The sequence below is a fragment of the Geotrypetes seraphini genome, chromosome 2 (genome assembly GCF_902459505.1).
Source record: "Geotrypetes seraphini chromosome 2, aGeoSer1.1, whole genome shotgun sequence".
NCBI lineage: Eukaryota > Metazoa > Chordata > Amphibia > Gymnophiona > Dermophiidae > Geotrypetes > Geotrypetes seraphini.
Genome location: NC_047085.1, coordinates 518,214,009 through 518,358,187, shown reverse-complemented (window position 1 = coordinate 518,358,187; position 144,179 = coordinate 518,214,009). Strand labels below are relative to the sequence as shown.

The window sequence follows — 144,179 nt, the reverse complement described above, 5'->3', positions numbered from 1 at the left end:
ATCGGAGTTATAGGTACCAGAAACTGAGGAGTCGTAGTCGAAGGATTTATCAGCCCTGGTTCATAGAACTGAAAGGTATTGCGATTAAATAAATGGATTATATTATGTTATTTAAGCACCAAATGAAAACTTAAATGTACAGAGCACTAGGCCTCATGTGGGCAAGTGTGTGTTTATGTACATTAAGTGCTTGGAGAACTCAGTGGTAGTCTATAAAGTACACACTCAGTAGCACATAAGTGCCGGGAAGGGAAATGGACGGGTCGCAGCTACAATCTTAACTTACAGAATAGCTAAATGATGTATTAGTGATACATTGAGATGTTCACATTTATGGCCGCCAGCTGGACAACATGCAGAGACCCTGCTGCTTCCCAGGCTTCTGCACACAGACCCAGTACACAGCAAAGCTCACAACAGTCACAGCCCAGGATCTGGCACCACAAAACACGTCTTCCACCAAAAACCCACCATACTTCAATGATGCACAAACCTACAAAGCTATTAAGATCATAAGAACATTGCTGCTGCTGGGTCAGACCAGCGGTCCATCGTGCCCGGCAGCCCCTAGGTCAAAGACCAGTGTCCTAACTGAGACTAGCCCTACCTGCATACGTTCTGATTTAGCAGGAACTTGTCTAACTTTGTCTTGAATTCCTGGAGGGTGTTTTCCTCTATAACAGCCTCAGAAAGAGCATTCCAGCTTTCTACCACTCTCTGGGTGAAGAACTTCCTTCCATTTGTATGGAATCTATCCCCTTTTAATTTTAGAGAGTGTCCTCTCGTTCTCTCTACCTTGGACAGAGTGAATAACCTGTCTTTATCTACTAAGTCTATTCCCTTCATTATCTTGAATGTTTCAATCATGTCCCCTCTCAGTCTCTTCTTTTCTAGGGAGAAGAGGCCCAGTTTCTCTAATCTCTCACTGTACGGCAACTCTTCCAGCCTCTTAACCATTTTAGTCGCTCTTCTCTGGACCCTTTCGAGTAGTACCATGTCCTTCTTCATGTACGGCAACCAGTGCTGGACGCAGTATTCCAGGTGCGGGCATACCATGGCCCAGTACAACGGCACGATAGCCTTCTCCAATCTGTTTGTGATCCCCTTCTTAATCATTCCTAGCATTCTGTTCGCCCTTTGCGCCGCCATCGCACACTGTGCGGACGGCTTCATTGACTTGTCGACCAGTACTCCCAAGTCTTTTTCCTGGGAGGTCTCTCCAAGTACTGCACTGGACATCCTACAGGCGTGTATAAGATTTTTGTTACCGACATGCATCACCATAAACTTATCCACATTAAACTTCATTTGCCATGTCGCAGCCCATTTCTCAAGCATGTTTATGTCACATTGCAGGTCTTCACAATCCCCCTGTGTCTTCACTACTCTGAATAACTTCGTATCATCTGCAAATTTAATCACCTCACTCATCGTACCAATTTCCAGGTCGTTTATAAATATGTTGAAGAGCATGGGTCCAAACAACAAACCCTGCAGCACTCTACTTGTGATGTTTTTCCAGTCCGAGTATTATCCATTCACTCCCACTCTGTTTCCTACCCACCAGCCAGTTTTTAATCCACATGAGTATCTCACCCTCGATTCCATGGCTCGCAATTTTCCAAAGTAGTCGTTCATGCGGAACCTTGTCGAACGCCTTCTGGAAATCCAAATATACAATGTCGACAGGGTCTATCTGCCTGTTTACTCCCTCGAAGAAGTGCAGCAAGTTCATCAGGCAAGATCTTCCTTTGCTGAAGCCATGCTGGCTAGTCCTCATCAGATCGTGTCCGTCAAGGTGATCAATGATCGGTCTTTTATCAGTGCCTCTACCATCTTTCTGGGTACCGGTACCGAGATCAGACTCACCAGTCTGTAGTTTCTAGGATCTCCACTTGAACCTTTCTTGAAGATTGGCGTAACATTCGCCATTTTCCAATCTTCCGGAATCCTTCCTGATTTGATCAACAGATTGGCTAGTAGTTGAAGCAGTTCAGCTATTGCCCCTTTCAGTTTCTTGATTACCCTCGAATGGATGCCATCTGGTCCTGGGGATTTATCGTTTTTAAGCCTATCAATCTACCTGCATACCTCTTCTAGACTGACCGTCAACCCAGTCAGTTTCCCATCTTCGTTTCCCGCGCATAGCATGTCGGCTTCCGGTATGTTGTGTATATCCTCTTCGGTAAATACAGACTCAAAAAATGTGTTCTGTTTGTCGGTGATGGCTTTGTCTTCCTTTAGCACTCCCTTTATTCCATGGTCATCCAATGGCTCCACCGCATCCTTCGAAGGTCATTTACCCTTGTTATATCGAAAGAACGGCTTGAAGTTTTTTGCCTCCTTGGCTATTTTTTCTTCGTAGCCTCTTTTGGCCCCCTCTTATCACCTTATGGCACCTGCTTTGATGCTGTTTGTGCTTTTTCCAGGTTTCATCCGTTTTTGACCTTTTCCATTCCTTAAACGAAGTCTTCTTATCTCTGATCGCTTCCTTCACCGCTACAGTGAGCCACGCCGGTTCCTCATTCTTTTTCCTCTTAGATCCCTTGTTGATACGATGTATATATAGATTTTGCACCTCGGTGACTTTATGTTAGGCTATACCCATACGGAAAATGATGTAACTTAAACTACCTTAGGCTATGTCTTTTCGGAAAATGCTGAAATTTAAAAACACACTTTGTCCACTAAGTCTATATTTCCAAATCTGAATGTTATGACTATACTGTAAAAGCTAAAATTTATACCTCTATGTCCACCAAGTTTGTCCTGCTTACACTGTGAATGTACTCTTGTAACCTATTCTGGGCTCCTTTGGGAGGACAGGCTAAAAAATGAATAAATGACTAACTAACACACACAGTTTCTGACATGTGATGTTACAGATAAACAGGAACCTGGATCTTTCCTTTCCTCCACCTCTCCAGAGCTAAGACAGTGCCCCATAGGTTAAGCCTTCGTTACTGACCAAGTGACTGATCCTCATTTATAAAGGGGTAGAACCCCCCAGCAGTTACCCTGTGTTTACCCCAGTCCCTCTTATTACTGCACTCACCCGAGCAGCTACTTTTCTCAGTTTCTCTTTCCTCTGATCCTGGCTTATCCCTGATGTACGGCTCTTCCCCTTGTTCAATGTAGGATATAATCTTAGGGGTGAAGGTGGGAGAACCTGTTGTTGGGGGTAAGAAAAGTGTGTTAATTTTTTCATAAAAGTAACATAAACATTCTTCATTTATCTTTAAAGTCTAATCCCCACTCTAAATAGTGCAATATATTATCACCTTCTTTTGAATATATGCAATCTTTTTTATACGTTTTACAACATACAGGTCTCCTTGTTCATACCTAAAACAGCTGGAATAAGGTGAAATAAACACAGACAGCATGTTCAGACTGATGTGAGCTCAGAGAAGGGGCAGGAAGCTAAAATCATTTCCCCACATCTCTCTCCAGAGAAAACTTTCCAGCAAAGAATCTGCATTTCAGAGATTATCGTTAACTAGTACAGTACGAAGTTCTTTTCTATTTTAACGTAGTTAACATAGTAAATGATGGCAAATAAAGACCTGCATGGCCCATCCAGTCTGTCCAACACTCATAATTTCATGATTAAATTAAATTGTCTTTTTTTTCCTGTTCTCGAGTATGTTACAGGCCTCTTGTGGCACCCACCATTGTCGTCAGTGGACGCTGCCTCTTTGGGTAGGTTTGTCCCTGTGTGTTGCTTGCTGTAGTTTACTTGTGGTAGAATTGTTCTTACTGTTGCCAGATTTATCCATTGACTGCTGGTTACTAGGAACATTTCCTTCAGGCTTCATACAGCTGTCTTTTTTTCCATTTGGAGTAGGTTGGTTTGGTCCCTCCGACCACCGCAGGGCTGAAGCTAATCCCCCCCCCCCCCCCCACTACTGCTAATAAATATGTTACGTTTATCCCTTACCCAGAGAAATCAGGATCTCATAATTCTCCTTCATCACCTCCCTGTAGAGCTCCTTCTGCTCTTCATCTAAATACTCCCACTCCTCCTGGGAGAAAGAGACAGCGATCTCCTCAAATGTCACCTGCATCTGAAACACAAACCAGAAACACACTCAGCATTTTCTGCAACTCTTCCAGGAAGGGCTGGTGCTCATTGGGGAGGAGGAACATTTACTGGATGTACATAACCCACAGTGCCAGACTAGTTGTGTTTCAGAAGAGCTGCCAGTGCTGGGGCTCAGTGAGGCAGAGGGAGATGTTTTGGGAGACCTCTCAGGGCAGAGGGAAGGGTTTGTCCCAGCCCAAATCTCTCTCCTTTCAACAAGACCCACCTGGGCAGAAGCTCCTGCAGCCATTTCCCAGGATCAGAAATGCATCTGGGGCTCTTTCTCGGACTCAGGGTTTGTCTGGGGCAGAAGCTGAGACTTGAAGCCGGAAGTGGCTGCTTCGTCCGCAAAATAAAGGAAGAAGGCTCGCTTCCTGTTGGGCTCAGGATGATGACATCACGGAAGGGAGGCGGAGCTTCACTCTGAGCACTCGGTCTACAGAGGGAGGCAGCCTTTTCTGGTGGGTTCCGCCCCTTTGAGTGCTGATTGGTCAGACAGTTGCTGGGGTGGAAGAGGAGTTATGAAGTTCCGCCTACTAGCACTGAGAGGGTGGGCGGGAGAAAAGGAGGAGTTTTAGCTTCTTCTTGGCACTCATTGGTCAGAATGTTGCTGTGGGAAAGAGCTCAGGAAGGCGGGAAGCTCTGCTCTGGAGAACTGCAGGCCCGGAGGCGCTTCTGAGCACTCGGTCTACAGAGGGAGGCAGCCTTTTCTTGTGGGTTCCGCCCCTTTGAGTGCTGATTGGTCAGACAGTTGCTGGGGGTGGAAGAGAAGTTATAAAGTTCCGCCCACTAGTGAGGGAGAAGGAAGGGTTTTAGCTTCTTCTTGGCACTCATTGGTCAGAATGTTCCTGGGGCGGGAGAAGGAGGGGTTTTAGCTTCTTCTTGGCACTCATTGGTCAGAATGTTCCTGGGGCGGGAGAAGGAGGGGTTTTAGCTTCTTCTTGGCACTCATTGGTCAGAATGTTTTTGGAGGAGTTTAAGGAGGGAGGGCGGGAAGCTCTGCCTCCCTCAGCAGAAGGAACTCTCTGTCCATCCCCAGCCCTGGCTCCTCCCAAGGAGCAGTTGTGGGATTTGCTTGGTCAGTTCTCTCTGAGGTTGTGACAAGACTAAGTAGTTGCATATGATGTGATGTGTACACTGCTTCCTATGCAAGTACAGTAGTCTCCGCCCCTTCCAGGAGGGGGGTGGAGTCTAGCAAATGTAGTCGGATCCCTCCGTGAGAAGCTCCGCCCTCCCCTTTGTGATGTCATCGATCTTTGTCCTATTAAAAGCTCTTCCTTTGCTCCTTTCACTGTAAATCAGCTAAAACCCTCCAGTCCTGCAAGAGGTAAAACCCTCAAGCTTCTCCCCTGTACCCAGAGAATGAACCTGATTCATTTCTAAATCCTGCAAACAGCAGAAGCTTCTGCTCAGGCAGAACATATACTCCCCGATTCTCATGCTCTGATGAATTGTCTGGCCATATCTAACCACCATTTATTTTTTTTCATCAAAATGGGACATCTATTAATATTCAGTCCCGCCCCCAACCCCACCCTAGCCACACCCCCAATCCCTCCCTAGCCCTGCCCCAGCTCCGCCCCCAATTTCTTCCATTCATTTTTTATATACACATATCTTATTCATAATGGTAACCATAACATTTTTTTAAAAACCACAAAGCATACTATACCAGAGAAAATGTTAATTATCATTTATATTTGGGGGGTTTTCAAAGATGTCAAGGCAGATGACTTTAAAATATGCAATGTCACCTCAGTAACTATAGAAAACTAGACAAATATAGTACAGATATAAATTCTCAAAACAGACACATTTTGGTAACTAAATTGAAAATAAAATACTTTTTCCTACCTTTGCTGTCTGGTGATTTCATGAGTCTCTTGTTGCATTTCCTTCTGACTGTGCATCTTTTCTTTCATTTCTTTCTTTCTGCACTCAGGCCCAACAGTTGTCCCTTTCTATTCCCTCCCTCCTTCCTTCCTGTGTCCTCAGTGCCTCCTTCCTATATCCTTAGGGCTCCTTCTTGTGTCCTTAGTGCCCCCAGTGCATCCTTCCTTTGTCCTTAGTGCCCCTTCCTATATCCCCCTCACTGCCTTCCAGCCTTTGTCACCACCCCCTCCCCTATGCTCTAGCATCTCTCTCTTCTCCTTTCCTTCCTTCCCACTCCACCCCATGGTCTGGCATCTCTATCTCCTTTTTTTGTAGCCACACTAAATGATATTCATATACTAATGCTATCAGAAATCAAGTGCTACACTTATTTCAATTGTGAAAACGGTAAAGACCTCAGTGTTTCCCAGGATAAAACCTGTGAAACAAACTATGCCAATAATAATATTGACATAGAGAAATACATAGAAACATAGAAAGATGACGGCAGATAAGGGCTACAGCCCATCAAGTCTGCCCACACCATCGACCCTCCCTTTTAAGTCTAATGTCCCCTTTAAGTAGAATTGTAATAATGCCATTCTACTGACCCGCTCTTTCAAGTCTATACCCTAGTGATCCTGTCCTTTGGCTGACCCTCGTAGGGATCCTACATAGGTATCCCATTTATTCTTGAAGTCTGGGACGCTGTGTGCCTCTATCACCTGCATTGGAAGCTTGTTCCAATGCTCAATCACTCTCTCCGTGAAGAAGTACTTCCTGGCATCTCTACGAAACTTCCCTCCCCTGAGTTTGAGTGGATGACCTCTTGTGGTCAAGGGTCCCTTCAGGAGAAAGATATCATCTTCCACCTCAACCCGTCCCGTGATGTACTTAAATGTCTCAATCATGTCTCCCCTCTCCCTAAGCTCCTCGAGAGAGTAGAGCTGTAACTTGCTCAGTCTTTCCTCGTACGGGAGACCCTTTAGCCCCGAGACCATCCTGGTGGCCATCAGCTGAACCGATTCAACTCTGAGCACATCTTTACAGTAATGTGGCCTCCAAAATTGCACACAGTATTCCAGATGAGGTCTCACCATGGCTCTGTACAATGGCATCATGACTTCAGGCTTCCTGCTGACGAAGCTTCTCCTGATACAACCTATCATCTGCCGTGCTTTAGATGAAGCCTTCTCCACTTGAGTGGCAGCTTTCATATCAGCACTGATGATTACTCCTAAGTCTCGTTCTGCCGTAGTTCTGGTTAAAGTTTCTCCATTCAGGGTGTAAGTTCTGCAAGAATTTCTGTTTCCGAGATGCATGACCTTACATTTCTTGGCGTTGAAGCCCAGCTGCCAGATCGAGGACCAGCTTTCTAAAGTACGCAGGTCTTGCTCCATAGCATCCTTTAGATTATAGTCGTTTACTATATTGCATAGTTTGGCATCAGCAGCGAATAAGGTTACCTTGCCTTGAAGCCCTTGAGTCAGATCCCCAATGAAGATGTTGAAGAGGAGAGGGCCCAGGACTGAACCCTGTGGCACTCCGCTAGTCACTTCTGACATTTTAGAGAGAGTACCATTAACCACTACCCTCTGAAGTCTGCCACTAAGCCAATCTTTGACCCATGTAGTTAGAGTCTCTCCCAACCCCATTGATTTCATCTTGTTCAGCAGCCTGCGGTGTGGGATGCTGTCAAACGCTTTGCTGAAGTCCAGGTACACGACGTCCAAGGACTCGCCTGAGTCCAGTCTTTTTGTTACCCAGTCAAAGAAGCTGATAAGATTGGACTGGCATGACCTACCCTTGGTGAATCCATATTGACTGGGATCCCGGAGATTTTCCTCGTTTAGGATCGTATCCAATCTATACTTAACCAGTGTCTCCATGAGTTTACACACTATTGAGGTGAGGCTTACCGGTCTATAGTTCGCAGCCTCAGCCTTGCAACCCTTTTTATGTAGAGGAACGTTGGCAGTTTTCCAGTCCAACGGTACTTTCCCCGTACTTAGTGAAAGATTGAAGAGCACTGCCAACAGTTCCGCCAGAACATCTCTCAATTCTCTGAGCACTCTTGGGTGTAGATTGTCCGGTCCCATGGCTTTGCTCACCTTGAGTCTTGCCAGTTCGTTGTAGACGTCCCCAGGTGTGAACTCAAAATTCTGAAACGGGTCATCCACGTCTTGTTTCTCTTTCAACTGTGGTCCATGTCCTGGTGCCTCGCAGGTGAAGACTGAGCAGAAATATTCATTTAGTAGTTCTGCTTTCTTGGAGTCCGCCACTGCGTAGTTTCCATCCAGTTGTCTAAGGCGTACTATACCGTCTGTGTTCCTTTTCCTATCACTGATATACCTAAAGAATGATTTGTCCCCCTTTTTAATGTTTTTTTGCCAGAGTTTCTTCCACTCGAAGTTTGGCCTCCCTAACTGCTGTTTTGACTGCTGCAGATCTGGTCTTATATTCTACTTTAGTTTCTTTTTTTTGCGTACGTTTGTAGGAAAGAAATGCTTTTTTCTTTTCCTTAATGAGGTGCGAGATCTCTCCAGTGAACCATTGGGGTTTGTTGTTTCTTTGCCGTTTATCTACTGATTTTATGTAGCGATTAGTTGCTTCGTGTATGGATGATTTCAGGTACGACCAAATAGTTTCCACATTGCCGGTCTCTGCTTGGTCCTGCAGCGTCTGATGAACGAAATCTCCCATGCGTGTGAAGTCGGTGCCCCGGAAATTGAGTACCTTTGTTTTTGTAATTGATTTAGGGGATCCTTTCCCAAGGTTGAACCATATCATGTTATGGTCGCTGGAGGCTAGTGTATCTCCTACTGAAACCTCTGAGACGCTTTCCCCATTGGTGAGTACCAGGTCTAGGATCGCCTGGTCCCTAGTGGGCTCCGTTACCATCTGTCTGAGATGTACTCCTTTTATGGAGGTCAAAAGCTTCCTGCTGCTGCTGGTTGTTGCTGAAAATGTGTTCCAATCTGCATCAGGCATGTTGAAGTCCCCTAGCAGTACAGTGTCGCCCCGTAGAGTTATGTTCTCTATGTCTTCAATTAATTCTGCGTCCATGTTTTCCGGTTGTCTTGGAGGTCTGTATACCACACCAAGATACAGGCATTTTTTGCCACCTCTTGCCAGGTTTACCCAGAGGGACTCCCCGGTGTACTTGACATCAGTGATCCTGGTGGTTTTGATGTCCTCTTTAATGTATAGTGCTACCCCTCCTCCTAACCTGCCCTCTCTGTCCTGACGAAGTAGATTGTACCCCGGTATGGCCATATCCCACCCATGTGCGTCTGTGAACCAAGTCTCGGATATTGCCACCACGTCCAGGTTGGCATCTCCTATTTCAGTTTCCAGTTCTAGAATTTTATTACCTAAACTGTGTGCATTAACATACATGGCCCTCCACTCTTTGTGTTTGCTAAGTCCCTGTAAGGCTATTCCTGTCTGAGTCTGTGTGGCTCCTAGAGAACTGTTTGCAAAGTGGGTCCTTACTTTAGAAACAGAGTGTCGACCCGTCCCATCAGGATAGTTCCTTTCCCTCCCAGTATATGAGTAGGTCCCCTCCCCCAACTTACCTAGTTTAAAGCCCTGCGAAGCAGGTGGGCTAGTCGGTGTCCGAAGATTTTCTTACCTCTGCTGGTCAAATGGAGTCCGTCTGGTCCCTGTAGTGCCTCTCCATGATCCAGGAGAGGCGCTACAGGGACTACATCCTTGGTCTTATATTTTACCGTTACACTTAGCTCTTATTTTCAGCCTTTTTAACGTTTTATTAGCTTTTATACTTTTTACTAACTTTTATATTTTTATAGAGAAATAAGCACTTATCTTGTTGCCTTCTGATAGCTCAAAATCACCGCAGCTGCAGTTTTAGCGGTATCCATTTGCCGCTTTTGAACAGTTTCAAATTTGATCAATTCAGAAATATCCCAACAGGCCCTGTTTCGCCCTACGGCTGCATCAGGGGATTATTTTTCAATATGAGCTACTGCTTCAATGATTTTCCTCCCTTCATATACCCTGACATCTTCCCCCCCCTCCATGGTCTGGTAGCTCCTTTCCTTTCCCTCCCATGGTCTTGGCATCTCTTTCCTCTCCTCTCCCTTCCCTGGTCTTCCTTCTCCCCTCTCTCTCCCCAATTGGGTGCAGCAACAGCACTTCCCTTCTCCTATCCTCTCCCCAATTGGGTGCAGCAGCAGCACTTCCCTTCTCCTATCCCCTCCCCAATTGGGTGCAGCAGCAGCACTTCTCTTCCCCTATCCCCTCCCCAATTGGGTGCAGAAGCAGCTTTTCTATTCCCCCCTCCCCCCCTTGGGTGCAGCAGCAGCTTTTCTATTCCCCCTTCCCCCCTTGGGTGCAGCAGCATCATTTCTCTTCCTATCCCTCCCAACGGCAGAGTCGCAAGCTTCCCACCATCGCTTATAACTTGCTGCTCTTCCTTGCTTCGGGCCTTCCTCGTTGAAGGCCCGAAGCAAGTTGTAAGCTTTCCTCCGTGTCTCCCTTAGCTTCCCTCCGTCGCTGCCTGTAGTGAACTCCTGCTCTGAGGCTCGAATGTGTGCATGCTGGCTTCCCTTCTCTTCTCCTCTCCCCCCCCCCCCCGGGAACTAACTTCTGGTTTTGGAGGGAAGAGAAGGGAAGTCAGCACGCACACGTTAGAGCCCCAGAGCGTGGGTCCAATTTGAATTCTGGAGTCAGCTCAGGAAGGAACATCGACAGCAGCAGCAGGATTAGGGCGCGGAGAACATGGCGGCAAACAGGCACAGAGAACACTGCGGGGGTTTGGTGCTGGACCGATCGTCCCCTTGTCCCCGCACACAGCTTCAGGACACTGTCCCTGAAAACGGGACATTTCGTCGTCCCAAAGCGGTGGCTCGGGACAACGGGATGGTCGGTCCAAAAACAGGACTGTCCCGTTGAAAACAGGACGTATAGAAACATAGAAAGATGACGGCAGATAAGGGCCATAGCCCATCAAGTCTGCCCACACTATTTACCCACCCTCTTAAGTCTACTGACCCCCTAAAGAATAATTGTAATTATACTGTCACTCTACTGACCCGCTCATTCAGTCCTAGTGACCCTATCCCTTGGCATGACCTCGTAGGGATCCCACATAGGTATCCCATTTGTTCTTGAAGTCTGAGATGCTGCGTGCCTCGACCACCTGCACTGGAAGCTCGTTCCAATGCTCAATCACTCTCTCCGTGAAGAAGCATTTCCTGGTGTCTCCACGAAACTTCCCTCCCCTGAGCTTGAGCGGATGTCCTCTTGTGGTCGAGGGTCCCCTGAGAAGAAAGATATCGTCTTCCACCTCTACCCGTCCCGTGATGTACTTAAATGTCTCAATCATGTCTCCCCTCTCCCTACGCTCCTCGAGAGTGTAGAGCTGCAATTTGCTCAGTCTTTCTTCGTACGGGAGACCCTTTAGCCCCGAGACCATCCTGGTGGCCATCCGCTGAACCGATTCAACTCTGAGCACATCCTTACGGTAATGTGGCCTCCAGAATTGAACACAGTATTCCAGATGCGGTCTCACCATGGCTCTGTACAGTGGCATCATGACTTCAGGTTTCCTGTTGACGAAGCTTCTCTTGATACAACCTATCATTTGCCGTGCTTTAGATGAAGCCTTCTCCACTTGAGTGGCTGATTTCATGTCAGCACTGATGATTACTCCTAAGTCTCGTTCTGCCGTAGTCCTGGCTAAAGTTTCTCTATTCAGGGTGTAAGTTCTGCAAGGATTTCCGTTGCCGAGATGCATGACCTTACATTTCTTGGCGTTGAAGCCCAGCTGCCAGATCAAGGACCAACTTTCTAAAGTACGTATGGTCACCTTAGCCATATCCCATCTTAGGACCTTTATTTATTTATAAAATTTCTATACTGTCTAAGTCAGGGGTGCCCACACTTGTTTGGGTTGCGAGCTACTTTTAAAATGACCAAGTCAAAATGATCTACCAATAATAAAAATTTTTAAAAAACACAAAGCACACTGTACACAGAGAAAATGTTAATTATAATTTATATGGGGGGGGTTTAGAGGTCAATGCAGATGACTTTAAAATATGCAATGTCACCTTCCCTATTACTATACCATACACGATATCAGTTTTTAGTGCAAGGAGCAGCGCTGAATGCCCCACGCTACTCCCGACGTTCATAGGCTCCCTGCGCTAGAAACCACTATTGTGGTTTAGTAAAAGGGGGCCATAGTGAAAAATATAGACAGCAGATATAAATTCTCAAAATGGATACATTTTGATCACTAAATTGAAAATAAAATCATTTTTGCTATCTTTGTTGTCTGGTAATTTCATGAGTTTCTGGTTGCACTTCCTTCTGACTGTGCATCCAATATTTCTTCCCTTCTTTCTGCCTCTTGCGTGCTTCCTCTCCTCCAGACCTCATTCTGTTCCCCACCAACATCTCTCTCTGTCCCTCCATGAGTCAAACTTTTTTTTCCTCTCTCCCTGCCCCCTCCTCCCCCTTTCTTTCTCTCTCCTTGCCCTTTTCTTTCTTTCTGTCCTTCTCCCTTGTGTTCCAGAGAAGGCAGCACTGTTGGTTGGTCACTGGAGGAACAGCAGCCTGTATAGTTTCCGGAAGCAAGAAGCTCTGTGTCTTTTTTTCTCTCTCCCTGCCCCCAAGCCACCGTCTTTCTTTCTCTCTCCCTGCCCCCCAAGCTACCACCGCCTGCTTCCTCCCCCAGCCACCGATGATTTCTCCCTACTTCCCCGACACCGCAAAAGCCAGGTGTGTGCAGCCACTGCAGAAGCGCCGGGCCCACAAGCCTCCTCCCCCAACGTCAGTTCTGACATCGAAGAGAAAGTTCCAGACCAGCGTTGGGGAAGCAGGGCAAACGCAAAGGCAACGATCAACTCGCATTGCCTATGCAATCTACTAGTCGATCGTATCAACCTTTTGGGCACCCCTGGTCTAAGTCCTAGGCGGTTTACAATATATCCACATACAAATAATTGAAAGCAGTACAAAAGAGAGACAAAACATCAGAATTTAAATTCACAGTTAATCTTTGTATCAGGACAAGTCACACACTATAAAAAAGCATTCACTAACAATTGCATTTTGAGGAATTTTCCAATAGTTCCTCTATCAACACATTTCTTTAACTGTCCTACAGTAAATTCAATAATTTCACCCCAGCACAACAAAAGGTCATTGCACTAAGATTAAACATTAGCCTTTAACAGAGCAGCATTTTCAGAGCGCAATGATCTTTTGGGATGATAAATGGTCATTTTACTTTTGAAAAACTCTGGAATCGTACCATACAAAAATTGATGACAGATCATCAAAATCTTATATTGTACTCTAAATGCCACTGGCGACCAGTGTAGTTGTTGAAGACAAGTTTCAAGTTTCAAGTTTCAAGTTTACCTTTATTTGATGAATCGCTTATCAAGATATCTAAGCGATGTACAGTTAAAAAACCATCAGAGTGTGGTAATACAATTTAGGTTACAAGGTCACTTAAAAGACAGACATACATTTAATTTACTAAATTCATTTTTAGGACAAACGAAGATTGACAAACAAGAAAGGGTGGGAAGGGAGGGGAGAAATTACAATCTTATTATTTGTTAGAGTTTGACATCAAAGGATAAAAACAAATTAGGTAATAATGGGTTAAGAGAAAAAAGAAAGAAGAATACAGAAATCTAGAAGGGCAGTGTTTTATAGGTCAAAAGCGTCCTGGAATAAATATGTTTTCAAGTTTTTCTTAAATACTACAAGGTCGGTTTCATTTTTAATAAAATTTGGGAGGGCATTCCATAGTGTGGGAGCTTTTACTGAAAAAATGTCATTGCGTCTAGTACCTATGATTCTTAGCGATGGGACTGAAAGCAAATTAGATGAAGAAGATCTTAGCGAACGAGCAGAATTATGTGGGACAATCATTTTTGAGATAAATTGAGGTTCATTGGTGCTTAATGTTTTATAGACTAAAAATAATATTTTAAAGGTAATTCGATGGGTTATGGGCAGCCAGTGTAATTTAATTAGTAAAGGTGAAACGTGGTCAAATTTCTTTGCATTAAATATTAATTTAACTGCTGTATTTTGGATAATTTGGAGACGTCTATTTTCTTTTTGGGTTATGTTAATAAGAAGCGCGTTACAATAGTCCAGTTTAGAAATGATGAGAGAGTGAATTAAGATATTAAGAGATTTAGTTTCCAAGAAAGTAGAGATCGAGCGTAGAAGCCGTAATCTGTAAAAACAGGTTTTAACTATTGCGCTGATATGGTCATGAAAGGATAAATCAACATCGATTATTACACCGAGGATTTTCAATTTGGATACTGATTCTAATGGATGTAACGTGAGCATATTTTGATTCTCCTGTAATCAATCTGGCTGCAGCATTTTGTACCACTTGCAATGGATTTATTAAGCACCATTATGAAGAGATTCATCCCAGGAAGAGTTCTGTTTCTTTCTGATCAACAATTTTGCTTTCTATTCCATTTTCTGTGGGACAATCATCGTTATTGATATCAAGCACCTCATCTTCTGCTTCAGTAGCTGTTATGTTAGAACTCTCCTGCTTCTGAATTAGTTACCAAATACAATGGTTTAAATTCTGGGTTCAAGTCTCCATCTTGGTCACAGTTTTTACTGTCTGTTCTTAAGTCAGAATATGTGACACCTGGAACTTCTTCATCTTCCAGACATCAGAAGAACCAGATGTCCAGTTACCAGACATCAGGGACCCCCCCCCCCCAACATGTTCTCTTTTTTATGGATTGTCTTGGTGCCTAGATGGTTTTCTAAAAATGGGGGAGTCAGTCGAGGTTGAGATGACTCTCCCACCTACCTCCTTCCCAGGCCCGGATGCTATAATTTAATCTTCAGGAAGCCAGCAGCTGGTCTGCCCCAGAAGCCACCTCTCTGCAGTGACTTCATGTTCCTGCATAGGTGGGGGGCTTTGGGTATTCTGGCAGAAGGGAGTGGTTATCTCTCTTGCCAACTTTGCAGAGGGAGATGGGTTCCCTGCCATGGCCGCTAAGCTAATTGTCGCAGGTAGATTCTGTTGAGGTGAACAGCTCAGTAGCAATGCAATTCTCGAACTGGCACCTGTAACATGAATGCTGGTTAGAGAATCGGGGTGGTGAGGCAGGCTTAGAATGCCTGTGTGTGATTCTCAAAAGCCTCTTGGGCAGCTGCTGAGACTGGGTGTCTATAGAGTCTGGCCCAAAGTGCTATGTTAGGCTCTTTCTACCCACATGATTAGCATTCATTTGACCAGAGTAAATAACATCATTGTGAAGAATTTGATACTCTTGAACCAGAGGTGACTTACAGTTAGACATTCTGTACAAGAGTCTTGCCTTGCAAACTGGGAGTCTGTCTCAACCAGCTCTCACTACAATGAAGAAGAGCTGGGAGCTTCAGCAATGTGCTGATCAATGATGCTGTTATACTTTTAAAGTGGCAAAATCTTGATGCAGTTACCAAAGTTGAGGGCCTCTTGTAACCCTAATTACACCATGGAAGTCCAAGAACAGGTTAAGCATGCAATCAACAGCTTAACAGAACTGATAGTAACAGAAGTGTGGGAGGGGCACAGTAGAAAGAGGGGGCATTTGCCCAGAGAAACAAGCAAGTCAATAGAAAGGCTGTTTGTCTCTCTCTCTCCCCAACTATCTGTAGATGCTTCCCTCAGGCCTATCTTACAATGCATAGCAATCTAGAAGTGTTGTCAGGGCAGGAGTGATCCCTGGTCGTTGCTACCCATGCTCTGTTTCTGTTTATGAGTTTTTCAAACTAATGGGAGCGACCTTGGAAAGTGTTCTGTCCTTTAATTCACACATTTCTAACAAAGTTAATTATCCATATTCCTTTTTTGTTGATGTTTATAATGTATGGAAAAATTTGACCACTATTGTGTATGTTTATTATAAGCCACTTAGGAGATAAGTGGATAATCATTATTTAAATAAATATCATAAATCCCACCAACATCTGTTTTCTATTTCAGCATTCCAAATCATTATCCATTCACTTGTCACTTCTTTTTTATTTTTTTATTCAATTTTATCATACAATTGTTACAGAACAGTAAAGAATAGACTTAATACAAACCAATACAAATTAAAAGACAATATATGACATCATAAAGTTCTATCTAGCCCACATTAAATGGAAAAATTATCTCAATTTCCAAATATAATTAAGGAAAAATTAATTCTTGAGCTTTAATTTTTCCTTAATTATATTTGTCATTTCTAGATTAGATTACTGCAATTCCTAACTTTATGGAATCAAGATGGAAGATAGATGTCACCTTCAGCTTGTCCAAAATTCTGCTATCTGCCTCCTGACAAATTCATGTCACACCTCTCTTCCAAAAAAGCATTGACTCCCTCATTCTCATTTTGTCACATCAAAACTGTATTACCTTTAAAATACTATATTTCAGTCACCCACCTTACTTGTCTTGTCTCATAACATCATCATCGCAAATTCTTTGTTAGTTTTCCAGCAACCTACTCCTTGTACCTTTGTTTCATCAGGTCTGTTTTCTTTTTATTTCAAATAAGATTTATTATAGTTTGGAAATTATAAAACAAGAGATATAATACAAACATATACAAGTATAAATCAACTACAAAATTAGTCATGTAAAAATGTACAGATGGTAATACATAGGCAATCATATAAAGAGAAACAAAGGATAATGATACAAAGGAACTGAATGAAATCTCTGTGAATCTAGAAGTTGTACTAAGCCAAATCGACAAGTTAAAAGATGATAAATAACCTGGACCAGATCCAGGTACATGAATCTTTGGGATACATGCTCTGGACCTGCCCCTGCATTTTGAAGTTTTGGCATAGACTTGGACAATATATTACATCTATCTGGGGCAGGCGATGGTTTCCTACGCTAAGAGCACTATTTGGATATTATAACATAGTATCACCAAAACCTAAGGGGATGACAGCCTTTGTGACAGGAGTGTTGCTTCTGGGCAAGAAAGCTATATTGACTAACTGGTTGTCCCAGGAACCGCCTTCTTATAATCAATGGAGATCCTTGATGATCGTACATGCCTCTTTGGAGAGGAGACAGGTTGGGGATCTGGACCGCGGTCCGGGTCGCCGCTTCTGTCAGACTTGGGAACATTTCTGGATGGATCTTACTCCCCGTGCTCGAAGTAGATTACTTAATTTGTGAAGATGACCACGGGCTACCTGTGATGCTACTGGACTCTATTCTTATATATGCGGGGAGGGGGGATGGGTGGGGAATGGTTTGTGCACATGTAAGAGAATTTGGGATACTTATCTGTATAATTTTTCTTGCACTTTGTTGGAAATTTAATGAAAATATTTAAACATACATTATTAAACATACATTACATCAACTGGCTCACCTTTATCCACATGTTTATTCATACCTTCAAAGAAGTCAAGCAAATTGGTGAGGTAAGATCTCCCTCGGCTGAACCCACGCTGACTCCGTCTCATTAAATCATGTTTGTCTACAGGTTCCACAATTTAATTTTTTTATAATTGTTTACACTATCTTGCAAGGCACTGAAGTCAGACTTACTGGTTTGTAATTTCCCGTATCTCCCCTGGAATCCTTTTTAAAATTCAGTGTAATATTGGCCACATCCAATCTTCAGATACTACAGACGATGTTTGTCAAACAAGATCTGCCTTTGCTGAAACTGTGCTGGCTGGTCCTCATCAGATCATGTCCGTTGAGGTGATCAATTATGCGGTCCTTTATCAGCGCCTCAACCATCTTTCCCGGTACCTAGGTCAGACTCACCGGTCTGTAGTTTCCTGGGTCTCCCCTCAAACCTTTTTTGAAAATCGGTGTAACATTCACCACCTTCCAGTCCTCCGGAATCTTTCCTGTTTTGATTGACAGATTGGCTATTAGTTGAAGCAGTTCAGCTATGGTCACTTTCAGTTCCTTGATGACCCTCAGGTGGATGCCATCTGGTCCTGGGGATTTATCGCTCTTAAGCCTGTCAATCTGCCTGCATACCTCTTCTAGACTGACCGTAGACCCTGTTAGTTTCCTGTTTTTGCTTCCAGCATATAGCCTGATGGGATCCGGTATGCTATGTATATCCTCTTTGGTAAACAGATGCAAAAAACGTGTTCAGTCTGTCGGCGATTACTTTGTCCTCCTTTAGTGCTCCCTTTATTCCTTGGTCATCCAACAGTCCTACTGCTTCCTTCATGGGTCTTTTCCCTTTAATATATCGAAAGAACGGCTTGAAGTTTTTCGCCTCCTTGGCTATTTTTTCTCTTCTCTTTATGCCACTTTTACCGCCTTATGGCACTTGCGTTGATGTTGTTTGTGCTTATTCCAGTTTTCATCTGGTTTTGATCTTTTCCTTTCCTTAAACGAAGATTTTTTGTCTTTGATCGCTTCCTTAACCTTTACAATGAGCCATGCCGGTTCATAATTCTTTTTCCTCATTGATCCCTTGTTGATATGTGATATATGGTACTGCGGTATATAAAAATAAAGTTATTATTATTATATATAGATTTTGTGCCTCAGTGAGGAAAAGCCCATAGTCTGTTATTTAGAAAGACAAGCCCTGTATTGGTAGCATGGAATATTGCTACACCTTGGGTTTTGGCCAGGTACTAGTGTCCTGGATTGGCCACCATAACGGGCTACTGATCTTGATGGATCATTGGTCTGACCCAGTAAGGCTATTCTTATGTTCTTATGAAGCTTTTATTATACTAAGTACCGTATTTGCCGGCGTATAAGACGACTTTTCAGTACCTTAAAATCCTCCCCAAAGTCGGGGGTCGTCTTATACGCCGGGTACTGTTTAGAGAGCTGCACGGGGACGCCCCTAGGGTCACGGGGATCCCGTGGGGACGCCCCCTAGGGTCGCGGGGATCCCATGGGGACACCTCCGAGGGTCGCGGGGCTCCTGCGGGGCTGGATGCTCAGTCTTCTGGATGTACGCGGCTCTTCTTCTCCCTACCTTCTCTGCTTGCAGCACAGAGCCGAACGGAAGTCTTCCCGACGTCAGCGCTGACGTCGGAGGGGAGGGAGGGCTTAAACAAAGCTTAAACAAAGCCCTCCCTCCCTCCGACGTCAGCGCTGACGTCGGGAAGACTTCCGTTCGGCTCTGTGCTGCAGGCAGGGCAGATAAGGAGAAGGAGAGTAGCCTCGCGGTTCGAGTGGCTACCAAGGGAGAGGGGCGGTCCGCCCCGCCCCGGGTGCAGCACAGCCGGCCAGGTCCCCTTACTTTTGTGGCACTTCCCCAATCGACCGATAACAGCCCGGGTCCGACAATCCTCCCTGCCCTGTAGCCGCGAATCTAAATTACCTTCTTACAGCAGCTGTAAGAAGGTAATTTAGATTCGCGGTTAAGGGCAGGGAGGTTTGTCGGACCGGGGCTGTTGTCGGTCGGTCGGGGAAGTGCCACAAAAGTAAGGGGACCTGGCCGGCTGTGCTGCACCCGGGGCGGTAGAGAAGGAGGGGGGGGAGAAGGACGCTGAAAGGCCATGGTGAAGACAGGAGGGGGGGGAAGGACTCTGAAAGCACTTGAAGACAGAGGAGGGAGAAGGAGGCTGAAAGCACATGGGGGAATACAAAGGGGTGGAGAAGGACGCTGAAAGGCCATGGGAAGGGTGGGGGGGGAGAAGGACACAAAGGAAATGAGGAAGAGAGAGTAGGGAGAAGACGCTGGCAGGGAAGAAGACAGATGCCAGACTATGGGGGGAGCAGAGAGAAGAAGATGGGTGCCAGACCAATTTGGAAGGGGGAAGAAAGGGAGAGGCACAGTAACAGAGCAAATGGAAGATGCAGAAGGAAGAGAGATAGTGGATGGAAGGAATTGAATGAGAACATGAGGAAAGCAGAAACCAGGCAACAAAGGTAGGAAAAGAATTCTATTGCTTTAGTGAATTAATTAAAATTGTTGAAATAAATTCTGATGTTCTTTTAAGTTTTATTTGTTGTGCAGAAGGTGTGCGGTAGAAGGGGTAGTCTTATACGGCGAGTATATAACAAACTCTATATTTTAACTGTAAAAGTTGGGGGGGTCGTCTTATACGCCCAGTCGTCTTATACGCCGGCAAATACGGTACATGTAAATGGTTTGCACCTTGACTGGATCCTTTGGTGTATTTTTAGATTTGAAAGCCAAGTGAAGCTTTTATTACACTCAGTACATGTAAATGGTTTGCACCCTGTGTGGATCATTTTGTGACTTTTTAGATTTGAAAGTTGAAACTTTTATTACATTTAGTACAGGGAAATGATTTGTTTCGTGTGTGGATCATTTGGTGTTTTTTTTAGACTTGAAACTTGAGTGAAGCTTTTATTACTCTCTGTACATAAAAATGGTTTGTACCCTGTGTGGATCCTTTGGTGTATTTTTAGATTTGAAAGTCGAGTGAAGCTTTTATTACTCTTAGTACTGGTTAATTGTTTGTTTTCTGTGTGGGTCATTTGGTGTTGATTTAGACTTGAAACGTGAGTGAAGCTTTTATTACACTCTGTACATAATAATAATAATAACCGCAATATCAAAAACAGTTCAGAGTGATTTACAGAAGAAGAGACTGTATACAGACAGCGATATTATAAAAAACTTTCAAAATTACATTAGCAGGGTAAGATTAATGAAATTTTTCCTGGAAGTGTTTTAGAAGTACATCAAGGCAGAAGTGGAGTCAGAGAAATTTATCAAAGAGAGAAGTTTTGATTGACTTCCTAAAAGTTTGGTAAGAAAGTGCGTTTGAGATAAAGTTGGTTAAACTTTTATTCCATTTGCCTGCTTGGAATGATGGTGTTCTATCAAGGAATCTCTTATAGATACAGCCGTTCAAGGATGGAAAGGCAAACAAGTAGGCACTACGGCCCCAATTCAGTAAACTGCGCCTTACTTTAGGGGTGCTTTAGGCGTCCTTGTGGCGCAAATGGCAATCAGCATTACTTAGGCGCTACATAGGCATCATATAGAAAGCATATCTTAGGCATGTATTAGGCACGCGTTCCCAAAAACCCCATATAGATGGCAGATAGACGTCCCTACGATGTTATATATAAAAAGGTGGTTTTTACTGATTTATCATTATTTCAGGACTATAAGCTCATAATTAACCCAAAGTATACCATCATTAAAAGGATATTTATAATATATTAGTTTCAGTGGTAGTTGATCTGGGAACATCAGTGTGCATATTGAAAAAAAATGTGACATGCTTACCTTCACTCTAATCCGCTGTGCTAGACAATGAGCTGTACAATAATAGCAATTCTGATTTGATTATACTACTCCTTATAGGTAGTGAATGGCAGTTAATTCTGCTAGGAGTCAGAACAAGGTAGATCTCACTTTCCTGTTATATCCTTTTTCTTCATTATTTCAGAATTGTATACTTCAACGTATAAAAACAAAAAAGTCATAAACTATGCCATGTTTAAAAAGAGAAGTATAAGATTACTGTTTGACTGAGAGTTGATCTGCAAACATCAGCATGGAAGGGGGGAAGCTTCACACCTGTGCTACACAGGATCTACCGTAATATTAAAGTCCCCTCCCACCAGCGGCTGATATCTTGGCAAGCAAAGCTGAAAAAAAATTATGATTATACACATTAGGAGCATAAAGATTGCATAATAACCTTTTATGCCCCCACAGTTCCCCAGCACTAGAACATATCGTCCCTCTTGGTCTTGGAGGACCTTATGAGTGTGGAAGGGCAGTTGTTTATGAATAAGTATGGCAACCTCTCTCTTCCGGGTACCAAAGGAGGAAGAACAGACCTCGCCCACCCAATCTCTTTGAAGCTTTAGATGTTCAGCAGTGGAGATATGGGTTTCCTGCACAAAAGCAATATCCGTCCCCCTCTTCCGGAACCAGGTCAGAACTTTCTTCCTCTTAACAGGGGAGTGGATCCCGTCCACATTTAAAGTGGCTATAGTCAACTTATTCATTTAAGAAAATGCTCCCAGATGTAATAGTAGGTAACAAAACAGTAGAGTGGATGGAAGGCCCCCCAGCTAGGCCTCTCATCCAGAATAACTGGAGCAGTGTCACACCGGAAGAGCCCATGTCTCTCCGGAGCAGGTCAAACCCCTCCCAGGGAAGCTTCACCACAACACATCCAACCCTCCCCCCTAACCACATTCTCAACCACCACACATACTAGCACTCAAACACACCAGTCATCTCCCATCATCCCCAACCAAACCACCCCCTCCCCCAGAGAAAACCATCCCCAGAGGCACCCCCAAAACCCCAGCCCCCAACATAAAAGAAAAAACTAAGAACAAAAATCTGCACTCCCAAAGACTGGAGCAACCTAAAGTCCATGTCCGAACCCTCGTGGACCCATAGTCTCCCACAGAGACAGCTACTGCTAGAGCTGTAGGGAAGTTCGGCCTTCTCCGAGACCCATCAGCATCTCACCAGCAGCCCAGACCAAAAAGGTACCAACATTGATAAAGCTGTAGAAGGTGGGAACGAAAGGCACAGTGTCCAGCATCAAACAATCCACCCCTCAGGACCGGAAACAGACCAGTGTCACTAGGTGGAACACCAGGCCCCGAACATCCCGAATAGGGCAACTCCCCCCCACTCGGGTCAACAAAATCCAGGCAAAGCTGCCCTCAGCGGCCCAGGATATCCAAGAAGAATCGCAAACATGCGAAGGCCTCCGAAGGAAAGCATGGAGGGCAGATTGCAGAATCAAACAGCCGGATCAGCCGCCGGTGCTACACCGTCTGCAATCGCCAGCAGGGAGTCCAGAAAATGCTGTGCTGCTGCTCTGTCGGTGAATGTTTGGGGCTTCCCTTCTCTCCAGATGTGCAAAGACACCGGATACACAAGCGCAAACCTCACTCCCCGACGATGAAGCGCGGTGCAGAGAGACCATTTCCTTGCGAAGGGATGCCACGTGCAAGGAGTAATCATTGAACAACAGCTTTTTCCCTTCGTACTCCAACTGACCAGATTTCCGAAAGGCTTGCAGGATGAGCTCTTTTTCTTTCCAATTGATGTAGCGAGCAATCGCTGTTCGGGAACGATTGTTATCCCCCGAGCGTTGACCCAGGCGATGCGCTTGTTTGCAGATGAAACCAGCCGCCGATATCTCTAGACCGGGATGAGTCAGGAGCCAGACTTGAAAAAAGTGGTATAGGTCCGGAAGCCCCACCATTTGTAAATTATTCCGGCACTGGCGGTTTTCTTGTTCTTCCAGCCGTCCCTTCACAGTGCAGCCACCTGAGCCTGCAAGGCGACCACACTTGAGTGGTTCTGCAGCGCTGCATCCTCTCTGTCCGAGACACGCTGCTCTACCGCCGCAATTCGGCTAGCTTGTGATTCAAATCGCTCGTTGATGCAGTCCACAGCTGACTGCAGTTTATGGAGACGATCTTCCAGGGCCACGGTTACCCTGCATGAAATTTCCTGGGCCCATTCTCCCCACTGCGCCGGGGCATAAGAACATAAGAACATAAGACTTGCCTCTGTCGGGTCAGACCGGAGGTCCATCGTGCCCGGCAGTCCGCTCACGTGGCGGCCCCTCAGGTCCAGGACCTGATAGTGCTCCTACCCTAAAACTCACATATGCTTTTCGCTTTTGTCCTGTAGTGTAACCTTCTATCTATACCCTGTAATCCCCTTCTCTTTCAGGAAGTCATCCAGTCCCTTTTTGAAACCCAGTATTGTACTCTGTCCTATTACCTCCTTTGGAAGCGTGTTCCAGGTGTCCACCACCCTCTGAGTGAAGAAAAACTTCCTTGCATTCGTTTTGAATCTGTCCCCTCTCAGTTTTTCTGAGTGACCTCTTGTTTTTGTTGTCCCCGCTAGTCTGAAGAATCTGTCCCTATCCACCCTCTCTATGCCTTTCATGATTTTATATGTCTGTATCATGTCTCCTCTCAGTCTCCGCTTTTCCAGGGTAAAGAGCCCCAGTTTGTCCAACCTTTCGGCATATGAAAGGTTCTCCATTCCCTTTATCATCCTAGTTGCTCTCCTCTGGACCCTCTCAAGTATCGCCATGTCTTTCCTAAGGTACGGCGACCAGTATTGGACACAGTATTCCAGATGCGGTCGCACCATTGCTCGATACAATGGCAGGATGACCTCCTTCGTTCTGGTAGTGATACCTTTTTTGATAATGCCCAGCATTCTGTTCGCTTTCTTTGAGGCCGCTGCACATTGCGCCGCTGGCTTCATTGTTGTATCCACCAATACCCCCAGGTCTTTTTCTAGGGTGCCTTTCCCCATCTCCCTTCCTCCCATCGTATAGCTGTACATGGGGTTCCCTTTCCCGATGTGCAAGACCTTACATTTCTCCACATTGAAGCTCATCTGCCATCTTTTTGCCCACTCGCACAGTTTGTTCAGGTCGCTCTGTAGTTCTTTGCATTCCTCAACAGTTTTGACCCTGTTGGAGAGTTTTGTATCGTCCGCGAACTTGATAACTTCACATTTCGTGCCCGTTTCCAGATCGTTAATGAATATATTGAACAGCAGCGGTCCCAACACTGACCCCTGGGGGACACCACTCGTGACCTCTTTCCAGTCAGAGTAGTGTCCTTTTACTACTACCCTCTGTTTCCTATCCATCAGCCAATTTTGGATCCATCTGTGGACGTCCCCTTCCACCCCGTGGTTCCACAGTTTCTTCAGCAGGCGCTCGTGGGGTACCTTGTCAAAGGCTTTTTGGAAATCCAGATAAACTATGTCAATGGGGCTACCTTGGTCCAAATGTTTGCTTATCCCCTCAAAGAAATGTAGTAGATTCGTTTGGCACGATCGTCCTTTATAGAAACCGTGCTGGCTTGATCTCATCAGTTTATTTTTTTCTATATGCTCATTGATACCCTCCCTGATCAGTGATTCGACCATCTTCCCTGGAACTGAGGTCAAGCTCACCGGTCTATAGTTCCCCGGGTCGCCTCTCGATCCTTTTTTGAAGATTGGTGTAACATTTGCTATCCTCCAATCTTCCGGGATTATCCCTGATCTTAAGGATAGGTTGCAAATATGCCTGAGTAACTCCGCTATTTCGTCTCTGAGCTCTTTCAATATCCTCGGGTGGATCCCATCTGGGCCAGGAGATTTGTCGATTTTTAATCTATTTATCTGCCTTAGAACGGCTTCGAGGCTTACCTCCATGCATGATAATATACCCTCCTGATCCTCCTTGAAGATTTTTTCTGGTTCCGGCACGCTGGATGTGTCTTCTTTTGTAAAGACCGACGCGAAGAACTTGTTTAGTCTATCAGCCACCTCTTTTTCCTCCTTCACCACTCCTTTCTTGTCTCCCTCATCCAGGGGTCCCACCTCCTCCCTTGCTGGCTGTTTCCCTTTTACATATCTGAAAAATGGTTTAAAGTTTCTTGCTTCCTTGGCTAGTCTCTCCTCGTATTCTTTCTTGGCTTTTCTGACCACTCGGTGACATTCTTTCTGATGCTCCCTGTGCTCTTTCCAGTTTTCTTCCGTTTTGTCCTTCTTCCACTTCCGAAATGATGTTTTCTTGTCTCCTATCACTGTCTTTACTTCATTGTTTATCCATGCTGGGTCTTTAGTCTGATTCTTTTTGCCTCCTTTCCTAAATCTGGGTACATATAGGTGTTGTGCCTCGCTTACTGTGTCCTTGAGTAGGGACCAGGCTTGCTCCACAGGCAGAAGTGGTAGTCGGCGATGATGCCATTTTGGGCACAGGAAAGGCTGGCTTTGCTTCGGCGTTTTTGCCGATCGTACCGGCATTCCAGGCTTAATCAATCGGTCAGGAGCCCCACTCTTGCCCAACACCTTGCGGAAAGCTCCGGTAACAGCAGTAGTGGTCTAGCAATACTTTGGAGAGAGTTAAGCAGATTTTTAGAGACCGTGGGTTGGAGAGCTCGAGAGCACACGTCCGCTCAAGTCAGATACATCACATGATCCCCAGAGCTACCCCTTCCTACCTAAAATATCGCCATAACTGGCATAAGTCAACCAGGACAAGAAGAACTCAGACTCCATTTACTCACCCCCCAATCAAAGACACAATGCAAGAGGTTGTACGATGGATTACTAGCAACTCGGGCAGCAAAATTAGACCACCATCTCGCCCATATACTGTTAACATTGCCTGATTACAAAAGCCTCCAAAGGGAAATAAAAATCCTGCTATTTAGGAACTTTGTAAAGAAAAGCTAATGCTGTACCTAAGTTTCCCTTACTTTGAACTAAGTCACAATCTTGTAATTAATACCTGATCCTGTAATTCTCCTGGAAATGTCCAGCTTACCTCTTTTGTAATCCATCTAGAACTTTTAGCTTAAGGCATAATAAGTCACTAATGTAATATATTCCGCAATTTTTCATCAAGGATTCGATGCAGCTAACAAAGACTTTGTACAGTGTTTAGTAGTAACTATGCCTGAGGCATGAGAGATCGATAGGGACATCTATATAGACAAGTCATCTTACTGAAGAAGGTGGGTTTTCAGCCTACTTTTGAATAAGGGATGGGGTATGGTGGACGGACTCAGGTAGTTTATTCCAGGCATGAGGACTCTGGAGGGAGACCGCTTGTTCAGTCTTAGCCTCGGTAGCGCCGAGAAATTCTTAATCTCGCTGGATTTGATAGGGGCTTCCTTGTTTATTTCCATATATCTGGCTCAGAAAGTTCTTGTGATTCCATTTGTTGATAGACATTTCGATTCTTGGCACTCCTTTTCGGTCTAGGGATGGTACTACCCATCTAATTTTTAGAGGTGACAACAGTTTGAGCAGCGCACCTGCACAAGTTAGGAATCCAGGTGTATCTGTACTGAGACAATTGGAGGATCAGAGCTTTGTCCATGCCCAAGGATGAGAAAGCAGTAGCACATCTGCTACAGGACCTGGGCTAGATCATTAATTTTTGGAAGAACAACCTGGAGCCAACACAATCCCTAGACTACTTGGGGACCTGCTTCAATGTGAACATAAGAATTGCCATATTGAGACAGACCGAAGGTACATCAAGCCCAGTATCCTGTTTCCAACAGTGGCCCACCCAGGTCCAAAGCACCTAGCTAGATTCCAAGTAGCAAATCAGATTCTATGCTGCTTAACCTAGGAATAAGCTGTGGATTTTCCCTTAATAGAAGGCCATGTTTATTTTCTAGAGTCATACAAACTAAACCTCAGATGCAAGGTGAGGCAATGCTAGCTCCCATAGCTTAGCACTATCTCCAGGTGCTGGGATCGATAGGGAGAACCATGGAAGTTGTTCATTGAGCAATAGCTCATCTATGCCCTCTCCAGGACATGCTGTTGTCCCACTGTTCACTGCAGATGGATTTTTTCCAAATGTCTCTCACCTGGACAGAGTAGGCGCGTTAAAATTGCATAGCTTGCTCTAGCCAGTCAGTGTCCAAAGACTTGCCTCTTCGCATATCCTCTTGAGTGAACCTGACACAGATGCCAGCCTTTACAGCTGGGGGTTGCCATTGTGAACATCCAATTCAGGGCCAACACTTGACTCCTCCGTCCTCATCTGCACAAGCCTCAAACACTTTAAAATCATAAGTGTTTGAGGCTTCTACGATTAAAACATAGCTTACAGGAATGAGACAGGGACAGCGACAAAACTCACGGGGATGGGGAAATTGATTTCCTGCGGGGATAAGGAAAAATTTGCCCTCGTCTCATTCTCTACTCCAGACCACTCCCTTCCCACCTCTCCCATCCCTCATCCAAAGCTGCTTCCCCTAACAACCTCTCTAGCTCCTTGATCACCTTGACGGACATGGTCTGATGAGGACCAGCAAGCATGGTTTCAGCAAGGGCAGATCTTTGACAAACTTGCTACATTTCTTCGAGGGAGTAAACAGGCAGATAGACAAGGGCAAACCGGTCGACATTGTATATCTGGACTTTCAGAAGGCGTTCGAAAAGGTTCCGCTGAACGACTACTTCAGAAAATTGTGAGCCATGGAATTGAGGGTGAAATACTCATGTGGATTAAAAACTGGCTGGACCATAGGAAACAGATAGTGGGGGTAAATGGACAATACTCGGACTGGAAGAGCGTCACTAGTGGGGTGCCGCAAGGCTAGGTGCTTGGACCCGTGCTCTTTAACATCTTCATAAATGATCTGGATATAGGTACGACAAGCGAGGTGATTAAATTTGCAGACGATACAAAGCTGTTCAGAGTAGTGAAGACGCACAGGGATTGCGAAGATTTGCAACGTGACATAATCAGGCTCAAGGAATGGCCATCGACATGATAGATGAGGTTCAACGTGGATAACTGCAAAGTGATGCATGTCAGTAACAAAAATCTTATGCATGAATACAGGATGTCCGGGGCGGTACTTGGAGAGACCTCCCAGGAAAGGGACTTGGGAGTTCTGATTGACAAGTTGATGAAGCTGTCCACACAATGTGCGGTGGCGGCAAAAAGGGTGAACAGAATGCTAGGAATGATAAGGGGATCATGAACAGATTGGAGAAGGTTATCATGTCGCTGTACCGGGCCATGGAGTGCCCTCACCTGGAGTACTGCGTCCAACACTGGTCGCCGTACATGAAGAAGGACATAGTACTACTCGAAAGGGTCCAGAGAAGAGCGACTAAGATGGTTAAGGGGTTTGGAGGAGCTGCGGTACAGTGAAAGATTAGAGAATCTGGGCCTCTTCTCCCTTGAACAGAGGAGATTGAGAGGGGACATGATCGAAACATTTAAGGTACTGAAGGGGATAGACTTAGTAGATAAGGACAAGTTGTTCACCCTCTCCAAGGTAGGGAGAACGAGAGGGCACTCTCTAAAGTTGAAAGGGGATAGATTCCACACGAACGTAAGGAAGTTCTTCTTCACCCAGAGAGTGGTAGAAAACTGGAACACTCTTCCGGAGTCTGTCATAGGGCAAAATACCCTCCAGGGATTCAAGACTAAGTTGGACAAGTTCCTGGTGGCCAAGAGCATGCGCTGGTAGGGCTGGTCTCGGTTGGAGCACTGGTCTTTGACCAGAGGGCCGCTGCGTAAGCAGACTGTTGGGCATGATGGACCACTGGTCTGACCCAGCAGTGACAATTCTTATGTTCTTATGCCTCCCCCACTTACCTTTTCCCCGGGTCTGGATGCTATAATTGAATCTTCGGGAAGCCAGCAGCAGCAATGAGGTAAGCCTGCTGCCGCCAACTTGCCCTGGAAGCCGGCTCTCTGCAAGTCCCGACTAAGCGGGAACAGGAAGACATTGCAGAGAGGTAGCTTCTGGGGCAAACCAGTGAGAGCAGGCTTACCTTATTGCTGCTGCCTGAAGATTAAATTATAATCCAAAAAGCAATAGTGGTCAATATAGATTCTACAGCATCTGGGCACTATAAATCTCTATGCAAAAATTGATTTAATTTAAATTTAGTGAATAGCGAGATGTCCTCAGTATGTAAAGACAGCGATGGGAGAGAACCTCCGGAGCTTACCAAAGAAGACACGGATAATAAAACCCCTGCCAGCACACCATCACATGTGCTTAACTTAAATTAAAGTGCAATAACACAAAATAATACTTTTTAACTCACACAGGTGCTGTAACAGGAAGTATCACACTATTTTGTGTTATTGCACTTTAATTTAAGTTAAGCACAGGTGAGTTGTCCAGTGATGGTGTGCTGGCAGACCTATCGCAAGCATTCCACTTGCTACCAAGTTAATGGAAGGGATGGTCAATACTGATCAACAACCTATTTAGACAAATTCAACATACTTCATAACAACCAATCAAGTTTTAGAACAGGTTTCAGCACCGAAATGATTATGGCCTCCCTACTAAACCACCTACATTCCCTTCTCAGTCAAGGCACCATATTATCATCCAACTGGACCTAAGTAACGCCTTCGACCTAGTTGATCATACCATCCTAATGAATTGTTTAGAATCCATAGGAATCGCAGGAAACGTGCTCAACTGGTTCCAGGGATTCCTAGGGAACAGATCCTGCCAAGTATTTAAGGAAGACAATCTTTCCTACAGCTGGAACAACAACTGCCTCAGGGCTCCCCTCTATCTCCGACTCTGGGAGGAGCCAGGGCTGGGGATGGACAGAGAGTTCCTTCTGTTGAGGGAGGCAGAGCTTCCCGCCTTCCTTAAACTTCTCCAAGAACATTCTGGCCAAGAAGAAGCTAAAACCCCTCCATCTCCTTATCCCCCGCTAATGGGCGCAGTTTATAACTCCTCTTCCACCCCAGCAACGGTCTGATCAATCAGCACTGAAAGGGGCGGGACCAAGAAGAAAAGACCTCACTAAACCGAATACTCAGAGTGAAGCGCCGCCAGGTCTGAACTTCACCAGAGCAGAGCTTCCCGCCTTCCTTGGCTCTTTCCCGCCTCCAGCAACATTCTGACCAATAACGGCCAGAATAAGCTAAAAACCCTCCTCCTCCTGGCTAGTGGGCGGAACTTTATAACTACTCTTCGCCTCAACAACTGTCTGACCAATCAGCACTGAAAGGGGCGGGACCAAAAGAAAAGACTGCCTCCCGTCAGTAAACCGAATGCTCAGAGTGAAGCGCCGCCAGGGCTGAAGTTCACCAGAGCAGAGCTTCCCGCCTTCCTTGGCTCTTTCCCGCCTCCAGCAACATTCTGACCAATAACGGCCAGAATAAGCTAAAAACCCTCCTCCTCCCGGCTAGTGGGCGGAACTTTATAACTACTCTTCGCCTCAACAACTGTCTGACCAATCAGCACTGAAAGAGGCGGGACCAAAAGAAAAGACTGCCTCCCGTCAGTAAACCGAATGCTCAGAGTGAAGCGCCGCCAGGCCTGAAGTTCACCAGAGCAGAGCTTCCCGCCTTCCTTGGCTCTTTCCCGCCTCCAGGAACATTCTGACCAATGAAGGCCAGAAGAAGCTAAAACCCCTCCTTCTCCCCGCCCCAGGAACATTCTGACCAATGAGTGCCAGAAGAAGCTAAAACCCCTCCTCTCCCTCCGTGGGTGGAACGTCTTAACTCCTCTTTCACCCCCCAGCAACTGTCTGACCAATCAGCACTGAAAGGGGCGGGACCAAGAAGAAAAGACCGCCTCCCCTCAGTAAACCGAATGCTCAGAGTGAAGCGCCGCCAGGCCTGAAGTTCACCAGAGCTGAGCTTCCCGCCTTCCTGGGCTCTTTCCCTCCAGGAACATTCTGAGAAGAAGCTAAAACCCCTTCTTTTCCCCCGCCCACCCTCTCAGTTTTAGAGGGCGGAATGCCTTAACTCCTCTTCCACCCCAGCAACTGTCTGACCAATCAGCACCGAAAGGGGCGGAACCCACAAGGAAAGACTGCCTCCCTCTGTAGACCGAGCTCAGAGTGAAGCTCCGCCTCCCTTTTGTGATGTCATCCGCCTGCGTCCAACAGGAAACGAGTCTTTAATTCGCGGATGGAGCACAAGCTTCCGGCTTCGGCCCTTTTGTCTCTTCTTCCAACTGTGCAAGAAACAAACCCTGAGCCCGAGAAAGAGCCCCAGATGCATTTCTGATCCTGGGAAATGGCTGCAGGAGCTTCTGCCCAGGTAGGTCTTGTTGCAAACACTGCTGCAGCTTCACTTTGGGACCCTCCTGAGGGGAAGGAGAGAGATTTGGGCTGGGACTGGTGTCTCTTGCACAGATAGAACTGTTCTGGGACTGAGGAAATACAAGAAGAAGCTGTACAAACAGTGAATTATGTAAATGAGCATATCAAATGTTTCTCAGAAAATACAAAAATGGCAATTAAGTCACAGATTTATCAAACAAGTAAGTTTTAATAATGTTTCTGAATTAATCCTAAAACTGAGCTTGGGGAATAATAATAATAATAATAATTTTATTTCTTATATACCTCTATACCATAAGTTCAAAGCGGTTTACAACAAGTTACATACAATGAGAGTAAGAGATGTTTACAAGAAGAAGTAAGAGATGTTTACAAGAAGAAGTAAGATATGTTTACAACGAGATACATACAATGAGTGTATGAGATGTAAGGGGAACAGAAAAAGTACTTTCTGGGATACAAATTGCAAATGGAAGAGAACCAAGATGGTTTGAATCAAAAGGAAGTATCTAGTCAGAGGTTGGGGTGCAGGGGAAAACAATTACAAATGGGAAGAAGGATGAGTTAATCTAAAATCAAGAGAATTGGGGATTGGGATGAGGATAGCTGAGGGGGATTGGGCAAGAATTGGGAATTAGAATTTGTTAAAGAGACGGGTCTTCAGTGATTTTCTGAAGTCGGTGTAAGAAGTGGCCTCGAGAATGGGTTTTACGAGCCATGTGTTCAGTTTGGCTGCCTGGAATGATAACATTCTGTCTAGGAACTTCTTGTAAAGACATGATTTCAGGGATGGGTAATTAAAGAGATTTATTCTGCGAGAGCACTTATTAGAGCTGTTGAGGATGAATTGAGAGGCGAGGTAAGTTGGTAGCATCCCAAAGATAGCTTTGTAGCTGATGCAGGCAAACTTGAAGAGTATTCTCGATTCCACCAGCAACCAGTGGAGTATCTGGAAGTATGGGGTGATATGTTCCCATTTTTTTAAACCAAAGATGAGCCGGACCGCAGTGTTCTGAATTAATCTCAGCTTGTTAAGTGTCTTCTTATAAGCTCCCAGATATATAATGTTGCAGTAATCCAGTGTACTCAAGATGGATGATTGTACAAGTAATCGAAAGGATGAATCATTGAAGTATTTTTTTTTATGGTGCGGAGCTTCCATAGGACTGATATACTTTTTTTGAACATTAAATCTGTATGCTGTATCTGTATGGTGTTTGTCAAGGGTGACTCCTAGTATTTTTATAGTTTGGTCAATTTCATAATCATGGCCATTCACGAGTGTTCCAACATGAATTCATTGCACTAGCCTAAGAATCTCTTGTAAGGGCATGCTTTTACCGATGGAAACATAAACCAATGGGTTTTTTTTGTGTATTCTTATTTGAATTATAAAGTGGGAAGACAGGTAGGCTGGTGTTAAGCCAAATAAAACTTTAAAACAGTTACAGCCAAATTTAAACAAAATTCTAGCCTCACATGGCAACCAGGAGCGCATTAGATAATAAGGGTCATATTTCTTAAGGCCAAAAATCAAACAGACTGCTAAGGATTTTTTAAATAAGATCCCAGGAAAACAATATTACAGTAGTCCAAAATAGACAGAATTAATGACTGGCACTTTGGGACCCTCCTGAGGGGAAGGAGAGAGATCAGAGGCTCACAAAGGGAGATTTGGGCTGGGACTGGTTTCTATTGCTGTAGTCCTGCTCTGGGGCTGTGAAATGTGTGCCTGCAAATCATATAAACACACTGCCCTGCTGAGAGGTCTCCTGAGATATAACTGTTCTGGTACTGTGTGTTATGTCTTTGTAAATTATGTACACTAGTAAATTTTACTCCTCCCCAATGAGCACTAGCCCTTTCTGGAAGTGCTGCAGAAAATGCTGAGTGTGTTTCTGGTTTGTGTTTCAGATGCAGGTGACATTTGAGGAGATCGCTATCTTTTTCTCCCAGGAGGAGTGGGAGTATTTAGATGAAGAGCAGAAGGAGCTCTACAGGGAGGTGATGAAGGAGAATTATGAGATCCTGATCTCTCTGGGTAAGGGATAAACTTACATATTTATTAGCAGTAGTGGGTGGTGCCGGATTAAAGAGTAGGCACAAGCTTCTGGCCTGCGGAGGTCAGGGGGACCCACCCAACCTATTCCAAATGAAAAAAGACAGCTGTACGAAGCCTGAAGGAAATGTTTCCAGCAAAGGTGCTGCCACTACGCTCTGCAACCAGCGGTCAATGGATAAAGCTGGCAACAGTAAGAACAATTGTACCACAAGTAAACTACAGCAAACAACACACAGGAACAAACTTCCTACCCACTGATGACAATGGTGGGCACCAGAAGTGACCTGTAACATACTCGAGAACAGGAAAAAAAAAAGGCATTTTAATTTAATCATGAAATTATGAGTGTTGGGCAGATTGGATGAACCGTGCAGGTCCTTTATCTGCCATCATTTACTATGTTAACTACATTAAAATGGAAAAGAAATTCTTACTAGTTAAAGATAATCTCTGAAATGCTGATTCTTTGCTGGAAAGTTTTCTCTGGAGAGAGATGTGGGAAAATGATTTTAGCTTTCTGCCCCTTCTCTGAGCTCACATTAGTCTGAGCAGGCTGTCTGTGTTATTTTACCTTCTTCCGGATATTCTAAGTATGAACAAGGAGACTTGCATGTTGTAAAATGTATAAAAAAAGTTTAAATATATTGAAGAGAAGGTGAGATTATTGCAATATTTAGAGTGGGGATTAGACTTAAAAGATAAATAAAGAGGGTTTATGTTAACTTTTATGAAAAGAGGGTTTATGTTTCTTTTAAGAAAATTAACCTGCTTTTCTTATCCTAACCACAGGTTCTCAGACCTTTACTCCTAAGATTATATCCCACATTGAACGAGGGGAAGAGCCGTTCATCAGGGATGAGCCAGGATCAGAGAAAAGAGAAACTGGGAAAAGCAGTTGCTCAGGTGAGTGCAGTAATAAGAGGGACTGGGCAAAACACCTTCTGTAGGGTTACTGCTGGGGATGCTACCCCTTTCTAGAGGAGGATCAGTCATTTGGTCTGTAAGCGAAGACTTAACCTATAAGTCACACAGTGTTAGCTCAGGAGAGTTAGAGGGAAAATCCAGGTTCCTCTTTATCTGTAACTTCCTACATATGTCAAAAATCTTGAAGCTCAAAACCGTGTCATGAGGGAGTTAGAAGGAAGGTGTGTTTTGTGGTGCCGGATCCTGGGCTGTGTGCAGAAGCCTGGGAAGCAGCAGGGTCTCTCTCCGCATGTTGTCCAGCTGGCTGCCATAAATGCAAACACCTCAATGTGTCATTTTAACATATCATTTAGCTATTCTGTAAGTCAGGGGAGTCAAACTCAATCACATTAAGGGGCTGAAATCTAAAACACAGGCTAAGTCGCGGGCCAGTCTCCACCCAATCTATGCCCCAAACCCTACCCCCATAATAATACTAACTGTAATACTATTTTTTCCATTCATTTTTCATATACACACACAATATGGTCTTATTAACAACACATAATTAAACTACACAAAACACACTGTATGCTTCTCACATTTATTCCTACCAGAACACAGATAACCCCTATGCAAATACGGGACCACAAACTGAAAGTATTAATATATACAAACGAAACTCTAAGATTCAAGTCTGCATGCAGTACAACCCCAGAGAAAAAGAAACAAATGCATTTCTTCCTGAACAGTGCAAAATATAGACAGCAGATGTAATTTCTCAAAACTGACACAATTCAATCACTAAATTGAAAATAAAATCATTTCCCCTACCTTTGTTGTCTGGTGATTTTGGTTTTGAAACCTTCTTTTCCCAGTCTCTGTCTGTGCTCTTAACTGTGTATCCAGGGCCACCTTATCCATTTGCTGTTTTCATCTCCTTTACTTTCTGCCTTACATCCATTTAAAAAAAATATACAATGTATCTCCTATTTAATTAAACCAGTTAAAAAAAAAAGTCAAGGACTGATGTGCTTCTCCGTATGCTCAGAGATGTAGAACTCTATTGGAGGGCTTGTTTTCCCTCCCAGAGGAGTTTATTAATCTAGTCATCGCATATGTTTCACATGTTCAATCCAAGCTGTATTGATTTTCACTAGACTGGTTGATGTTATAAAACATATTTTTACTGTATCACTGATTTTAAACTGACCAGCAGAGAAAATAGAAGATGGAATTCACTTATCTTAAGTAATGCGGAGGTCCCAACGCAGCCCTGTTTCGTGATCTGCTTCAGGAGACCCGATATGTGAGGATTCTAAAGCGAGAAAAAAGTCGCTGCGGTCAATGGTGTTAAGGTTGTCAGCACTTGTGCCAGATTCAGAGTTAATGCTTTCACAAGTCACTTAGGAACCCCGCCTGTGAAAGCATTAACTCTTAAAACATCAACCAGTCTAGTGTAAATCAATACAGCTTGGATTGAACATGTGAACTAAATGTGATGACTGGATTAATAAACTCCTCCAAGAGGGTAAACAAGCCCTCCAACAGAGTTCTACATCTCTGAGCATACAGAGAACCACATCAATCTTTGACTTTTTTTTTTTAAACTGGTTTACGGTAATTAAATAGGAGATACATTGTATATTTTTTTACTTGTTGGTATATTTTGGGTATACTTTTTTTGATCTCCTGTGGTTTATTTATGACACCCTGATTTGTTCATTGTTGATTTATTTTACATCCATCTTTAGCATTAAGAGGTCCTTTTACTAAGGTGCGTTAAATGCTAACACGTCCATTATATTCTATGGATGCGTTAGCATTTAGTGCATGATAAAACAGCTAGCGCGACTTTGTAAAAGAGGAGGTAACTTTTAACATTCAACTTGCTTCCATTTATCTGCTTTCTTCTCAACATCTATCTACTTTTCCATGTCTCCCCTTCCCATCTTCGCCCTCTGTCTCACCTTCCCCTCCATCTGTATTCAGCATCTCATTCCTCTTCCAAGGTCAGACAACTCTTTCTTCCCCCTTCCCCCCCTGGATCTGGTCTGGTCTGGATCTTTCTCCTCTCCTTCCCATAGCCTGGCATCTCTCTCAAGGTCTGGCATCTCTCCTTCCCCCCCCCCCCCTCTTCCCGAGGTCTAACATCTCCCTCCTTTTCTCCTCTCTGCGGTCTGGCATTTCTCCTCCCTGTAGTCTGGCATCTCTTTCTCCCCTCCTTCCCATTCCAGTGGTCTCGTATATCTCTCTTCCCCATGCATCTGTACCTCACTCCTCTCCCACCACCAAGACAAATAATTCTCTCTCCCTCCTTCTCTCTGCCCAACAATTCTCCTCTTTCTTCATCTCCTCATGCGCACCATTTCTCTTTTCCTCTCAGACACTCAGTTCTCCCTTTCTATTCCCTCCCTCATCTCAGCATCTCTTTCCCTCACTCTCTTCATTCTTCCATTTTATGGCTCATGCAACCCTCTCTCCTTCCCTTCATTCTATGTCCCAAGTTCATGCCCCCTCCCTCCTTCCATTCTGTTGCTCATGCTCCCCTCTCTCCTTCCCTTCATTCTATGTTCCAAGTTCATGCCCCCTCCCTCCTTTCATTCTATTGCTCATGCTTCCCTCTCTCCTTCCCTTCATTCTATGTCCCAGATTCATGCCCCCTCCCTCCTTCCATTCTATTGCTCATGCTCCCCTCTCTCCTTCCCTTCATTCATTCAAGGAAGGGCAATCAAGGTAAGGAAGCCAACAAAGAACCAAACAAGTGCACATACATACGTAACAACAGCAGGACACACTCAAACTGCTATCCTAAGTTTAGGAACACCAACCAACACAGAACACCACAACACTAGTCGACACTAGACAAACGCGGCACATTAGGAGTGGATACAGGGAAAAACATATAACGAACGAATAAGGAAGTAGTAAGCAGCAGGCACAGAAGAGACACACACAAGCAAAAAGGAACCAGTGAAATAAAAGAGAGTACTCCAAAAAGGTGGAGCAGAGGGAATCCAGAAGATGAGCTTTCCAGTGTTCTGCACAGTCTGTCATATGTATGACTACCTCCCCTCGGGGAGGCAGTCATATGTATGCGGTCGGTGTCAGAAGCTGAAAAGCTTGAAGAGGGAAGTCAGGCAACTGAAGGACAGGATTCATGAGCTGGAAGGACTCTACCTCACAGAAGACCCACTCAGGACAGCGGAGGACTTAATGAGAGGGAGGCACATTGAAGAAGAAGTCAGAGAACTCAAGGAATTCATTGAGGAGGCCTACAGGGAGAGGATGGAAGAACACGAACATCAGAGGAAAGATGAAGACACACCAACATGGAAGGGAGAACAAGTGGAAGATGACTGCAAGGAAGATACCCACAGAGGAAACCTGCAGGAAGGAGAGGAATGGTATAGTCGATGCCCAGAAGAAGAAGCAACTAAGCACACTGAGGACATAGAAGAAGAAGCAGCGAAGCACTCCGAGGACATAGACCTGCGACCAGAGTGAAAACTGAAGAAGGGAAAATCTGCTATCTTAGTGGGAGACTCGATCATTAGGCAAGTAGACAGCTACATAACAGGTGGGAGAGAGAACAAAGGACATCATGGACAAAATTGGAAAGATCCTAGAAGGAGCAGAGTCGGAAGTGATGATCCACATCGGGACAAATGATGTCAGCAGGAGGGACTACAGTAGAAGTGCACTGATAGAACAGTTGAAGATTCTGGGAAGGAATTTGAAGATGAGGACTCGGAAGATAGCGTTTTCAGAGATCCTACCAGTACTGAGGGCAGATGTGAAGAGGCAGATGGAACTACAATCAATAAATGCATGGATGAGGAGATGTGTGATGAAGAAGGGTTCCACTTCGTGAGGAACGGGACAATATTTTGGGGCAAGAGCAAGCTCTTCAGGAGAGATGGACTGCACCTCAGCGCGGCGGGAATTAGACTTCTAGCAAACAACATCAGGAGAGGAATAGAACAGGCTTTAAACTAAGAAGAAGGGGAAAGCCGACAGTCGACCAAGAGTCGACGTTTCGGAAGAAGGTATCCCGTTAAGATACTTAATGGGAAAAATGCTGGGAAGAAATAACGGGCAAAACACAGGAGTTGACTGATCCAGAAGAGGAGGATAAGAGGATAGTATCACAGGAGAAGAAAATAAAGATCAAAGCACAGGGAAAGGAAACGAAGACAAAAAAATACCAGGACTTAAATTGCATATACACTAATGCAAGGAGCCTAAGGAACAAAATGGGGGATTAGAAGTCATGGCCAAAATTGAGAACCTAGACATCATTGAGGTCTCCTAAACATGGTGGAATGAAGAAAACAAATGGGATATAGCACTGCCGGGGTACAAACTCTATTGTGAGGGCAGGACAGGTCAGAAAGGAGGAGGAATAGCCTTATACATAAAAAAAAAAAAGCATACACTCGACCAGAGTGGACACAGCTGCGACGACCAACAAATTGGAATCGCTATGGGTTAAAATACCAGGAAGGAAAGGGCATGAGATAAAGATGGGCCTGTACTATTGTCCACCTGGGCAAACCGAAGCTACCGATGAGGAAATGGAAGCCAAGATGAAATGAGAATGCAAAAGCGGTAACAGGATTATTATGGGAGACTTCAACTATCCTGGGATAGACTGGAGTCTTGGAAATTCAAAATGTGCCAGGGAGACCGGATTCCTGGAGGCTATACAGGACTACTTCATGGATCAGCTTGTCAGAGAACCGACGAGAGGGAATGCCACTCTGGATCTAATCCTTAATGGGCTAAGAGGACCTGCAAAGGAAGTGGAAGTAGTGGGACCATTGGGAAACAGCGATCACAATATGATCAAGTTCAAAGTTGAAGTAGGAATACCGAAGGGAAAGAGAACCACAGCGAGGAAACTACGAAGCGATGAGGGTAATGGTAAGGATCAGCAAGGCCATATGCATATGAAAGAAACTACTATCCACCAACAATTTGTGCATTATTATTCAGAGTTATATGCTCATAGACCCTTTGCTGAGACTGATCGGGATATGTTTTTTCAGAACATTGTTCTACCTAAGCTTTTGTCGGATTAGATTAAGCTATTGAATGCTTCCATCACGCGTTTGGAGGTGGATGCCAGTATCAAAGAGCTCAAACTTACTAAATCTCCCGGACCTGATGGCTATGGGCCTGAATATTACAAGATCCTCTTGGACGTTATCTCGCCTTCCTTGAGTGCGGCATAAAATACTTTGCATTCTCAGCAGGGGCTGGATTGTTACAATATGGCCCAAGTTATTTTGCTGCCTAAGCCGGGTAAAGACCCTGCTCAGGTGGGCTCTTACAGGCCCATCTCGCTCCTTAACCAAGACGCTAAGCTGCTGGCGGCAATACTTGCGAAACGTTTGAATGCCTTTCTGCACCTCCTTATCCATGAAGACCAGGCGGGCTTTGTCCCGGATAGATATGCCTCTATGAACCTGACTCAAGCGCTGATGGCTATCTACTCTAGACAGGGGGGGGGGGGTGACAGTCGGGCAGCTATTGTGGGTCTAGACATGGAAAAAGCCTTCGATAGCATCTCCTGGTCCTATCTCTTTTGGGTTCTGGGGCAATATGGCCTGGGGGGTACCTTTTCGGACTGGGTGAGGAGCCTATATTTTTCCCCTCAGGCTCAGTTCTTGGTTAATGGCCGCCTTACTTCCCCCTTTCCTCTGGAGAGGGGTACACATCAGGGTTGCCCATTGACTCCACTCCTTTTTCTTCTTGCTATAGAATCTTTGGGGGTCAAGATCAGATCGGATCCTGCTCTTTTGGGTATCCGAATAGGGGACCGGGAGAGTCGCATTAACTTATTTGCAGATGATATCCTTTTATATTTAGACAATGCTCATCTCCACTTGCCATTGGCCCTTAATATTGTGCAGGCCTTTGGGACCATCTCGGGCCTTCATGTAAACTGTGCCAAATCGGAGCTGCTACCCTTGGCTTCTGCAAAGCATGAACCTTGGCACAACGATCTCCCTATTCCCCCTGTCCGGAAACCTAAGCGCTATTTGAGTGTTTACTTGAGTGTCCAACCTACATTTATGTACCGCTACAATGTTCTCAACCATCTAGAGAATATCCGAGCCCTCTGTATAAAATGGAAGGACTTGCCGCTTTCTCTTTGGGGCCAGGTGGCTTTGTTCAAGATGGTCTTGCTGCCTAAACTCTTGCAAACTGTTCCTTTGTGGATTAAAGATGAAAGAGCTTTTAACTCCATACTGCTATCCTTCATCTGGTGTCACAAGGCGGCTCGGATTAGTCGTCAAACCTTGACTCTGGATGTACAGCTGGATGGCTTGAATCTTCCGGATATTCGATTATATAATGTGCCCTCTCTGATGCGATTTGTACATGAGGGCATTACTGGAGACCACAAGTTCTCCCCTGCAGGATGGATGAATGCGTGGTGTGCTCCTCATGCCTTTATTTCTTTGCTGCATGTGCCACTGCGGAATGTATTGGGGGCAGGCCCAAAGTTTCAATATCTGCGCCCGCTACAGATGGCTTGGAGGTGGTGGAGGCGGAGACAGCAACGATCCCCCAGGGCCTCTCCTTTCCTCCCTTTGGTGGGGAATGCTGAATTCATACCGGGGATGGGTGTCTCAGGGTTTCGGTTGTGGCAGTCTCGGGGCTGTGTCAGCTTATCCTTCAGAGGGCATGGAGTGTTTCCCCACCTTTGCCCAATTGCAGTCTCATTGGGAGCTCCCTGCTACTCAGTTTTGGGCTTACTTACAGGTCAGACATTACTACTCCTCTTTGGTACACCTTTGGGGGGAGCAGTGGACTTTGGGAAGGCTGGATGCTCAATTGGTGTTGGTACCCCCGCAGATGAATAGGATGGCCACGTGTTATAGAGCCCTTAAGCTTGCTCCTGTGGCTCCGTACCTGGAGCACGTGGTGGACCTCTGGTCTAAGGATTTGGCAACTGCCTATGACAGAGCTCATTTTTTGGATCTTTTTGCTAATATTTCCTTCTTAGTGTGGTCCACCGACCTTAGAGAAATACAATTTAAAATCCTACACCGGGCCTACATTTCCCGAGCTTGGGGTAAAGCTATGGGTCTTTGGGAGGATGCCACTTGTTCTCATTGCCAGAAGGCCGAGGGCACCCTGGTCTATATGTTCTTGGAATGCCCTCACATGGCCGTTTGGCTTAGGATTCTCCCCTTTTTGGATGACTTGATTGGGCAACGGTTCCCCAGGATTATGGCCTGCTGCTGCTGGGGGTTCAGGGGGTGCTCCTGCAGAAGGGGTTTGCTTTCCCACACAGGAAGTTTCTCTACACTGCGATTTTGCTGATGAAAAAACTTTTGTTACAGCACTGGGTGAGCCAGACGCTGGCCTCCTTTACGCAGTGGATCCAACGGATGAGGGAGCTTGCCTTCTTTGCGATACAAACCTACCATTCCGCTTCTTCTATTGATAAACGCCTTTATGTTCCTCTGTGGAGGGCTTTTCATATTGCAGCCGAGACAGCTGTATCTACTATATCGCCCTGAGTCTGATTTGCAGAATCTCAGCGACTCACTGATGTCTCTGTGTTCTCTCGGGCCGGTGTGTGTGTGTGTGTTTGGGGGGTGCATGGGGGTGAGTTTGAGGGGGTTTGACTGGGGTGTGACTGGTGAGGTTGGTATGGTGTGTCTTGCTGGAAGGTATGTGTTGGATGACTGGTAGGCGTGCATGGGACGTGGAGTCCATTTATCCAAAAAATTAGGCAGCCTTGCTTTGTTCCCCAAGGAGGCCTTCTCATTGCCTTAGTTCTGTATCCATTTGGTGGACACCAATTTCAAGCCACGACCAGCATTGTTTCTGTCGGTTTGTATTATTTCTGCAAAGCATATATTTGCTGGGGTTCTGTATTTGTCTTTTCATGGTTGAGCGTTACTACAGGACTGCTTGTTTTGTTATTTGTTCATTCCTACTGTTGTGCTGTAGTCTAAGTTTCCTTCTTATGGTGCTGGCTGCTCTTTCAATAAAAATTATTATTTAAAAATAAACAACAAAACAAAACCCAACAACCTAAGGCCACAAGAACCACCTCATCTCTACGAACCAACCTATCTATTCTATAATTCCTCTGGAAATGGCTAGATAGATCCTTTATGTAATCCGCCTTAAACCGCAAGGTAACGGCAGAATAGAAATCACTAACGTAATGTAATATTTTTGCTCTGCATTTGTTTACGGCAGCATGCCTTGCAATTGCGGCCCATTGGAAACATAAGAGTGTCCCGGATCTCCGCAGTGTGCAGGCTCTTTGGAATTCCCTACATCTTATGTCTAAATTGACGGCTATTCACCGTCACACTATGCCCCTGTATCATAAGGTGTGGGATTCCTACTTGACCTGAAGGGAGTCTACTTGAATGCCACCTGTTTTAGATCCCTGTTGGGTACTGTCAAAGAACATAAGAATTGCCACTGCTGAATCAGACCAGTGGTCCATCATGCCCAGCAGTCCGCTCATGCGGCGGCCCTCTGGTCTAAGACCAGCAACCTAACTGAGACTAGCCCTACCGACGCACGTTCTTGTTCAGCAGAAACTTGTCTAACTTTGTCTTGAATCCTTGGAGGGTGTTTTCCCCTATAACAGCCTCTGGAAGAGCGTTCCAGCTTTCTACCACTCTCTGGGTGAAGAAGAACTTCCTTACGTTTGTACGGAATCTATCCCCTTTCAACTTTAGAGAGTGCCCTCTTGTTCTCCCTACCTTGGAGAGGGTGAACAACCTGTCCTTATCTACTAAGTCTATCCCCTTCAGTACCTTGAATGTTTCGATCATGTCCCCTCTCAATCGCCTCTGTTCGAGGGAGAAGAGGCCCAGTTTCTCTAATCTTTCGCTGTACGGCAGCTCCTCCAGCCCCTAACCATCTTAGTCGCTCTTCTCTGGACCCTTTCGAGTAGTACCAAGTCCTTCTTCATGTACGGCGACCAGTGCTGGACGCAGTACTCCAGGTGGGGGCGTACCATGGCCTGATACAGTGGCATGATAACCTTCTCTGATCTGTTCGTGATCCCCTTTATCATTCCTAGCATTCTGTTTGCCCTTTTTGTTGCTGCCGCACATTGAGTGGACGGCTTCATCGACTTGTCGATCAGAACTCCCAAGTAGAGAATGACACGGTGACAAAATTCATCACCTTTCCCGTCCCTGCGGGAAACCATCTTCATGTCATTCTTTTATGTTTAAATATGTTTATTGATTTTGCAAAGAAGCCAGAAAATACTAGTACAAACACAGTATGCAATGAACTACAACCATGCACCATCCCCCCTCCACCCCAATATCCCACAGGAACAAGTGATCCATCTTCCAGTATACAAACAGAATTATGAGTTTAACAGGTTACTACGAGCTTTATGAGTCGGTGTAAGCCAAAAGGGTTCCCAAACAGAATAATATAAACGGCCCTTAGGAGTGTCCAGTGATGTCAAGGACAGTCGCTCCATAGACGCTTGGCGAAGCATTAGAGTACGCCAAAGTGACAAAGTTGGTGGGTCCGATACAATCCAGCAATGTAAGATAGTTTTCTTTCCCAAGAGGAAGACCCGAGCCAAAAAACCCCAGAATCCCTTCGGGGACACCCGGGGGAGAGAATCTATTGTGAAAAGCAGTTCAGGGCGGTTAGCGTAATCGTGGCGCCACATTGAGGCAATGTGCTGTTGCAATTGAGTCCAAAAGCCCTGGATCAAGGTCGCCCTGGGTTGCGCACATTTGAGACAATTGTCTGTGGGGCTAAGTTTAGCACGATATAAGTAGGCTGGTGACCTGTAAAGGTGCAGGTAGAATTTATAGTTCAGTTCAAGTAAGGTCACATGAGAGGTGAGGTTAAAGATGTTTTTTAGACCTTGCTGAATGTGTAAGCCAGTCACCTCACAGGACAAGTCACCAGACCATTGGGCCGCGTAAGAATCATAAGAGATGGACCCCAGACTCTCACGAAGAAAACGGATGTGGAATTTCAGAGGGATCTGGGTCTGTGCAGATAAACAGAGCGCTTCCGAGATGGTCTGTCTCCTGACTGTGATTGGTGAGCCCCGCTGGAGGGAGAGATCAAACGTATGATGCCATCTGAGCATATGCCAACCAGTCCATTGGCGTCCAGTGATACTCAGTCTGCATAACTGGAAAAGAAGGTACTGTGCTGTAACCACCTGAAAAATATATTGCAAATTAGAAGTTCTCCACACTGAAAGAGGAAACTTTGATGTTCCAGGTGGAAAGTCCTTGTTGTCCAGAAAAGGCAAGTAAGCTGTGGCAGTATGGTTAATATGCAGAGCTTTACATAAGCGCCTCCACACCTGGCGTAACGGTTTAAAAAGCAAGTCACCAACTGGCGGAGGTCCCCGAGGAAGATGTTGAGTGTGCAGCAAATCTAATCTAATCTAAACCTTAAGTTTATATACCGCATCATCTCCATGAGAATGGAGCTCGACACGGTTTACAAGAACTTAAAATAGTGGGTAGAGAAGAAGAAAAAGGATTACATGAACTTATGTGTAGAAGGGGGAGAGAAAGGGGGGAAGGATAGAGCTACAATTTGCTGAAAAGACAGGTTTTCAGTTGTTTGCGGAATAACTGAAGTGAGCTCAGGTTCCGCAGCGGGGTGGTGAGGTCGTTCCAAAGACCTGTGATTTTGAAGAGAAGGGATTTTCCCAGTTTGCCTGAATAGTGGATACCGCGTGGAGAGGGGAAGGCTAGTTTAAGCCTTTGGGCAGTTCTGGAGGAGTCGGGACTGGAGGAGTTGAAAGACAATGGGATAAGAGGAGGCAGGATTCCGTGAATGATCGTGAAAGCCAGGCAGGAACATTTGAAATGGATTCTGGAGATTATTGGGAGCCAATGAAGTTTGGCAAGGAGTGGGGAGGCATGGTCAGACTTGCGTTTTGAGAAGATCAGTTTGGCTGCAGTATTCTGGATTAGCTGGAGTCTTAGAATACTTTTTTTGATAGATTTAAGTAGATGGCGTTGCAGTAATCTAGTTTGGAGAGGATGATGGATTGGACAAGGATGGCAAAGTGTTGTTGGCTGAAGTAGGATCTAGCTTTCCTCAGCATGTGAAGGCTGAAAAAGCATGATTTTGCCAAGGAGTTGAGGTGGTCATTGAGGGAGAGAGAGGAATCGATAGTGATACCAAGGACCTTGCATGAGAACTCGAGCTGTAGTGTATCGCCTGTGGGTAGTGTGAAAAGTGTGGGCAGGTGTTCGAATTTTGGGCTGAGCCAGAGTAGTTTTGTTTTAGATTCGTTTAGTTTCATCTGTACCGAGAGGGACCAAGCACGGAGTCTCATTATGCAAGCTGTAATGTTTTCGTGGTAAGGGGTGCAAAGAGCGAGCTCCGAGGCAGTCGCCGAAAAATGATGAGTGCCCCGGAACCAGTCATTCAAATGTCTCATTTGGCAAGCCTGAGAAAACAGACGAAGACTGTGAAGTCCCAGCCCTCCCTGCGCCTTTGGGAGCATCAAGATGGACAGAGCAATCCTAGCCCTTTTTCCATTCCACAGATAAGAAGTCAAGTATTTCCCCACCTCTTTATCGTGCTTAGTTGACAACAAAATAGGAAGCATTTGAAAAACATAAAGCCATTGGGGCAATAACACCATATTATATAAAGCAATTTTACCCATTAATGATAAAGGAAAGTCCCTCCAAATATGTAGTTTCTGTTGTGTGAGAGTCAAGAGTGGCAGGACATTCAAGGAATATAAACTAGTGAGTATCTTAATCCCCAGGTAGGTCAAATGAGTAGTAGCCCAACGTAAGGGAAAAGCCCCCCTCCAGGGAGACCTATGGGTCAGACAGGGTTAGTAATATATCATCAGCGAACGCCAAAACACGCAACTGAGAGTCCCCCTCTGGAAGGCCCCTCAAACCATCGTCTCTCTGTAAGGTACGCAAAAAGGGATCCAGATAGAGCAAAAACAACAAGGGAGAAAGAGGGCTACCCTGTCTCATACCCCGCGCTATCTGGAAGGATTGAGTCCTCGTACCGTTCACTAAGATACTAGCTGTGGGTGACGTGTATAACAAGCGAATCATATCATAAAACCAACCGTTGACACCCATGTAAGAGAGCACAGCAAAAAGGTACTGCCAGTTGACCTGATCAAAGGCCTTAGCCGCATCTAGGCTAACCAAAATGCCGGCCGTGTGGGTTACTTGAGCTCTATACATGGCCGTCAGCAATCTTCGGACATTGAGGACCGAGTGACGCTGCTTGACAAAGCCCACCTGTTCCGGTAGAATTAAGTGAGGAAGCAAGGCAGCTAACCGATTGGCTAATACCTTGTCCAAGATTTTAATGTCTACATTTATGAGAGATATAGGGCGATATGATTCAATGTCTGTTTCCCGTTTCCCAGGAATTAATGTTATGTGGGCATGATTAGCATCCTCCGGAAATGCTCCACCCAATCTTGCCGCATTATAGTAAGCCTCCAAAGGTCCACATAGCTGTGAAAATAAAAGCTTGTAAAATTCCGGGGAAAACCCGTCTGGACCCGGGGCCATGCGGTTCCTGAGTTGTTTCACCACTAACTGCATTTCCTTCCCCTGGATCGGTCTATTTAAGGATAAACGCATGGGAGAGGACAGTCTGGGCATCCCTGCATCCTCTAAGAAATCACTAGCCTCAGGACCCCGGTCCCCCTCTACCGAAGAGTAAAATTGTTTATAATGGCGAAAGAAACAGTCAGCTATATCTCCTGTTCCAGTCACCTTCGTGCCATCGGGCAAAAGCAAGCAGGGGATATAGTGATTAGGCCGCTTAGGTTTAGTGAGAGAAGCAAGTAATCTACCTGGTTTGTTCCCGTATGTGTAATATTTGTGTTTGGCATGATAGAGATATTTTTTAGCTCGCTCGTGGAGCAGGGCATCTGGGCAACCTGGGCAGAGGTCAACAGCTCACTAGAGCGTGGCGTAGGATGTGCCAAATGTTGTTTTTTAAGTGTCAAGCATTGCCGCTCTAGGTGGATAATGCCCTGCGCCACGCGCTTCCTATAGGCCACTACATAGGAAATAATATCTCCCCGGAGAACAGACTTAGCTGCCTCCCAAAACAAGAGAGGTGTCTCCCTATGTTGAGCATTAAAGCGAAGGTAATCTTCCCATTTTTCAGTAATGTGTTTTACAAAATCCGGATTATCCATTAGAAAAGAAGGGAAGCGCCACCCCCCTGCAAACTGTCTGGGAATTCTCAGTGAGTACATCAATCCATATCGGACAGTGATCCGATACAGAGAGAGGACCAATTTCAGAAGCCTCAATCAGTGAAAAGAGAGGGGTAGAAACTAAAATGTAATCTATTCTGGAAAAAGTGTGGTGAACCCGAGATTGGTGCGTGAAATCTTTCTCCCGGGGATGGAACAAATGCCAAGGATCTACGAGATCCAAGGCGTCACACAAATAAGGGAGACCTTTACTGGGAACCGAGCGGGGACCCGTCCCCGGCCCAGTGCGGTCCTGCAAAGGGTCCAAGACCTGATTAAAATCACCCAGGATTAGTAGTGGACGTGTAGGGTCATGTTGGCCAAGTTTGACCAGGCCTGTAAAAAATTTATGATCATATTGATTAGGGCCATAGACTAAAAGAATATTGAATACACGGTCCGACATTGTCACCCTACAGAGAAGATACCTGCCCAAAGCATCCACATACAATTGCTCCACCCTTCCCTGAAACCCTTTACGCACCAATAGTGCTACACCCGCATGTTTGTTAGGGGAGGAAGCAGAAAAAATCTGACCCACCCATCCCCTTTGCAATTTTGCATGTTCCACAGTGTTCAGTCGGGTCTCCTGTAGGCAAGCAAGATCCGCCTTATGGTGTTTCAATCTACTCAGGATCTTAGAGCGCTTCACAGGAGACGTTATGCCACCAACGTTCCAGGACAGAAGTCTGAATGTCCTACCACTCACCGGGGCCTTCATGTCATTCTTTAAGGAGAGAGGGAAGAATCAGAGTATAATTGGGCACAACCACTGACCCGCAAGCTTTGCTTTGAAGAATGCTGGTGTAGAAGGACCGAGGTTGAAATAGACACTAGAAAATGACATGGGATTATTCCCGCGGTTATCCGCGGGGACGGGAACTGTGATTAATTTTGTCACCGTGTCATTCTCTACTCCCAAGTCCCTTTCCTGGGAGGTCTCTCCAAATACCGCCCCGGACATCCTGTATTCATGCATGAGATTTTTGTTACCGACATGCATCACTATAATCAACAAGAAACTTGAAATCATTAACAATTGGCTAGCCTTCAATAAACTAGCCTTAAATATTCAAAAAACCAAAGCGATGCTTTTTTTTTGGAAAAAAGATACAATTTTAAGAACCCCTTTTGCTCTTAACTCCATCACTATTGAATTATTGTCCTCCGTAAAAATCTTAGGTGTCATCATTTATGACAAACTTTCGTTTCAAGATCACATCAGTAATATAATTAAAACATGCTTCTACAAATTACGTTTGATCCGATCTATCTCAAAATTCCTGGAATCCAAATCCATCAACATTTTAATTCATTCTCTTGTTCTTTCCAAAATGGATTATTGTAATTCTCTCCTACTCAATATCACACAAAAGAAAAACGAAGATTGCAAATTATACAAAACACAGCAGTTAATTAATTTATAATGCCAAAAAATATGACCATGTCACCCCTTTACTAATGGACGCTCATTGGCTGCCAATTAGCCATCGGATCAATTTCAAAATTCTGATTCTAGTACACAAAACCTTATCTTCTTACGAACCACAATTTATTTCCAGAATGCTTATCCCTCACATTAGCTGCCGACCTCTCCGCTCAATGACACAAAACCTCTTAACCGTCCCCTCCTTGAAAATCATAGGCATCAGAAGACACAAAATGTTTTCGGTGATGGCCCCACAACTGTGGAATGCATTACCACATTATATCAGAGATGAAAAACACATAACTTTATTTAAAATATCGTTAAAAACTTATCTTTTTAAAGATGCGTTTAGCATTTAATAACGAGACCTAACACACGAATCTTCTAACCTTTTTTTTTTTAATTACTGTCCCTTTTGTTTTCCCCTTTTTTTGTTCTCTTCTTTGAACTAATAAATTGTAAATTCTCCCCGCTATCCCCATGTTTCATGTTTGTCTTTTGAGTCAAAAAGATGTGGATTACCCTGTTAGTTTCTCAACCTAGGTTTTTATAAAACTGTACATCGCTTAGTAAATTTAATAAGCAATTTATCAAACAAAAATAAAAACTTGAAACTTGATACACTTATCCACGTTGAACCTCATCTGCCATGTCGATGCCCATTCCTCGAGCTTGATTATGTCACGTTGCAGATCTTTGCAATCCCCCTGCGTCTTTACTACTCTGAATAACTTCGTATCATCCGCAAATTTAATCACCTCGCTCGTCGTACCTATGTCCAGATCATTTATAAAGATGTTAAAGAACACGAGTCCAAGCACCGAGCCCTGCGGCACCCCACTGGTGACGCTCTTCCAGTCCGAGTATTGTCCATTTACCCCCACTCTCTGTTTCCTATGCTCCAGCCAGTTTTTAATCCACGTGAGTATTTCACCCTCAATTCCATGGCTTGCAATTTTCCGAAGTAGTCGTTCATGCGGAACTTTCTGAAAATCCAGATATACAATGTCGACCGGATCGCCCTTGTTTACTCCCTCAAAGAAGTGCAGCAAGTTCGTCAAACACGATCTGCTTTTGCTAAAACCGTGCTGGCTGGTCCTCATCAGCCCGTGTCCGTCAAGGTGATCAATGATGATGTCCTTTATCAGTGACTCTACCATCTTTCCCGGTACCGAGGTCAGACTCACTGGCCTGTAGTTCCCCGGATCTCCCCTCGAACCTTTCTTGAAGATCGGTGTAACATTTGCCACCTTCCAGTCTTCCGGAATCTTTCCCGATTTGATCGACAGATTGGCTATTAGTTGAAGCAGTTCAGCTATGGTCCCTTTCAGTTAGTTCCTTGATGACCCTCGGATGGATGCCATCCGGTCCCGGGGATTTATCGCTCTTAAGCCTATCAATCTGCCTACATACCTCCTCTAGACTGACTGTCAATCCTGTAAGCTTTCTGTCTTCGTTTCCAGCATATAGCCTGATGGGTTCCGGTATGCTGTGTACATCTTCTTCGGTAAATATAGATGCAAAAAATGTGTTCAGTTTGTCAGAGATTGCTTTGTCCTCCTTTAGCGCTCCCTTTATTCCATGGTCATCCAACGGTCCCACCACTTCCTTTGTGGGTTGTTTCCCCTTAATATATCGAAAGAACGGCTTGAAGTTCTTCGCCTCCTTGGCTATTTTTTCCTCGTAGTCTCTTTTGGCCCCTTTTACCGCCTTATGGCAACTGCATTGATGTTGTTTGTGCTTGTTCCAGTTTTCATCTGTTTTTGACCTTTTCCATTCCTTAAATGAAGTTTTCTTGTCTCTGATCGCTTCCTTCACCTATACAGTGTCTGATGGTGGGGGGGGGGGGGGAATCCCTGTCCTCTTTTGCTATTCTTTTGTCCTTGGATAGCTTTGCCTGAGAACCTATGTTTGTTTGCTGATTTTTACAGTGAGGGGGAATCTGGGAGTGGGTGGGAGATGCTGGGTGGATGATGGGTGCGAGGGATTCACTATGTATACTTACTTATGTGAAGTTTTTTTTCGTAATTAGCTGTATTGTATGCAGTTTTGTGAATCTATTGTTTTTTCTTTATGGGTTGTGTTCTATTAAAAAAAATTCAATAAATATAAATTTAAAAAAGAGAAATATCTTCTATTTATATCTGGCAGATCATCAGAACCGACATGACTGGAAGAGAATTGAGAATCAAGGAGAAGGTCATGTGGTAATGGAGGAAATCCAAACAGAAAACGTTTTTGAGAATATTTCCCAGACACCTGAAATTATTAACACAAAGAAGTGGAAGCAGGAATCAAGGGATCAGAGAGACCCTGCAGAAGACTCAACGGATAGAGGCCCTTCTTGTGAGAGAAATGATAGGGAGCTCAGTAACAGCCCTGAGAACCAGAGACTCTCCCAAATTAATAATAGTGATAAAGTGACTTCTGAATCCCACCATGGCAAGAAGAAAAGAAAAACAGACCAGAAAGAACTCCAGATCCACAAAAGGGGTCATAAAAATAAGAAACCATTTCCACCTACTGTGCATAATAAAAGCTTCACTCAGCTTTCAACTCTAAAAATCCAGCAACAGACCCCCAAAGAAGTCAAACTATTTATATGTACAGAGTGTAATAAAAGCTTCACTCGTCTTTCAAATCTAAAAAGACACAAAATGATCCACACGGGGTACAAGTCATATACATGTATTGAGTGTAATAAAAGCTTCACTCAGCTTTCACATCTAAAAAGACACAAAGTGATCCACACAGGGCACAAACCATTTACATGTACTGAGTGTAATAAAAGCTACACTCAGCTTTCAGATCTAAAAAGACACAAAGTGATCCACACAGGGCACAAACCATTTACATGTAGTGAGTGTAATAAAAGTTTCACTCAGCTTTCGTATCTAAAAAGACACAAAATGATCCACACAGGGCACAAACCATTTACATGCACCGAGTGTAATAAAAGCTTCACTCAGCTTTCACATCTAAAAAGACACAAAATGATCCACAAAAGGCACAAGTCATATACATGTACTGCATGTAATAAAAGCTTCACTCAGCTTTCACATCTAAAGAGTCACAAAATAATCCACACAGGACACAAGCCATTTACATGTATTGAGTGTAATAAAAGCTTCACTCAGCTTTCAGATCTAAAAAGACACAAAATGATCCACACAGGACACAAGCCATTTACATGTACTGAGTGTAATAAAAGCTTCACTCAGCTTTCAGATCTAAAAAGACACAAAATGATCCACACAGGGCACCAGTCGAATACATGTACTCAGTGTAATAAAAGCTTTAGTAAGCTTTCGTACCTAAAAAGACACAAAATGATCCACACAGGGCACCAGTTGAATACATGTACTGAGTGTAATAAAAGTTTTAGTTCGCTTTCGTATCTAAAAATACACAAAATAATCCACACAAGACACAAACCATTTACATGTAGTGAGTGTAATAAAATCTTCACTCGGCTTTCACATCTAAACTTTCACAAAATGATCCACACAGGGCACAAACCATTTCTATGTAGTGAGTGTAATAAAAGCTTCACTCAGCTTTCACATCTAAAAAGTCACAAAATGATCCACACAGGACACAAACCATTTACATGTATTGAGTGTAATAAAAGCTTCACTCAGCTTTCAGATCTAAAAAGACACAAAATGATCCACACAGGACACAAGCCATTTACATGTACTGAGTGTAATAAAAGCTTCACTCAGCTTTCAAGTCTAAAAAATCACAAAATGATCCACACAGGGTGCAAACCATTTACATGTACAGAGTGTAATAAAATGTTCACTCGGCTTTCACATCTAAACTTTCACAAAATGATCCACACAGGGCACAAACCATTTACATGTACTGAGTGTAATAAGAGCTTCACTCAGCTTTCACATCTAAAACGTCACAAAATGATCCACACAGGGTACAAACCATTTACATGTACTGAGTGTAATAAGAGCTTTACTCAGCTTTCAATTCTAAAAAGGCACGAAGTTATCCACACAGGATGCAAACCATATACATGTACTGAGTGTAATAAAAGCTTCACTCAGCTTTCAACTCAAAAAATTCATCAAATGATCCATAGAAGAGTCTAATCATATACATGTACTGAGTATAATAAAAGCCTCTTTTCAGCTTTCACATCTAAAAAGTCACAAAATGATTTACATGTACTGAGTGTAATTAAACTTCACTCAGCTTTCAATTCTGAAAAGACACCAAGTGATTAACACAGGGTACACACTATTTACACATACTGAGTGTAATAAAAGCTACACTCAGCTTTCAACTCTAAAAATTCACCACTACATTCACATCATGGAATAAGACACTGTCTGTGACTCAAGAGGTACTTCCTGCACTCACAAATAACTTTGGTGTTTTAGACTGGCTCCTGCCCATGCTGCCTTAAATTCCAAACTTGCGGCTGGAAGTCACGGCAGCCATCTTGTGATACTGACTGAAAGTCATAGCAGCCATTTTGACTTGAGACTGGGGATTGATCCTATTCCAGCATGCCACTAGACCACCAGAGCAGTAAGATATACCCAGAGTATGGGTGTGCTCAGCGACAACAGCAGCGCAAACATTGTATGGGTAGGCCTGGGAGGGGGGTGGGAGAAGAGAGAAGGACATTCTCAAGGCATGAGCAGGGTAATTAGACATAAGTGCACGCTTAAGCAGCAGTACCTATAATGAAGCTGCTAGTTACACTCTAGGTGTGTAAAAATGTACATGGAAAATGACACATGACGCAAGTTATATTAAAATAGTTATTTCTGTTTATTAATTGCCATAATGGACCTCAAAAGGTTGGTTGCATCATCTGGGAAATCTTTACAGATGCCAAACGCTGGCATTCTGACAAAGATCTCAACTCAATAATTCGTTGCTCCCCAATATGTACCTTTTGTCCTGCATGACATCATTACTTGTCAGCCAATCCATTAACAGAGGCTGTCCTTAAATTTGGACAAAGAACTTCATTTTAACGTGAAATAAAAATTTCAGAAATCATAATTTTGTTTACATTCATTTCTGAATATGCAAAAACATTTTATAACATAACCAAAGAAAACATTAAATCTAAACCTGCTTATCTGGTTCAAGAGAGCCTGCATTCAAAAGTGTTGAAAAATTCATGTCCCTCTCTGTCAGCACAGGAAAGGAGGAGGAGGGCTATCCCCCCTGCTCTAAAAAACTGGTTTAGTGTTTCTGATTCTAACTATTTCTAGATGTTGCCTCAGGATTTCTCCTTAAAGTTTCTTGCATCTTTAAACTATATAAAATATTGGAAATTAAGTACACACCATTCTTTCACATATCTTTCATTCGGGGCCCCTTTCATCCACAGATCCACACTATATATTTCATTCATATTTAATGCAAGAAAGCTTTTCTTCTATACCCAGTATACCCAGTTCAAGCCCATCTGGTATCAATTAGACCCACGAAGCTCAAGGCGGGAAAACCCTGAACAAAAGACAGACAGAGAGAAAATCACTAACACGAAATGAAGTCACTACCTCAAGATGGAGTTCCTAATATCTTTCTATGTATCATGTATATCCTGATTTCCTCTATGGTCTGGCTTAATAGCGAAGTACATAAAAAGAATATTATTATGCTTTTCCTTAATATTAATCTGTAGTGTGTTTTTCTGGCCTTGGCTACATCCATATTCAGATTTTTATTCACCAATTTTTTGTACGCTTCTATTAGGCGTGGCCTTAACTAACACATATGCTTGTATCTAACTAGAGTTACCCAGAACCATACGAAAAGCAGGCGTTTTTGTAGAAAAACTCCACAAAATACTCCACAAACACATTTTATTCATTATCCAATCCATAGCGCCCCTTAGAGTGCCACTTCAGGCAGAAGAAAATTTTTGGTTTCATCTGAAAATGTCGTGTCATTTTTAATTGAAACCAAAACAAGTTTGTACATTTCAGCTTGGGTTTGATGGCGAAGCCAAAACCCACAATTCAGTCGCTCTCTATCAAAAAGCCTCAGCCTGAACAACCTTTATGTGTGCATATGAAGCCAGAACAAAATCACCATGGATTCTTCTACAAAGCACTATGGACTTGTCACTGCTACTAAGGCCTTTGCTGCCACTGTATGAAGAATGAATATGGACATTGTTCTTTGCTTTATACTATGTACACGCTGCAGTCTTGGTACCAGGGACTTTCTCAGCATCAGAGTTAGCTATGGAGACCTTGAAAATGACAGTGTTGATATTATGGTCAGTCAATCATGGTACATAAAAACATAAGAATAGCCTTACTGGGTCAGACCAATGGTCCATCAAGCCCAGTAGCCTGTGCTCACGGTGGCCAATCCAGGTCACTAGTACCTGGACAAAACCAAAGGTGTAGCAATATTCCATGCTACCAATCCAGGGAACGCAGTGGCTTCCCACGTGTCTTTCTCAATAACAGACTATGGACTATTCCTCCAGGAATTTGTCCAAACCTTTCTTAAAACCAGGTACGCTATCCGCTCTTACCATATCCTATGGCAACGCGTTCCAGAGCTTAACTATTCTCTGAGTGAAAAAAAAATTTCCTCCAGTTGGATTTAAAAGTATTTCCCTGTAACTTCATCGAGTGTCCCTTAGTTTTTGTAAATTTTGATGGAGTGAAAAATCGATCACTTGTACCCATTTTACTCTACTCAGGATTTTGTAGACTTCAATTATATCTCCCCTCAGCCGTCTCTTTTCCAAGCTGAAGAGTCCTAACCATTTTAGTATTTCCTCATACGAGAGGAATTCCATCCCCTTTATCATCTTGGTTGCTCTTCTTTGAACATTTTCTAGTGCCGCTATATCTTTCTTGAGATAAAGACACCAGAATTAAATGCAATACTTCAGGTGAGGTCATACCATGTAGCACTACAGGGGCATTATAACATTCTTTGTCTTGTTAAGCATCCCATCCTATATAATAAAACGCTAGCCGCGCATGTGCACTCCTATCTGCGTATTATCCCACGACAAGTTGGCAGGTATTCTCACTAATGGGTGACGTGATCCAACGGAGCCCCGATGCGGACGCCTCACAAGCATTCTTGCTTGAAGAAACTCAAAGTTTTGAGTCGCCCATACCACGCATGCGCGAGTGCCTTCCCGCCCTGCATAGGGCGCGTCTCCTCAGTTTTTACTTTTCCGCGGAGCCGAGAAGTCCGTCTTCGACTCTCTGCGCAAAGTTTTCTTCACTTGTGCCTTCTAAGTTTCGGGTTTATTTTCTCTTAATCGCTGATTTTCATCGTGTTTGTTGTTTGTTTTTTTTTTTTTTAATATATATACGTTTCGTTCGACTGGGCAGGCCACATGGCCGCAGCCCTGCGTCTTCGATCTTGCAGTGGAGCTTTTCCGGCCTATGTCCCAGCCTATCACCGGTTTTAAAAAGTGTGCCAAGTGCCAGTGCGCGATTTCGCTCATGGACCCTCATTGATGCTGTGTTCGGTGTCTCGGGCCTGAACATCTCCCGAAATCGTGCCGGCCTTGCTCCACACTCACCGCACGTGCTTTCAAGCGTCGTTGCGTCTTGTGGGAATCGCTGTTCATGGAGCCCTCGATGGAGCAGTCATCATCGAAGGGACCTTCGCCATCGACATCATCTGCAGCTCTCCAGCCTCCCACCTCTGCGGCGCCGAGTCTCCTCAAGCCCGCCTCGTTTGTGCCGGCCCAGACTACAGTGCCATCTGCGATGCCTTCCTCGGTCTCTTCAGGTCAGGTAGCACAGCAGCCCATCCCTCCGGTAGTGTTAAAAGTGCCCAAGGCCTCCAAGTCCAAGAACTCACACACTTCCTCGAAGGAGCGCGAGGCCTGTGCAGGTGGTCCCATTGCTGATGCGGATCCATCCTTGCCGGCCTCGTTCCAGACCATACTAGAGAAGCAATTCATTGAGCTCTTCACCACCATGGGGCCGAAGCTTCTCTCCCAAATCCAGCCTGGGCACAGGGAGGCCTTCCGCAAGATCGAGCCGCCTCCAGTGCCTCAGCAGTGCACACACTCTCAGCAGGGAGCAGAGTCTCTGCGAGTGTCTGGTCTGGCATCGATGCATGCATCGCAAGGAGCAGAGTCTTTGCCCATGCCTCCATTGGAACCGATTCACTCGATGCAAGGAGCAGAGTCTTTGCGAGTGCCTCCATTGGAACCGATCCACTCGATGCAAGGAGCAGAATCTTTGTGAGTGCCTCCGTTGGAGCCGATCACCCCGACGGGGTTCGAGCCTATATGGCAACCATCCCTGCTTCGATCGACCGCTTCCAGCCCCATCCAATACCTGGGGGCCTCAGCGAAGATTCACTCACCTCGCCCATCAAGGCCGACGTCCAGACATAGCCCGCATCACCGATCAACGCACTCATCGAGGCATTCGTCCAGGCATGCCTCGCCTCATCGGAAGCAGCCTTTCCTGGAGTACTCCCCACCGGCTACTTCACCTCCTCCGATGCCAGAGCTCGAGGACACGATGGGATCTTTCTCACCTTCTCGATCCCCATCCTCATCGAGTCCTTCGCAAGGCCCTGCTTTGGCTGACCAACTGTCCTTCTCCTCGTTCCTGCGACAGATGGCAGCAGATCTGAACATTCAACTGAACACGGGGTCCAAATTTTCAAAGGAATACCTGGAGACTATGCACCTCACTCAACCACCTGCTGAGTCCCTCAAGCTTCCATTACACAAGTTACTGGACCAGACATTCGTGCGGTGCCTTGAAACACCTTATTCCATCCCCGCTGTACCAGACAAATTGGATACTAGGTACCGCACAGTACATCATAAGGGGTTTGATGGCTCCCAGCTCTCCCACCAATCCCTTCTAGTGGAGTCCTCAGTGAAGTGGTCCCACCCCTCCCAGTTTTACGCCACTGTCCCGCCTGGTAGAGAGGGCAAGACCATGGACCGATTTGGCAGGAAGATATATCAGAACTCCATGATGACCTCCAGAGTTCTGAACTACAACTTCCACTTCACAACCTATTTCGAGTTCTTCTTATCCATACTCCAGAAGTTCATGCCCTATATCGATCCTAGATCCAAAAATATATGAACTGACCTCTCATTCAAACAGGTAACCTGAATATGGATCGTGATCAACAATTTATGAGTCACTCAGAAACGTGAAACTCTTCAAGAAACGCTCCCCCCTAGAGATGAACCAGAGTTTGCCGGTGTCAGGTCAAAAGCGCGCCGGGACAAAGGCGCGCCCAGACAATTGAGCGCAGCGCGCGCCACCGCTCCGCTCTAAATTACTGTTTTTAGTGCTCTGATGGGGGGGGGCTTGGGGGGGAACCCCCCCACTTTACTTAATAGACATCACGCCGCGTTGTGGGGGGGGTTGTAACCCCCCACATTTTACTGAAAACTTCACTTTTTCCCTGTTTTTAGGGAAAAAGTTCAGTTTACAGTAAAATGTGGAGGGTTACAACCCCCCAAACCCCCCATAACGCCGGCGTGATGTCTATTAAGTAAACTGGGGGGGTTCCCCAACAAAACCCCCCGTCGGAGCACCTAAAAACTGTAATGTAGAGCGACACGATGGCGCACGCTGCGCTCAATTGTCGGCGCGCGCTTTTGTCTTTCGCGCCGTTGTCTATGAACCGAGTTTGCCTTCCAGTCATTGCAACTGCTTCAATGCTGGTCACGCTCCATGTTTGGTTACATAAATAAATAAAGGTTACAATTTTGCAACTTCTTGTGTGAGAGTGCTTTCTTATTTTTTCTTTTCTCATCAAACAAACATCACTCTATGGATTGTAAGTAATGTAATAACTTAGCTTCATAACGGGTAGGGGGTCTCTACGTGGCCCCGTTATGATTGCTTCTTCAGGAGACCCGAATCATGATTGCAATAAAAGTCCTTAGTTCAAAACTTATACGCTTTTAAACTTCGTGAAGTGACAACATCGCCGAAGAACTCTGTCAGTGTGTACAAATTTTTCAACTGCCAGCAGTTGAAATAAAACTTATTTGAAATAAAAAGAAAACAGACCTGACGAAGGAGTAGGTTGCTGGAAGACTAACAACGAGTTTGCGATGGTGATGTTAGGAGACAAGATAAGTAAAGTGGATGACTGAAATATAGTATTTTACAGGTAAGTGATTTCTTTTTATGTGACAAAGAGGTCCTTTTATTAAAGTGCGCTAACTGCTAAGATGTGCATAGGATATATTGGATGCCTTAGCAATTAGCGCATGCTATATCAGTTAGCGCACCTTAATCAAGGGACCCCAAAATGAGAGAGAGGGAGCCAGTGCTCTTTTTGGAAGAGGTGCGACATGAACATACTTCCATGAATTTTGGATAAGCTCAATGTGGAATACTTTTCTAGATACGATGTATATAATTAGATATTCCGACAGTAGAAGATAGACGTGGTGGCTGATATGTTGCTTGTGAGGCTATGTATATGCTTTTAGTGTAATGCGCTTAGGTTTTAAGCAGAATAGAAATGTAAAAATATATAAATAGATCTTATTTATTAGGGAAGAGTAGCAGCAAGTCTCAAGCCAGGAGAGCGTTCTGCATTGTGTCTAAAGGCTCTCCACTATCTCCATCCTTGTTTAATGTGTACCTAAGAGCCTTCGACTATCTATTTCCTCCTCCTCAGATACAATTGTTCTCTTATACAGATGATATTTTTCTGCTCTGTCCAACTAATGACTCCTTTAAGGATATACAATATATAAGGAAGATCATAGAAACATGATGACAGATAAAGGCCAAATGGCCCATCCTCAGTAACCATTATATCTTTCTCTCTGTGAGAGTTCCCACATGCCTATCCCAGGGCCTTTTGAATTCAGACATAGTCTCTGTTTCCACTACCTTTTCCGGGACTGTTCCACGTATCTACCACCCTTTCTGTAAAAAAGTATTTCCTCAGAGTACTCCGGAGCCTATCACCTTGTAGCTTCATCCTATGTCCTTTCAAATTAAAGAGACTTGACTAATGCACATTTATATTACATAGGTGTTTAAACATCTCTATCATATCTCCCCTCTCCCGCCTTTCCTCCAAAGTATACAGATTGAGATCTTTCCCTATACACCTTATCACGAAGACCACACACCATTTTAGTAGCCTTACTCTGGACTGACTCCATCCTTTTTATATCGTCACATATCTACCTCCAGAACATCAGCGCCTGGCATAGGAAAGCCTAGTAGAGCTGCACACAGGTGGCTTTAGTTGACTGGGGGGTGGGCTAGTGAACCATGGAGAGGAGGACCCAGGCCCATAAGCCATTCTAACCACTGTGTGCATGGTGAAATGTGCACCCCCCAAACCCTTATGTACTGCCATATAAGTGGCACCTGCAGCTATAAGGGTTATTGGGGTGGTAGACAGGTAGGTCTAGAAGGTTCGGGGGGGTGTTTTGGGGGGCTCACCATGACCTATAAGGTTGTTGTGGTGAGATGTGTATGTGACACCCTTTTTGTGAAGTTCACAGCAATGTCCTGTAAGGTACCCTACTACTCTGGTGCAATGTTTGGGTGTCCAGTCCATCACTTTGCTGACCCTGTCCACATCCAAAAGGTCTTTTTCTAGGCGTTTTTGACTTGGATTAATTTTTGGATGAAAATGAGGTATAAAGATAAATGACTTTGCGGTCTGGACAATCTGATGCCTGGATGTACAGTTAGACGATTTAAAATATATATATATATTTTGGACGTATTTTTTGAAAATGAACTTTTTCCATGTCTGACATTGTGTGACTAGCGACTTAGGCCCCAAATTAGACTTAGATGTATCTTTTGATTATGCCCCCCACATATACTTGTATTGTAAGACATTGCTTGTTTATCAAGTTAAAATTTCATAAAATGCTTTGCTTGTTTTGCAAAACACTTGCAAACCAAGTTACTTGCAAGCCAAGGCTTTACTGTATAAGGAAGATCACAGGCGACCTGAGTATATGGTCACAGAAAAATTCTCAAGTTTAACAAACTGAAGACAAAAGTGCTCTGGTTCAGTAGCTACAACTGAATTGATGCTGAAAGAGTGGTGGATCATTGGAAAAAAACTCCCACTCCAGGTGATAAAGGCCAGCAGTGTGACGGATTTTAAGAATAAATGGGATACTCATGTACTGAAATAAATAAATAAAGGTGTTTAATAAATGCCAATAAAGAAAGAAGAGTTCCTCAGATGGGATATGGGCAGACACGATTTAGAACTGAATCGGGATCATTCTCTGGGTACAGGGGAGAAGCTTGAGGGTTTCAGCTCATTTACAGTGAAAGGAGCAAAGGAAGAGCTTTTAATAGGACAAAGATCGATGACATCACAAGGGGGAGGGCGGAGCTTCTCACGGAGGGATCCGGCTACATTTGCCAGACTCCACCCCCTCCTGGAAGGGGCGGAGACTACTGTACTTGCATAGGAAGCAGTGTACACATCATTTGCAGCTACTTAGTCTTGTCACAACCTCAGAGAGAACTGACCAAGCAAATCCCACAACTGCTCCTTGGGAGGAGCCAGGGCTGGGGATGGACAGAGAGTTCCTTCTGCTGAGGGAGGCAGAGCTTCCCGCCCTCCCTCCTTAAACTCCTCCAAGAACATTCTGACCAATGAGTGCCAAGAAGAAGCTAAAACCACTCCTTCTCCCTCCCCAGGAAACTGCTGACCAATGAGAGCCAAGAAGAAGCTAAAACCCCTCCTTCTCCCGCCCCAGGAACATTCTGACCAATGAGTGCCAAGAAGAAGTTAAAACCCCTCCTTTTTTTCCGCCCACCCTCTCAGTGCTACTAGGCGGAACTTCTTAACTCCTCTTCCACCCCAGCAACTGTCTGACCAATCAGCACTGAAAAGGGGCGGAACCAACAAGAAAAGGCTGCCTCCCTCTGTAGACCGAATGCTTAGAGTGAAGCGCCGCCAGGCCTAAAGTTCTCCAGAGCAGAGCTTCCCGCCTTCCTGGGCTGTTTCCCACAGCAACATTCTGACCAATGAGGGCCAGAAGAAGCTAAAACCCCTCCTCCCTCTCAGTGCTAGTGGGCGGAACGTCTTAACTCCTCTTCCACTATCTTCCTCTTCCAGCAACTGTCTGACCAATTAGCACTGAAAGGGGCGGGACAAAGAAGAAAAAACTGCCTCCCCTCCTTCTCCCCGCCCCAGGAACATTCTGACCAATGAGGGCCAAGAAGAAGCTAAAACCCCTCCTTCTCACGGCTAGTGGGCGGAACTTCTTAACTCCTCTTCCACCCCAGCAACTGTCTGACCAATCAGCACTGAAAGGGGGCGGAACCAACAAGAAAAGGCTGCCTCCCTCTGTAGACCGAGTGTTCAGAGTGAAGCTCCGCCTCTCTTTTGTGATGTCATCCGCCTGTGCCCAACAGGAAACGAGTCTTTTCTACTTCCTTTAATTCGGGGATGGAGCAGAAACTTCCGGCTTCGGCCCTTTTGTCTCTTCTTCCAACTGTGCAAGAAACAAACCCTGAGCCCGATAAAGAGCCCCAGATGCATTTCTGATCCTGGGAAATGGCTGCAGGAGCTTCTGCCCAGGTAGGTCTTGTTGCAAACACTGCTGCAGCTTCACTTTGGGACCCTCCTGAGGGGAAGGAGAGAGATTTGGGCTGGGACTGGTGTCTCTTGCACAGATAGAACTGTTCTGGGACTGTGGCTTATGTCTTTGGAAATCATGCACACTAGTACATTTTCCTCCTCCCCAATGAGCACCAGCCCTTCCTGGAAGAGTTGCAGAAAATGCTGAGTGTGTTTCTGGTTTGTGTTTCAGATGCAGGTGACATTTGAGGAGATCGCTGTCTCTTTCTCCCAGGAGGAGTGGGAGTATTTAGATGAAGAGCAGAAGGAGCTCTACAGGGAGGTGATGAAGGAGAATTATGAGATCCTGATTTCTCTGGGTAAGGGATAAACTTATATGTTTATTAGCAGTAGTGGGCAGGGCCGGATTAAAGAGTAGGCACAAGCTTCAGGCCTGCAGAGGTCGGGGAGACCAAGCTAACCTACTCCAAATGAAAAAGACAGCTGTATAAAGCCTGAAGGAAATGTTTCTAGTAACCAGCGATCAATGGGTAAATCTGGCAACAGTAAGAACAATTCTACCACAAGAAAAACTACAGCAAGCAACACACAGGGACAAACCTACCCAAAGAGGCAGCGTCCACTGACAACAATGGTGGCCTGTAACATACTCGAGAACAGGAAAAAAAAAGACATTTTAATTTAATCATGAAAATATGAGTGTTGGGCAGATTGGATGAACCGTGAAGGTCCTTTATCTGCCATCATTTACTATGTTAACTACATTAAAATGGAAAAGAAATTCTTACTAGTTAAAGATAATCTCTGAAATGCTGATTCTTTGCTGGAAAGTTTTCTCTGGAGAGAGATGTGGGAAAATGATTTTAGCTTTCTGCCCCTTCTCTGAGTTCATATCAGTCTTTAGAACATCTGGAATAAGGTGAAATAAACTCAGAGAGCATGCTCTCTGTGGTTATTTCACCTTATTCCAGATGTTCTAGGTATGAACAAGGAGACCTGCATGCTGTATAAATAAGTTTGCATATATTGAAAAGAAGTTGATAATATGTTGCACTATTTAGAGATAAATAAAGAGGGTTTATGTTAACTTTTATGAAAAGAGGGTTTATGTTACTTGTGAGGTATAAAGATTTTAAGAAAGTGAATGCACTTTTCTTACCCACAGAAACAGACTCTCCAACTGTTATCCCTGACATTATATCCCAGATCGAACGAGGGGAAGAGCCGTTCATCATGGATGAGCCAGGATCAGAGGAAAGAGAAACTGGGAAAAGCAGCTGCTCAGGTGAGTGCAGTGATAAGAGGGACTGGGCTAAACACCTTCTGGAGGGTAACTGCTGGGGGGTTCTACCCCTTTCTAGGTGTGGATCAGTCACTTGGTCTGTAAGTGATGACTTAACCTATGGGTCACACAGTGTTAGCGCTTGAGAGTTAGAGGGAAGATCCAGGTTCCTCTTTATCTGTAACTTCAGCTGTCAGAAATCTTGACGGTCAAAACCGTGTTGTGAGGGAGTTAGAAGGAAGGCGTGTTTTGTGGTGCCAGATACAGATGTCAAGTATACTGGGGAATCCATCTGGGTAAACTTGGCCAGAGGTGGAGAAAAATGCCTGTACCTTGGTGTGGTATACAGACCTCCGAGACAATCGGAGGAAAAGGATGAAGAATTAATTGAAGACATTGAGAATATCACCTTACGGGGGGAGGCTGTTCTATTAGGAGACTTCAACATGCCTGATGTAGACTGGAACACACTATCAGCGACAACTTGTGACAGCAGGAGGATATTAACGTCCATGAAGGGAGTGCAGCTCAAACAAATGGTACTAGAGCCCACTAGGGCCCAGGCCATCCTGGACTTGGTACTTACGAATGGGGAAAGCGTCTCGGACGTCTCGGTGGGAGAGACGCTAGCCACCAGTGACCATAACATGGTATGGTTTAACCTTAAGAAAGGCTTCCCTAGATCACAAACAAAAACAAGGGTACTCAATTTCAGGGGCACTGACTTCGCACGCATGGGAGATTTCGTCTACCAGACGCTGCAGGTTCAAGAAGTAACTGATAATGTGGAAGCTATATGGTCAACCTTGAAATCGATCCTTCATGAGGCAACTATCCGCTACATAAAATCGGTAACCAAACAACAAAGAAAAAGGAAACCCCAATGGTTCACAGATGAGGTATCATACCTCGTCAAGGAGAAGAAAAGAGCATTTATATCATACAAACGCATGGGGGAAAAAGAAGCAAACATTGAATATAAGACAAAGTCTGCAGCGGTCAAAACAGCAGTCAGGGAGGCCAAACTTCGTATGGAAGAAACTCTAGCGAAGAACATCAAGAAAGGGGACAAATCCTTCTTCAGATACATTAGCGACAGGAAAAAGAACACAAACGGGATAGTACGCCTTAGACCGCCAGACGGGAATTATGTGGAAACTGACTCCGATAAAGTCAAACTACTGAATGATTACTTCTGTTCAGTCTTTACCTGCGAGGCACCAGGGCACGGGCCTCGGCTGGATGCAAAGCAAAGCATGGATGACCCATTTCAGAAGTTTGAGTTCACACCAGCTGATGTTTACAAAGAACTGTCAAGACTCAAGGTGAACAAAGCCATGGGACCGGACAATCTGCACCCAAGAGTGCTCAGAGAGCTATGCTATGTTTTGGTGGAACCGTTAGCCATGCTCTTCAATCTCTCCCTAAGTACGGGGAGAGTCCCCCTGGACTGGAAAACTGCCAATGTTGTTCCTCTGCACAAAAAGGGTTGCAGAGCGGAGGCTGTGAATTACAGACCAGTAAATCTCACATCAATAGTGTGTAAACTCATGGAAACTCTACTTAAAGGGAAATTAGACACGATATTGGATGAGGGGAATCTGAGGGATCCCTGTCAACATGGATTCACTAGGGGCAGGTCATGCCAATCCAATCTTATCAGCTTCTTTGACTGGGTGACAGGAAAGCTAGACTCGGGAGAGTCTCTGGACATAGTGTACTTGGATTTCAGTAAAGCGTTTGACAGTGTCCCACACCGTAGACTATTAAACAAGATGAAAATCGATGGGGTTAGGTGAGAAACTAACGGCATGGGTCAATGATTGGCTGAGTGGAAGACTTCAGAGGGTGGTGGTCAATGGCATCCTCTCTAAGACATCGGAGGTGACTTGACCCGAGGGCTTCAGGGAAAAGTAGCGCTGTTTGCCGACGACGCCAAACTGTGTAATATAGTAGGTGAAAGCGATCTCACGGATGGTATGGCGCAGGATCTGATCAAGTTGGAAAACTGGTCCTCAACATGGCAGCTGGGCTTCAACGCAAAGAAGTGTAAGGTGATGCATCTCGGCAGCAGAAATCCATGCAGAACATACACCTTGAATGGAGAAACACTAGCTACGACCTCAGAAGAACGGGACTTGGGAGTAATCATCAGTGCAGACATGAAGGCTGCCAAACAAGTAGAGAAGGCCTCATCCAAGGCAAGGCGGATGATGGGATGTATCAATAGAAGCTTCGTCAGCCGTAAACCTGAAGTCATAATGCCACTGTACAGAACCATGGTGAGACCTCATCTGGAGTACTGTGTGCAATTCTGGAGGCCACATTACCGTAAAGATGTACTTCGAGCTGAGTCAGTCCAGCGAATGGCCACTAGGATAGTCTCCGGACTCAGGGGTCTCTCATACGAGGAAAGACTGGGCAAGTTGCAGCTCTACTCTCTAGAGGAGCGCAGGGAGAGGGGTGACATGATTGAGACATTTAAGTACGTCACAGGTCGTGTCGAGGTGGAAAATGACATATTCTTTCCTAAGGGACCTTCAGTCACAAGAGGGCACCCGCTCAAACTCAGAGGAGGGAGATTTGGTGGTGACACCAGGAAGTATTTCTTTACAGAAAGGGTGTTGGATCACTGGAACAAACTACCGGTGCAGGTGATCAAGGCCACTAGCGTGCTCGACTTTAAGAATAAATGGGACATCCATGTGGGATCTCTACGTGGGTCGAGCAGCACTCTGACTTAATGGGGTGGGACAGTAGAGTGGGCAGACTTGATGGGCTATAGCCCTTTTCTGCCGTCATCTTTCTATGTTTCTATGATCCTGGGCTGTGTGCAGAAGCCTGGGTAGCAGCAGGGTCTCTGCATGTTGTCCAGCTGGCTGCTATAAATGCAAACACCTCAATGTGTCACTTTAACATATCATTTAACTATTCTGTAAGTTAAGTTTGTAACTGTGCCCCGTCCATGTCCCTTCCCAGTGAACACCTCCTTTGCACTTATGTGCTACTGAGTCTGTATTTTTTATAGACTACCATTGAGCTCTCCGATCCCTTTCATATTCAATTTTTTTATTTATTTGAAAATCTTTTTCTTCAAATCAAGAACTGCGTACAAAATGCAACAAAGACAAAACAATTCAAGTACAAATCCCAACCGTACCCCCCACCAGCCCAGCCAATCCAACCCCAACCAATCCTCAGCTAATCCAGCCCCAGCCAATCCAAACCTCAGGTCCCCTCCACCACCCCTTACCATACCACAAAGAGACAAAGCAATTCAAGGGCATAAGTCAAAGACCAATACATCATAATGAGTTCAAAATGTGACTATGGCCTCTTGGATTTAAAATCTGCAAGTGTGGAGTCCACACATGAAGAAAGGCTGCATGGCGTTTTCAAGATCCAGCAACCACTCTCACTTCCCAGCTCATCAGTTTATGCAGCTTATTCCTCCAAAACCAAATAAAAGGAAGTTGGTCAGAGAGCCAATGTGTCATAATACAATTTTTCCCCACAATATAACAGTTACTTAGAAACATTCGCTCTCGAGCCGGGTACATATTAAGCAGAGTAAAATGGCAGAATATAACATGTCTGGTGCCGAGAGAGAGACCTGGGTGTTCAACAGTGTTCCCAAGAAAACAGCCACCTCTCGCCAGAATCCCTGGTTCATTGAACACACCCACAGATCATGTGTCACTGCAGCATGACATGTCAGACAAAGCTGCGTAGCAGTGCACCCCATATGATAAGCCTGACTCTGGGGCACATAAGCCCGCAACATAGTGCGATAATGGCATACCTGCAGGACAGCACTTCCCACCAATCTGGGAATGCTCTGAATGGCCTTCAATAAAACAGACAAGGTTATCTTCCAAGTAAGGTCCCTCTGCCAATTGCAAATAATGTCAGTAAAAGTCCCTGTGGACAATAAGCTAAGCAAGCCCTTATGAAAATAAGAGAATGAGACTCTTGTCTCTTCCGAAGCCTCCAAAAGCACCGCAAACAAATATCTCCACTGCACCCGATTGAGGGCTTTGGCAGTATCAAAACTGATATGCAAAGAAGGAGTCCCGTTGGCTTTCGCCTTTTCCAAAGCCAACAGTATCCGGTGAATGTTCTTAGATACTGGGCAGGCCCTCACAAAGCCCACCTACTGTTCTGACACCAGGATAGGAAGAACCCTCGCCAATCTATTAGCCAAGACCTTAGCCATGAACTTAGCTTCAAAGTTCAGCAACGAGATTGGCCTATAAGACTCAGGCAGGGTCAGATCCCTCTCCGGCTTCGGTAACACCATAATCTGTGCCGTATTAAGATACCACAGCAAAAAGCCCTTAGCCATCCCCAGATTAAAAATCTATGCTAACAAAGGGGCTATTTCATCCACTAATAATTTGTAAAACTCTGCTCGTAACTCATCCTGGCTGGGTGCCTTTCCCAGAGGGTTGCTCCGAATAACCCACTCTACTTCTTCTGTGGAAATAGGCAATTTCAATGATTCTCGATCATGGTCATTCAGACAGGGCAATTCCAGGCTATCAAAATATACTGAACCCTCAGAATCCGAGGCGGTATAAAGGGCTCCCATAAACTGTCCCATGATGTCACAAAGGGCTCTCCAAGCACTTAATGCAGATAAGCACACACTCGCCCACATGAGGGCTAATGCTCTGTACATTTAAGTTTTGCATATGCTGCTTAAAAGTAGGTGTCCAGGGGAGGGGGCTATTGAGAAGGGGCTTATATAGTGACCGATGCACCTGCACAGAGGAGCCTGTTGTCTGTAGTGTAGTGGGTCCTAGAGGAATAAGCACAAGAATTTCAGGGCCATCTGTGAGGATATTGCATGCACAGAATCAGATTAATGATAGTTATATGTTCCGTATTGTTTGCAAAGATTTTTGTGTGTGTAAATGCAATTTTTATAAATGGGTCAATGCACACTAAGCCTTTTAGAAAATATTTGCCTCTTTCTCCTCAGACAGACTGAGATGCCCTTTTTTCATTTAGAGGTCCTGTTATTAAGGTGCGATAACTGATTTATAATAATAATAATAATAACTTTATTTTTCTATACCGCCACAGTCAGACGACTTCTAGGCGGTTTACATAGTAAGAAGGCTGGACATTCAGCGAATATTAAAGGTCTTAAAACAATACAAAACAATAGATCCACATACAATACGATACTATACAATACCGTGAGTCTGAATAACAATACTATACATTAAGTCTAAATACAATACTATACATTAAGTCTAAATACAATACCGTACAAAGAGTCTAAATGCAATACAATAGTTTAGATGCGAAAGTTACGTATTAATTGATTGGTGATCTAAGGGTAATGAGTGTCTGAGGGATTTAGAACAACCATGAGTTGGAGTTCTGGGTTCGAGGAGATCAAAGTATGAGGGGTTTGTAGATAGAGAGAAAATGCGTTTAATGGGGAGAGGAGACCTGGTGGCGTTGGGGACCGTTTTAGTCAATGAATTTTGTGAATAGGGCAGTTTTGATTGTTTTGCGGAATGCATTATAAGTTACATTGGGTTCGTTTATGTGGTTTTTCAGCCAGATTTGCTGTCTGTTCGCTTGGAACTTAAAGGTTCTGTCCAGGAAGGCTTTGTATCTGCAGCCTGTAATCTTTTGGTATGCAAAGATGTTTTTGTTCCTGGTCGTTCTTGTGGGGTTGTGTAGGGTGAAGTGTGTTTGTAGATATGAAGGTGCTATTCCCCAGGCTTGTTTAAAACAGGTGCAAGCAAATTTGAATATAATTCGCGCTTCTATTGGAAGCCAATGCAGTTTTTTATAGTAGGGGCTGATGTGGTCGTTTTTTCTTAGTCCGAAAATTAGGCGGACGGCGGTGTTTTGTATGAGTCTTAGTTTTTTTATTGTTTTTTGTGGGATGCCCAGATATATGATGTTGCAGTAATCAAGAAGGGATAGGGTCAGTGCTTGTACCAGCAACCTGAATGATGTGGGGTCAAAGTATTTTTTTATGGTTCTTAGTTTCCATAGCGTGTAAAAGCATTTTTTGACTAGTGAGTTTGTGTGGTCAGTCATAGTTAGGTGAGTGTCTAGCGTGATACCTAGTATTTTTATGTTTTTGGAAATTGGGTATTCGTGGTTGTTTATTTTTATCGATGTATTCGTAATTTTGTCATTAGGACTAGCCAGAAAGACTTTTGTTTTCTCTGCGTTTAGTTTTAGTTTGAAGTTGTTGGTCCATTTATTGATTTCGGTCATTGTGTTTGAGTTTGAGAGGTTATCTACAATTTCTTTTGTGATGTCATTTAAGGGTATAAGGATGGATATGTCGTCGGCGTAAATGTAGTGTATTAAATTTAATTTTTGTAGTAGGTGGCCTAAGGAGGCGATATAGATATTGAAAAGGGTGGGTGATAGGGGGGAACCTTGAGGCACGCCTGATGGGTTTTTCCATGGTTTGGAGTAGTTTCCATTGCCAAGGGCTAATACATTCCTATGGGCATCTTAGCATTAATAAAAAGGATCCCTTAATTGCCTTATACAATGTTACCCTTATTGTGCTCAGTAAACATTTCCAGATCAATATTCCAGACAGTTCCCAGATCACCACCAGAATAAAGTAAGGCCAGCCTTTTTGCTGTCAGTAGATGGTCACCGGGGTCTCTTCTGAATATTGCTGGTAAATCCCAGTTCCACTCAAACTCCTACACCCTAAACTATTCCAGCCGTATCCAGATAGAGCTGATGTGGTCTTTCCACATTTTTACTTGCACTGACTGGATAAATGCTGCTGAAAATTAAGATTCAAGTTTAATAAGTCTAGTTATATCACCTAAAGAGAGGCTTTTCTGGGCAGTTTACAATAGTACTTTAAACTCAGAAAATATGAAAGGAAGTACAAGTGGGGATAGGAAAGAGGATGCATTTTCCAGTGCAATAGGGATCTAATCTAATCTAACATTTGGTTTTATATACAGGGTCATTCCCAAGAGGGACTCGAACCGGTTAACAAAATGTAATCACAAGAACATTGGTAAAAAATAATGGAAGATCAGTAAATGTCAACATACGATTGTCAACTAGTGAGTTCTATCAGTTATCAATAAGATATTTTGTAAACAGATTGTATGTTGAACCATAGGGTTATCCATCTGTGCTCATAAGAATACTGCAGAAGAAGTCAATTGCAGCTTTTCAACTCCAAAGTGGATGGGATTGGGGGAAGGAGCTGGGGAGGTAGGGAGAAAAGGCAAGAGATTGATAGGGAAGAGTCAAACGGGGAGAATGATACTTAGTGATAGCGAGACAAATATTCTGAATCTAGCCTCTTTCCCTGCGTCTTCTCCCCTCTCTCTCTTCCCCAGTTCCCTTCAGGCTGCTTCAGTGTCTTCTCCTCTCCACTCCCCCCCAGCACCCTTTGTGCAATCCAGTATCTCCCTCCCGCCAGCCGTCCATACATCTCCCTCCCTTCCCCTTACCTTCCCTTCGTGGCGATTTCTACAAACCTATGCATTCTATTGCAGCCGGAGCCTTGAAGTCGCGTCACGTGTGGCAGCTGGAAAGGTCTCCTCTGATGGAACCGGAAATAGGAAGTTGCGTCAGAGGAGATCTTTCCATCAGCCACACGCGATGCAACTTCAAGGCTCCAGCTGCAATAGAATGCATAGCCTTGTAAAAATCGCCACAAAGGGAAGGTAAGGGAAAGGTAGGGAGATGCTCAGATGGCTAGCAGAAGAGAGGGGGCTGCTGGACTGCTATGTGACATAAACACGCTCGAGAAATGGGCCGCCACATGGCAAATGAGGTTTAACGTGGATAAGTGTAAGGTGATGCATGTCGGTAACAAAAATCTTATACACGAATACAGGATGTCCGGTACAGTACTTGGAGAGACCCTTCAGGAAAGAGACTTGGGAGTACTGGTCAACAAGTCAATGAAGCCGTCCACGCAGTGTGCTGCGGCGGCGAAGAGATCGAACAGAATGCTGGGAATGATTAAGAAGGGGATCACGAACAGATCGGAGAAGGTTATTATGCCACTGTACCAGGCCATGGTACGCCCTCACCTGGAATATTGCGTCCAGCACTGGTCACCGTACATGAAGGAGGACACAGTACTACTTGAAAGGGTCCAGAGAAGAGTGACTAAAATGGTTAAAGAGCTGGAGGAGTTGGCGTACAGCGAACGATTAGAGAAACTGGGCCTCATCTCCCTTGAAAAGAGGAGACTGAGAGGGGATATGATGGAAACATTAAAGATAATGAAGGGAATAGACTTACTAGATAAAGACAGGTTGTTCACCCTCTCCAATGAGAGGGTACTCTCTAAAGTTAAAAGGGGATAGATTCCGTACAAACGTAAGGAAGTTCTTCTTCACCCAGAGTGTAGTAAAAACTGGAACGCTCTTGCGGAGGCTGTTATAGGGGAAAACACCCTCCAGGGATTCAAGGCAAAGTTAGACAAGTTCCTGCTGAATCAGAACTGGTAAGGTTATTCTCAGGGCACTGGTGTTTAACCTAAGGGCCGCCACGTGAGCGGACTGCTGAGCATGATGGATCACTGGTCTGACCCAGCAGTGGCAATTCTTATGTTCTTATGCTGCTCCCGGGTTTGATGGGTATATCAACAAGTTTTATAAAGCATATCGACATTTACTTCTTGGAGTGGGTCTTTGCGACCTTGGACTCAGGGGCGTCCCTGCCGAGTACCTGGCAAACGGCAGTGGTCACTGTAATTCCAAAGCCTTGAAAGACACTTACCAATTGTGATTCGTACCGCCCCATATCTTTACTTAATGCAGATTACAAGATATTTACTAAGGTACTTACCACTAGATTGCAGTTAGTTATCCCTAAATTAATCCATGCTGATCAGGCCGGGTTTATTCACAATAGACAAACGTTGATAATATCAAGGCAGCTTTGCATGTATTGTGGTATGTCCAGCGTGTGGGATCCCCCACATTGCTTCTGTCCTTCGATGCAGACAAAGCATTTGATCGGGTTAATTGGGCCTTTTTATTCTAGGTCATGCCACATACGGGTTTTACAAGTAAGTTTCTCCACTGGGTTAAAGCTCTATATCTTTCCCCTTTGGCGTGGTTGAAAGTGAATGTCGCCTTTGGAATTGCATCAAGGTACTCGGCAGGGTTGCGCTCTTTCTCCTTTATTATTTGCTCTCTCCAAAAAGTCATTGGCCTGTGCGATCCGTGCTCACGAGGGAATCCATGGGGTTACTATGGGCTCCCACGAATCCAAAATATTGCATTATGCGGATGATGTCCTCTTGTTCCTACAGCATCGTGAGTCCTCCCTGCGGGAAGTCTCTTTGTTTACAAGCGTTTGGCTGAGTTTTGGGCTTCACAGTGAATCTGGTCAAATCTGAGATTTTGAATGTCAATGTTCCCCCGGAGACCGTGCGGATACTTCGGTGTGATTTCACTTACCATTGAGTTTCGTCTTCCCTTTAAACTTGAAGGGCTGAAGTTCAGACTCAAAGTGGTAAACTGGGTTACAAACTGGCTGTCGGACAGACGCCAGAGGGTGGTGGTTAATGGAAGTTGCTCGGAAGAAGGAAAGGTGAATAGTGGAGTCCCTCAGGGTTCAATGATGGGGCCGATCCTGTTCAATATGTTTGTGAGTGACATTGCTGAAGGGTTAGAAAGCACAGTTACTTATTGTAACAGGTGTTATCCATGGACAGCAGGCAGCTATTCTCACGTATGGGTGACGTCATCGACGGAGCCCGGATGCGGATGCCTCACAAGCAGACTTGCTTGAAGAAACTCGAAGTTTCGAGTCGCCCGCACCACACATGCGTGAGTTCCTTCCCGCCCAGCCTCCCAGCTCTATGCGGTCAATTTTCCGGAGCTTTTAGGCCATCTCTATAAAGATCTCGAGGGTTGGGAGGGACTTACTCAGCTGGACCGGTCGGATAGTGGCGGTGAAAATGATGCTTCTCCCATGTTTGCAGTATCTGTTCATGGCTCTTCCTATTCTGTTATATATTTAGTGAACAACACTAAACAAACCACAATGGATTAAGTCCTCTATGTCAAAAACAAATGTCAAAACAGGACTTGAATAGTTAATTGTCATCAATATGAGTTTTTCTCTTAATCTCTCAGATGCCTGCACTGATGATTCAAAGGTTTTACATCAGCTGTTGTAGGAATATGGTATCTTTCATCGAGCTGTAAGCTATACTCGTAGAAATTTTTAAAAAGTGCTACATGCCTTGTGCTGAAGATATAGGGGTGTATTGACCAACACTTATCTTTTGGGGCTGCGCTGGTACTATTGTTGCTCCTTATGGCTTCTTACTGGTTTTAACCCTACGGGCCTCGTTTCGCCAACTCATCGGCTTCTTCAGGGGTTATGTAATCTTGCTTGATTTTAAAGCAGAAAAATGGCGCAAAGATTACACAACCCCTGAAGAAGCCGATGAGTTGGCGAAACGGGGCCCGTGGGGTTAAAACCAGTAAGAAGCCATAAGGAGCAACAATAGTACCAGCGCAGCCCCAAAAGATAAGTGTTGGTCAATACACCCCTATATCTTCAGCACAAGGCATGTAGCACTTTTAAAAAATTTCTACGAGTATAGCTTACAGCTCGATGAAAGATACCATATTCCTGCAACAGCTGATGTAAAACCTTTGAATCATCAGTGCAAGTGTCTGAGAGCTTAAGACAAAAACTCATATTGATGACAATTAACTATTCAAGTCCTGTTTTGACGTTTGTCTTCCTATTAATCAACCCAGTGGAATTCTGGTCCCACTATATCTCTTCCAACCCTGACCCTGACTCCTTTACAGTCGACGACTGGACAAACACAAGCACTCAGATCCTAAATACAATGGCCCCCTTTAAAATAAAGAAAATAAGAAACAAAATTCTGGACAGCTGGTTTGATGCTGAACTTAGATCAGTAAAACGTGAACTTCGAAAATTGGAAAGACTTTGGCTGAAATCCAATGACAACAAAGACAGATCCAACTGGAGAACAAAACTAAAAGATTACAAACATCTGATAACCACCAAACGCACTAACTTCTACGCCCAAAAAATCGGATCCCCTAACCCCGATATCAAAAACCTATTCAAAATAGTCAACCACCTCTACGATACTCAATCCCTTACCTGCTCTTCCTCAGACTCACCCCCACCGGCCAATGACCTGGCCGCGTTCTTCAATAACAAAATCTCCAATCTCAGATCCACCCTACCTACTACCTCCAACAACCATCTGAACTATCTGGACAGTCAGTCCCATGACGATGAAACCAGAGCTGATTTATTCTGGAACAACTTCACCACCCCCACCTGGCAACAATTCTGCAAATTCTACTCAAAATACGCCAATTCCTACTGCAAACTAGATAGCTGTCCACCAAATGTAATAAAAGTTGCCCCGACCTCCTTCAAAACCAAATTATATACCTGGCTCTCCTCCCAACTACAATCAGGCTCATTCCCTGTGGACCTAGGCCAAATTCTTATCACTCCAATCGTCAAAAACCCCAAAGATTCCATCTCCCTTATATCCAACTACAGACCCATTGTGAACATACCCTTCTTTACAAAGTTGATGGAAGGTCTGGTCAACCAAGATTTAACTACCTACATGGACAAATTCAACATTCTAAGCGACAACCAGTCGGGTTTCCGCTCAGGACACAGCACCAAAACCGTCATCACTTCTCTGGTAGACTACCTTCACAACCTGTTCAGCCAAGGCACAAGTGCACTAGTTCTGCAATTAGATCTTAGTAGCGCCTTTGACCTGGTTGATCATGCCATTCTTCTGGACTGTTTGGAGTCTATCGGTCTCTCAGGCAACGTGTTAAAATGGTTCAAGGGTTTCCTAGGTCAACGCTCCTACCAAGTTTACAGTGACAACTCCCATTCCGCCAGCTGGGCCAACAACTGCGGAGTCCCACAGAGCTCCCCCCTGTCCCCCACGCTGTTCAACATCTACCTGGTCGCTCTAGGTAATCTACTGCTAAACTTGAAGGTCAAATTCTACATCTATGCCGATGACATCACCTTAGTCTTCCCCCTCTCCAACATAACCCCCGAGATAAATAATCACCTAGCTTCAATCCTAACGCAAATCGAACTATGGATGGCTGACTTCAAACTGAAACTCAACTCAGATAAAACCAAATTCTTCCTGGCGAGTCCAAATGACAAAATCAAAGACACCTCAATCACCCTGAATGGCCAACTCTTTCCCATAACAAACTCCTTAAAAATCCTTGGAGTGATTCTCGACCGCAACCTTACCTTCAAAGCTCACACCGACCTTCTGGTCAAAAAAGGCTTCGCCACCTTATGGAAGCTAAGATCCATCAGAAAATACTTTGACGCTCCCTCATTCCGCCTACTTGTGCAATCCTCCATCTTAAGTCTACTCGACTACTGCAACATCATCTACCTGGGATCTTTCAAATAAACCACTCAAAGATTGCGAATCATCCAAAACACGGCAATCCGTCTGATCTTTGGACAAAAAAAAATGGGAACACTTAACTCCCTACTACCACAAACTTCACTGGCTACCCCTGGAAGCAAGAGTGCAATTCAAGTCCGCCTGTTTCTGTTACAAATCCATCCCTGGCTCGGCCCCCCTTTACTTGATATCCCATTTTATCCTAGACCGCCCATCCAAACTCACACGTAGAACCCACCTGTTTAGCTACCCTACCCTAAAGGCCTGCCATTACAAAAGATATCTAAATAGAACTCTTGCCTTCCAAGCAGGTCAGCACAATAACTGGCTGGCCCACATCATCTCACGCACTTCATCCTACTTAAACTTCAGGAAACTACTAAAAACTAACCTTTTCACCCGATTCATACCCTAAGACCCCTATGCACTACCCTGGCCCCTTCTATCTCACCATGTCCTTTACGCAGATTGTCTTGACCTTCTTCCCTGTACCATTTTTTTTTTGCCATTATTGTACCTATCTTCGCTGATTGTACCATTCTTCGCCGATTGTACCACTGTTCTCTGTACCATTTTTTTTCTCTGCCACCTATTTTCTCTGATTGTACCATTGTACCATTTTCGCTGATTGTCCAGCCCTTCTTCGTTGTAAACCGCCTCGAACTACTATGGCTTTGGCGGTATATAAGAAATAAAATTATTATTATTATTATTATTCCGTTGCCAGACTTCTTTTTTCGCCGTCTCAACAGAAAGGTGTTTGCTTTTATTTGAAATAAAAAAACTTCCATGGGAACGTCGGGCTATTCTTTATCGGCCCAAACTTTTAGGCGGGATGGGAGTGCCCAATTTTTGGGGTTAGGCCGCCCGATTGCAGGAAATTGCTACTTGGTGTTCCTATTTGGATACAGATTGTGCAGAAGTGCTTGCCTGCGATCTCTTTGTGGAAGTTGCCTTGGGCACCCATAAATATTGTGCAACATTACACTCATGCCTCCACATTGCGGATCTGATATCAGGTGTGACAACAAATGTTTCCTGATCGGATTTATTTTAGCCAGACGCCTATTTGTATGACACCTGGGTTTTTTCCGGGTTAGGAGGAACCTTTCATCGGCAGTGGTCTCATGCAGGTTTGCGTACGTTGGGACAGGTATGGTCAGAGACACAAGTGGAATTATTTGAGTATTTGCAGGATGAGTTTGGGTTGTTTGCTGTGGATTCTTTCTACTATCCTCAATTGTGTTCTTTCCTCTATAAACACGCTTTTTGGGACCTTTGCCCGAGTGATACGAAATTGGAACGGGCTCTTCAGACAGGAACTGGTCAGGATGTGATTTCCTGCTTATACCAGGCTTTGCTGGCTCGTATTCCTACTTCTGACCCTTACAGAAAGCAATGGGAGGCAGATTTAGAGGTAATGCTTTCTCACTCTTCTCTGGGCGCTGTCTATAAATTCCTGTTTGCTATTTCGGTCTCTATATCCATTTTCGATGAAAGCATAAAACTCTACTACCATTGGTATTACATCCTAGTTAAGCTTAGTCGGATCTATCACTCGGGTTCTGCGCTTTGCTGGCGTGGATATGAGCTTCGGGGTGACTTTTGCCATGTGTGGTGGTGGTGTCCTGCAGTGAGCCAGTTATTGGTTACTGTTGTGAGAAAACATTGTCCCTTGCTGATGGCCTGCTGCTTATTAAATGCCCCATTTCTGGGTTTTTCCAAAGAAGAGCATATTTTTGCTCTGCATTTGTTTACGGCAGCATGCCTTGCAATGGCGGCCCATTGGAAACATAAGAGTGTCCCGGATCTCCGCAATATGCAGGCTCGTCTAGACTCCCTACATCTTATGTGTAAATTGACGGCTATTCACCGTCACACTATGCCCCTGTATCATAAGGTGTGGGATTCCTACTTGACCTGAAGGGAGTCTACTTGAATGCCACCTGTTTTAGATTCCTGTTGGGTACTGTCTGATGGTGGGGGGAACCCTGTCCTCTTTTGCTGGTTTTTTTGTCCTCTTTTGCTTTTTTGTCCTTGGTTAGCTTTGCCTGAGAAGCTATGTTTGTTTGCTGAATGTCATTGTGAGGGGGAATCTGGGGGTTGGGGGTGGGAGATGCTGGGTGGGGGATGGGTGCGAAGGATTCACTATGTATACTTATTTATGTGAAGTTTTTTGCTAATTAGCTATATTGTTTGCAGTTTTATGAATCTGTTGTTTTTTCTTTATGGGTTGATTTCTATTTTAAAAAATTCAATAAATATAAATTTTAAAAAAAGAGAAATATCTTCTGTTTATATCTGGCAGATCATCAGAAACGACATGACTGGAAGAGAATTGAGAATCAAGGAGAAGGTCCTGTGGAAATGGAGAAAATCCAAACACAGTCAGAAAACATCTATGAGAATATTTCCCAGACGCCTGAAATTATTAACATAAAGAATTGTAAACAGGAATCAAGGGAACAGAGAGACCCTGCAGAAGACTCAATGGATAGAGGCCCTTCTTGTGAGAGAAATGACAGGGAGCTCAGTAACAGCCCTGAGAACCAGAGACCCTCCCAAATTAATAATAGTGATAAAGTGACTTCTGAATCCCACCATGGCAAGAGGAAAAGAAAAACACACCAGAAAGAACTCCAGATGCACAAAATGGGTCATAAAAATAAGAAACCATTTCCATCTACTGATCATAATAAAAGCTTCACTCGGCTTTCAGCTCAAAAAATCCAGCAACAGACCCCCAAAACAGTCAAGTCATTTACATGTACAGAGTGTAATAAAAGCTTCATTCAGCTATCACATCTAAAAAGACACAAAATTATCCACACAGGACACAAACCATTTATATGTAGTGAGTGTAATAAAAGCTTCACTCGGCATTCGTATCTAAAAAGACACACACTGATCCACACAGGAGAGAAACCATTTACATGTACTGAGTGTAATACAAGCTTCACTCAGCTTTCATATCTAAAAAGACACAAAATGATCCACACAGGGCACAAGTCATATACATGTACTGAGTGTAATAAAAGCTTCACTCAGCTTTCGTATCTAAAAAGTCACAAAATGATCCACACAGGACACAAACCATTTACATGTAGTGACTGTAATAAAAGTTTCACTCGGCGTTCGTATCTAAAAAAACACAAAATGATCCACACAGGGCAAAAACCATTTACATGTAATGAGTGTAATAAAAGCTTCACTCTGCTTTCAGATCTGAAAAGACACAAAATGATCCACACAGGACACAAGCCATTTACATGTAGTGAATGTAATAAAGTCTTCACTCAGCTTTCGAATCTAAAAAGACACACACTGACCCACACAGGAGAGAAACAATTTACATGTACTGAGTGTAATAAAAGCTTCACCCAGCTTTCGTATCTAAAAAGACACACACTGATTCACACAGGAGAGAAACCATTTACATGTACTGAGTGTAATACAAGCTTCACTCAGCTTTCAGATCTAAAAAGACACAAAATGATTCACACAGGACACAAGCCATTTACATGTAGTGAGTGTAATAAAGTTTTCACTCAGCTTTCACATCTAAAAAGTCACAAAATGATCCACACAGGGCACAAACCATTTACATGTAGTGAGTGTAATAAAGTCTTCACTCAGCTTTCGAATCTAAAAAAACACACACTGACCCACACAGGAGAGAAACAATTTACTTGTACTGAGTGTAATAAAAGCTTCACCCAGCTTTCGTATCTAAAAAGACACATACTGATCCACACAGGAGAGAAACCATTTACATGTACTGAGTGTAATACAAGCTTCACTCAGCTTTCGTATCTAAAATGTCACAAAATGATCCACACAGGGCAGAAGTCATATACATGTACTGAGTGTAATAAAAGCTTCACTCAGGTTTCAGATCTGAAAAGACACAAAATGATCCACACAGGACTCAAGCCATTTACATGTACTGAGTGTAATAAAAGCTTCACTCAGGTTTCAGATCTAAAAAGACACAAAATGATCCATACAGGACTCAAGCCGAATACATGTACTGAGTGTAATAAAAGCTTTAATCAGCTTTCGTATCTAAAAAGACACAAAATGATCCACATAGGGCACAAACCATTTACATGTAGTGAGTGTAATAAAAGTTTCACTCGGCGTTCGTATCTAAAAAAACACAAAATAATCCACACAAAACACAAACCATTTACATGTAGTGAGTGTAATAAAATCTTCACTCGGCTTTCACATCTAAACTTTCACAAAATGATCCACACAGGGCACAAACCATTTATATGTACGGAGTGTAATAAGAGCTTCACCCAGCTTTCGTATCTAAAAAGACACATACTGATCCACACAGGAGAGAAACCATTTACATGTACTGAGTGTAATACAAGCTTCACTCAGCTTTCGTATCTAAAAAGTCACAAAATGATCCACACAGGGCAGAAGTCATATACATGTACTGAGTGTAATAAAAGCTTCACTCAGGTTTCAGATCTGAAAAGACACAAAATGATCCACACAGGACTCAAGCCATTTACATGTACTGAGTGTAATAAAAGCTTCACTCAGGTTTCAGATCTAAAAAGACACAAAATGATCCATACAGGACTCAAGCCGAATACATGTACTGAGTGTAATAAAAGCTTTAATCAGCTTTCGTATCTAAAAAGACACAAAATGATCCACATAGGGCACAAACCATTTACATGTAGTGAGTGTAATAAAAGTTTCACTCGGCGTTCGTATCTAAAAAAACACAAAATAATCCACACAAGACACAAACCATTTACATGTAGTGAGTGTAATAAAATCTTCACTCGGCTTTCACATCTAAACTTTCACAAAATGATCCACACAGGGCACAAACCATTTATATGTACGGAGTGTAATAAGAGCTTCACTCAGCTTTCACATCTAAAAAGTCACAAAATGATCCACACAGGGTACAAACCATTTACATGTACTGAGTGTAATAAGAGCTTTACTCATCTTTCAATTCTAAAAAGGCACAAAATTATCCACACAGGATACAAACCGTATACATGTACTGAGTGTAATAAGAGCTTTACTCAGCTTTCAATTCTAAAAAGGCACAAATTTATCCACACAGGGCACAAACTATTTACATGTACTGAGTGTAATAAAAGCTTCACTGAGCTTTCAACTCTAAAAATTCATCAAATGATCCATAGAAGAGTCTAATCATATACATGTACTGAGTATAATAAAAGCCTCTTTTCAGCTTTCACATCTAAAACGTCACAAAATGATCCACACAGGGTACAAACCATTTACATGTACTGAGTGTAATTAAACTTCACTCAGCTTTCAATTCTGAAAAGACACCAAGTGATTAACACAGGGTACACACTATTTACACATACTGAGTGTAATAAAAGCTACACTCGGCTTTCAGCTCTAAAAATTCACCACTACATTCACATCATGGAATGAGACACTGTCTGTGAATCAAGAGGTACTTCCTGCGCTCAAAAATAACTTTGGTGTTTTAGACTGGCTGCTGCCCATGCTGCCTTAAATTCCAAACTTGCGGCTGGAAGTCACAACAGCCATCTTGTGATACTGACTGAAAGTCATAGCAGCCATTTTGACTTGAGACTGATCCTATTCCAGCATGCCACTAGACCACCAGAGCAGTAAGATATGCCCAGAGTATGGGTGTGCTCAGCGACGACAGCAGCACAAACAGTGTATGGGTAGGCCTGGGAGGGGGGTGGGAGAAGAGAGAAGGACATTCTCAAGGCATGAGCAGGGTAATTAGACATAAGCGCACGCTTAAGCAGCAGTACCTATAATGAAGCTGCTAGTTACACTCTAGGTGTGTAAAAATGTACATGGAAAATGACACATGACGCAAATTATATTAAAATAGTTATTTCTGTTTATTAATTGCCATAATGGACCTGAAAAGGTTTGTTGCATCATCTGGGAAATCTTTACAGATGCCAAACATTGGCATTCTGACAAAGATCTCAACTTGATAATTTGTTGCTCCCCAATATGTAGCTTTTGTCCTGCATGACATCATTACTTGTCAGCCAATCCATTAACAGAGGCTGTCCTTAAATTTGAACAAAAAACTTCATTTTAACATGAAATAAAAATTTCAGAAATCATATTTTTGTTTACATTCATTTCTGAATATGCAAAAACATTTTATAACATAACCAAAGAAAACATTAAATCTAAACCTGCTTATCTGGTTCAAGAGAGCCTGCATTCAAAAGTGTTGAAAAATTCATGTCCCTCCCTGTCAGCACAGAAAAGGAGGAGGAGGGCTATCCCCCCTGCTCTAAAAAACTGGTTCAGTGTTTCTGATTCTAACTATTTCCAGATGTTGCCTCAGGATTTCTCCTTAAAGTTTCTTGCATCTTTAAACTATATAAAATATTGGAAATTAAGTACACACCATTCTTTCACATATCTTTCATTCGGGGCCCCTTTCATCCACAGATCCACACCATATATTTCATTCATTTTTAACGCAAGAAAGCTTTTCTTCTATACCCAGTTCAAGCCCATCTGGTATCAATTAGACCCACGAAGCTCAAGGCGGGAAAACCCTGAACAAAAGACAGACAGAGAGAAAATCACTAACACGAAATGAAGTCACTACCTCAAGATGGAGTTCCTAATAACTTTCTATGTATCATGTATATCCTGATTTCCTCTATGGTCTGGCTTAATAGCGAAGTACATAAAAAGAATATTATTATGCTTTTCCTTAATATTAATCTGTAGTGTGTTTTTCTGGCCTTGGCTACATCCATATTCAGATTTTTATTCACCAACTTTTCGTACACTTCTATTGGGCATGGCCTTAACTAACACATATGCTTGTATCTAACTAGAGATACCCAGAACCATACGAAAAGCAGGCGTTTTTGTAGAAAAACTCCACAAAATACTCCACAAACACATTTTATTCATTATCCAGTCCATAGCGCCCCATAGAGTGCCACTTCAGGCAGAAGAAAATTTTTGGTTTCATCTGAAAATGCCATGTCATTTTTAGTTGAAACCAAAAGAAGTTTGTGCATTTCAGCTTGGGTTTGATGGCGAAGCCAAAACCCACAATTCAGTCGCTCTCTATCAAAAAGCCTCAGCCTGAACAACCTTTATGTGTGCATATGAAGCCAGAACAAAATCACCATGGATTCTTCTACAAAGCACTATGGACTTGTCACTGCTACTAAGGTCCTTGCTGCCACTGTATGAAGAATGAATATGGACATTGTTCTTTGTTTTATACGATGTACACACTGCAGTCTTGGTACCAGGGACTTTCTCAGCATCAGAGTTAGCTATGGAGACCTTGAAAATGACAGTGTTAATATTATGGTCAGTCAATCATGGTACATAAAAACATAAGAATAGCCTTACTGGGTCAGACCAATGGTCCATCAAGCCCAGTAGCCTGTGCTCACGGTGGCCAATCCAGGTCACTAGTACCTGGCCAAAACCAAAGGTGTAGCAATATTCCATGCTACCAATCCAGGGAACGCAGTGGCTTCCCCCGTGTCTTTCTCAATAACAGACTATGGACTTTTCCTCCAGGAACTTGTCCAAACCTTTCTTAAAACCAGGTACGCTATCCGCTCTTACCACATCCTATGGCAACGCGTTCCAGAGCTTAACTATTCTCTGAGTGAAAAAAAATTTCCTCCACTTGGATTTAAAAGTATTTCCCTGTAACTTCATCGAGTGTCCCTTAGTCTTTGTAAATTTTGATGGAGTGAAAAATCGATCACTTGTACCCATTTTACTCTACTCAGTATTTTGTAGACTTCAATTATATCTCCCCTCAGCCGTCTCTTTTCCAAGCTGAAGAGTCCTAACCATTTTAGTCTTTCCTCATACGAGAGGAATTCCATCGCCTTTATCATCTTGGTTGCTTTTCTGTGAACCTTTTCTAGTGCCGCTATATCTTTCTTGAGATAAAGACACCAGAATTGAACGCAATACTTCAGGTGAGGTCACACCATGGAGCGATACAGGGGCATTATAACATTCTTTGTCTTGTTAAGCATCACATCCTATATAATAAAACGCTATCCGCGCATGCGCACTACTATCTGCGTGTTCCGTATGTCTGTGGCCGCAGGAGTGCGCATGCACGCTTAATAGACCCCCATGCTCGCGGCAGCAGGAAACACTCCCTTGCCGGCTCCCCACTCTGTAAGGTTTGACCCTCCCATTCCTTCACGACGTCTGACGGCTCACTTAGTTCTTTGCTGCCCCCCCCCTTCCCTTCCCGCGGTCCTGACTACGAACCTGGCAATTCCAGCAGTCTTCACACGCTGCTTCGGTCCCTTCTACTGCCCTGATTTGCTCTGCCATGTCTCTGATGATGTCATCAGGGACGTGCCAGAGTAAATCAGGGCAGTAGAAGGACCCGAAACAGCGTGTGAAGACTGCTGCACACGCTACTGCAATCGCCAGGTTCGTAGTCGGGACCGTGGGAAGGGAAGGGGGGGACGGTAAGGGACTAAGGGAGCCGGACAGACCGCGGGAAGGGAAAAGGGGGTAGAGGAAACGCTACTGCTGCTGCACAGGGAAGTGGTATGGGGGGAGGGAAATGGAGGGGGAGGGAATGCTGCTTTGGCTGCTGCACAGGGAAGTGGTGGGAGAGAAATGCTGCTGCATAGGAGGCAGGGAGAGAGACAGATAGATAGAAAGAAAGACAGACAGACAGCGGGAGGAAGGGAGACTGAAAGAAAAGAAGAAAGACACAGGAGCAGGGAGATACACAGAAACACAGACAGACAAAGGGGGCCAGGGACAGAGACAGACAGAAAAAAAGACAGTGGGAGGGAGAGAGAGACAGAAATAAAGACAGACAGACATATATTCTAGCACCCGTTAATGTAACGGGCTAAAATACTAGTTTTTAATAATTCCCAGCATTTTGTTTGCTTTCCTGGCTGCCACCACACACTGGATAATCGGTTTCATCTAATTGTCTACAACAGGGGTCCCCAAAGTCCCTCCTTGAGGGTCGAATCCAGTCGGGTTTTTGGGATTTCCCCAATGAATATGCATTGAAAGCAGTGCATGCACATAGATCTCATGCATATTCATTGGGGAAATCCTGAAAATCTGACTGGATTCAGCCCTCAAGGAGGGATTTTGGGGACCCCTGGTCTACAATGACACCCAGATCCTTTTCTTGTGCACTAGACCCTGTGCATTACTTTGTATTTGTACGGGTTACAGTAAAATACATACACAACAAAATCACATACTTTGCATTTGTCCACATTAAATTTCATCTGTCACATAGATGCCCAGTCTTCCAATTTCCTAAGGTCTGCCTGCAATTTTTCACAATCCAGGCAGGAATCCAGGAGTATCTGTACTTGGATGATTGGAGGATCAGAGCTTTGTCCATGTCCAAGGATGAGAAAGTAGTGGCACATCTATTACAGGACCTGGGTTAGATCATCAATTTTCAGAAGAAGCACCTGGAGCCGACACGCTTCCTAGAGTACTTTGGGACTTGCTTCAACATGAACATAAGAATTGTCATATTGAGACAGACTGAAAGTCCATCAAGCCCAGTATCCTGTTTCTAATAGTGGCCAACCCAGGTCCAAAGCACCTAGCTAGATTCCAAGTAGCAAAACAGATTCTATGCTGCTTAACCTATAGGGTATCCTTAGGTCAAATCCCGCAATATCTGGATAACTTTCCATATTTTGACACAAAGGATCTCTCATAAAATACATGCTCTTTTCACATTTCCACCCGTTTCGGGATGTAAATTTAAGAAATATCATGAGCGCATTCTTTCTTATCAAGCAGCCACTTGGGATAAGGATTGCAAACAGTTACTATTGTCCTCTCTTATTTATGTTTTAGGAAACATTAAACACTTATTTGTTTTCCAAATTTTTGTGCAACTAACTGCTAACTTTCAGGTTATTTTTTTATTCAAATGTAGCTTTATTATTTAATCTTTTTTAACCCCATAGAACGGAACCGTTATGCGGTCTAGAAATTGCTTTTATGTTATGTTTATGTTATGTTAACCTAGGAATAAGCAGTGGATTTCCCCATGGTAGAAGGCCATGTTTATTTTCCAGAGTCATACAAACTAAAGCTCAGATGCAAGGTTTTGAAGATGATGGTAATGCTAGCTCCTGTGGCTTAGCACTATCTCTAGGTGCTAGGATCGATGGGGACAACCATGGAAGTTGTTCCTTGTGCAAAAGCTCATCTATGCCTTCTCAAGAACATGCTGTTGTCCCACTGGTCACCACAGATGGATTTTTTCCAGATGCCTCTGACCTGGGCAGAGAAGGCATGTCAAAGTTGCATGGGTAGCTCCAGCCAGAGTCAATGTTCAAAGACTTGCCTCTTCGCATATCATAAGAACATAAACAATGCCTCCGCTGAGGTCCATTGTGCCCAGCAGTCCACTCACGCGGCGGCCCAACAGGTCCAGGTCCTGTGCCGTAATCCTCTATCTATACCCCTCTATCCCCTTTTCCAGCAGGAAATTGTCCAATCCTTTCTTAAACCCCAGTACCGTACTCTGCCCTATTACGCCCTCTTGAAGCGCATTCCAGGTGTCCACCACACTTTGGCATGGTTAATGCCAGAAACAACTTTAGACATTCTAAGGCGCCTCCACAGATGTGATTCTCGTCTTGAGTGATCCTGACACAGATGCCAGTCTTTACAGCTGTCATTGCGAACATCCTCCAGTTCAGGGCCAATACTTGACATCTCTGAGGATATGATACATAAACGGTCTAGAGCTGTGAGACATTCATCTACAGCTGCAGTCATTGAAGAGCACTCTGAAATGCAAAGTGACCCAGGTGTTCTCAGATAATTCTACAGTGGTGCTATACTGTATGTCCACAAGCAGGAAGTCCCCAAGATTGATGGAGGTCCAGTTATACTTCGCTTGGCAGAGATCCAATTTCAGGTTCTTTCAGTAGCACAAATAGCAAAAGTAGGCAATATGCAAGCTGACTGTTAAGCCAGCAGACTTGGATCTGGAGGAGTGATCTTTGTCCTGGAACTCCTTCAACAGTGATCTAAGGCGCTAGAGGCATCCATTGTCCGATTGGGTGACTTCAGTACCAACAACAAAAATAGAGTTCTGTTGGTTTTACCACTGAAGAGCTGGCATGGATGCTCTAGTGCAACTGTGGCTAGAGACAGGACTGTTGCATGTGTTCTCTCCCCCCTCCCCCCCAGTGTGGTCCATGAGATGCCAGATTATTCAATGAATAGCAACCCACCAGGGGTGGTAATCCTACTTGCTCCTGATGGGCATTGTTAGCTATGGCTATGGTCTGTGGCTCTGCTGTGTCTCCAGAAGGATAGGAGTCTTACTCATGATCCGGCTCATCTGCACAGTTCAATTATCTTGGAACATCTAGAATGCTTTGGAGCTTCCAGTATGGCGCTTGAGCGAAAGGCCTTAGTGAGAAAAGCGCTGCTTTGAGGTAGTCATGGATACCTTCCTAAGGGCTAAGAGGCTAGTAACTATCGCAGCCTATGCTAAGGCTTGGAAGAGGTTGCTGTACAAGAAGAATGTGGAGCCCATTGAGGCCCGAAGGTCAGTAGTCTTGGTATTAGAAAATGACAAAGGTATGGGAAAAATTTTCCCAGGTTTACTACGGCAATGGGAGCAAGGCCTTTTACCTCCACATGGGAGCGGTAAAAAGCCTTTTTCCCACAGTTAAAAACCACATCACATAGGGAATGCCAACTGAGCAGTTTACATACATCAAAATTAACCCCCCCCCCTCCTCCTTTTTATCAAGACATGCTTCCGAGGAGCGCAAGCTAAATACCGATTAGAAAGGGCAGCTTGGTATTTAGCTCATGCCATTCAGCAGTATGGCATGATAAGAGGAAATTAGTCAAATGAGAAGGGAACTACAATATTAAGAGAAAAGCAGAAAAGAAAGGGGAGGAACATAAGAGAGCATACATACAGGGGAAGAGAAAAATAAAATGTTAGCTATGCAGAGACAGTAAACAGCAACAGGGACTCACACAGCCAACCTGTAGGTAGGTTAAATTAAGGAGGGTCAAACCCAAAGGCATCTTTGAATCATAAAGTCATTAGGGCAGTTTTAAAATCTATCCAGGTTTGTTTGTAGACAAAGGTACGGGGGTAGTGAGTTCTAGAACTGTGGACCATTTGCAGTAAATTTCCTTGTGTAGATGGTATCAAAACAGACTTGCATTTGGTTTAATAAAAGACCATTTAATGTCATTAAATGAATATTGAATCCTTTGACGTCCCGTATTTCTGTGAATCTCAATTAAATTTTCCTTTTCACTAATGGAGTTTTTGTTTTTTCCTCTTTGCCTCTGCAAAGTTTATCTGGTTTTCTGTTGGTTCCTTTGACTCTGGTAAAACTTTGGACCATATTCTTCAAACGGCCACCTATCACTGCCTAAGTTAATTGATTTAATCGGCTGGAGTATCTCAATACAAACAAATTACACCTATTTTAAAGAGATTGCACTGGTTGCCAATTCTGTTTCGCCTCCAATTCAAAGTTTTGAAACTTGTCCAACAGGGTAAGGTGTTTATGACATCCTGCCAAATTATTTGGCAAAATTACATTACATTATGGATTTCTATTCCACCATTACCTTGCGGTTCAAGGCAGATTACAAAAAAGTTAAATAAGGTGGATTACAAAAAAGATAGCTGATAGAGAGAATATCAGGTTATTTCCAGGGAAGATAAACAGTAGATCAGGTTTTTCTGGTTTTGCCTAACACTATATAGTCCACCAAAGACGCTGAGGTTACTGAATTGTCGGTTATGAGACACATCAAAGGAGAATATTTTACGATATGTACAGACCAAAAATTCATGTTTCTCTTTCGCTGGACTATTTATGTGGAATGCATTGTCCAGTACCTTATGGGTATTGTAGAAAATCTATTGCAATTTAGAAAGTTGCTTAAGACCCATTTGTGTGTTCAAGCTTTAAGCTAATATTCTGCTTCTTGAGTTAATATTTTACTTTCTGAATATCAACTTTTTTGCAGGTTATTAGATTTGTTCAAATGGTAATTTATAGGTTGAGATGGTATAATCTCACACCCCATTCTCATACCCCCCAATTAAGGAGGTCAAACGGAAAAAACTATATGATGGCCTCCTGGCCACTCAAGCAGCCAAACTAGACAACCAAATCGCCAATCTACTGACGGCATCCCTCGACTACAAGACTTTTAGAAAAGAAATAAAGACCATACTCTTCAAGAAAACTCTGAAAAAAGAAATAATACCGCAAGTCTCAAACTCCACCTCTCACTAAAGCCAACTACCCCAAACAAATAACCTTACCCATTTCTTACTCTTTGAAAATTACCAATATTTTTTGTAAGTTTTTGTTGTAATACATCTTGGATAATTCTTTTGTAATCCGCCTTGAACTGCAAGGTAATGGCGGAATAGAAATCCCTAATGTAATGTAATGTAATAATCTTATGATTTTTGCTGATGTAGGGGATTTTTATGTTGTACAAGTCCTGAAATATATATGTAATACTATGAGCCGCCTTAGATAAAGGCAGATAAAAAATGTTTTAAATAAATAAAACAATTAAATTGTTGTTTAAAAACAAGTAGGCATCTCAGGGCACCTACAAAAACAGCACCGCTGTCGCGATTTTGCATGGTGCCTAAGACATTGTAGGCGTGGTCTATACCGGAAATGTCCTTAAGTGCCATTAGGCATGATTCTCAGTCAGTCAAAAGTAGGCATGGTTTATTTATTTTTATTTATTTAGTCGATTTTCTAGCCCGTCCTCCCAGAGAAGCCCAGAACGGGTTACAATTTTACATACAAAGTGGAAGGATAGGAACAAAGTTACAAATTCACACATAGCAGATATACAGAACAACAGATTGAAAGGATGAACGTCAACAGTGAGAGAATTCCTTTAAAACCCTGGCCTACGTTTCCGGTGCCTAGCTTTCACGATGGCCATGATTCTGCAAATTGAACTGTATCCTGATTGACACGCGACTGGTGCCGTTTTTCTAGGCGCTGGCCAATTACAACGCCTTCTGCAGAATCCGGGCCTTTGTTTCTCTTTATTTGATTGCCTACGTATTACCATCTGTACATTTTTATATGACTAATTCTGTAGTTGATTTATACTTGTATTGTATCTCTTGTTTTATCATTTCCAAACTACAATAAAACTTATTTGAAATAAAAAGAAAACAGACCTGACGAAGGAGTAGGTTGCTGGAAAACTAACAACGAGTTTGCGATGGTGATGTTAGGAGACAAGATAAGTAAAGTGGATGACTGAAATATAGTATTTTAAAGGTAAGTGATTTCTTTTTATGTGACAAAGAGGTCCTTTTATTAAAGTGCGCTAACTGCTAAGATGTGCATAGGATATATTGGATGCCTTAGCAATTAGCGCATGCTATATCAGTTAGTGCACCTTAATCAAGGGATCCCAAAATGAGAGAGAGGGAGCCAGTGCTCTTTTTGGAAGAGGTGCGACATGAACATACTTCCATGAATTTTGGATAAGCTCAATGTGGAATACTTTTCTAGATATGATGTATATAATTAGATATTCCGACAGTAGAAGATAGACGTGGTGGCTGATATGCTGCTTGTGAGGCTATGTATGTGCTTTTAGTGTAATCCGCTTAGGTTTTAGGCAGAATAGAAATGTAAAAATATATAAATAGATCTTATTTATTAGGGAAGAGTAGCAGCAAGTCTCATTGTGTCTAAAGGCTTTCCACTATCTCCATCCTTGTTTAATGTGTACCTAAGAGCCTTCGACTATCTATTTCCTCCTCCTCAGATACAATTGTTCTCTTATACAGATGATATTTTTCTGCTCTGTCCAATTAATGACTCCTTTGAGGATATCATACAATATATAAGGAAGATCATAGAAACATGATGACAGATAAAGGCCAAATGGCCCATCCTCACTAACCATTATATCTTTCTCTCTCTGAGAGTTCCCACATGCCTATCCCAGGGCCTTTTGAATTCAGACATAGTCTCTGTTTCCACTATCTTTTCCAGGACTGTTCCACGTATCTACCACCCTTTCTGAAAAAAGTATTTCCTCAGAGTACTCCGGAGCCTATCTCCTTGTAGCTTCATCCTATGTCCTTTCAAATTAAAGAGACTTGACTCATGCACATTTATATTACATAGGTGTTTAAACATCTCTATCATATCTCCCCTCTCCCGCCTTTCCTCCAAAGTATACAGATTGAGATCTTTCCCTATACACCTTATCACGAAGACCACACACCACTTTAGTAGCCTTACTCTGGACTGACTCCATCCTTTTTATATCGTCACATATCTACCTCCAGAACATCAGCGCCTGACATAGGAAAGCCTAGTAGAGCTGCACACAGGTGGCTTTAGTTGACTGGGTGGTGGGCTAGTGAACCATGGAGAGGAGGACCCAGGCCCATAAGCCACTCTAACCACTGTGTGCATGGTGAAATGTGCACCCCCCAAACCCTTATGTACTACCATATAAGTTTCACCTGCAGCCATAAGGGTTATTGAGGTGGTAGACAGGTAGGTCTAGAAGGTTCTGGGGGGTGTTTTGGGGGGCTCACCATGACTTATAAGGTTGTTGTGGTGAGATGTGTATGTGACACCCTTTTTGTGAAGTTCACAGCAGTGTCCTGTAAGGTACCCTACTACTCTGGTGCAATGTTTGGGTGTCCAGTCCATCACTTTGCTGGCCCTGTCCACATCCAAAAGGTCTTTTTCTAGGCGTTTTTGACTTGGATTAATTTTTGGATGAAAATGGGGTATTGAAACGAATGAGGTCCGTTTCTTGGTCCCGAAAATGTCCTGCAAAAAATCCTGCCGCCTGGTCAGATATCTGGAGGCAATTTCCTTAGGTAAGAAGGATTCACAGAAGGCCCAAAGAAATTACCTGTTTAATTTTCAGAATACATCCAGTTATATATCTTTTCACATGGGTCAGTGGTAACCATCACAGGAAAAGGGGGATGGACAAGAGAGGGGAGGGGGTGCGTGAGCAGGATATGTACATGGCAAGGGGTTTGAGCCTGTATTGTCTTAAAGACGAAACTTCATTAACATGATTAAATGAACTCCTCCCAAACCATCAAGAGAGCAAACACGAACACCCCATACCCGATCACCTCCAACACAGGCAGGAACAAAAGACATAAAATATGTGTGTCCTTTTTAAATGTGTCCTTTCATAGACAGAGACAGAAAACCTATCTTTTCAAATGTGTCCTTTCAGGTATAAAGATAAATGACTTTGCGGTCTGGACAATCTGATGCCTGGATGTACAGTTAGACGATTTAAAAAATATATATATATATATTTTGGACGTATTTTTTGAAAATGAACTTTTTCCATGTCCGACATTGTGTGACTAGCGACTTAGGCCCCAAATAGACTTAGATGTATCTTTTGATTATGCCCCCCACATATACTTGTATTGCAAGACATTGCTTGTTTATCAAGTTAAAATGTCATAAAATGCTTTGCTTGTTTTGCAAAACACTTGCAAACCAAGTTACTTGCAAGCCAATGCTTTACTGTATAAGGAAGATCACAGGCGACCTGAGTATATGGTCACAGAAAAATTCTCAAGTTTAACAAACTGAAGACAAAAGTGCTCTGGTTCAGTAGCTACAACTGAATTGGTGCTGACAACAGGAGAAAACTTAAAATTGAGAGAACGTCAAACGTTTTAAGCATTACGCTGACCAAATGAATTCCTTGGTGAAGAACGGACCACTGTGCCAATGATTTTATGGTGAGAATACGAAAAGGGAACTTTAAAACAATCCAAGAACGTGAAACCTTTGAAATCAAAATGATAAGGTATTTTAACACCTACCAGACAGAACGCAACAGCGATCTGGGCTTTTTTTTCCCCACATTTAAAACTGCTCTGCTACCTTTCTGTCTCCTGCCCACCCTCCCTCTTCCTATCCCTAAAATGCTTTCGTGTTTTTCCTCGTATATACTGATATTTGTCTACATTTGCTTTTTTCTGATCTCAACAAGGGTTACCTTTGAAAGATAATCATAATATGCATTGCGTTACTTCAATAAAAAAAAAAAAGCTATCACCTTATTGCCTTTGTTTTCTGTTTTATTTCTTTATATTACCTGGGAAAGTGGACTAACATGGCCACCACACCAAGAGATTACAGGTAATCCCCAGATTAGGAACATCCAATTTATGTCCGACTCGTACTTACAGTCTATGGTGTGCTCTCTTTCTTTGCCAATGCACCCCTTTCCTCCCTTCCTGTCTCAATATGATCCTCTTCCTCCCTTCCACATCCTGATGCAATCCTCATTGTCCTTCCTCCAGTTAATTCATGCCTCCCTCCCTCCCACAGGTGTTTATCTTGTCTGGATGGCTCCCTCCTCCCAGCTGCGCTTCTGTTCACAAAGCCTGAGCAGTGTCTCCTGCATGATGCCCACAGCTACTCCAGAAGCCTTCCATTTGACTTCAAAATCTTATTGTAAACTGCATTGAATCCTTATTGAAATTTGTGGGCTATAAACTGTATGGTATGGCAACCTACTCCATGCTCTTTTCTCCAGTCCTCTCTCCTTTCCATAATGCTTTATCAGCCCTCCCTCCCTCCATGCTGTTTCTCCAAACCCCTCCCTGCCCTCCTCCGAAGCTGCTTCCCCTAACAATCTCTCTAGCTCCTATCTCCCCCACTTACCTTTTCCCTGGGTCTGAATGCTATAATTGAATCTTCGGGCAGCCAGCTTGCCCTGGAAGCTGCCTCTCTGCAAGTCCTGACTACAAGGGAACAGGAAGTCACTGCAGAAGTGGCCTCTGGGGCAGACTAGTGGGAGCAGGCTTACCTTATTGCTGCTGCCTGAAGATTATAGTGTCTGGGCCAAGGGAAGAGATAGATGGAAGAACTGGATCAACCTGGACTGATGCCCCCATTTAAAAAAAAAAAAAAAAAATACAACCGTCTGGGCACCCAGACAATTCTCAAAAAAGAGGCCATGTCTGGGTTTTCCTGGATGTCTGGAAACCCTATCTGGGAGCACGCAGTGCAGTGGTTAGAGCTACAGCCTCAGCACCCTGAGATTGTGGGTTCAAATTTCACACGCTTCCTTGGGACCCTGGGCAAGTCACTTAGCCCCCCCAATGCCCCAGGTACATTAGATAGAGTCTGAGCCTACCAGGACAGATAGGGAAAATTACTGGAGTACCTGAATGTAAACCACTTAGGCTATAAGTGGTATATAAATACTGAAATAAATAAATCTCTTCATAAAGGTGTTTAATAAATGCCAATAAAGAAAGAAGAGTTCCTCAGATGGGATATGGGCAGACAATTAGAACTGAATCGGGATCATTCTCTGGGTACAGGGGAGAAGCTTGAGGGTTTCAGCTCATTTACAATGAAAGGAGCAAAGGAAGAGCTTTTAATAGGACAAAGACCGATGACATGTTTCAAGTTCAAGTTTCAAGTTTAATTATTCTTAATGAATCGCCTATTTTAAATCACTAAGCGATGTACAAAACCTTAATACATACAAATTAATACCTAAATACATACAAATTAAATATTAGTGACAATTTAAACTGAATTTTGTTAAAGATAAAAAATTAACATACTAAAGTACATGCGTATAATAAAATGTTAGTTGGGGTAAAAAGACATACTTGAATTGTGAGGATAAATGGGGAAGAAATTACAATAATTGGACAGTAAAGATAAAGTAATAACAAGGGAAAAACAAATAGGAGGGGGATATATATTTATTGATAAAAAAAGAATAATACAATATTAAGAATCATATGCATCTTTAAAAAAAAACAATTTTAGTGTTTTTTAAAAAATGGTTAAGTCTTTTAATTCCCTAATGTGTTGCGGAAGGAGATTCCAAGACTGAGGGGCAATAACAGAGAACATGTCGTTTCGCCTAGTTCCAATCACCTTCAACGAGGGAACCGAAAGGAGGTTGGAAGAAGTAGAGCGGAGTGAACGAGTAGTATTATAAGGGATTAACCATCTATTGACGAATTGTGGCTCATTAAAAGTGACGGCTTTAAAAACTAAAAGTAATAGTTTAAACAAAATACGGTAATTTACCGGAAGCCAATGAGATCTAATTAGAAGAGGAGTAACATGATCATATTTTTTTGCGTTGTATAATAATTTCACGGCAGTATTCTGAATTAATTGTAGCCTTCTTTTTTCCTTTTGTGTTATGTTAATGAGAAGGGAATTACAGTAGTCTAATTTTGAAATTATTAAAGAATGGATCAGGATATTTATTGATTCAGGTTTAAGAAATTTGGAAAGCGAGCGAATAAGACGTAGTTTGTAAAAACAAGTTTTAACAGTATTACTAATATGATCATGATAGGTAAGTTTGTTGTCAATCAAAATGCCTAAGATTTTTATAGTAGTAACCAAATCTAATGCAGTGTTATTAATGGAAATTGGAGCAATTAATTTAGTGTCTTTTTTTCCAAGGAAAGAGCATTGTTTTTGTTTTTTTGAGATTTAAAGCTAATTTGTTTGAGAAAAGCCAATCTTTTATCGAGAGAAGTTTATTGTTAATATCTGTGATATGATCCAAATTTTCTGGGTCTAAAGGGTGAATTAGTTGTATGTCATCAGCATATGCAAAAGTAGTAAAACCTAAAGACTGTGCTAAATTTAAAAGTGGAGAGAGAAATGTATTGAAGAGAAGGGGGGAAGTATTGAACCTTGTGGAATCCCGTAATTTGTAGAATAACTTTCGGAAATAATATTGTTAAAGCTGATGACAGTGGAACGATTTGCAAGAAAAGAGGAAAACCAATCCAAAACTTGGTCTTTGACACCAATTGAGTGTAGACGATCCAATAAAAGGTTATGAGCTATGGTGTCAAAAGCAGCTGTTAAATCTAGGGAGATTAAAATAACCGATTTGTGGTGGTCTAGAAAATAATGAATGTTGTTAGTCAGACCAATCATTGTATATTCTGTACTGTAAAATTTACGAAAACCGGTTTGGTGTGGGTGAAGTACATTGGTTGTTTCTATGAAATCGGAAAGTTGTTCGAAAACCAGTCTCTCTGTAATTTTAGCTATGAATGGGATATTTGCGATAGGACGGTAATTGGAGGTATCATCTGGAGAAACTTTATGATCTTTCAAAATAGGAAAGGTAATGGATTTTTTCCATTCCTTGGGAAGGGAGGCCGTAGATAAACTGTGTTGTATTAGAGATAGAATAAATGGGCCTAGACAGGGAAAAAATTTTTTAAGATAATATGGAGGTATTATTTCTTGGTGAGTTCCCCTTAGGTTAGTTTTACTTAAAATGGATTCTATATCAATTAATGATGGAATTTTAATTTTGAGCATTTGGATGTGGGAATATAAAAAGAATTGTCATTGTCTGAGGGTTGGAAGGGTACAGTTGGTTGAAAAGTATTACGAACTAGATCCAGTTTAGTGGAAAAATAATCCGCAATATCTTGAGATGAAAGAGCACATTTTTGAGCAACATTATTATTAGACAAAGGGGAAATAGATTTTACTAGTGAGTATAAAGCAGATGGGTTTCTAGCTTCAGTTATTTTTTTATTAAAATAGTTACTTTTGGCAAGATTGATTTTTTGTTTGTAAAAGAAAGCGTGTTCTTTGTACTTATATAAATTGCTAGTGGATTTATTTTTCCTCCATTTCCTTTCCAGTGATCTTTGTTGTTGTTTTAAGAGTAGAAGTTCTTCTGTGTACCAGGGGTGTAATAGTTTACGAAGAGGAGGGGTTTTAGATATTAGAGGAGCTTTAGAATTAATGAGTTCTTTTAGTGTTGTATCCCAGATACATAACTGTTCGTCAAAAGAAGAAGAAAAGAATTTTATACTAATAGAATTAAAAATGCTTGAAACGTCCTTCAATTCGATTTTAGAAAAATCTCTATATGAGATTTTTTTGCGCGTGGAAACTAAAAGGTCAGGAATACTTTGTTGAAATGTAAGATCGCATGATATAAGATAATGGTCTGACCATGGAATTGGGTAAATTAGTGGTGTAGAATAGTTAAAAGCTGAGGATTTAGGTACTAATAACATATCAAGTGTGTGCTTGGCAGTATGGGTTGGTTGGTGGATGGTTGTGGATAAGTTAATAGAGCTAATAAAAGTAAGCATATCTTTTGTAATTGTGTTTGTTTGATCTTCGAAATGTATATTAAAATCTCCCAAAATTAGGGGATGAGTGAAGGCAGTACAATGATCAAGTATTAAATTTTGCATAGTGGAAATATTATTTTGTCCTATTGGAGGAGGGGCGTAGAGCAATAAAAGGTCAGATTTGGGGTAAAGGTTTATTTTAACGTGTAGAAATTCGATGGGGACATTACCTGTAGATTGATCACACAATTCAAGTAGTCCGTTTTGATAAATGATGGCTAAACCACCGCCTTTACGATTGTGGCGGTGATTGTAAATATAGTTGTAATTTGGGGGACAACAGTAGGTTAAGTAGGTTCCTCTCCCTCAGAAAACCAAGTTTCAATAATGCAAAGGATATGGAATTTTTGAGCTAGGATGGTATCTTTTATGAGATGAAATTTACTTTTAATAGATCTAGCATTGATTAGGCCAATGGTTAGATTTGAATGATATCTCTTAAAATTATTAGAGTTTAAGAAAGAATGGCTAACTGTAGTTAGATTAGAATGTTTAGTATAGGTGGGGATTTCGATATTTGAGTTTGTACGGGTCAAATCTACATTATTAGGAGGAGGACGGTGACCCCAGTGAACTGGGATGATGTTATTAGTAGAATGCATATTGGTTTTTAAGCTGTTGGATTTTAAGGCGTTTACTAATTCTATGTTCAAAAATTGATTAAGAAATAAAATATTAAAAAAGAGTAAAGGACCTAGTAACAAAATGGCACTAAATAATAAGAAAAATATAACGCACTCGGTTTGCGCACCAAGGAGCGCACCAAGGAGCAAGAACTGCTCCTTTGGCATGCTCCTTCGGCGCACGCCTCCACGGCATGCGTCGCAGAGAGTTTGGGCGGCTTTAACATGGGCTGACCTGTTGGGGGCGGAGTCCGGCGCGCTGCGCGGCGGCAGAAAGGAGAGAGGGCAACAAAAGCTACAAAGTAAAAGCAGACAGGTAAATAAAATTTTTAAAATATACCAAATAGTTTAAAATTAGCAATACAACAGGCTAAAAGGAGTGGTGCAATAGTGCTGGGGTGCAGTGGGATGCAAAGTGCGCCGCAGAGAGTTTGGGCGGCTTTAACATGGGCTGACCTGTTGGGGGCGGAGTCCGGCGCTGACATCAGGAAGACTTCCGGTTGGCTGTGTGCGGCAGGGCAGGTAGGAAGAAGGCAATGGCGTACGAAAGAAGGGGGAGGGGGCGGTCCGCCCCGGAGAAAGTGCACAGCCGGTCAGGTCCCCCGATCGACTGACAACAGGCCTGGCTGACAAATCTCCCTGCCCTGTAGCCGCGAATCTAAATTACCTCTTACAGCAGCTTCACTACTCCAGCTGCTGTAAGAAGGTAATTTAGATTCGCGGCTACAGGACAGGGAGATTTGTCCGACCGGGCCTGTTCTGTTGTCGGTCGGGTGCGGAAGCGCCAGAAAGGTTAGGGGCAGGGAGGGAGGAAAGGTGGAGTGGAGAAGAAAAGACGCTTAAGGGGGGAGAAGGCCACTGAAAGCACTGGGGAAGACAAAGGGGTGGAGAAGGACGCTGAAAGGACATGGGTAAACGGGAGGAGGGGGGGAAGGATGCTGAAAGCACATTTGGAAGACAGAGGGGGGTGAAGGACCCTGAAAGCACTGGGGAAGACAAAGGGGTGGAGAATGCCACTGAAAGGACATGGGGAAAACAGGGGTGGAGAAGGCCGCTGAAAGGACATGGGGGAAAACAGGGGGGGAGAAGGCCACTGAAAGGACATGGGGAAGACAGAGGGGTGGAGAAGGCCGCTGAAAGGACATGGGGAAGGCAGAGGGGGGAGAAGGATGCTGCCTGACAGGACATGGGGAAGATGGTGGGGGAGGACACTGAAAGGAAATGGGGAAGAGGGAATGGGGAGAAGACGCTGGCAGGGAAGAAGACAGAGGTGCCAGACTATGGGGGGAGCGGAGGGAAAAAGATGGGTGCCAGACCAATTTGGGAGGGGGGAGAAAGGGAGAGGCACAGTAACAGAGCAAATGGAAGACACAGAGAGCAGTGGATGGAAGGAATTGAATGAGAACATGAAGAAAGCAGAAACCAGGTAACAAAGGTAGGAAAAAAATTCTTTTTTTTTTTTTTTTTGCTTAAGGATAAAGTAGTATATTAGTTGTGTTGATAAAAATTTATAAACATTAGAGGCTCTGGTATGTATTCTTCCCAATTAATATTTCCAAATTAATAAAGTCTTTTTGCTTATTTTTAAATGGGTTTCTACCAGAGCCTTTAATTCAGTAGCATAATTAAATGAAATAACTATTTCTGTAGTTTATAGGGACGGGCGGGGACGGAGGGGATTCCTCGCGGGGACGGGCAGGGACGGAGGGGATTCCTCGCGGGGACGGAGGGGATTCCTCGCGGGGACGGGTGGGACTTTGGCGGGGACGGGTGGGATTTCTGTCCCCGCGCAACTCTCTACTTGCATAGGAAGCAGTGTACACATCATATGCAGCTACTTAGTCTTGTCACAACCTCAGAGAGAACTGACCAAGCAAATCCCACAACTGCTCCTTGGGAGGAGCCAGGGCTGGGGATGGACAGAGAGTTCCTTCTATTGAGAGAGGCAGAGCTTCCCGCCTTCCTTTCCCTCCCTCCCTCCTTAAACTCCTCCAAGAACATTCTGACCAATGAGTGCCAAGAAGAAGCTAAAACCCCTCCTTCTCCCTCGCTAGTGGGCGGAACTTTATAACTTCTCTTCCACCCCCAGCAACTGTCTGACCAATCAGCACTCAAAGGGGCGGAACCCACAAGAAAAGGCTGCCTCCCTCTGTAGACCGAGTGCTCAGAAGCGCCTCCTGGCCTGCAGTTCTCCAGAGCAGAGCTTCCCGCCTTCCTGGGCTCTTTCCCACAGCAGCATTCTGACCAATGAGTGCCAAGAAGAAGCTAAAACTCCTCCTTTTCTCCCGCCCACCCTCTCAGTGCTAGTAGGCGGAACTTCATAACTCCTCTTCCACCCCAGCAACTGTCTGACCAATCAGCACTCAAAGGGGCGGAACCCACAAGAAAAGGCTGCCTCCCTCTGTAGACCGAGTGCTCAGAAGCGCCTCCGGGCCTGCAGTTCTCCAGAGCAGAGCTTCCCGCCTTCCTGGGCTCTTTCCCACAGCAACATTCTGACCAATGAGGGCCAGAAGAAGCTAAAACCCCTCCTTTTATTTCCGCCCACCCTCTCAGTGCTAGTAGGCGGCACTTCATAACTCCTCTTCCACCCCAGCAACTGTCTGACCAATCAGCACTCAAAGGGGCGGAACCAACAAGAAAAGGCTGCCTCCCTCTGTAGACCGAGTGCTCAGAAGCGCCTCCTGGCCTGCAGTTATCCAGAGCAGAGCTTCCCGCCTTCCTGGGCTCTTTCCCACAGGAACATTCTGACCAATGAGGGCCAGAAGAAGCTAAAACCCCTCCTCCCTCTCAGTGCTAGTGGGCGGAACGTCTTAACTCCTCTTCCACTGTCTTCCTCTTCCAGCAACTGTCTGACCAATCAGCACTGAGAGGGGCGGGACCAAAAAGAAAAGACTGCCTCCCCTCAGTAAACCGAAAGCTCAGAGTGAAGCGCCGCCATGCCTGAAGTTCTCCAGAGCACAGCTTCCTGCCTTCCTTGGCTCTTTCCCACAGGAACATTCTGACCAATGAGGGCCAGAAGAAGCTAAAACCCCTCCTCCCCCGCCCACCATCTCAGTGCGGAACTCTTCTAGCCTAGTAATTGTCTGACCAATCAGCACAGAAAGGGGCGGAACCCACAAGGAAAGACTGCCTCCCTCTGTAGACCGAGTGCTGAGTGAAGCTCCGCCTCCCTTTTGTGATGTCATCCGCCTGTGCCCAACAGGAAACGAGTCTTTTCTACTTCCTTTAATTCGGGGATTGAGCAGAAATTTCCGGCTTCGGCTCTTTTGTCTCTTCTTCCAACTGTGCAAGAAACAAACCCTGAGCCCGAGAAAGAGCCCCAGATGCATTTCTGATCCTGGGAAATGGCTGCAGGAGCTTCTGCCCAGGTAGGTCTTGTTGCAAACACTGCTGCAGCTTCACTTTGGGGCCCTCCTGAGGGGAAGGAGAGAGATTTGGGCTGGGACTGGTGTCTCTTGCACAGATAGAACTGTTCTGGGACTGTGGCTTATGTCTTTGGAAATCATGCACACTAGTACATTTTCCTCCTCCCCAATGAGCACCAGCCCTTCCTGGAAGAGTTGCAGAAAATGCTGAGTGTGTTTCTGGTTTGTGTTTCAGATGCAGGTGACATTTGAGGAGATCGCTGTCTCTTTCTCCCAGGAGGAGTGGGAGTATTTAGATGAAGAGCAGAAGGAGCTCTACAGGGAGGTGATGAAGGAGAATTATGAGATCCTGATCTCTCTGGGTAAGGGATAAACTTACATATTTATTAGCAGTAGTGGGTGGGGCCGATTAAAGAGTAGGCACAAGCTTCAGGCCTGCAGAGGTCGGGGGACCAAGCCAACCTACTCCAAATGAAAAAAGACACCTGTATGAAGCCTGAAGGAAATGTTTCTAGTAACTAGCGTTCAATGGGTAAATCTGGCAACAGTAAGAACAATTCTACCACAAGTAAACTACAGCAAGCAACACAGAGGGACAAACCTACCCAAAGAGGCAGCATCCACTGCCGACAATGGTGGGTGCCACAAGAGGCCTGTAACATACTCGAGAACAGGAAAAAAAAGACATTTTAATTTAATCATGAAATTATGAGTGTTGGGCAGATTGGATGAACCGTGCAGGTCCTTTATCTGCCATCATTTACTATGTTAATTACATTAAAATGGAAAAGAAATTCTTACTAGTTAAAGATAATCTCTGAAATGCTGATTCTTTGCTGGAAAGTTTTCTCTGGAGAGAGATGTGGGAAAATGATTTTAGCTTTCTGCCCCTTCTCTGAGTTCATATCAGTCTTTAGAACATCTGGAATAAGGTGAAATAAACTCAGAGAGCATGCTCTCTGTGGTTATTTCACCTTATTCCAGATGTTCTAGGTATGAACAAGGAGACCTGCATGCTGTATAAATAAGTTTGCATATATTGAAAAGAAGTTGAAAATATGTTGCACTATTTAGAGATAAATAAAGAGGGTTTATGTTAACTTTTATGAAAAGAGGGTTTATGTTACTTGTGAGGTATAAAGATTTTAAGAAAGTGAATGCACTTTTCTTACCCACAGAAACAGACTCTCCAACTGTTATCCCTGACATTATATCCCAGATCGAACGAGGGGAAGAGCCGTTCATCAGGGATGAGCCAGGATCAGAGGAAAGAGAAACTGGGAAAAGCAGCTGCTCAGGTGAGTGCAGTGATAAGAGGGACTGGGCTAAACACCTTCTGGAGGGTAACTGCTGGGGGGTTCTACCCCTTTCTAGGTGTGGATCAGTCACTTGGTCTGTAAGTGATGACTTAACCTATGGGTCACACAGTGTTAGCGCTTGAGAGTTAGGGGGAAGATCCAGGTTCCTCTTTATCTGTAACTTCAGCTGTCAGAAATCTTGACGGTCAAAACCGTGTTGTGAGGGAGTTAGAAGGAAGGCGTGTTTTGTGGTGCCAGATCCTGGGCTGTGTGCAGAAGCCTGGGTAGCAGCGGGGTCTCTGCGTGTTGTCCAGCTGGCTGCTATAAATGCAAACACCTCAATGTGTCACTTTAACATATCATTTAGCTATTCTGTAAGTTAAGCTTGTAACTGTGCCCCGTCCATGTCCCTTCCTAGTGAACATCTCCTTTGCACTTATGTGCTACTGAGTCTGTATTTTTTATAGACTACCACTGAGCTCTCCGATCCCTTTCATATTCAATTTTTTTATTTATTTGAAAATCTTTTTCTTCAAATCAAGAACTGTGTACAAAATGCAACAAAGACAAAACAATTCAAGAACAAATCCCAACCGTACCCCCCACCAGCCCAGCCAATCCAACCCCAACCAATCCCCAGCTAATCCAGCCCCAGCCAATCCAAACCTCAGGTCCCCTCCACCACCCCTCACCATACCACAAAGAGACAAAGCAATTCAAGGGCATAAGTCAAAGACCAATACATCATAATGAGTTCAAAATGTGACTATGGCCTCTTGGATTTAAAATCTGCAAGTGTGGAGTCCACACATGAAGAAAGGCTGCATGGCGTTTTCGAGATCCAGCAACCACTCTCACTTCCCAGCTCACTTCCCAGGAAGAAGCCAAAGCCTCAGATTTGTCCAAATTCAGAGCAAATCACGAAAAGTCACCATATTCCCTTAGACTTTCAAGGAGAATCAGCAGCAACCACCGAGGGTCAGACAGAGAAACCAAAAGGTCATCTGCAAACGTCGCAATTGTAAAATATTGAGCCCCCAAGGGCAAGCCACTAATCTCAACATTAGCCTGTCCTCCCAGATCAAAGGATCCAAGGACAGCACAAAAAGCAATGAAGACAGGCGACAACCCTACCTCATCCCCCGACAGATAGGAAACAAAGGCGAGGTAAACCCATTAATTAGACCCCTGCTGCCATGTCACTATATAACGCTCTAATGGCATTATAAAAAAATGGCCCCTTTCCGTGTGCCCGAAGCACCGCAAACAAATATCTCCACTGCACCCGATTGAAGGCTTTGGCAGCATCAAAACTGATATGCAAAGAAGGAGTCCCGTTGGCCTTCGCCTTTTCCAAAGCCAACAGTATCCGGTGAATGTTCTTAGGTACTGGGCGGGCCCCCACAAAGCCCACCTACTGTTCTGACACCAGGGAAGGAAGAACCCTCGCCAATCTATCAGCCAAGACCTTAGCAATGAGCTTAGCTTCAAAGTTCAGCAACGAGATCGGCCTATAAGACTCAGGCAGGGTCAGATCCCTCTCCGGCTTCGGTAACACCATAATCTGTGCCGTATTAAGATACCACGGCAAAAAGCCCTTAGCCACCCCCAGATTAAAAATCTCTGCTAACAAAGGGGCTATTTCGTCTACTAATAATTTGTAAAACTCTGCTCGTAACTCATCCTGACTGGGTGCCTTTCCCAGAGGGTTGCTCCGAATAACCCACTCTACTTCTTCTGTGGAAATAGGCAATTCCAATGATTCTCGATCATGGTCATTCAGACAGGGCAATTCCAGGCTATCAAAATATACAGAAACCTCAGAATCCGAGGCGGTATAAAGGGCTCCCATAAACTGTCCCATGATGTCACAAAGGGCTCTCCAAGCACTTAATGCAGATAAGCACACACTCGCCCACATGAGAGCTAATGCTCTGTACATTTAAGTTTTGCATATGCTGCTTAAAAGTAGGTGTCCAGGGGAGGGGGCTATTGAGAAGGGGTTTATATAGTGACCGATGCACCTGCACAGAGGAGCCTGTTGTCTGTAGTGTAGTGGGTCCTGGAGAAATAAGCACAAGAATTTCAGGGCCATCTGTGAGGATATTGCATGCACAGAATCAGATTAATGATAGTTATATGTTCCGTATTGTTTGCAAAGATTTTTGTGTGTGTAAACGCAATTTTTATAAATGGGTCAATGCACACTGAGCCTTTTAGAAAATATTTGCCTCTTTCTCCTCAGACAGACTGAGATGCCCTTTTTTCATTTAGAGGTCCTGTTATTAAGGTGCGATAACTGATTTAGTGCATGTCAAGGGCTAACACATTCCTATGGGCATCTTAGCATTAATAAAAAGGATCCCTTAATTGCCTTATACAATGTTACCCTTATTGTGCTCAGTAAACATTTCCAGATCAATATTCCAGACAGTTCCCAGATCACCACCAGAATAAAGTAAGGCCAGCTTTTTTGCTGTCAGTAGATGGTCACCGGGGTCTCTTCTGAATATTGCTGGTAAATCCCAGTTCCACTCAAACTCCTACACCCTAAACTATTCCAGCCGTATCCAGATAGAGCTGATGTGGTCTTTCCACATTTTTACTTGCACTGACTGGATAAATGCTGCTTTAAATTAAGATTCAAGTTTAATAAGTCTAGTTATATCACCTAAAGAGAGGCTTTTCTGGGCAGTTTACAATAGTACTTTAAACTCAGAAAATATGAAAGGAAGTACAAGTGGGGATAGGAAAGAGGATGCATTTTCCAGTGCAATAGGGATCTAATCTAATCTAACATTTGGTTTTATATACAGGGTCATTCCCAAGAGGGACTCGAACCGGTTAACAAAATGTAATCACAAGAACATTGGTAAAAAATAATGGAAGATCAGTAAATGTCAACATACGATTGTCAACTAGGGAGTTCTATCAGTTATCAATAAGATATTTTGTAAACAGATTGTATGTTGAACCATAGGGTTATCCATCTGTGCTCATAAGAATACTGCAGAAGAAGTCAATTGCAGCTTTTCAACTCCAAAGTGGATGGGATTGGGGTAGGAGCTGGGGAGGTAGGAAGAAAAGGCAAGAGATTGATAGGGAAGAGTCAAACGGGGAGAATGATACTTAGTGATAGCGAGACAAATATTCTGAATCTAGCCTCTTTCCCTGCGTCTTCTCCCTGCTCTCTCTTCCCTATTTCCCAGTGTCTTCTCCCCTCTCTCTCTTCCCCAGTTCCCTTCAGGCTGCTTCAGCGTCTTCTCCTCTCCACTCCCCCCAGCACCCTTTGTGCAATCCAGTATCTCCCTCCCGCCAGCCGTCCATACATCTCCCTCCCTTCCCCTTACCTTCCCTTCGTGGCGATTTCTACAAACCTATGCATTCTATTGCAGCCGGAGCCTTGAAGTCGCGTCACGTGTGGCAGCTGGAAAGGTCTCCTCTGATGGAACCGGAAATAGGAAGTTGCGTCAGAGGAGATCTTTCCATCAGCCACACGCGATGCAACTTCAAGGCTCCAGCTGCAATAGAATGCATAGCCTTGTAAAAATCGCCACGAAGGGAAGGTAAGGGAAAGGTAGGGAGATGCTCAGATGGCTAGCAGAAGAGAGGGGGCTGCTGGACTGCAACGTGACATAAACACGCTCGAGAAATGAGCCGCCACATGGCAAATGAGGTTTAACGTGGATAAGTGTAAGGTGATGCATGTCGGTAACAAAAATCTTATACACGAATACAGGATGTCCGGTACAGTACTTGGAGAGACCCTTCAGGAAAGAGACTTGGGAGTACTGGTCAACAAGTCAATGAAGCCGTCCACGCAGTGTGCTGCGGCGGCGAAGAGATCGAACAGAATGCTGGGAATGATTAAGAAGGGGATCACGAACAGATCGGAGAAGGTTATTATGCCACTGTACCAGGCCATGGTATGCCCTCACCTGGAATACTGCGTCCAGCACTGGTCACCGTACATGAAGGAGGACACAGTACTACTCGAAAGGGTCCAGAGAAGAGTGACTAAAATGGTTAAAGAGCTGGAGGAGTTGGTGTACAGCGAACGATTAGAGAAACTGGGCCTCATCTCCCTTGAAAAGAGGAGACTGAGAGGGGATATGATGGAAACATTAAAGATAATGAAGGGAATAGACTTACTAGATAAAGACAGGTTGTTCACCCTCTCCAATGAGAGGGTACTCTCTAAAGTTAAAAGGGGATAGATTCCGTACAAACGTAAGGAAGTTCTTCTTCACCCAGAGTGTAGTAAAAACTGGAACGCTCTTGCGGAGGCTGTTATAGGGGAAAACACCCTCCAGGGATTCAAGGCAAAGTTAGACAAGTTCCTGCTGAATCAGAACTGGTAAGGTTATTCTCAGGGCACTGGTGTTTAACCTAAGGGCCGCCACGTGAGCGGACTGCTGAGCATGATGGATCACTGGTCTGACCCAGCAGTGGCAATTCTTATGTTCTTATGCTGCTCCCGGGTTTGATGGGTATATCAACAAGTTTTATAAAGCATATCGACATTTACTTCTTGGAGTGGGTCTTTGCGACCTTGGACTCAGGGGCGCCCCTGCCGAGTACCTGGCAAACGGCAGTGGTCACTGTAATTCCAAAGCCTTGAATGACACTTATCAGTTGTGATTCGTACCGCCCCATATCTTTGCTTAATGCAGATTACAAGATATTTACTAAGGTACTTACCACTAGATTGCAGTTAGTTATCCCTAAATTAATCCATGCTGATCAGGCCGGGTTTATTCACAATAGACAAACGTTGATAATATCAAGGCAGCTTTGCATGTATTGTGGTATGTCCAGCGTGTGGGATCCCCACATTGCTTCTGTCCTTCGATGCAGACAAAGCATTTGATCGGGTTAATTGGGCCTTTTTATTCTAGGTCATGCCACATACGGGTTTTACAAGTAAGTTTCTCCACTGGGTTAAAGCTCTATATCTTTCCCCTTTGGCGTGGTTGAAAGTGAATGTCGCCTTTGGAATTGCATCAAGGTACTCGGCAGGGTTGCGCTCTTTCTCCTTTATTATTTGCTCTCTCCAAAAAGTCATTGGCCTGTGCGATCCGTGCTCACGGGGGAATCCATGGGGTTACTTTGGGCTCCCACGAATCCAAAATATTGCATTATGCGGATGATGTCCTCTTGTTCCTACAGCATCGTGAGTCCTCCCTGCGGGAAGTCTCTTTGTTTACAAGCATTTGGCTGAGTTTTGGGCTTCACAGTGAATCTGGTCAAATCTGAGATTTTGAATGTCAATGTTCCCCCGGAGACCGTGCGGATACTTCGGCGTGATTTCACTTACCATTGAGTTTCGTCTTCCCTTTAAACTTGAAGGGCTGAAGTTCAGACTCAAAGTGGTAAACTGGGTTACAAACTGGCTGTCGGACAGACGCCAGAGGGTGGTGGTTAATGGAAGTTGCTCGGAAGAAGGAAAGGTGAATAGTGGAGTCCCTCAGGGTTCAATGATGGGGCCGATCCTGTTCAATATGTTTGTGAGTGACATTGCTGAAGGGTTAGAAAGCACAGTTACTTACTGTAACAGGTGTTATCCATGGACAGCAGGCAGCTATTCTCACGTATGGGTGACGTCATCGACGGAGCCCGGATGCGGACGCCTCACAAGCAGACTTGCTTGAAGAAACTCGAAGTTTCGAGTCGCCCGCACCGCACATGCGTGAGTTCCTTCCCGCCCAGCCTCCCAGCTCTATGCGGTCAATTTTCCGGAGCTTTTAGGCCATCTCTATAAAGATCTCGAGGGTTGGGAGGGACTTACTCAGCTGGACCGGTCGGATAGTGGCGGTGAAAATGATGCTTCTCCCATGTTTGCAGTATCTGTTCATGGCTCTTCCTATTCTGTTATATATTTAGTGAACAACACTAAACAAACCACAATGGATTAAGTCCTCTATGTCAAAAACAAATGTCAAAACAGGACTTGAATAGTTAATTGTCATCAATATGAGTTTTTATCTTAAGCTCTCAGATGCCTGCACTGATGATTCAAAGGTTTTACATCAGCTGTTGTAGGAATATGGTATCTTTCATCGAGCTGTAAGCTATACTCGTAGAAATTTTTAAAAAGTGCTACATGCCTTGTGCTGAAGATATAGGGGTGTATTGACCAACACTTATCTTTTGGGGCTGCGCTGGTACTATTGTTGCTCCTTATGGCTTCTTACTGGTTTTAACCCTACGGGCCTCGTTTCGCCAACTCATCGGCTTCTTCAGGGGTTATGTAATCTTGCTTGATTTTAAAGCAGAAAAATGGCGCAAAGATTACACAACCCCTGAAGAAGCCGATGAGTTGGCGAAACGGGGCCCTTGGGGTTAAAACCAGTAAGAAGCCATAAGGAGCAACAATAGTACCAGCGCAGCCCCAAAAGATAAGTGTTGGTCAATACACCCCTATATCTTCAGCACAAGGCATGTAGCACTTTTAAAAAATTTATACGAGTATAGCTTACAGCTCGATGAAAGATACCATATTCCTGCAACAGCTGATGTAAAACCTTTGAATCATCAGTGCAAGTGTCTGAGAGCTTAAGACAAAAACTCATATTGATGACAATTAACTATTCAAGTCCTGTTTTGACGTTTGTCTTCCTATTAATCAACCCAGTGGAATTCTGGTCCCACTATATCTCTTCCAACCCTGACCCTGACTACTTTACAGTCGACGACTGGACAAACACAAGCACTCAGATCCTAAATACAATGGCCCCCTTTAAAACAAAGAAAATAAGAAACAAAATTCTGGACGGCTGGTTTGATGCTGAACTTAGATCAGTAAAACGTGAACTTCGAAAATTGGAAAGACTTTGGCTGAAATCCAATGACAACAAAGACAGATCCAACTGGAGAACAAAACTAAAAGATTACAAACATCTGATAACCACCAAACGCACTAACTTCTACGCCCAAAAAATCGGATCCCCTAACCCCGATATCAAAAACCTATTCAAAATAGTCAACCACCTCTACGATACTCAATCCCTTACCTGCCCTTCCTCAGACTCACCCCCACCGGCCAATGACCTGGCCGCGTTCTTCAATAACAAAATCTCCAATCTCAGATCCACCCTCTCCAACAACCATCTGAACTATCTGGACAGTCAGTCCCATGACGATGAAACCAGAGCTTATTTATTCTGGAACAACTTCACCACCCCCACCTGGCAACAATTCTGCAAATTCTACTCAAAATACGCCAATTCCTACTGCAAACTAGATAGCTGTCCACCAAATGTAATAAAAGTTGCCCCGACCTCCTTCAAAACCAAATTATATACCTGGCTCTCCTCCCAACTACAATCAGGCTCATTCCCTGTGGACCTAGGCCAAATTCTTATCACTCCAATCGTCAAAAACCCCAAAGATTCCATCTCCCTTATATCCAACTACAGACCCATTGTGAACATACCCTTCTTTACAAAGTTGGTGGAAGGTCTGGTCAACCAAGATTTAACTACCTACCTGGACAAATTCAACATTCTAAGCGACAACCAGTCGGGTTTCCGCTCCGGACACAGCACCAAAACCGTCATCACTTCTCTGGTAGACTACCTTCACAACCTGTTCAGCCAAGGCACAAGTGCACTAGTCCTGCAATTAGATCTTAGTAGCGCCTTTGACCTGGTTGATCATGCCATTCTTCTGGACTGTTTGGAGTCTATCGGTCTCTCAGGCAACGTGTTAAAATGGTTCAAGGGTTTCCTAGGTCAACGCTCCTACCAAGTTTACAGTGACAACTCCCATTCCGCCAGCTGGGCCAACAACTGCGGAGTCCCACAGAGCTCCCCCCTGTCCCCCACGCTGTTCAACATCTACCTGGTCGCTCTAGGTAATCTACTGCTAAACTTGAAGATCAAATTCTACATCTATGCCGATGATATCACCTTAGTCTTCCCCCTCTCCAACATAACCCCCGAGATAAATAATCACCTAGCTTCAATCCTAACGCAAATCGAACTATGGATGGCCGACTTCAAACTGAAACTCAACTCAGATAAAACCAAATTCTTCCTGGCGAGTCCAAATGACAAAATCAAAGACACCTCAATCACCCTGAATGGCCAACTCTTTCCCATAACAAACTCCTTAAAAATCCTTGGAGTGATTCTCGACCGCAACCTTACCTTCAAAGCTCACACCGACCTTCTGGTCAAAAAAGGCTTCGCCACCTTATGGAAGCTAAGATCCATCAGAAAATACTTTGACGCTCCCTCATTCCGCCTACTTGTGCAATCCTCCATCTTAAGTCTACTCGACTACTGCAACATCATCTACCTGGGATCTTTCAAATAAACCACTCAAAGATTGCGAATCATCCAAAACATGGCAATCCGACTGATCTTTGGACTAAAAAAATGGGAACACTTAACTCCCTACTACCACAAACTTAACTGGCTACCCCTGGAAGCAAGAGTGCAATTCAAGTCCGCCTGTTTCTGTTACAAATTCATCCCTGGCTCGGCCCCCCTTTACTTGATATCCCATTTTATCCTAGACTGCCCATCCAAACTCACACGTAGAACCCACCTGTTTAGCTACCCTACCCTAAAGGCCTGCCGTTACAAAAGATATCTAAATAGAACTCTTGCCTTCCAAGCAGGTCAGCACAATAACTGGTTGGCCCACATCATCTCACGCACTTCATCCTACTTAAACTTCAGGAAACTACTAAAAACTAACCTTTTCACCCGATTCACACCCTAAGACCCCTATGCACTACCCTGGCCCCTTCTATCTCACCATGTCCTTTACGCAGATTATCTTGACCTTCTTCCCTGTACCATTTTTTTTTTGCCATGATTGTACCTATCTTCGCTGATTGTACCACTGTTCTCTGTACCATTTTTTTTCTCTGCCACCTATTTTCTCTGATTGTACCATTGTACCATTTTCGCTGATTGTCCAGCCCTTCTTCGTTGTAAACCGTCTCGAACTACTATGGCTTTGGCGGTATATAAGAAATAAAATTATTATTATTATTATTCCGTTGCCAGACTCCTTTTTTCGCCGTCTCAACAGAAAGGTGTTTGCTTTTATTTGAAATAAAAAAACTTCCATGGGAACGTCGGGCTATTCTTTATCGGCCCAAACTTTTAGGCGGGATGGGAGTGGCCAATTTTTGGGGTTAGGCCGCCCGATTGCAGGAAATTGCTACTTGGTGTTCCTATTTGGACACAGATTGCACAGAAGTGCTTGCCTGCGATCTCTTTGTGGAAGTTGCCTTGGGCATCCATAAATATTGTGCAGCATTACACTCATGCCTCCACATTGCGGGTCTGATATCAGGTGTGACATCAAATGTTTCCTGATCGGATTTATTTTAGCCAGACGCCTATTTGTATGACACCTGGGTTTTTTCCGGGGTAGGAGGAACCTTTCGTCGGCAGTGGTCTCATGCGGGTTTGCGTACGTTGGGACATGTATGGTCAGAGACACAAGTGCAATTATTTGAGTATTTGCGGGATGAGTTTGGGTTGTTGGCTGTGGATTCTTTCTACTATCCTCAGTTGCGTTCTTTCCTCTATAAACACGCTTATTGGGACCTTTGCCCGAGTGATACGAAATTGGAATGGGCTCTTCAGACAGGAACTGGTCGGGATGGGATTTTCTGCTTATACCAGGCTTTGCTGGCTCGTATTTCTACTTCTGACCCTTACAGAAAGCAATGGGAGGCAGATTTAGAGGTAATGCTTTCTCACTCTTCTCTGGGCGCTGTCTATAAATTCCTGTTTGCTATTTCGGTCTCTATATCCATTTTCGATGAAAGCATAAAACTCTACTACCATTGGTATTACATCCTAGTTAAGCTTAGTCGGATCTATCACTCGGGTTCTGCGCTTTGCTGGCGTGGATATGAGCTTCGGGGTGACTTTTGCCATGTGTGGTGGTGGTGTCCTGCAGTGAGCCAGTTATTGGTTACTGTTGTGAGAAAACATTGTCCCTTGCTGATGGCCTGCTGCTTATTAAATGCCCCATTTTTGGGTTTTTCCAAAGAAGAGCATATTTTTGCTCTGCATTTGTTTACGGCAGCATGCCTTGCAATGGCGGACCATTGGAAACATAAGAGTGTCCTGGATCTCCACAGTATGCAGGCTCGTCTGGACTCCCTACATCTTATGTCTAAATTGACAGCTATTCACCGTCACACTATGCCCCTGTATCATAAGGTGTGGGATTCCTATTTGACCTGAAGGGAGTCTACTTGAATGCCACCTGTTTTAGATCCTTGTTGGGTACTGTCTGATGGTGGGGGGATCCCTGTCCTCTTTTGCTGGTTTTTTTGTCCTCTTTTGCTTTTTTGTCCTTGGTTAGCTTTGCCTGAGAACCTATGTTTGTTTGCTGATTTTTACTGTGAGGGGGAATCTGGGGGTGGGTGGGAGATGCTGGGTGGATGATGGGTGCAAGGGATTCACTATGTATACTTACTTATGTGAAGTTTTTTTTTGTAATTGGCTGTATTGTATGCAGTTTTGTGAATCTGTTGTTTTTTCTTTATGGGTTGATTTCTATTTAAAAAAATTCAATAAATATAAATTTTAAAAAAAGAGAAATATCTTCTGTTTATATCTGGCAGATCATCAGAAACGACATGACTGGAAGAGAATTGAGAATCAAGGAGAAGGTCCTGTGGAAATGGAGAAAATCCAAACACAGTCAGAAAACATCTATGAGAATATTTCCCAGATGCCTGAAATTATTAACATAAAGAATTGTAAACAGGAATCAAGGGAACAGAGAGACCCTGCAGAAGACTCAATGGATAGAGGCCCTTCTTGTGAGAGAAATGACAGGGAGCTCAGTAACAGCCTTGAGAACCAGAGACCCTCCCAAATTAATAATAGTGATAAAGTGACTTCTGAATTCCACCAAAGCAAGAGGAAAAGAAAAACACACCAGAAACAACTCCAAATGCACAAAAGGGGTCATAAAAATAAGAAACCATTTCCATCTACTTACCATAATAAAAGCTTCACTCGGCTTTCAGCTCAAAAAATCCAGCAACAGACCCCCAAAGCAGTCAAGTCATTTACATGTACAGAGTGTAATAAAAGCTTCATTCAGCTATCACATCTAAAAAGACACGAAATGATCCACACAGGACACAAACCATTTACATGTAGTGAGTGTAATAAAAGCTTCACTCTGCTTTCAGATCTAAAAAGACACGAAATGATCCACACAGGACACAAACCATTTATATGTAGTGAGTGTAATAAAAGCTTCACTCGGCATTCGTATCTAAAAAGACACACACTGATCCACACAGGAGAGAAACCATTTACATGTACTGAGTGTAATACAAGCTTCACTCAGCTTTCATATCTAAAAAGACACAAAATGATCCACACAGGGCACAAGTCATATACATGTACTGAGTGTAATAAAAGCTTCACTCGGCTTTCGTATCTAAAAAGTCACAAAATGATCCACACAGGGCACAAGTCATATACATGTACTGAGTGTAATAAAAGCTTCACTCAGCTTTCGTATCTAAAAAGTCACAAAATGATCCACACAGGGCACAAACCATTTACATGTAGTGATTGTAATAAAAGTTTCACTCGGCGTTCGTATCTAAAAAAACACAAAATGATCCACACAGGGCAAAAACCATTTACATGTAGTGAGTGTAATAAAAGCTTCACTCTGCTTTCAGATCTAAAAAGACACAAAATGATCCACACAGGACACAAGCCATTTACATGTAGTGAGTGTAATAAAGTTTTCACTCAGCTTTCACATCTAAAAAGTCACAAAATGATCCACACAGGGCACAAACCATTTACATGTAATGAGTGTAATAAAGTCTTCACTCAGCTTTCGAATCTAAAAAGACACACACTGACCCACACAGGAGAGAAACAATTTACATGTACTGAGTGTAATAAAAGCTTCACCCAGCTTTCGTATCTAAAAAGACACACACTGATCCACACAGGAGAGAAACCATTTACATGTACTGAGTGTAATACAAGCTTCACTCAGCTTTCACATCTAAAAAGACACAAAATGATCCACACAGGGTACAAGTCATATACATGTACTGAGTGTAATACAAGCTTCACTCTGCTTTCGTATCTAAAAAGTCACAAAATGATCCACACAGGGCAGAAGTCATATACATGTACTGAGTGTAATAAAAGCTTCACTCAGGTTTCAGATCTGAAAAGACACAAAATGATCCACACAGGACTCAAGCCATTTACATGTACTGAATGTAATAAAAGCTTCACTCAGGGTTCAGATCTAAAAAGACACAAAATGATCCACACAGGACTTAAGCCGAATACATGTACTGAGTGTAATAAAAGCTTTAATCAGCTTTCGTATCTAAAAAGACACAAAATGATCCACATAGGACACAAACCATTTACATGTACAGAGTGTAATAAACGTTTCACTCGGCGTTCGTATCTAAAAAAACACAAAATAATCCACACAAGACACAAACCATTTACATGTAGTGAGTGTAATAAAATCTTCACTCGGCTTTCACATCTAAACTTTCACAAAATGATCCACACAGGGCGCAAACCATTTACATGTACTGAGTGTAGTAAGAGCTTTACTCACCTTTCAGTTCTAAAAAGGCACAAAGTTATCCACACAGGATGCAAACCGTATACATGTACTGAGTGTAATAAAAGCTTCACTCAGTTTTCAAATCTGAAAAATCACAAATTGATCCACACAGGACGCAAACCATTTACATGTACAGAGTGTAATAAAATGTTCATTCGGCTTTCTCATCTAAAAAATCACAAAATGATCCACACAGGGCGCAAACCATTTACATGCTCTGAGTGTAATAAGAGCTTTACTCAGCTTTCAGTTCTAAAAAGGCATGAAGTTATCCACACAGGATGCAAACCGTATACATGTACTGAGTGTAATAAAAGCTTCACTCAGCTTACAAGTCTGAAAAATCACAAAATGATCCACACAGGGCGCAAACCATTTACATGTACAGAGTGTAATAAAAGCTTCACTCGGCTTTCCCATCTAAAAAATCACAAAATGATCCACACAGGGCGCAAACCATTTACATGTATAGAGTGTAATAAAAGCTTCACTCGGCTTTCCCATCTAAAAAATCACAAAATGATCCACACAGGGCGCAAACCATTTACATGTACTGAGTGTAATAAGAGCTTTACTCAACTTTCAGTTCTAAAAAGGCACGAAGTTATCCATACAGGATGCAAACCGTATACATGTACTGAGTGTAATAAAAGCTTCACTCAGCTTTCAAGTCTGAAAAATCACACAATGATCCATAGAAGAGTTTAATCTGAATGTAATAAAAGCTTCAATCAGCTTTCAGTCTAAAAATTCACCACTACATTCACATCATGGAATGAGACACTGTCTGTGAATCAAGAGGTACTTCCTGCACTCAAAAATAACTTTGGTGTTTTAGACTGGCTCCTGCCCATGCTGCCTTAAATTCCAAACTTGCGGCTGGAAGTCACAGCAGCCATCTTGTGATACTGTCTCTGAACATCATAGAAGCCATTTTGACTTGAGCAACTGGGGATTGATTTTATTCCAGCATGCCACTAGACCACCAGAGCAGTAAAATATGCCCAGGAGATTTATAGTTAGCAGTGTATGGGTGTGCTCAGAGAGGACATTCTCAAGGCAGAAGAAAATTTTTGGTTTCATCTGAAAATGCAGTTGTCAGCATAGCTATTGCTAGCATTCAGCATTTTCAGTTGGCATAACTAATGTCAGCGAAGGCCTATGGGAAATTATATCAATCTGACTCTGGCATGTGAATGCAGATAGACCCTGAGGGCAGGGAGACTGTTTTAAGTAGCCCTGATTAAATCATGATTTGCTAAAAGGTGTTAATGTCTGATTAACAGTGTGCTTAGGACATTGGGTCCAGGTGCACAGATAACTAAAGTTAATCAGAAACTATTGTCAGAGACATACTGGAAATCACATATGACTTCAGCCTATTCTTCTCCTGTCTAGCATGTTTAAGTTCTGTTAAAGCTCAATAGATTCTGGTTTTTAGAATAAGTTTCCAAACTATAAAAGCCCCCTCGCAGCATCACCCCCCTGTCTTGGCTCTTGGCACTCTGGTCCTCTCTTGTTTCTCTTGAAGCTCTCTCTTTCTCTGTCTATCTCTCTGTCTATCCTTCTCTTTATCTATGGAACCCTAAACTTAGACCATCACCCCATCCCCCTTTCTCTCTCTCTCTCTCTCTCTGGCTCTCCTTAGAACTTCAGACTCTCTGCCTCTTTGCCTCTGAACTCTGTAAGGCAGGGAAACTGCTTTGCTCTCTATTTAATTGTAATGCTTATAAATATTGCTTTTCTGTAAGCCTATTTCTATAATATATTCTTTATGCAATCACCTCTGGCTGTGTTTCTTATTGGATTCTACTCCTGGTGAATCTTCTGTGAGGGAACTGAACCTGGGACCTGGCGTTTGTAAGGGCGCCTCTTACTTAACTCCTACCACTATACATTGTGGGGGCCATCAACTAACAATCCTTACAGCAGTGACATTTTTAGTTGAAACCAAAACAAGTCTGTGCATTTCAGCTTGGGTTTGATGGCAAAGCCAAAACCCACAATTCAGTCCAGCCTTCTTCAATGTAAACCGCCTAGAAGTCTTTTGACTATAGAGGTATAGAAAAATTAAGTTATTATTATTATTAAAAAGCCTTACCCTGAACAACCTTTATGTGTGCATATGAAGCCAGAACAAAATCACCATGGATTCTTCTACAAAGCACTATGGACTTGTCACTGCTACTAAGGCCTTTGCTGCCACTGTATGAAGAATGAATATGGACATTGTTCTTTGTTTTATACTATGTACACGCTGCAGTCTTGGTACCAGGGACTTTCTCAGCATCAGAGTTAGCTATGGAGACCTTGAAAATGACAGTGTTGATATTATGGTCAGTCAATCATGGTAAATAAAAACATAAGAATAGCCTTACTGGGTCAGACCAATGGTCCATCAAGCCCAGTAGCCTGTGCTCACAGTGGCCAATCCAGGTCACTAGTACCTGGCCAAAACCAAAGGTGTAGCAATATTCCATGCTACTGATACATGTCAAGCAGTGGCTTACCACGTGTCTTTCTCAATAACAGACTATGGACTTTTCCTCCAGTAACTTGTCCAAACCTTTCTTAAAACCAGCTATGCTATCCGCTCTTATCACATCCTCTGGCAACGCTTTCCAGAGCTAACTATTCTCTGATTGTTAAAAGTATTTCCGTAGGGATCACGTGATGCTGTAAGCTGGGGCAGGCGTGCACTGCCCGAGCTCCCTGGCCCCAAGTTTAACTCTGTTATTTTGGCAAACTTTGGTATCACATCTGACGCTTCCAGTTGAGCTCCGGTGCATGGAAAGATATTTAAAATCACCGGTGAGTCCGATGGCATCTAAAACGACTAAAAAAGATCGGGACCGCGCAAGACCTACAGAAGACAAAATGGTGCCCAGCCCGACGTCAGAGATTTGTCAGTTTTCTCCGGAGGCATTGTGGGACCTGACCTTAATGGTAACCCAGGTTATTCAGCCAGGAATTGAGCACTTGTCGGAACTGCTGCGGATGGAGTCCCTGCTGACTGAAACTACTCAATGGACTATGGAGCTCGAAACTCGTGTGACTGCGCTGGACAGGACCCAGGGAGAACAGGCAAAAGAGAATCAGGACCACACGAGACCTACAGAAGACAAAATGGCACACAGCCCGACGGAGATTAGTCAGTTTTCTCCGGAGGCATTGTGGGACCTGACCTTAATGGTAACCCAGGTTATTCAGCCAGGAATTGAGCACTTGTCGGAACTGCTGCGGATGGAGTCCCTGCTGACTGAAACTACTCAATGGACTACGGAGCTCGAAACTCGTGTGACTGCACTGGACAGGACCCAGGGAGAACAGGCAAAAGAGATTCAGGCCCTGCAGCATTTGACCCGGGCGCAGACCCGCTTAGAGGACCTGGAAAATTGGCCCCACCGGTCCAATCTGTGCTTTTTGAGCGTTCCGGATGCTGATTTGGTGGCTACCATGGAGACCTGGTTGAGGGACACTTTTCCTATGCCGGAGGCTATGGACCTCCTTCGTTTGGAGCGGGCCCATCGCTTGGGGAGAGAACAAGCAAGGGAGACCCGGCCCCAGATGGTGATCATTAAATTGCTCAATTGTCATCATAAAGTCTTCATTTTACGTAAATATAAGCAACTTCAAGACACGCTGAAATTTGGGGATTCAGAGATCCGGATTTTTCAAGACTACTCTGCAGCTTTAACTGAGAAAAGGAAATTGTTCTATCCTTTATGTACAACATTTTTGATTAGTGGGAGGTTAAAAGAAGGGGCCAGACTGTGCGTAACCCCAGGCTGCTGGCTACCTCGACCCCAGAAGTTCTTAGGCGGTAGCTCTGCTGGGTTCTTGAGCTCCCCCTCTCCCAGTATGGAGCAAACTCCTTGACTGTGGCCAGGGAGGGGGTCATTTCCGTTGGGTTTAGCACCCCCCCAGTCATTTGGAATAGTTGGCTCTTAAGCATTGTAGAGGCATAGCTCTCCCCTCCATGTATTTTTGCATGTTTTATGTCCCGCTAATCCAAACTCGCATCCTTGATCCCAAATGCATTGACCACAGCTTTCTGACTTTTGTATTGGTGAGGATAGCAACCCAGCAGTGACAGCTAATGCAACTAGATAATAAGGAGGTACGGTTAGCGAAGGGATTGAAGGGCCTTTGGGGGCGCCCGCTCAGGTTGATTTCCCATGTGTGATGGTGTGTCCCTGAAAAATAAGATTTTTTTAAAAAAAATTATGGGGAGAGCGGGTTTACACTAGCATTTACCGGGTACATTTTGCCCAGGATAATTGGACTATAGATTTGATTTATGAGCTGATTATCCCTTGGACTGGCCCAAAGATAACACCGGGGAGCAGGCCAGAAGGCAAGGCACAGCATGCAGGGAGAGAGACAATAACAGTAGGGGGAATGCTTTTATTTTTTTATTTAGTAATCGATTTACATCTGCTGTGTGTTCAGGAAGAAATGCATTTGTTTCTTTTCCTCTGGGCTTGTACTGCTTGCAGAGTCTTGCATCTTAGGGTTTGTCTATGAATATTAGTACTTTTAGTTTTTGGTCCTGCATTTGCATGGGGTTATCTGTTTTCTGGTAGGAATGAATGTTTAAAAGCATACGGTGTGCTTTGTGTAGTTTAATTTTGTGGTTAACCATTATGTGTTGTTAATACGATTATATTGTGTGTATGTATATATGAAAAATAAATGGAAAAAATGGTGTTACAATTAGTACTATTATGGGGGCGGGGTCTGGGGCGGAGATTGGGTGGAGATGGGCATGACTTAGCCCAGTGTTCTTCAACTGCCGGTCCACAAAATAATTATTTTATTTCCGCCGGTCCATAGGTGTCAAAAGGTTGAAGAACACTGTCTTAGATGACTACTTTTAATTTACGATTAATATCCTGGAATAATAATAATAATTTTATTTTGTATACCGCCATACCCAGGGAGTTCTAGGCGGTTCACAAACAATGCAATTGAAATAAAAGATATGAACAATGCACTCATAGAAGTCAAACTAGTTATATGTCTACCATTTAAGTGAAGGGAAAAAAAATACATACAAGCCATAAGGAGGGAGCAACAATCTTAAAAGAATGAGAGGAGATAGTAATAAAGTACGTTAAGGATTCAGTCTGTTGAATAGTTGAGTTTTAATCTGCTTTCTAAAATTGAGATATGAAGAGGCATCAAGCGTTTCACAAGTCTGCCTCAGGGTGTAACGTATCCGATCAAACCATGCTGTTACTGGTTGATACTTGCCCACACTCTTTCAGGAACGCTTGGATTGCTTTGACCACCTTTCTTCTCTTGGCGCGCTCTAGGCGCGTGCAGCACGGGAGTTCTAAGCTAGTGGTGAAGCTGTGTGCGCAAGCTTCGAGAGGCAGGTCATTCACTCTCACTGAAATTCAGCGGGGTGGGCGCGCGCGCATAGCTGGGACCGTGACGACACTCCCCTCCTCCCTAGCCGCTCTCAACCCTTCACACTTTTGGAGGGGAGTGTCGTCACGGTCCCAGCTATGCGCGTGCGCGCCCCGCTGAATTTCAGTGAGAGCGAATGACCTGCCTCTCGGAGCTCGCACACCCAGCTTCACCGCTAGAGTTGGTTTTTGTGCTTCTCTATTAAGAAAAAGTTGTATTGTCACTGTTGTTTTGTTTGCATTTTGTTCCAATAAATACATTTTAACATAAAAGTATTTTCGTGTAAATTCATCGAGTGTCCCCTTTTCTTTGTAATTTTTGACGGAATGAAAAATCGATCCACTTGGACCCGTTCTACTCCACTCAGGATTTTATAGACTTCAACCTCATACGAGAGGAGTTCCATCCCCTTTACCATCTTGGTCGCTCTTCTTGGAACCTTTCCTAGCACCACCATATCTTTCTTGCGATAAGGATACCAGAATTGAACGCAATACTCCAGATGAGGTCACACCATGGAGCAATACAGGGGCATTATAACATTCTCAGTCTTGTTAACCATCCCTTTTTTAATAATTCATAGCATCCTATTTGCTTTTTTGACCGCCCCTGCAAATTGGGCGGAAGGTTTCATCGTATTATCTACGATGACACCCAGATCTATGGTATCATTCCTCATCTGCCTTCTGTCTTTCATCACTGAGAACATGATTCATCTAACTATCGTAGTCACAAAGGAGACAGTCCCTGGTCAAATGAGCTTACAATCTAAACAATCAAGATAGATAATCAGTATGCCAGAGTAGGGGTTACAGTTAGAGGGGATGGTATTTAATTTTTGAAAGGACGACTATGATAAAATGAGGGAAATGGTTAAAAAGAAGCTAAAAAGATCAATTGCAAAGGTTAGGACTGTAAACCAGGCGTGGATGTTATCTAAAAATACCATCGTGGAAGCCCAGACCAGATGTACTGTATTCCACGTATTAGCAAAGTAGAAAGAAGAGGAAATGAGAGCTAGCATGGTTAAAAAGGGAAGTGAAAGAGGCTATTAGAGCCAAAAAAAATATCCTTTAAGGAATGGAAAAAGGATCCGAATGAAGACAATAAGAAGAGACACAAGCACTGGCAAGTTAGATGCAAAGCATTAATAAAGAAAGCTAAGAAAGAATATGAAGAGAAACTTGCAAAAGAGGCAAAAATTCATATCAATTTTTTAAGGTACATCAGAAGCAGAAAACTTGTGAGGGAATCCTGGGACCATTGGATGATCAAGGAGAAAAAGGAGCACTTAGGGAGGATAAGGCCATAGCAGAAAGACTGAATGAATTCTTTGCTTCAGTCTTTACAGAAGATGTAAGAGATCTACCTGAACCAGAAATGGTTTTCAAGGGTGATGATATGGAGGAACTGAAAGAAATCTTGGTGAATCTAGAACATTTACTAAGCGAAATCGACAAGTTAAAAAGTGATAAATCGGTATACATCCCAGGGTACTAAAAGAACTCAAACATGAAATTGCTGACCTGCTGTTAATGATCAGTAACCTGTTGCTAAAATTGTCTGTAGTACTTGAAGATTGGAGGGTGGCCAATGTTACACCGATTATTAAAAAGGATTTCAAGGGAGATGCAGGAAATTACAGACCAGTAGGCCTGACTTCAGTGCCAGGCAAAATGGTGGAAACAGTTATAAAAAATAAAATTGTGGAACACGTAGACAAACATGATTTAATGAGACAGCATGGGTTCAGCTGAAGGAGATCTTGCCTCACCAATTTGCTTGACTTCTTTGAAGGTGTGAAATATCTAGATAAGGATGAGTTGGTTGATGTAGTACAGGGCTGCCCAAGTTCAGTCCTCGAGATCTACTGGCAGGCCAGGTTTTCAGGATATCCACAATAAATATGCATGAGAAAGATTTCCCTTCACTGCCTTCTTGGTATGCAAATCTCTCTCATGCATGTTCATTGTGGATATCCTAAAAACCTGGCCTGCCAGTAGATCTCGAGGACCGGACGTGGGCAGCCCTGATGTAGTGTATATAGATTTTCAGAAAGCTTTTGACAGTTCCCCATGAAAGGCTCCTGCGAAAATTAAAGAGTCATGGGATAGGAGGCAAAGTTCAGCTGTGGATTAGGAATTGGTTATTGGATAGAAAACAGAGGGTGGGGGTTAAATGGTCATTTTTCTCAATGGAGGAAAGTAAACGGTGGAGTGCCACAGGGATCTGTACTGGGACCAGTTCTATTTAACTTATTTATAAATGATCTGTAAATTGGAATGACGAATGAGATGTTTAAATTTGCAGATGACACTAAACTGTACAAAGTTGTTAAAACGCATGCAGATTGTGAAAAATTGCAGGCAGACCTTAGGAAATTGGAAGACTGGGCATCTAAGTGACTGATGAAATTTAATGTGGACAAATGCAAAGTATGTGATTTTGTAGTGTATGTATTTTACTGTAACCCATACAAATATAAAGTGATGCACAGGGTCCACCTTGGGGGTTAGTGCCCACGAAAAGAATCTGAGAGTCATTGTAGACAATTAGATGAAACCTATTACCCAGTGTGCGGCGGCAGCCAGGAAAGCAAACAGAATCTTGAGAATTATTAAAAATGGGATGCTTAACAAGACAAAGAATGTTATAATGCCCCTGTATCGCTCCATGGTGTGACCTCACCTGAAGTATTGCGTTCAATTCTGGAGACTTTATCTCAAGAAAGATATAGCGGCATTAGAAAAGGTTCAAAGAAGAGCAACCAAGATGATAAAGGAAATGGAATTCCTCTCGTATGAGGAAAGACTAACAAGGTTAGGGATCTTCAGCTTGGAAAAGAGACGGCAGAGTGGCGATATAATTGAAGTCTACAAAATCCTGAGTGGAGAAGAACGGGTACAAGTGGATTAATTTTTCACTCTGTCAAAAATTACAAAGACTACATAAGAACATAAGAAGTGCCATCTCCAGAACAGACCCTAGGTCCATCAAGACCAGTGATCCACACATGCGGAGGCCCTGCCAGGTGTACCCTGGCATAGTATTAGTCCTCATATCACTCTAAGCTTCTCATAAGAGATGTATGCATCAAGCTTACCCTTATCTATGTCACCTTAAGCCACTCATAAGGAGATGTACATCTAACTTACCCTTAAACCCTAGAATGGTGGATTCCGCAATTACCTGTTCTGGGAGAGCATTCCAGATTTCTACCACTCATTGCGTGAAGCAGAACTTCCTGATATTTGTCCTGAACTTGTCCCCCCTTAGCTTCAATCCATGTCCTCTTGTCTGTGTCACATTGGACATTGTAAATTGCTCTATTTGGTCTATTTTGAAAGTCTCGATCATATCCCCTCGCAGTCTCCTCTTCTCAAGGGAGAACAATCCCAGTCTCTTAAGTCGTTCCTCATATTTCAAGTTCTCCATGCCCTTTATTAGCTTAGTTGCTCATCTCTGCACCCTCTCGAGTACTTTTAAATCCTTCTTTAGGTATGGAGACCAATGTTGGACGCAGTATTTCAAGTGTGGTTTGACCATCGCTCTATAAAGCGGTAGTATTACTTTCTCCGATCTACTCGTAATTCGCTTCTTTATCATGCCTAGCATTCTATTCGCGTTCTTTGCTGCCGTCGCGCATTGCACCGATGGCTTCATGGTCCTATTGATTAATACACCCAGGTCCCTTTCCTGTTCGGTTTTTCCCAGAGTTGCACCTTACATACTGTACTTGTGTTCCTTATTTTTTCTGCCTAAGTGCCTGACTTTGCATTTTTCCACATTAAACTTCATCTGCCATTTATCTGCCCAATTTTCCAATTGGCTCAAGTTGCTCTGGAGTTCCTCGCTGTCCTTCTGCGATTTGATTGCCCGGCATAGCTTTGTGTCATCTGCGAACTTGATGATCTCACTAGATGTTCCATCCTCCAGGTCATTTATGAAGATATTAAATAAGATGGGCCCAAGTACCGAGCCCTGGGGCACACCGCTAGTCACAGTCTCCCAGTCTGAGAATTTCCCATTTATGCCCACTCTCTGCCTTCTGTTCTCCAGCCATTTGCCTATCTATCTTAGTATGTCTCCTATTCCATGGCCTTGCAGTTTCCTGAGGAGTCTTACATGTGGAACCTTGTCGGGGACACTCGATGAAGTTGGAAATACTTTTAAAACCAATAGGAGAAAATATTTGTTCACTCAGAGAATAATTAGGCTCTGGTACGCATTGCCAGAGGTTGTGGTAAGAGCAGAAAGCATAGCTGGTTTTAAGAGGGGTTTGGACAGTTTCCTGGAATGTTGCTACTCTTTGGGATTTGGCCAGATATTAGTGACCTGGATTAGCCACCGTGAGAACAGGCTACTGGGCTTGATGGAGCATTGGTCTGACCCTGTAAGACTGCTATTATGTTCTTAAACTGTTGGCTAGGGTGGTGAGCAAAGGGAAATAAGGTTATGAGTTCAAAGCTACTATACTATACAGGTCTTATATTTCTTTCAACCAGCCAACTTCTACCACACCTGGAAAACTGCATAAGAGGATAGAAACAGTTGAAAAATGGATGAAAGACCACAAACTAAAGCTGAACAAAGACAAAACAAACTTCCTACTGCTCAAAAAGGACAAAACTCCAACCATAACAGATATAGAAATAAAATCCACCATGTACCCCCATTCAACCCACCCTAAAATTTCTCTGGGTAATGATAGACAAATGCTGCACCTTGCAACTGCAAATCAACAAGACAATCCAGAAATCATTCGCAGTCATGTGGAACTTACAGCAAATACGAAGATTATTCGATAGAGAGCAATTCTGACTCCTGGCCCAGTCTCTAGTTCTGGGACTATTAGACTATTGCTGGCATGATAAAACAATTACAGACCATTCAAAATGCAGTCCTCAGACCGATCTACTCACTAAGCAAATATGACCACACATCCACCGCACACTGGCTCCCAATACAAGCACAAATATTATTCAAAGCCTTGAATGGCGCTAACCCTTCCTATCTCAACGATCACCTTATCTGGCACAACTCAACCAAGGCAAGAAGAATTCAGACCCACCAATCAAAGACACACAATGCAAGAAATTGTATGATGGATTACTAGCAACTCAGGCAGCAAAACTAGACCACCATCTCGCCCACATACTGTTAACATCGCCTGATTACAAAACCCTCCAAAGGGAAATAAAAAACCCTGCTATTCAGTAACTTTGTCAAGACAAGCTAATGCCGTACCTAGGTATTCCTTACTTCAAACTAAGTCACAGTCTTGTAATTAATACCTGCTCCTGTAATTCTCCTGGAAATGTTCAGCTTACCTCTTTTGTAATCCGTCTAGAACTGTGAGGTTAAGGCGGATTAAAAGTCACTATTGTAATGTTATATCCCACAATCTTTCATCAAGGATTCAATGTGGCTAACAAAAGACTTTGTACACTGTTTAATAGGAACTATGCCTGAGGCATGAGAGATCTATAGAGATATCTATATAGATAAGAGTCATCTTACTCAAGAAGGTGGGTTCTCAGCCTACTTTTGAATAAGGGAAGGGGTATGGTGGATGGACTCAGATAGTTTATTCCAGGCATGAGGATTCTGGAGGGAGACAGTTTGTTCGGTGTTAGTCTTGGTGGTGCTGAGGGAATTCTTAGCCTCGCTCAATTTGATAGGGGCTTCCTTGCTTATTTTTGTATTAAAAAGTTTACATTGGTTACCAATTGAACAGAGAATTAATTTAAAAGTATTATCTCTGAGGGGTCACGTGATGCAGTAAGCCCGGGCAGTCGCAGCCGGCCTGAGCTCCCGGGCCCCGAGTCTTCACTTTGCGACCGCGTGGCAGACTGGAGGGACGTGAGCATTTCCCCGCCTCCAGTGTAAAGTGGGCGGCATATGGACCGCTATTTGGCGTCGCCGGCACACCCGATGGCTTCCCGATCCACGAAAAAGAATCGCGAACGCACGAGGCAGGGAGAAGAAAAGATGGCGGCCGGTCCTTCGGCTGCGGTGAGTCACCTCGCCCCTGAGGCACTGCAGGCTCTTACATCGGCGGTGACCTTAGCACTGCAGCCCAGCCTGGATCGCCTCTATGAACAACTCCAGAGGCTGGAATCTAAAATTTCGGACACAGTCACCCGCACAACAGCCCTGGAAGCTCGGGTATCCGGTGTGGAAGATATCCAGGGGACACAGTCCACTGAAATACAGGCTTTACTAGAATTAACCAGGAAACAGGGCGACCGCCTTGAAGATCTGGAGAATCGATCCCGGAGATTGAATCTGCGTTTTCTGGGATTCCCTGAAACCTTGGCGGGTCCGGTCCTACTGCCCACCATAGAAACCTATGCGGGGAGACATGGGCCCCCTACGCCTAGAACGTGCCCATCGCATAGGTCGCGAGCAGACTGGGACTGGATGACCCCGCATGATCATAGTTAAAGTGCTTAATTATCATCATAAAGTGGAAATCCTTCGCCAATACAAACAGCAATGGGACCAGCTGAAATATGGAGAGGCTGAGATTCGAATTTTTCAGGATTACTCGGCCGCCTTAACCGAAAAGAGAAAATTATTTTACCCACTTTGTTCCACCTTGGCGGATAAAAAAGTGAGATTTATGTTTCTCTACCCAGCCATCTTGAAATTACATCATCAGGGTCAGTGGCACTCGTTTGACTCTTCAGCGGACGCAGCTACATACCTTAATACTAATCTGCTACCACCCCAAAGTCCAGATGGCTGAGAGGACCGTTCTTGGATATGCACTGCTGGTTTACCTTGATTGCTGTTTAGTAATTTTTTCACTGTACTTACTATTTGGACTTGCAATGTTTTGGAGTCATGGCACTCTGGTCTGTTGTTTGCAACTTGACTAGACTTCTTTTTTTGGAGTTCTATGTGGTGTTTAATTAGGTCTACTATACACAGGTTAGGTTTGTACTTTCCGCTGGTAGCCATGTTTGATATTTGTATTATTGAATGACTCGGGGCTCGGGGAGGCATCCTTCTCGTACCCTTACACACCTGCAGAGTCACCTCTGGTGTTTCTGTTGATGTGTCTAGTACTGAGGGAGGGGATGATGACAATAGGGGGGATGGGGGGGTTGGATGGGGGGTGGACGGGGGAGAAACGGGTTGGGAGGGGAATTTTTTCTGTTATTTCTTTTTTTTTTCTTTTTCTATCCCTGTGTAGAGTGGTCTTTTTCTTGCTATTTGTTTGCATTGTACTGGAGGTGGGGTGGGCACCTCCGACAGTAGGATATCTTTACTGTTTTCACCAACAAGATGGAGGGCCATTAAAGCGTGTTACTTCCAATATGCTATTAAAGGTATATCTCTTTGTTCAGCTATTCCGGGTAAGGCTGGGAACCTGGGTTGGCCTTGATAACTTGGGTCGAGCAAGCTATTTCTTTGCTTTTTGGGATTCTCTATGTCTTTAGCTAATTCTATGCGAATAATGTCTTGGAATGTATCGGGTATATCCTCCCTAGTTAAAAGAACGAAAATTCTTAATCAACTTAAACATCATAAAGCGGATATTGTGTGTCTGCAAGAAACACGTTTGACGGATAGCGAACACGCTAAATTGAAAAAATCTTGGGTGGGGGCCATTTATGCGGCTTCGTCACCTCAGAAAAAAGCTGGGGTGGCGATCTTGATCCACAGATCTTTACCATGTCAGGTGCGTTTGGTGGAACAAGACCCTCAGGGACGATTTCTCTTGCTCTTTCTAACTGTGGGTACTTACTCCTTCTATTTGCTCAATTTATATGCACCAAATGTATATGATCACTCCTTCTTTGAACGCATTGCTAAATTGCTATCGGAACACGTGGCTGACTCGTTATACCTGGCAGGGGATTATAATCAGGTACTTGATCAGAGAATTGACAAATCTAATCCGGGAGTGCCTCCGGTGGAGTCTAGCAGGCGGGGTATTCCGTATTTGTGTACGACTTTAGATTTGGTTGATCCTTGGCGCCTACTGCACACCTCGGAACGTGATTATACCCATAGATCTCGGGCCCATGGTACGTTTTCTAGAATAGATTATATACTTGTTAATAAATCATCCTTTCTTCATATTGATGCCGCTACTATAGGACCATCGGCGATCTCAGATCATTCTTTGATCTGGGTGGAGGTTAATGTTGGCTTCAATATCCGAGGCCCCTCCCGGTGGCGCTTTCCGAGTTATTTGTTCTCTGATGCTCATTTTCAAGAATTTTTATTGGAAAAGTGGAAAAATTTTCTGGAATTTAATAGTCAACATTTATCTGAGCCAAATTTGTTTTGGAACACGGCTAAAGTGGTATTGCGAGGGAAATGTATTGCTTACGTTATTGCGAGAAATCATCGATTATCCCGGGGCATTTTACGTTTGGAGCGTGATTTGGCCACTGCGAAAAGACACTATTCGACTAATCCCACACCGGCGGCAAAAGAGAATTTATTATCTGTCGAGACGACACTTAATTCATATATACATGAACGTACGTTGAAGATGTTATTTTACCAGCGATTTAAATTCCATCGTTACGGTAATCGATCAGGGAAATTATTAGCCAACTTGACTAAACGCGCGAGAGGCTCCCGCTTTATTTTCGGTTTACGGGACGCGGCCGGGATATTACGACATAAAACGGATAAGATTGCCAACATATTTTCAGATTATTTTCGGGATTTTTATGAACGACGAGATCGAGAAGGGGGGGGACTTTTGAGAGATTATTTGGAGGATTCCGGACTTCCTAAATTGAATGGGTCAGATGTGGAACTTCTTAATGCCCCCCTGACCGTTAGAGAATTGCAAAAGGCGATACAGCTTCAGAGGAACTATTCTGCCCCTGGACCCGACGGCTTTACAGCCAAATTTTACAAATTGTTATCCTCACAGATTGGTCATCCATTACGGGATTATTATACGCAGGTTATCACAGAGGGCAGTTTTCCGGCGGGTGCCAATGAGGCCCTCATCACACTTATTTTAAAGCCGGGTAAGGATGCTACTTCCCCTGAGGCTTATCGCCCCATCTCCCTTCTTAATGTTGATATTAAAATTCTGGCAAAAATTTTGGCGGATAGACTGGCTCTCCTGCTGCCCAGGATTATAGGTCCAGCACAGGTGGGTTTTGTGAAAGGTAGGCAGGCAGTACATAATGTCCGTCGGGTACTTCTAGCTATGGCTCATACTCAATCACAGAAGACACCTATGTTGTTGGCCAGCCTGGATGCTGCCCGAGCTTTTGATCAGGTGGACTGGGGTTATTTGTTTGGGGTACTGGATTATATAGGTATTGAGGGCTGGTATACTCGAGCAATTCACACCTTATATAACAGACCGATGGCCCGATTGTTAGTTAATGATATCATAACGGAAGCCTTTTCTATTGGTAGGGGCACCCGGCAGGGTTGTCCCTTATCCCCACTCCTTTTTCTGCTCTATTTGGAGCCGTTTTTACGAACGGTCTCTAACGATCCGAACGTAGTGGGAATCCCGTTTCCGTCTCAGACGGTCAAAGTTCTGGCTTTCGCGGATGACTTATTATTTACATTGACTCAGCCATGGCGTTCTATTACTCATCTACACCATTCTTTGGAGGAGTTTCATTTTTACTCAGGCTTCGCCCTTAACTATCAAAAATCTACAGTTTTGGCGTTTCCCTCCACTATACAGGATACTTGGGTGGGTGATTTCCCCTTTGCTTGGGCCCAGACCTCCATTAAATATCTTGGAGTGTGGCTACCCCGTGATCTTTCCACTTTATATGATTGTAATGTGGCATCACTTTTGGGGGACACTTTGAATATGTTTCACACTTGGCGGGCTTTTCCTTTATCAGTGGCAGGTAGAGTGGCTCTGTACAATATGGTAGTATTTCCAAAATGGCTCTATAGATTTCAAGTTCTCCCCTTTTTATTGTCCCATGCTAAGATTCAACTTATAAGAGGGATACAGAGGTTTGTTTGGGGTGGCAAACGGCCACATCTGACTTTCTCTAAGATGTGCCTACCTAGAGAACGGGGGGGTTATAGTCTTTTGAATATTCAATGGTATGCAACGGCCTGTCAAATGAGGCATATTAATGATTGGTTTAGGGGTACATCTTATTTTTCTGCCACTCCTTTGGAACTATCCTTGGTGGCTCCTTACCATATCAGTTATGTGTTACATGTGACAGCCCCAGCCCTCCGTCTAGTGGTAGCACGATATCCAATTTTTACTCCTGCGAGACGGACCTGGCGTTGGTTATGCAAATGCCTTCAAATGTCCCCGATGATTTCTCCCTTCCTCCCTATTCAGGGGAATGGAGATTTTTCGCCGAGTATTCAGTCTGTGTCCTTTCAGCGATGGGCTTCTTTGGGGTTATGTTACATCTTTCAGTTGTACACAGATGAGGGGCAGATAGCATCTTTTGCTTCCTTACAACATACATTTGGACTACCCGCCACTGACTTTTTTGCATACTTTCAGGTACGACATTATGTACGTTCATTGCCTGGTGCTCATATGACGAACATCTGTTATGAGACTCTATCTGAAATGTTCAGCTTATCTGCACAGCAACTCATTCCACTACGTTTCCACCATGTGGGCATCCGTGACAGTCAACCTGGACACAACTTTGCAATTTTAGCAGAAACCTGAGCTGAGGATTTACAATGTACTTTAACTTCTGATCAGATACAGCAGGTTGTCAAAACTTTGAAAAAATTGTCAACTAATATTCAGCACTGGGAACTACAATTAAAGTTTATTCTTCGTCTCTACATTTCTCCTATACGAGCTTACAGGATGGGCAATTCTCACAGTCATCACTGCCCTAAATGTGCTAAGTGAATGCCTCCTTGGGCCATATGTTTTGGTATTGTCCTGCTGTTCTCCAGTTCTGGCATCAAATGGGCTCTTATATTTCGGCTCTTTGGGGTCGAAGGTGGTCCCCGACCCCAAGAGCGCTCTTTGGTTTTTATGAGGTTACTTCTCCAAAGCCTAAAGGTCTTTCCACCTTTTTGGCTAGAGCTATATTACTTGGCAAAAAGACTATCCTATTGCAGTGGCTGGCTTGTGAGGCCCCGACTTACAGTCAATGGAAATCATTGATGATCACCCAGGCCGCTTTAGAACGTAGACACTTCTTTGATATTGACTCGAGATCGGGGGCGCAGATTCACAGTGATTTGGGAGCGTTTTTGGATGACCCTTACCTCAATGGCTCGGAATAGACTTTTGAACTCATAATAGCAGTCTTATTCCATTGTACATTTTCTTCTCACCAGGGATTTTCAGTTGGGGGTTTTTGTTGGAGGGTGGGGGGTTGGGAGGGGAATTTTGGATTTTGTGCAAACATATCTGTATTCTCTATTGTTTACTCTGATTGTTGTTGTTTATGCACGTTGAAAATGAATAAAAACAATTAAACATAAAAGTATTATCTCTGGTGCATCAAACTCTGCACCGGATGGTGCCATATTGGTACCAGTATGTCTGGAAGATATATAGATCTGGTAAAGCCTTAAGATCGGTTAGTAGTATGAAATTAATATGTCAGTCATTTACAAATATAAGCTATGTATCTACAGGAATGAAAATGTGCAGAATACTACACTTTTAAAAAATTGATTAAGACAAAGTTATTTGTTGATGCCTACTTCTAATATGGTATGACAATTTCTCTGAAACTGTCTTATTCCCTAACTGATAGCAGATGATTATTCTTTAAAAGTATGGTAATGCAAATGGCACTTTCTGTGTCAATAGCTATAGGTGTGGTGATCTTGGATTGTTATGTTTTAGTGTATTTTTTATGTATGTAATATGTGAAACCGCTGAGATTATTGGCAGTATAGAAACTTATTAAATATTTCTGGCTGAGAAAGTTAGTGGGATTCCATTTGCTGGGAGACATTTCAATTCTCGACGCATCCTTTCGGTCTGGCGATGGTACTACTCACCTCTGTTTTTTTAGAGGTGACGGCAATTGGAGCAGCTCACCTGCGCAAGGCAGGAATCCAGGTGTATCTGTACTTGGAGGATCGGAGCGTTGTCCATGTCCAAGGATGAGAAAGCAGTGGCACATCTGCTTCAGGACCTGGGTTAGATCATCAATTTTCAGAAGAAGCACCTGGAGCCGACACGATCCCTAGAGTACTTGGGGACTTCTTTCAACATGGACATAAGAATTGCCATATTGAGACAGACTGAAAGTCCATCAAGCCCAGTATCCTGTTTCCAACAGTGGCCAACCCAGGTCCCAAGTACCTGACAGAAACCCAAAGAGTAGCAACACTCTAGAGCTCAGATTGTGATGGCATAATGCCTCATTCCACTAATGTCTAAGAGCAAACCTCAGCAGTGATGTAAAAATGTCTTGATTGTTCTATACTTGGCTCGCATAAGAATATAAGAGCTGACATACTGGGACAGACAAAAAGGTCCATCAAGCCCAGTATCCTGTTTCCAACAGTGGCCAACCCAGGTCCAAAGCACCTAACTAGATTCCAAGTAGCAAAACAGATTCTATGCTGCTTAACCTATAGAGTATCCTTAGGTCAAGTCCCGCAATATCTGGCTAACTCTTTCCATATTTTGACACAAAGGTTCTCTCATAAAATACATGCTCTTTTCACATTTCCACCCGTTTCAGACTGTACATTCTTTCTTATCAAGCAGGCACTTGGGATAAGGATTGCAAACAGTTACTATTGTCCTCTATTTTTTTATTTACGTTTTAGGAAACATTTAAACACTTATTTGTTTTCCAAATTTTTTTGCAACTAACTGCTAACTTTCAGGTTCTTTTTATCATTCAATTGTAGCTTTATTATTTAATCTTTTGTTAACCGTATAGAACTGAACCGTTTTGCAGTCTAGAAATTGCTTTTATGTTATGTTAACCTAGGAGTAAGCAGTGGATTTCCCCCTGGTAGAAGTCATACAAATTAAAGCTCAGATGCAAGGTTTTGAAGATGATGGCAATGCTAGCTCCTGTGGCTTAGGTGCTGGGATCGATAGGATCGATGGGGACAACCATGGAAGTTGTTCCTTGCACAAAAGCTCATCTATGCCCTCTCAAGGACATGCTGTTGTCCCACTGGTCACCGCAGATGGATTTTTTCCAGATGCCTCTGACCTAGGCAGAGAAGGCATGTCAAAGTGCATGGGTAGCTGTAGCCAGAGTCAATGTCCAAAGACTTGCCTCTTCGCATATCATAAGAACATAAGCAATGCCTCCGCTGGGTCAGACCTGAGTTATCCTGACACAGATGCCAGTCTTTACAGCTGGGGGTTGTCATTGTGAACATCCTCCAGTTCAGGGCCAATACTTGACTCCTCGGAGGATATGATACATAAACGGTCTAGAGCTGTGAGCCATTCATCTACAGCTGCAGTCATTGGAGAGCACCCTGGAATACAAAGTGGCCCAGGTGTTGTCAGATAATTCTGAGGTGGTGCTATACTGTATATCCACAAGCAGGAAGTCCCCAAGAGTGATACGTTGAAACTGGAGGCCCAGTCATACTTCGCTTGGCATAGATCCACCTTCAGGTTCTTTCAGTAGCACATATAGCAGAAGTAGGCAATATGCAAGCCGACTGTTCAGCCAGCAGACTTGGATCTGGAAGAGTGATCTTTGTCCTGGAACTCCTTCAACAGTGATCTAAAGCACTGGATGCATCCGATGTCTGATTGGGTGACCTCACTAGCCACTGAAGAGCCGGCATGAATGCTCTAGTGCAGGGATTTCAAAGTCCCTCCTTGAGGGCCGCAATCCAGTCGGGTTTTCAGGATTTCCCCAATGAATATGCATTGAAAGCAGTGCATGCACATAGATCTCATGTATATTCATTGGGGAAATCCTGAAAACCCGACTGGATTGTGGCCCTCAAGGAGGGACTTTGAGACCCTTGCTCTAGTGCAACCATGGCTAGAGATAGGATTTTTGCATGTGTTCTGCCCCCCACCACGGTGTGGTCCATAAGAAGCCGGATCATTCAACGAATAGTGACCCACCATGGGTGGTAATCCTATTTTCTCCTGATGGGCCAAGTTAGCTATGGTCTGTGGCTCTGGTCTGTGGCTCTGGTGTGTCTCCAGAGGGATAGGAGTCTTACAACTTCCTCATGATCTGGCTCATCTCCCACACAGTTCAATTATCTTGGAACATCTAGAATGTTTTGGAGCTTCCAGTGTGGCGCTTGAGGGAAAGGCCTTAGTGAGAAAAGCGCTCCTTGGAGGTGGTCATGGCTACCATACTAAGGTCTAAGAGGATAGCAACTATTGCAGCCTAAGCTAAGGCTTGGAAGAGGTTGCTGTGCAAGAAGAATATGGAGCCCATTGAGGCCTGAAGGTCAGTGGTCCTAGCATTAGAAAATGACACAGGGATGGGTTCCCGCAGGTATGGGATAAATTTTGCCTGGTTTACTATGGCAATGGGAGCAAGGCCTTTTACCTCCCCATGGGAGCAGTAAAAATCCTCTTTCCCACAGTTAAAAACCACATCACATAGGGAATGCCAACTGAGCAATTTAGAAACATCAAAATTAACCCCCCCCCCTCCTTTTTATCAAGACATGCTGCCGAGGAGCGCAAGCTAAATACCGATTAGAAAGGGCAGCTTGGCATTTAGCTCATGCCATTCAGCAGTGTGGCATGATAAAAGGAAATTATAGAAATTAGAAAGGAACTACAATATTAAGAGAAAAGAAAGAGGAGGAACAGAAGAGAGCATCATACATAGAGGGGAAGAAGAGAAAAATAAAACATTAGCTATGCAGAGATAGTAAACAGCGACAGGGACTCGCACAGCCAACCCGTAGGTAGGAGGTTAAATCATGGAGGGTCAAACCCAAAGGCATCTTTGAATCATAAAGTCTTTAGGGCAGTTTTTAAATCTATCCAGGTTTGTTTTTAGACAAAGGTACGGGGGTAGTGAGTTCTATAACTGTGGACCATTTGCAGTAAATTTCCTTGTGTAGATGGTATCAACACAGACTTACATTTGGTTTAATAAAAGACCATTTAATTAAATTAATATTTAATCCTTTGATGTCCCGCATTTCTGTGGATCTCAATTAAATTTTCCTTTTCACTAATGGAGTTTTTGCTTTTTCCTCTTTGCCTCTGGAAAGTTTATCTGGTTTGTCTGTTGGTTCCTTTGACTCTGGTAAAACTTTGGACCATATTCATCAAACGGCCTTCTATCACTGCCTAACTTAATTGATTTAATAGGTGCAGTAATTGACTGGCTGGCGTATTTCGATACGAACAAATTACACCTATTTTAAAAAGATTGCACTGGTTACCAATTCTGTTTCGTCTCCAATTCAAAGTTTTGAAACTTGTCCAACGAGGTGTTTATGACATCCTGTGAAATTATTTGGCAAAATGCCTAACACTATATACTCCGCCAAGGACGCCAAGGTCACAGAATTGTCCGTTATTAGACACATCAAAAGGGAAGATTTTACGATCTGTACAGACCAAAAATTAATCTTTCTCTATAGCTGGACCATTTATGTGGAATGCATTGTCTGGTACCTTATGGTATTGTAGAAATCTATTGCAATTTAGAAAGTTGCTTAGGACCCATTTGTGTCTTTAAGCTTTAAGCTAATATTCTGCTTCTTGAGTTAATATTTTAATTTCTGAATATCATCTTTTTTTGCAGGTTATTAGATTTGTGCTGCTTGTTGAGCGGTTGGGATGTTATAATCTTATGATTTTTGCTGATGGAGGGGATCTTTATGTTGTGCAAGTCCTGAATTATATATGTAATACTATGAGCCGCCTTAAAAAATCCAGATATCTTATACTTGAATTTCTATACCACAACATGTACGGTAATTTACTTAAATCGTTGTAATGTAATTCTCTCGGTAATGTCCTGATCTCTTTAACTGTAATCCGCTTAGAACCGCAAGGCACAAGCGGAATAGAAATCACAAATGTAATGTAATGTAAAAAAGGCAGTTAAAAATGTTTTCTGAGCGCGCAGGCTGGCTGTTTGTGTTGAATCGTTTGGGAATTCTGTCTGGTTTACTTTCATGAAAGGACGGGGGCTTCTGAGTGGCGGGTTATGATAGCCTCCTTCTTATGGTATTGATGGCCTTCCTTTGACCTGTTTCTTCAGTCTCTTCTGTTTTATCGCTGGTTGCAACATCTTGCCCATGTATGGGTTCACACCTGTTCTGATGTACCGTTTTTGTATTGGATGTTTCACTTGCTGTTCGGTTGCCTACTGTCTTAATAAACATGATTACAAAAAAAAAAATGTTTTAAATAAATAAAACAATTAAATTATTGTTTAAAAACAAGTAGGCACTTCAGGGGCCTACAAGAACAGCACCGCTGTCATGATTATTCATGGCACCTATGAACATTGTAGGCGTGGTCTATACTGGAAATGTCCTTAAGCGCCATTAGGCATGATTCTCAGTCAGTCAAAAGTAGGCATTGTTTATTTTTATTTATTTAGTCGATTTTCTAGCCCGTCCTCCCAGAGGAGCCCAGAACGGGTTACAATTTTACGTACATAGTGGAAGGATAGGAACAAAGGTACAAATTCACACATAGCAGATATACAGAACAACAGATTGAAAGGATGAACGGCAACAGTGAAAGAATTCCTTTAAAACCCTGGCCTACATTTCCGGTGCCTAGCTTTCACGATGGCCATGATTCTGAAAATTGAACCGTATCATGATAGAAACATAGAAGATGAAGGCAGATAAGGGCCATAGCCCATCAGGTCTGCCCACTCTACTGACCCACCCCCAAGTCTACTATCCTAGGGATCCCACACCTGATGACAGGTTTCCTTAGCTTAACCCTCTAAGGGATCCCACATGGGCATCTCATTTGCTCTTAAATTCTTGCACGCTGTTTGCCTCGATCACCTGCACCGGGAGCTCGTTCCAAGGATCAACCACTCTCTCGGTGAAGAAATATTTCCTGGTGTCGCCATGAAATTTCCCGCCCCTGAGTTTGAACGGATGCTCTCTTGTGGCTGAGGGTCCTTTGAGAAAGAGAATCTCTTCTTCCATCTCGTTACGGCTGGTAATATACTTAAACGTCTCGATCATGTCTCCTCTCTCCCTATGTTCCTCGAGTGAGTACAGCCGCAAATTTTTCAGCCTTTCCTCATACGATAGGTCCTTGAGCCCCGAGACCATCCTGGTGGCCATCCGTTGCACCGACTTTACTCTCAGCATATCTTTTCAGTAGTGTGGCCTCCAGAATTGCACACAGTATTCCAAATGAGGCCTTCCAAATGATTGACATGCGACTGGTGCCATTTTTCTAGGTACTGGCCGATTATAGCGCCATCTGCAGAATCCAGGCCTTTGTTTCTTTTTATATGATTACCTACATTTTTATATGACTAATTTTGTAGTTGATTTATACTTGTATATGCTTATATTGTATCTCTTGTTTTATCATTTCCAAACTACAATAAAACTTATTTGAAATAAAAAGAAAACAGACCTGATGAAACAAAGATACATGGTGTAGATTCCTGGAAGACTAACAACGAGTTTGCAATGGTGATGTTATGAGACAAGATAAGTAAAGTGGGTGACTGAAATATAGGGCTCCTTTTACTAAGGTGTGCTAGTGTTTTTAGTGCATGCAGGATATTACCGCACACTGTGTGGCTAGAACTAACGCCAGCTCAATGCACCAGTCTAGTGCGCGCGGCAATGTAGTGCACGCTATTCCGCTCGTTAAAGCCCTAGTGCACCTTTGTAAAAAGAGCCCATAGTATTTTAAAGGTAATTAATAGTTTTTATGTGACAAAAGGGTCCTTTTATTAAGGTGCACTAATCGCTAAGATGCCCATATGATATAATGGATGCCTTAGCATTTAGCACGTGCTATATCAGCGCACCTTAATCAAAGGACCCCAAAATGAGAGAGAAGGAGCCAGTGCTCTTTATTGAAGAGAGATGCGACATGAACATACTTCCATGAATTTTGGACAAGCTCATCAAGGGACCCCAAAATGAGAGAGAGGGAGCCAGTGCTCTTTTTGGAAGAGAGGTGCGACATGAACATACTTCCATGAATTTTGGACAAGCTCATCAAGGGACCCCAAAATGAGAGAGAGGGAGCCAGTGCTCTTTATGGAAGAGCGATGCGACATGAACATACTTCCATGAATTTTGGACAAGCTCATCAAGGGACCCCAAAATGAGAGAGAGGGAGCCAGTGCTCTTTATGGAAGAGCGATGCGACATAAACATACTTCCATGAATTTTGGACAAGCTCATCAAGGGACCCCAAAATGAGAGAGAGGGAGCCAGTGCTCTTTATGGAAGAGCGATGCGACATGAACATACTTCCATGAATTTTGGACAAGCTCATCAAGGGACCCCAAAATGAGAGAGAGGGAGCCAGTGCTCTTTTTGGAAGAGAGATGCGACATGAACATACTTCCATGAATTTTGGACAAGTTGAATATGGAATAAAAGATAGATGTGGTGGCTGATATGTTGCTTGTGAGGCTATGTATGTGCTTTTAGTGTAATCCGCTTAGGTTTTAAGTGGAATAGAAATTTAAAAATACATAGACCTTATTTATTAGGGAAGAGTAGCAGCAAGTCTCAAGCCAGGAGAGCATTCTGTGGTGTGTCTAAAGGCTCTCCACTATAGCCATCCTTGTTTAATGTATACCTAAGAGCCTTGGGCAATCTATTTCCTCCTCCTCCTCAGATACAATTGTTCTCTTATACAGATGATATTTTTCTGCTCTGTCCAACTAATGATCATAGAAACATGACGACAGATAAGGGCCAAATGGCCCATCCTCAGTAACCATTAAACCTTGCTCTCTCTGAGAGATCCCACATGCCTATCCCAGGGCCTTTTGAATTCAGACACAGTCTGTTTCCACTACCTCTTCCAGGAGACTGTTCCACGTATCTACCACCCTTTCTGAAAAAAGTATTTCCTCAGATGACTCCAGAGCCTATTACCTCTTAGCTTCATCCTATGCCCTCTCATTGCAGAGTTTCCTTTCAAATTAAAGAGACTCGACTCATGCAGATTTATATTACGTAGGTATTTAAACATCTCTATCATATCTCCCCTCTCCCTCAGTTCCTCAAAAGTGTACAGATTTAAATCTTTAAGTCTGTTCCCATACGCCTTATCACGAAGACCACACACCATTTTAGTAGCCTTACTCTGGACTGATTCCATCCTTTTTGAAAGTGCGGCCTCCAGAATTGTACACAATGTTCTAAATCAGGTCTCACCAGTGTCTTATATATTGGCATCAATACCTCCTTTTTCCTAATGGCCATACTTCTCCCTATGCATCCTAGCATCCTTCTAACTTTTGCCATCACCTTTTCAACCTGTTTGGCCACCTTAAGATCATCACATACAATCATACCCAAGTCCTGCTCTTCCATTGTGCACATAAGTTCTTCATCTCCTAAACTGTACCATTCCCTCGGGGTTTTGCAGCCCAAATGCATGACCTTGCATTTCTTAGCATTAAATTTTAGCTGCCAAATTTCAGTCCATTCTTTAAGCTTTGTCGGGTCTTTCTTCATGCTATTCACACCATCTGACGTGTCTACTCTATTGCAGGTTTTGCTATCATCCGCAAAGAGGCAAATATTACCTGACAACCCTTTAGCAATATCGTTTATAAAAATGTTAAAAAGAACAGGCCCAAGAACAGAACCTTGAGGCACACTAATGGTAACATCCCTTTCCTCAGAGCGATCTCCATTAATCACTACGCTTTGTCACCTTCCACTCAACCAGTTCCTGACCCAGCCCGTCACTTTGGGACCCATCCCAAGGGCACTCAGTTTATTTATTAGACGTCTGTGTGGAACACTGTCAAAGGCTTTGATAAAATCTAAATACCCCACATTTGGCACATCCTCTATCCAATTCTCTGGTCACCCAGTCAAATAAATTGATCAGATTTGTTTGACAAGACCTATCTCTAGTGAATCCATGTTGCCTCCAGTCCTTACTGCATCATATTAGAGCTGAACAAAATGTAGATCAATTTAAGGGAAATCTAAAATGCTTCCTCTTCCAAGACACATATGATTGCTGAATAGGTATAGTGACTGCCTGGGTTATTAAATAATCTGATCTCCCTACTGTTTTTTACCCTCTGTGTATCTTTTTTTTCAACAAACAGGTAAAAGAAATGGAAAGGTCAACTTAAAAGGTTGCATTATAGTAATATAGTAAATGACGACAGATAAAGACTTAAACGGTCCATCCAGTCTGCCCATAAGTTATATCCATTAAAAAATACACCATTTTCCTCTCCACCACTTCCCTCAGGAGGGCATTCCAGGCATTTACCACCCTGTCCGTGAAGAAGAATTTCTCCTAAGTTTTCCAGTAACCTCAAATTATGTCCTCTGGTTTTACCATTTTTTTCTTCTCTGGAAAAGATTTGGTTCTATAATAATACCTTTTAAATATTTAAACGTCTGTATCATATCTCCCCTGTCCCTCCTCTCCTTCAGAGTATACATATTTAGGTCTTCCAATCTCTTATACTTCCTTTCGTTCAAACCCCTTACCATTTTCATCACTTTCCTCTGGACCACTTCAAGTATTTTCATATCCTTCACCAGATATGGCCTCCAGAACTGAACACAATACTCCAAGTGCAGCCTCACCAATGATCTATACAGGGGCATCAGAGCCTCCCTTCTTCTGCTGGTTACTCCTTTCTATACAGCCTAGCATCCTTCTGGCAACAACCACTCCCTTATCACATTGTTTAGATGTCTTTGTTTAGATCCTCAGACACAATAACTCCAAGGTCCCTGCCTCCATCAGTGCTTATCAGCCTCTCCCTTCCCAACACATACAGTTCTCTCGGATTTCCACCCCCCCCCAAATGTATTATTCTGCACTTGTTTGCACTGAATTTTAGTTGCCAGATGCGAGACCATTCTTCTAACTTTTGCAGATCCTTTTTCATGTCCAGTGTGTCCACTCTGTTACAAATCTTGGTATCATCCACAAAAAGGCTAACCTTACATGTCTGGGTTTTCCCGTATGTCTGGTAACCCTACCTGGGAGTGTGTGGCGCAGTGCTTGGAGCTATAACCTCAGCACCCTGTGGTTGTGGGTTCAAATCCCACACTAATCCTTTTGACCTTAGGCAAGTCACTTAATCCCCCAATGCCCCAGGTACATTAGAGCAGTGTTCAACCTTTTTACACCCGTGGATTGGCAGAAATAAAAGAATTATTTTGTGGATCAGCAAACTACAAAGACTGAAATTTTTAAAAAGCCATTTCCGTCCCATCTCCGTGAGCTCGGTCCCCGCAAACCATCTGATCCCATCAGCACAAGCCTGTTATGATTTTATATTGAACGTATTTTATTAAAGTATAAAAAGAAACAATATTCTGTACAATTGTCATTTTATAAATACAAATATACAGAGCAAGGACCAACAAAACCCCTGTCTCCCCTACCCTTCACATATATCCCCTCTAGTATCAAGAAAATTGAACAAGCCAAGTTATTACAGAATACTACACAGAAATGCTAACAGAATACTGCATATCACAGGGATAGTGTTAGGGGAGTGCTCCCTGGTCAGAGAGAGCCCTAAGCCAGCTGGAAGCTAAAGAAGCACTGCCTGGGCTTTGCAGTCCCCAGTTATGTCTCTAAAAGGATATATATTTCAAATCTGATATATTCTAATGACAAAATATAAATAAAATTATTTTTTTCTACCTTTTGTTGTCTCTGGTTTCTGCTTTCATCTTCTATTCACTCTTTTCCTTCCAGCGTCTGCCCTGTCTCTTCAATCCAGCATCTGCCCGTTCCATCCACTGTCTGCCCTCTTCCCCCTTCCATATGTATCTGACTTCTTTCTATGCCCCTCTCCCCTTTCCATCAAGCCTGTGCTTCCTCTCTCCTTTTTACATGATTCATTCCAGCTTCACTGCTTTCTTAATTTTTATCTCTCCTACACCAGATCTAGCATTTTTATCCCTCTCTCATTTCTCTACTGACCTCTTTTCCAGCATCAATCTCTCTCTACTTTCTCATTCCTCTGTCTCTCCCCTTTCCCTCATCTGATCTCTCCATTCCACCCTGACCCCCTTCCCCTCTTGTAATCTCCCTGCCAGCTGTTTCCTTCTCCCTTCCCTCCTCCCCCTATCCAACAATAACTCTCATCCCTTTCCATACTCCCCTCCCAGCAGCATCTCTCCTTCTACCTCCCTCCAGGTCCAGTAGCAGCTCTCCCTTTATCCAGCAGCTTCCCAACCTCCAACAGTGGCTTCCTCCCCTTCCAGCAGCTCTCAGTACTTGCGTGCAGCAGCGATTTACTTAAGCAGCCTTGGGTCTGTTGCCACCTCTGAGGAAAGAGGAAGTTGCTGAAGTGAATCACTGCCCTGGTAAGTACGAAAGCTGCTGGGAGGGGAGACAGCCACTGTCGAAGGCTCCCCATCTTGCTCCCGCGCACCTTGCACATTCGTGCCCCCCCCCCTGTAACTTTATGTAACCAAAATCCTCACTGTTATTTTTTCTTCTTCGCTGTATCCAAAATCTCCATTGTTATTTTTCTTCGCTGACTGTCCAGCTCTTCTTGTTGTAAACCGCCTCGAACTACTATGGCTTTGGCGGTATATAAAAATAAAATTATTATTATTATTATGACATCAGAGAGAAGGCTTCTGATGCAGGTGCGGATTGCGCGAGTAGCTGCCACCCTCGGCTTTGAACGGAATGATCAACTGAGCAAGGGAGCTGGCCAGACATGCTGCTGCTCCACAAGGAAGGGGAGGGGAAAGAGAAATGCTTCTGCTGCATAGGAAAGGGAGAAGGGAAATGCTGCTGCTGTTGCACCCAATTGGGGAAAAAGAGGGAAGGAAGAAGGAAGACAAGGGAGAGGAGAGGAACAAGAGATGCCAAGTCCATGGGAGGGAAAGGAAAGGAGATACTAGACCAGCGATGGCGAACCTATGGCACGCGTGCCAACTGTGGCACGCGAAGGCCTTGCAGCTGGCATGCGCAGGGCCGCCATCAGGGCAGTACTACCAGGGGGTGCACAGGAGAGAGAGCTGAACGGGGACGATGGGGGACCCGCGGGGTTAAATATAACTCGAGCCGCGAGGCTCGTCTTCTACTCCGACTGCCTTGCCGCTCACACAGCCGATCGGAAATCTTCCCCGACGTCAGCGCTGACGTCGGAGGAGGCTGAAAAAAGGGAAGAAATATTGGATGCACAGTCGGAAGA

At 43.6% G+C, this 144,179-nt stretch overlaps 3 protein-coding genes across 4 annotated transcripts; all 3 read left to right on the top strand.

The window, feature by feature from the left end:
* The first annotated feature begins 52,375 nt into the window (after positions 1 to 52,375).
* On the top strand, positions 52,376 to 82,515 carry LOC117354658 (gastrula zinc finger protein xLCGF3.1-like). Of its 2 annotated transcripts, none has more exons than XM_033932505.1 (2): positions 52,376 to 53,272; positions 81,626 to 82,515. In XM_033932505.1, the coding sequence occupies exon 1, from the start codon at positions 52,449 to 52,451 to the stop codon at positions 53,223 to 53,225; it is 777 nt and encodes a 258-aa protein (XP_033788396.1). In that variant the 5' UTR covers positions 52,376 to 52,448; the 3' UTR covers positions 53,226 to 53,272; positions 81,626 to 82,515. The 2 variants fall into 2 exon arrangements, with proteins under 2 accessions (XP_033788396.1, XP_033788397.1); XM_033932506.1 differs by lacking the exon at positions 81,626 to 82,515 and adding an exon at positions 53,299 to 54,144 and having other exon boundaries at positions 52,376 to 53,065.
* LOC117355025 (gastrula zinc finger protein XlCGF57.1-like) lies at positions 62,984 to 85,837 on the top strand. The gene is made up of 5 exons (XM_033932971.1): positions 62,984 to 63,017; positions 63,824 to 63,943; positions 78,694 to 79,159; positions 79,493 to 80,273; positions 85,733 to 85,837. The coding sequence occupies exons 1-5, from the start codon at positions 62,984 to 62,986 to the stop codon at positions 85,835 to 85,837; spliced, it is 1,506 nt and encodes a 501-aa protein (XP_033788862.1).
* A 15,600-nt stretch (positions 85,838 to 101,437) lies between these two features.
* LOC117355023 (oocyte zinc finger protein XlCOF6-like) lies at positions 101,438 to 116,217 on the top strand. Its single transcript, XM_033932970.1, has 6 exons — positions 101,438 to 101,605; positions 101,838 to 101,964; positions 102,781 to 102,900; positions 113,501 to 115,123; positions 115,508 to 115,843; positions 116,096 to 116,217. The coding sequence occupies exons 1-6, from the start codon at positions 101,582 to 101,584 to the stop codon at positions 116,215 to 116,217; spliced, it is 2,352 nt and encodes a 783-aa protein (XP_033788861.1). The 5' UTR covers positions 101,438 to 101,581.
* The last annotated feature ends 27,962 nt before the right edge of the window (positions 116,218 to 144,179 follow it).

What these genes read in the sequence shown, in the direction of transcription:
- LOC117354658 (XM_033932505.1), top strand. Translation starts at nt 52,449, where the DNA reads ATGATCCACACAGGGCACCAGTTGAATACATGTACTGAGTGTAATAAA.
- LOC117355025 (XM_033932971.1), top strand. Translation starts at nt 62,984, where the DNA reads ATGAAGGAGAATTATGAGATCCTGATTTCTCTGG. An exon ending in TGAGATCCTGATTTCTCTGG is followed by an intron (nt 63,018 to 63,823) that starts GTAAGGGATAAA and finishes TCTTACCCACAG; the next exon opens with AAACAGACTCTCCAACTGTT. An exon ending in TGGGAAAAGCAGCTGCTCAG is followed by an intron (nt 63,944 to 78,693) that starts GTGAGTGCAGTG and finishes TATATCTGGCAG; the next exon opens with ATCATCAGAAACGACATGAC.
- LOC117355023 (XM_033932970.1), top strand. Translation starts at nt 101,582, where the DNA reads ATGGCTGCAGGAGCTTCTGCCCAG. An exon ending in TGAGATCCTGATCTCTCTGG is followed by an intron (nt 101,965 to 102,780) that starts GTAAGGGATAAA and finishes TCTTACCCACAG; the next exon opens with AAACAGACTCTCCAACTGTT. An exon ending in TGGGAAAAGCAGCTGCTCAG is followed by an intron (nt 102,901 to 113,500) that starts GTGAGTGCAGTG and finishes TATATCTGGCAG; the next exon opens with ATCATCAGAAACGACATGAC.